This window comes from Oryx dammah, unplaced genomic scaffold, assembly GCF_014754425.2.
Source record: "Oryx dammah isolate SB20612 unplaced genomic scaffold, SCBI_Odam_1.1 HiC_scaffold_25, whole genome shotgun sequence".
Lineage (NCBI taxonomy): Eukaryota > Metazoa > Chordata > Mammalia > Artiodactyla > Bovidae > Oryx > Oryx dammah.
In genome coordinates this window covers 65,741,362-65,885,540 of record NW_024070209.1, presented here as the reverse complement: position 1 = coordinate 65,885,540, position 144,179 = coordinate 65,741,362, and the positions used below count along the sequence as shown (strand labels likewise).

The 144,179-nt window shown below is 38.9% G+C and overlaps 3 protein-coding genes across 3 annotated transcripts; 2 read left to right on the top strand and 1 right to left on the bottom strand.

Annotated features, from left to right (window-relative positions):
* The first annotated feature begins 33,768 nt into the window (after positions 1-33,768).
* On the top strand, positions 33,769-96,638 carry PPP3R1 (protein phosphatase 3 regulatory subunit B, alpha). The gene is made up of 6 exons (XM_040224119.1): positions 33,769-34,320; positions 69,910-69,949; positions 87,363-87,539; positions 88,604-88,663; positions 89,687-89,871; positions 94,488-96,638. Exons 1-6 carry the CDS (start codon positions 34,318-34,320, stop codon positions 94,533-94,535), a joined length of 513 nt encoding a protein of 170 aa, XP_040080053.1. The 5' UTR covers positions 33,769-34,317; the 3' UTR covers positions 94,536-96,638.
* A 5,020-nt stretch (positions 96,639-101,658) lies between these two features.
* On the bottom strand, positions 101,659-111,350 carry PNO1 (partner of NOB1 homolog). Its single transcript, XM_040224114.1, has 7 exons — positions 111,021-111,350; positions 110,650-110,799; positions 108,397-108,480; positions 108,142-108,202; positions 107,785-107,902; positions 103,111-103,181; positions 101,659-102,217 (listed from the first exon to the last, which is right to left on the bottom strand). The coding sequence occupies exons 1-7, from the start codon at positions 111,225-111,227 to the stop codon at positions 102,150-102,152; spliced, it is 759 nt and encodes a 252-aa protein (XP_040080048.1). The 5' UTR covers positions 111,228-111,350; the 3' UTR covers positions 101,659-102,149.
* A 278-nt stretch (positions 111,351-111,628) lies between these two features.
* On the top strand, positions 111,629-142,697 carry DNAAF10 (dynein axonemal assembly factor 10). Its single transcript, XM_040224108.1, has 8 exons — positions 111,629-111,932; positions 126,835-126,935; positions 129,200-129,330; positions 132,282-132,383; positions 134,550-134,665; positions 135,374-135,508; positions 138,556-138,653; positions 141,764-142,697. The coding sequence occupies exons 1-8, from the start codon at positions 111,750-111,752 to the stop codon at positions 141,969-141,971; spliced, it is 1,074 nt and encodes a 357-aa protein (XP_040080042.1). The 5' UTR covers positions 111,629-111,749; the 3' UTR covers positions 141,972-142,697.
* Positions 142,698-144,179: the final 1,482 nt, after the last annotated feature.

Genomic DNA, 144,179 nt, shown 5'->3' with positions numbered 1-144,179 from the left:
CTTCAAACATTGAGATATTTAAAGTAATAGATTTACTACAGGCAGAGGATGAAGTTTTCTTCCAGAATATCCCGGGGAAATGCAGTTATTAGAAGGTGGAGTAAATGTGAAAACCACATATCTTAGCCTGTTGAAACATTTGCTGAGTCAGTATTCTCATTTGGGAAACGAGCTAGTGACTCATTCATCAGAGCCTTAGTATTTGTTTTGAGAGGTAGAAACAGTATCGTGACTTTGGTCATTTTCCATGTTTTTGTTTTTTTTTAACTAGAGGCTTCCATTTTTAAGTTTGAAATGACTTAAGGTAGGGCTGGGGGAAATATGGCGCATATCACTGGATACATCCTCCCACCAAAGAGAAGATGAACTCCAATCCAGAAGCTGGAGGGTCCGAGTCCTAGAGACATGCTGGGTGGGTTTCAGTGCTCACCATTATTCTGCATGTGGCTAAAATAAGTTGGCTAGTGGAATTCTAACGTACATTAAGATTCATGGTTTATACCTCTACTTTGTACCCCTTATTTTTTTTAAGTGTGTGTGTGTGTGTGTGTGTGTGTGTGTGTGTGTGTGTTTCCCTTGAGGCTAGGAGGTAAGGTTGAATCAAGGGAGGTGAGGAGGGGATGAAGATGAAGTAAACAGGAAATCTTAACAGCTAATCTGCCACGTTAAGTGATCTCTCCTGGCATCTCCTGTTTTACTTATGATTGGACTCAAGCCCAGTCTCTCTGGCTACTTCTCGGCATAGCTCGCCTCCTACTCCTAAATTCAAGTGCTCAGCTATATCAAGCTGCTGAGTTGTAACTTTGCCCCTCGACCATCTGGAAGGGCTATTTTTATACAAGTTGTAGCCATGTCTCTCTACTTCTAAGCATCGGATGGCTACCCAGAAGCTTGAGGAACTAGGCCATCCTTCTAATTACTATGATGACTGAAACACTTTGGAACAGGTGGAAGAGTAGAAATGTCTTGAATTTCTATTTTGTGACACCTTGCTTATTGAGAAGTCACTTACCCAGCCATCTAAACCATCCAGAATCCCAGTCGAGAACAGAAAACATGCCCCAAAGTGAAGATTTCCATCACAGATGTCACAAAGTCCAATCACTAAAGGCTTAGGTCTTCTCTCAAGACCTCATGACTCATATTTTAAAGACAGTTCTAACTTATAGGGTGACCTGGTCTCTGGCTCTTAGAAAATTGGGAGCAGAATAACTAGAGGAAAGATGGCAATTTGTAGGTCAATATACCGAAAATTTTTTCACAGAGAGAGGACAAAGAAAAAATATTGAAAGAAGGTAAGTCAAAAAGCATAACAGATGGAGACATAATTCTGAATTAAACAATAGTTTCTGTGCTGCTGCTACTGCTAAGTCACTTCAGTCGTGTCCGACTCTGTGTGACCCCATAGACGGCAGCCCACCAGGCTCCCCTGTCCCTGGGATTCTCCAGGCAAGAACACTGGAGTGGGTTGCCATTTCCTTCTCCAATACATGAAAGTGAAAAGTAAAAGTGAAGTCGCTCACTCGTGTCTGACTCTTGGCGACCCCATGGACTGCAGCCTACCAGGCTCCTCCATCCATGGGATTTTCCAGGCAAGAGTACTGGAGTGAGGTGCCGTTGCCTTCTCCATGGTTTCTGTGGATATCAATAAAAATTGATATACATAATCATGACTCTGATTTATTTAGGAAGGTGATCCATTATTTTCAGAAATGTTACATCATGACCCAGTGTTTTAAGAGTTCAGTCTAGAGCCAAGATGCCTCAATTCACAACCTGACTCAGCCTCTTATTAACTGTGTGATCTTAGGCAAGTCACTTATTATCTCTTTGCTTCCATATTCTCAGTTGGAAAATGGAGACAATAACAGTATTTACCTTAAAGAAAGAGTTGTTGTGAAGATTAAGTAAGTTAATGTATATAAAATTAACTGTGACAGACACATAACATTATTACTTGGTGTGTTTGGGCCCAGTCATGTTCAACTCTTTGCGACCCATGGACTGTAGCCTGCGAGACTCCTCTGTCCATGAGATGTTATTTTAAAAGACAGGGGGAAAAATATGTTTTCAACTAAAACCATTAAGATGCAAAGAGAAAAACTGAAAGTGTTTAAAAAGATACTCCATGCATGGGTAATGGTCAAAGTTTGTGCTTTGATTTTATATAAAATGTGAAGAAGGAGAAGGAGAGAAAGAAGAAGAAGGAGAAGAGGAAGAAAGCGAAGGGGAAGAGGAAGAAAGCGAAGGGGAAAAGGAGGAAGAAGGAGAAGAGAAAGATGAGGGAAAGGAGGAGTGGAGGAAAAGGAGAAGTAGAAGAAGGAAAAGGAGAAGAAGGCATGTAAAGACAATATTTTTAATTATTTAAAAACAAATAGTTTGAATCAGTATATTTTCAGATATATTAGGGAAAGACTTTCTCCACCAACAGGCTTCATAGAGTCTCTTTTACAAAGAGCCAGTTCTTAATAATATGTAAACATCAGGACCGAATCAGAAAACTTAAAACCAGGGAAAGGTCAAGATTGATGTCAAAAGTTCTGTTTGTTATTTCTTTTAATCCTCCCAACAGCACTATGAGGTAGGGAACACATGCCAAATCTCTGTTTTATAGGAAAAAAACAATGTCTCAGATGTTGAAAAATAATGCTCAAGTTTAAACAGAAGATTTTATAAGAAACTATTTGTTCCTCAGTTTTCTCATTTGCAAAATGGTGACATTACTATCCACTTCTCGAAGTGTGTTAGGATTAAATAATATGTCACATGCAAAACACCTTCCTCCTGACACATTATATTTAAAACAACTTCCTCATGTCCCCACATTCCTGCCGTGTTTATTTTTTTTAACTGGTGGTTTTGCCTTCCTTTACTTGCAGTCTACTAGGTCAATGCCTTTCCCTCAAAAATTGATGAAATCTATATAGATGACTCTAAATTATTGTCAATAAATAGAAGTATTCCATTCCTAGAAACTCTGTATTTAGTTAGAAACCTACAGCTCTCTACAAACAGATTACTTGGAGAGAAACTTTACTCTTGGAAGTCATAGGAACTACTGTTAGAGCATAAGATAAAACTAATTCCATATTTTCTTAGCAAGTATGGTATTTATTTGGTATTAATATGAAATAAAAGTATGGTATTTTATTTACTGACAAGTGAAAAATATGACAATATTTTTTGCCCCAGTCTTGTGCTAGAACAGTAATCCTGACAGGCACTCCAGCCTCTGGCCATGTGGATCTCTGATTCTCCTTCAGATAGTCAGAGCTGGTTCAGTTTCCTTGGCACCACACAGCCTGTACCCTCTGCTTGGAATGCCCTGCTCCATTTTCTACCTAGCAGATGCCTTTGAGTGCCAACTTAAATGTCATCTCAGCAATGAAGTCTTTCCTGACTCCTCTAAAATGTTGAGTCCAGAATTCTTCTGAAATCGTGTTTATTCAAATGTTTTCTTTGATGACCCCATTTTTGAAAACTGTCACCAGCTTCCATCTAACTCCTGCTTTTCTGAAGTTCCCTGGATGACTTCCATGTATTCTGACTAACTCGGTGAAAATGAGCTGACTCAATAAAGAAGCAATGAGATTCTAGAAAGCTGGCTGGCTGGCTGACTGGCTGAAAAAAAAAAAAAAAAAAAGGCAAGAAGTTTGGGATTTATTAGCCTTTAACAGATTAGTTCTGCTCCCTTTAAAGGAGACTGATAGGAGGCAAGTGGATGAGAAAGGAAAAGCATCTGAGTTTTCTGTCCGACATTTCTTAAAGTGAATATGTCTTTTCATGTTAGTATCATTAATGATGACAGGATTAAGGTGCGTGGTTCTTGGAAAGAGTCTATTTATGTCAGGATCATCATTTTGTGCTGCCCACCAAGTGTTTATAACTCTTTGCTATGTAGGCATGTGACAGGATTGCACTCTCATGACGGGGGTAGGGCCATGTGAGAGGAGCTCAGGTCAATGAGTTGTGAGCAGAAATGACATGAATCACCTCCAGGCTGAAATAGCCAACTGCCTGCACAATATCCAGCAGAGCTCTCTTTCCTTCGCCATGGCAACTGGCCACTTTCAAGATGGTCCATCATCCTGCATCCTGATGTGAGAAGACACGGAGCAGAGCCCTAGGCAACCTTTATTGGACGTGGAGCATAAATGAGAAATAAACTGTTCTCCCTAAACTTTTATTGTGAAAAAGTTGAAACAGAAAATGGAAAGACCTGGACAACAAAGACAGCAAAAATCCACATACCCATCACCTGGACTTTGCAATTAACATTTTGCTATGATTACTTTGTCACTTATCTATCTATCCATTCTATCCATCCATCCATGCATCTTTCTATGCTGTATCAATCCCTCTTTTTGGAGGGAGAAGAATGAGAAACTATTGCAAAACACTACTGAGATTAGGTGGTTGTTTAGTATCACAGCATAGTCCAGGCTTTCCTTGGCTACAACATCTGCAGAGCCCTGGCCAGCTACTCTCTCTTTCTATTGAAGATGCTGTGTTAATGGCAGCCTCACTCCTTGCTTGAAGAAGAATTTAAAATGTTAAAATTACCTGACAAGAATATTGTTTGAATGTTCAGAAAAATTGCATAGGAGCATTGTGAATTTCTCAAAGCCGAAATAGCTGGGTTTTTTCCTTTGGCTTTATCAGTCACTTTCTCTTACCAAAAAAGATATATATATACACACACATACAAAGAGAGAGAGATTCTACCAAAATTTTTTTCTTAAGCTCAAAGACTGGTTGGAATCTTGATTTCCTGACAGTTTATTCTTTATGCTTGTATTTTGTCATAGAGTAAGAGTGTATCGGTATGTAAGTATGCTGGATATCCCCCAAAATCTAGATGATCACACCTTGAAATTGAATAAATATGATCACACTGACAGTTCATTTTCAGAAGTCTCATGACTCTAGCCTAATGATTTCAGTCACGTGAGTTATACTCAGAAGAACAGGTATGATGGGTGTAACTTTAAATCATCAAGTTCTCATTACAAGAATGTTTTTCCTGAGCTAAGTAGCTCTTGCTCATCTGAGTAGGAGGGAATAACGGAGCCAACTTGCCTGGGAAGACAGCCACTTAGAACTTGAGATCGTGAGAATTTGTCCTCATCCTATAGAAGTAATCTAACCTTGGATGAAGGGATGACAATTCCCTTCAAATATTGCACACAGGTTACCTTCTTTAGCTTTTCTATGGAGCTTATTAACCACTTCCTGGTTTGTTTGTTTGTTTTAATGTGATTAAGGTCTTAAAATAAACATTGGATATTCAAAGAGAGTTTCTTGGGTGATGGAATTGTTCTGTATCTTGTTAGTGGTGACATGTGCATGAGTCTATAAAGGTGTTAAAACTCATAGAACTGTGTGCCAGACACATGCACACACACATAAACAGATTAGTTTTACTAAAACATATTAGTTTTACCCTATGTTTACTTTTTAAAAACCTGAACACACTGATACAAAAAGGCCCAGGAGATTAGAAATCAAGCTGTCACGGTCAAACCGTCTCTACAAAGCATCCGGGAATAAAATTCCAGAGGGGCAGTCCACTGAACAGACTTCCAATGGGTAGCTATCAGGACTGTCCTCTCCTCTTTCCTTCATTTATATAAATCCTTCTGGAAAACTGACAAGTGAAATGTTTCTCATAAACCATCAGAGAAGAGTCCAATGTTTTTCACAGATGAGCTACTGATCCTCTCTGTGTCTTCATCGAGGCTGGCATCCTGAGGCTAAAGATCCAGCAAGCCAAGGAGGCCATCCCTGAGAAGGCAGAATCTAGCAAATGTGGGTCAGAGAAGTACCTAAACCAGAAACTGGGTTAGTTCAACTGGGTTAGCTTCAGTGGATCTGAGGAAATCAGAGTCTGTAGAGCTGAGAAGAGGTTCACCGGAAGGAAAGTCACAGGAATGAGAAGTGAAGGTTAGTCTAGGCAGATCCACGTGGCCGAGGTTGAGGGAACAGACTCTGGGAGAACTGGAGCTCTGCCCCCACTGAACATCTGGTGCTGGAAGACCCGCCTTCACATAGATGCCTAACTCGTGTCCACTTCTTGTCTCTGCAAGGGGTTTGCAGTCTTGGCTTTTTGCTTTGGCCAAGGTGGTCCTTGGCAGTTCCGCATTGTCTAGAACCTGGGAATCTTTCCAGAGCTCATTTATCTCAGGAGGGAAATTGCCTGAACAGACTTAAAGCAGGGGTGGGAGCCACCTGCTGAAGACACCAGGGAGCATTTGGCAGGGTGGGTGGGGAAAGGAGATAGAACAGAGGGAGGGGGCTGGGAGCTCTCCCACTCTCTCCCTCCCGCCTGCATCTGGTGCCCCGGGAGTTGCTCTTGAGCAATGCCTCTCCAATGAGTTGGCGTGAACTTGTACTTGTTCCTCCCTGAGGGAATAAGGGAAGACAGGCTGAAAGCCACTAAAATGCTTGGAGAACATCCAAAGGGAAGCTTTTCACAAATGCAACATATTAATGAAAACAGCTTGGGTCTGGCTAAACAGTGACTCTTGGAACAAAACAAACAGATGGGAGTTGACGACAATTGTTCTGAAAGAGAAACAGTCCAGCCCTTGCGCATAGAGCCTGATGCTTCTTGAGAGCCTTCAGGGAATTCACTGCTCTCTGGCTTTCTCAAGCTTAACACTGATATCCCTTTATTCTCAGGAGTACCAACAACCACGGCATCAAGGGAACGCCTATGGGCATAAGCACATTCTCCAAGGTATGCCATCTCCAGGAACAAAGATTCTTTTCTTTTTCTTTTTTTCAGATTATTTACTTTGCATTCTAGGGGTTGGCCGCTCATAGGTCGTCGGAACAATTTCAGATGCTTGTTAAAATGTACATTCCTGAGCTCTACCTTTTCACACCTGCCAAACTAGGTGGACTCTCTGGGAGGAGATCCAAAGTATCTGCATGCTGTTTACCAAGAAGGAGGGGGTTGGGGCAGGATGGAGTGGGAGGTTGAGGTTAACAGATGTAAGCTTTTGGTTATAGAATGGATAAACAACAACGTCCTACCACATGGTACAGAGGACTATATTCAGTATCCTATGATAAACCATAATGGAAAAGAATATTTTAAAAAGAATGTGTATGTATATATAAAATAAATGAATCAGCTTGCTGTATAGCAAAGTGTACAGAAATTAAACAACATTGTAAGTCAACTATACTTCAGCTTTAAAAAAGCAACTTCATGATCCTTATCTCAAAGTTTAGAAACCATTGTCCTAAGGTCTTTTGATGGTAGCCCTTCTCTTTAATGTACAATTATTCTTTCAACAAACATTCATGTGCCAGCTACTCTGTAGGACAGGAAATGAAAAGAGTACTACAATAGATGTTCGAGTTGCTCCTTGCCAGGTAATTACAATTAAATGCGGTAAATGCTATGCTAGAAAGTGATATAAAACACATGAAAGGATAGAGGAGGAGCCTGCAAGAGTTGGAAGGCAGCTTCGTAGATAGTATTTGAGCTGCATCTTGACCAATGAGAAGAAGCCCTTCAGGAGGATAAGAGAAAGCACATTTGAGGCATAGAGAAGGTATGGCAGGATATGGGCAGGTGAAGGCATATGATCCACTCTTTAAGAAGGGATTCTGGGCGGCTGGAACACAGGGGATAGTGGAGGAGGAAAGAGGCCTAGACCTGACCACGAGGAGCTTTGCATAGACGCTGAGCAGCTTTGGGTTTCCTCTAAAGAAAATGGGAGCTGGGGGAATATTTGAAGCATAAAGTAACAGGATGGTATGTGTGGTAGAGAGTGAGCTCCCTGTTTGGTGCAGGAAGAGAAGTAGAGAAGCGTCCACAATGGGAGAGAGGAGGAGGCCAAACCGAGACAATAGCATGTGGGGGCAGAGAGGTCTCTGAAGGAGGAGTTAAGGGTCCGTGAGAATACAGAGAGAGCTTAGACCACACAGTGGAGAGGCAGAGGGGCTGTAGCTCTTCCTCTAAGGAAATGAGGTCCATATAGATTCGGCAGAAGAGATGTGCAAATGGCCAGTTGGAGTCTAGAACCTCATCCGAGGGAAGGCAGTTTCAATGCCCACATAATTCTTTCAGCCAGCCTAACACTGGAACTTGTGAGCAAATTGTCATGTCTGGGCCCTTTGGTGACAGTCTGCTGTGCTATGGAATAAGTTTAAAGGTATCTGTTAAGTCAAAACAACAAGGTTCTACTGTATAGCACAGGAAACTACATTCAATATCCTGAGCTAAAGCATAATGGAAAAGAATGTTTAAAAAGAATATATGTATATATATGACTGAATCACTTTGCTGTACAGCAGAAATTGACACAGCATTGTAAATCAACTTACTCAATAAAAAGGTATCTGGTAAGTGGTAAATCACCCCATAATATTTAGTTTGATTTCATTTCTGTTTTTAAAAACTAAGGGCCCAAAGATAGATTGGGAGAGAGAGAGAAACAAGGAGAAAGAGAGAGGTCAGAGTTGGAGCAAATACATAGTAAAGGCAAGTTACTACTAATAAGGATCAGCAGTGGAGTTGGGAGAGGGAGCAGAAGAACCCTCAACAATTCATTCTGAATTCTTGCACATTTTCAACTTGTTCTTAACCATGAGGTCTGTGGACATAGGTTTTTGTCGCTTTTTTACAGCAATTTTTAGAAAGATGCTTACACATCTTCTTGGCTGCCACTAGGTGGCACTAGTGGCAGGACAGACTGGATGGCCTTGAAGCTTCTTGAGCTCATCCATGACACCCGTTTGTGGATCTAACTTATAATTTCAAAGAGTGAAACAAATTAAGGGACCAACTACTAGAGCTCAGGGTTGCAAGCCCTTAGACTTCCTTTTGATTCCTTCTTTAGGTGTGAGAAGAGGATTTTCTATTTAATTGGTATCAAAATATTTTCAAATAAAAGAATGTTCTTTCTGTATGAATCTAAGTTGGACAGTTTTGTTCACATACATTCAGTTCCTTTCCAGATCACCACCTTGCAATGATACCCCCAAGTCAAATCTTAATCAGGTGCGTAAAAATAATTGAACTCTTCTCTGTGATGCAACTGTATCACCTGAGGTTCCCTCATTCCAGAACCAGGCCTCTCTTTCCATCCACTTAGCCTTAATTCTCGTGGACAGTCACATCTTCCATCACCCCAATTGATGTGGGCAGGAGATAGAAATGTTACACTTATCTTCTCTCTGTATCCCTTGATAATGCAGCATGTGCCATTTCACTGCTGGGAGATTTCCCTCTTTTCAGCAGGACTTCTTTCCTATCCTGAGTGGTCTGAACTAGCTAATGTGTTGTCCTTTGTTCTAAAGCAATGAAAAGTGAAAGCATTAGTCACTCAATCATGTCTGACTCCTTTCGACCCCCATCAGGCTCCTCTGTCCATGGAATTCTCCAGGCAAGAATACTGGAGTGGGTAGCCATTTCCTTCTCCAAGGCGTTTTCCTGACCCAGGGATGGAACTTGGATCTCTTGGATAGCATGCAGATTCTCTACCATCTGAGCTACCAGGGAAATATTTCATTCCAAAACCACTTATCCTGCTAGATGGCATAGTCTAGCAGGACACAATGAAAATAGTCATGTGCTCTCTTTGGGATACCAATGAGGCCAGCCTGGCACACAGAAGCAACTCAGTTCCAAAGGGTACAAGGCCAAGAGGTGTCTGCAGTGGCTCTGGCATGGCTAAGGCATGCCCACAGTTGTAATCCCCCAAGGATCTGGCATGATTTCTCTTTGCCTTACCCTTAACCTCACCCCATCCCTCGAGCAGAGGCACCATGCTGAGTTGATCTCTGGATAAAACTCAAGAAGGTCACCAAGGTTACAGAGTTGTACTTGACACTCCCTGTGTGTCTGTTTGAGCCATAGATAAATACCAGAAGGGAGAGTCAGGAACATTCCATGCAAAGGACACTGGATATTAAATGAATATTAGCCACCATCCAAATAATGGGCTTCCCAGATGGCAGAGTGGTAAAGAATCCACCTACGGTGCAGGTTCTATCCCTGGGTTGGAAAGATCCCCTGGAGCAGGAAATGGCAACCCACTCCAGTATTCTTGCCTGGAGAATCCCATGGACAGAGGAGCCACGAGGGCCACCATCCATCAGGCTGTAAAGAGTCGGACACAGCTGAGTACACACACATGCAAGGTTTTCTTCTACTTTTCTTTTGAACTCTTGCTGTTTGCCGAACCTCATGCAAAGCAAAGCAAAGCAATGCCAAAGAACGTTCAAACTACCACACAATTGCATTCATCTCACACACTAGCAAAGTTAAAGCTCAAAATACTCCAAGCCAGGTTTCAACAGTACGTGAACTGTGAACTTCCAGATATTCAAGCTGGATTTAGAAAAGGCAGAGGAACCAGAGATCAGATTGCCAATATCTGTTGGATCATGGAAAAAGCAAGAGAGTTCCAGAACAACATCTACTTCTGCTTTATTGACTACATCACAGCCTTTGACTGGGTGGATCACAACAAACTGTGGAAAATTCTTAAAGAGATGGGAATACCAGACCACCTGACCCACCTCCTAAGAAATCTGTATGTAGATCAGGAAGCAACAGTTAGAACTGGACATGGAACAACAGACTGGTTCCAAATACGTAAAAGAGTACATCAAGGCTGTATATTGTCACCCTGCTTATTTAACTTATATGTAGAGTACATCATGTGAAATGCTGGGCCAGATGAAGCACAAGCTGGAATCACAATTGCTGGCAGAAATATCGATAACCTCAGATATGCAGATGACACCACCCTTTGGCAGAAAGTGAAGAAGAACTAAAGAGCCTCTTGATCAAAGAGAAAAAGGAGAGTGAAAAATTTGGCTTGAAACTCAACATTCAGAAAACTAAGATCACAGCATCTGGTCCCATCAATTCACAGCAAATAGATGGGGAAACAATGGAAACAGAGAGAGATTTTACTTTTCTCGGGCTCCAAAATCACTGCAGATGGTGATTGCAGCCATGAAATTAAAAGACGCTTGCTCCTTGGAAGGAAAGTTATGACCAATCTAGACAGCATATTAAAAAAGCAGAGACATTACTTTGCCAACAAAGGTCCATCTAGTCAGAGCTATGGTTTTTCCAGTAGTCACGTATGGATGTGAGAGTTGGACTATAAAGAAAGCTGAGTGCTGAAGAATTGATGCTTTTGAACTGTGGTGTTGGAGAAAACTCTTGAGAGTCTCTTGGACTGCAAGGAGATCCAACCAGTCAATCCTAAAGGAAATCAGTCCTGAATATTCATTGGAAGGACAGATGCTGAAGCTGGAACTCCAAAACTTTGGCCACCTAATGGGAAGAAATGACTCATTTGAAAAGACCCTGATGCTGGGAAAGATTGAAGACGGGAGGAAAAGGGGATGACAGAGGATGAGATGGTTGGATGGCATCACCGACTCCATGGACATGAGTTTGAGTAGGCTCCGCGAGTTGGTGATGGACAGGGAATGGACAGGGTGATGCCCTGGTGGTGATGGGCAGGGATGGACAGGGATACAGTCTGGTGTGCTGCAGTCCATGGGGTTGCAAAGAGTCAGACTCGACTGAGCGACTGAACTGAACAGAACTGATGCTAGGTATTTCATATATCTCATCTCATTTGATTTCCTAACCATCCTGTAAGTTAGCATTATTGCTCCATTTTACAGATACAGAAGGTTTCAAGTGACAAGCTTGGGTATATCTATTTTGGAAGCTTGTCTTCTTAATCTTTACCCTGTTCTGAAGCTCGTGAAGGACTCTTGTTGTTTAGAGATCTGTTTACACCACATTTGACAGAAAACTGAGAACCCTCAGTCTTCCTCCTCCCAATCCTGTAGTTCACTATCCTCTCCAAGAGGGGAGGAAAGGTCAAGGCAGAAAGTGAATGTAAACATCCACATGCTTTGTAATGATATACACTTTTTATACTTTGCATACGCTTTTTCATTACACACTTTTTAAAGATAAAGACTATGCTTTTCAGTTACTTCTTGTCTTTCCTTGGAACCTCCCAATATGCTCCCACAACAGTTTTCTTTAATACTGTGCTGCTTCAGGGACTGACTGGCCTCTTGTTCACATCTGGTGTCAGGAAGGTTAGGGATGGGATACAACCCAAGGCTTGTGATTTTCTGTGGGTCAAGATTATTTTTACCCTGTTTCCTCTGACCATGAATCCTTGAAAATGAAGTGCTATTTGGTTTCCAAACTGAAATATTTCATCCAATTTTTTAAAGATGAGCCTAATTTTATTACTTTAACAGAAACTTATCGAATGTGACTGGTTGAAAGAAGTAAACAAGAATAAATCTACCATCACCACCACAGTCTCTTTAGGAACTTAGAGCTGGAGCTTGTTTTCATGATATAATTAGTCAGGGACGTCTGTGGCTTAATTTAAAAGCCTGGAGTATAATCACCTTTTCTTTTTTTTTTTTTTTTGAAAACAGTTTTCTTCTCTGCTACCCCTGGATGAACCTGGCTCTGCTTTTCCAAATTCAATGATGTCAGGTCATCAGGGAGCAAATTCGAGATGGTACAATTCCCATCAGCTATTAGCTGGAGAGCACTTTCCATCCCCAAGGTCTAAGCTCAGTTCTAAAGGGCATGTTTTCTTTTCAGCAAATGTGGTTATCCCTATTAACAGTAATGGGCGTTATATGTGAATGTGCAGAAGACTCTGTACCCCTAAATTTTTCCGAAACGTGAATTTCATGAGGCCAAATTAAACACAGTTTGGCTCTTTGGCTCCGTCCTCCTCTGTGTTCAGATAAATGTTAATACTCAAATAAGACTCTCAGTGACGAAATGCCAACACATGTGGCTTCTGCATCTGTCATCTAGAGGGTGTGCCTTTAAAAATGGATCCTTTCTTTGTTTAATTCTTGGCCTCGTAAACCACTGTAACCCTGCGAGGGAGGCAAAGCGAGGAGGTATTTCTAAACAGTTTTTTCCTGCCCCGACATCAAACAACTCGTGCCAGCACCTATTCTGAAATGCTTGCACCCTAGGCTACCTCCATTGATTCAATCAGTATCAGATACTCTGACGTCATGAAGTGAAAAATTGGCATTAAAAAAAAATCAACTGAAATACGAACAACAAACTGTTCAAGAGGAGACAGTCAGTTCTGGAGGACTGACTCCACTCACTTAGAAGTGTGCACCAATGCCAAATAAGCCTAAATAAGAGGCAGGCTTGTTTGTGTAGTAGTTAATAAGCCCCAGAGGGGAAAGAGACAGCTCAATGAAACAACCTTGCCTACTTTTTTTCTTAGCTTCTTTACTCTGTTTCACCTAACTCATGATTTAGAAAGGTCTCTAAAATGTGGTGGTTGTAAGAACATCAATGGGCCAAGGCTCTTAAAATATATGTTAACAACTTTGATCTTGTGGCCTATAAAGCTATCTACGGAAGCAATGGCATTTCACGTGTATTTAAACTCAGTAATTTCTCCATGAGAAGGCCTTTACCAACATTTGTAAACTCTTCACCAGAAAAAGAGTGGGAAATAATAGGATTAATAGTGAGAATAAGACTTCTATTTCTTCTGAAATTATTTTCAAGGATGTAAACAGCTCACCCCCTTCTTTGCTGGTGTTAACCTACAAAACACAAAAAGTCAACTTGTGGTTATTTTTTCATGACTCTTGGCCTCAATTCCTGGATCAGGAGATAATACAAAGCCGTTCAACTGGTTTTGCCTTGTTTGAGAAACTAAAATTAAAATCTCAGGAGTTATTTATTTTAACCCACAAGTAGGAAAGAAAGTGGTCTGTCAGAAAAAGTCATAAAGACAATTTTCCAAATGTGTGGACCTTTTTAACTTTGTACCAATCTAAAAAAAAAATGTGTTTTTTTTAGAAAATATTTTTATTGTGTTTTTTTTTAAGTGGGTCTCTCTAGTTGCAACTGGACCCTCTAGGTTTTAATTCTCATCTTTCAGCTACTGGCATGTCATAATCTAGTCTAGGGAATGACTGCTTAAATTACTACATCCATAAATATTCTAGTGGAAAACATTTGCAAGGCTTATTTTCAGACGTACACTGAAGTACCTTGACATTGAATCCCAGCTCATAATACCAAATTCAATTCTATTTTTCTATATAGTCAACAATTTCTAGGTGTTATTTTAAACATAGCAACTCCAAAAGTATGACAGAAAAGAGTTAAATGGGTGCTACATAAGCCAATCTTGCAGTTTATTATGGGAAAAAAGATACCTAGTGATGGTGACTTCCATTTTTCAATACCAACCAATACTGATGACCAAGCAACCTCTGGTATTTATTCTTGGCTAAGATAAGTGATATTTTTGAAAACAAAATTTGGACAAATGTATGTTTTTCTGACTTGTGACACATTCAATCTCTTTCTGTTTTTTAAAAGTCATAAATCAGACTCTAGTTTTCAGAGTTTTAGCTTTTGAAGAAGAAATAGAATGAGGTGTTTATTGATCAAAGCTAACTGAGTCAAAGCCATAATGGCTAATTTTGGATACTTCCTAGGACTCTTCTAATCACAAATTGCTTGGTTAAACCACTAAATGTGCTTTGTTAACTGAAAGTCTGAATAAGCAGTTGTGTATATATTGTGTTATCAATTATAAAACCTTCTGTTCTAGTCGAGCTTCCCTGGTGGCTCAGAGGATAAAGAATTTGCCTGCAGTGCAGGAGACCCTGGTTCGATCCCTGGATTGGGAAGATCTCCTGGAGTAACCCACTCCAGTATTCTTGCCTAGAGAATCCCATGGACAAAGGAGGCTGGCAGGTTACAGTCTATAGGGTCGCAGAAGAGTCAGACATGACTGAGTGACTTGACTTCACTGCTATACTAGTCACTGGTTGACCACTGAGAGGGGTATCTGTATTTCAGTCAATAAATCTTTACTGAGTTCCCTATAAACACTCACAGAAGAAGAGATTATAAAATAATCTGCAACCAACCTTACAAATTACAATGTTGAGACAAAATAAACACAATGAGCATGTAAATCCCTTATCTGCTTAAGGAGAAAAATCTGTTATCCTCCTTGTTCCTTTTGATCTTTATTTTTTTAATTAAATTCCATTTAAAAATGGTCTATAGAAATAATTTGAAATTTACTAAGTAAATTTAGATCTCAGACTTGGAAGTGTTAGTACGACCAACACATGATTTGTGATTGCAGGTCCTGGAAACAGCTAACATCTTTGAGAGTCTCAGGAGGACACCCAAGCCACTCTCCCTCAACTCTATCAACCTAAATAGAAGCAGAAATGTTTGTATATATGACGAATGAGTCTTTTCTTAAGTTGTAGACACATAAGGCTCTGATTCCAACCTCCTGGGTTCCCTTTTCTGGCTGGGTAACCTTCCACATATCCCCTGGGTAAGTTGCTTGGTCTCATGGAATCTTAGTCTCCCTGCCTGTTAAAGGGGGAGGAAGGGTGATAATACTTTTACCACAGGGTGTTGGTAAAAATTAATTACTATTTATAATATACTCCATTAACGTCCTCAGGTAATTTGTAACACAGAATTTATATGGCACTTGATCACTGCTTAAAGTTTTTAAAACTGTCCTTGGTTTTTCAACTCAAGCAAAAATGTAACAAATCTTTATACTTCAAACAGTAGGATTAAGCGTAGGAACATTTGGCTTCCCTAGGAACAATTATTTTCCTGAGGTGAAAAATATTAGCATGCTACAAAAGCTTATTTCCTCAGCTTCAGACTATGAATAGAGTAGCTTTCATTTGTAGTTGATAAAAGCCAAAGGAAGAAGGTTTGTGTTTTTTTTTTATAAAACCCACTTTAATAGCTGCCATCTTCGGGGATGTTTTCAACTCCTCACTTTTGAAAGGGAATTTGTTCATCTATTTTACAGTGATTTAATTTTAGCACTTAAAGGAAACCCAAGGGGTTATTTATTTCCTGGTTGCTGTCTCCAGCCTGCAATAACGCTATTGAAAACCTACCCTGCACCTGCCTGGGGCTTCCCTATAGCTCAGATGGTGAAGAACCCACCTGCAATGCAGGAGACCCCAGTTCGATCCCTGGGTGGGGAAGATCCTCTGGAGAAAAAAATGGGAACCCACTCCAGTATTCTTCTCTGGAGAATTCTATGGACAGAGGAGACTGGCAGGGTACAGTCCGTGGGGTCGCAAAGCGTTGGACACAACTGAGAGACTAACGCTACCCCTGCATAGCCACATTCTCATATTACAGATGAGGAAACTGAGGCTTGGTGGCCTTAAATAACAAAGCAGAGATGGAAACTCATACCCCTGGACAGTCCATGCTCTTTCCACAACCCCAAACAGCTGCCTCCATGAGGTTAAGCCTAAAGCTCCGCCCCCCCAACCCATTCTGCACTGCGTGCCTTTCCTCTCTTTTTCTTACCTCTGTCCAAAAGTAAAAATTGAACTAAGATATTCTAACAGAACTTCAATCCCATTCCTAGAGGGCTCAAGAGCATCCTCAAATCATTCAGTAAAAGTTATTTTGAAAGATAGATAGTTTAAAATCACTTTTAAAAGACACTTTTATAAAGTTTTATGGAAGGGGGAAAAGTTACCTTTATCCCTTCTTGAGAATTTACTTAGTTCACTCAGTAATTTTCTTATGCCAAATCAAAATGCATGTTATATTGTCAAAGCCTTTAAACTTTCTACTGAAGCATAATATACATTTAGAAGTGAAGTACATTTAATTTCTGAAATGTTTAAAATCCATCCCATCTTCACCTTGTGAAGACAAGATGCCATTTCACATCTCAGAGAAATGTACATAAGTAACAATGAACTCTAATAATGTATAAATTAGCTCATATTCCTAAGAGTGCTTTGAAAGGTTAAGCTCATTATTTAAATTAAGGTATTGCTGGTAAAGGATTATAATTATGATGATCATTTAAATGATAATATATTTTCTGATGCCTTTAGACAGCAGGTAAGACAAGATAAAGATAATGAAAAAAATTATAGATACCCTACATACTATCACTGTCTTTAATGACTAACAATAAATACAGTGTATGAATATGTATGAAATCTACCTCCACAAAAATTGCCGATTATTGGAATGATAGGGCCGTAAAGTCCAGAAGTACCTAAGAATTTGAATAGCAATTGAACGAAGTCAATTTGAAGTAGATATTTATCTTTATCCTTTCATTTTGATTCATATTCCTATTTAACATTCACTGATAATTAAATGGATGGAGATCCCTTATCAAACTCACATCAATCACTGTTCTAAGCTGGTAAATATCAAACTCCTGTTTATGGAGGCTCAATGATGCTCCTGGGCTGGGAACATATATTCACTGAAATATTACCAATAAACAGAGGTCTTTTATAGTAGCTGATTGCACTCCTCTTATCTCTAGACAATGAATCAACTCAGCCCTACCTTTAATTTAAATAGGAAGACATAGACACCAGATATCCTGCCCTATGCCAAGCTCAAATTAAACAAAAACAAAATAGCCATTCCCCCTACACCTTGAAAGATTGGCTTGGACTTAATCCCATTCTCAGTGTCTGTTGTGGCAGGTACAACAGCTGAGCAGCCCTCTGGGTACCAGTCTCAGCTGTACAGGTCCTTTCTGGCCCTGCGGCTCTGGCACCATTAGTAGAGAAACCCCCAGGAGATCCCCTGAAGGCCTGAATTCAGCTTTGTCTGCCTGATGAAAAAACATAATTCTTCTCTAACAATTCCCCTAAGATTTTCCCCAGGGAGTAACATATGACACTAAATCGACTCAATTTGAAGGACAAGTTAGCTAGATGAGAAAGAAAACAATGTTCCATGAATTTAGTGACTGAAACCTCAGAGTTTAACCTGCTATCAGAAGTTGATTAATTATACCCATAGCACTAAATTCTGGCTACAGTATTTCAAGGAAAAAAATCATATTTTTTAGAAAGTTTTAAATGTAAATGCAGGTATTTAAAAGAAAATAATTTTTTTATTTAAGAGCTTTGTTGAGAGTAGCTTATTTATGAAATGAATAGTCCACTATAATGACATTTAAATCATTTGATTTTCTAACTTCTCTTTAGAGTTGAAATTTTTACAGTTTCAGTTCTCCCCCAAATTTATTGAGATAGAAATAAATTTAAAAGTCTTCATTTTATAGACATTATATGTTCTCAGAACTTATAAATTAAAACAAATAACCAATTTAAAAAAGAAGTTGTAGGGTGAGGGGTAGAGAGAAATTAGAATTGATCCATTGGTCTCATAATACATTCTCCTGCTAAATCAGACAGGAATTCTAGGTCAGCAGATAAAAAGCTATTCCAATTTCCCTCATAAATGCTTGCTGTCACTTTAACAAATCCCATGGTGAGAAAGTGCTTTCAGGTATCCAAAATCAATGATAAAGAACAAGGGGTCATTATCTACATAGAAACACTGTAATTTTGGTACAAGTAACTCAAAAAATAAATTCACAAAGCAACTAAAAACAGGTAAATAGAAAGTCTGTATGAATCCATTTCAGACATGAAGTCTCTTGACTAATTCAAAAAGTACTGGTCTTCTCTGTCCTTCCAACATTTACTCGATCTCTTTGACTTACCTAGTTACATAACTGATTCTGTGACTTGTAAACAAACAGCCGCATTGCTTGACAATTCTGGATCTGTGGGTTTGTACTGCTGTTTCCCTGTGGAGGTTGAGAGCTGCATAATGATTTATTCTTCCCCGCCCCTGCCTTCTTTTCCTATTTTGCACCCCCCCTTTTTTTGTCAAAGTAGGTTAAAAAAAAAAAATCTATGTGAACTGAGTGTGAGAACAAACCCTGGTGCTATAAGATTGAGGCCACCAATTTAAATACCCTAGGCACAAGAAATGCAAAATGTGAAGGTCTCATATTCAGATAAGCTTCCCAGAAGGAGACTACTAATAGTCTTTTTCAGCATCTCCTGGACTCCAAACTATGTGCATTTGTATAAGGCAGCTTTGAGTCCCCTAGTTTCCCACGCATGAAGCTCTCAGAGCTTCAAAGAGAGCTCTGCATGCAAGAGATACATGGGGGTGTAGTTCAGGAGGAGAATGTGGGTGAGTTACCATTCGAGTCTGTTCTTTAATTCCTGTGCTATGTTCCAGTGGTGTGCCCCAGTTATAACATTGCCTGCCAGCAAAGTAGAAGCTTTTTATTTTAGTAATTAGACTTAATCAATTACCTGGAATTAAAACACACCTAATTCCACCATAAAGAAGTGAAATTTTAGATTGGTTCTTAGGATGTGGATTCAGTTTATTTTTGATAGTGTAGATTAAGTACAGTTTATACTTCGGTATGCGTGCCAGGCACACACTGGTACTTTGTGTCACTGATGGAATCTTCAGGAAACATTTTCATTGCATAATAATTTAATGCAGATAAAATAAATACAGAATAATTGAGAATTTTGTGTCTTAAAAATCTAGAAATTTATGCAGGTTGAAGTGAAGGAAGACAACAGAGTCTTTAACTACCTTGTGAGTACATGAAATTTTAATTAATTCTCCTTTTGTGTGTGCTATTTTTAGGAGACACAAAATATTTATTTCTAAATATTTTCAAACTGTTTTCTCTCCCATTTATCACCTGCTCTTCTAGTAGTATGGGCATTGTAAATTATTTCTATGCCAAAGATTCTCTTGGGACATTAGAGTCTAATCTACTAGTAGACTTTCTTCCTTAAAAAAGCTTCAGGAAGTATTTTATTAGCTGAATCAGGGCAGAGATAAACATCTTTTGAAACTGCAAAAGCCTTCTTTGAATGCTGTCTTTGTAGGTTTAGTCTTTTTCCATGAATGTACTTAGTGACCAATGGATATTTGATGAGTTCTTCACTAATTTATGTTTAATTTTTAATTTTATACCATTTTCTAAAGGTTACCTTCCAACAGTGCTGTCTTTATAAGAAATGTACCTCTACCCCTTTTAAAAATCATTTTGTCATAGGAATTTTTTTTTTATCAGTATATTCTCAAGCTTTAGTTTTTAAATATATTTTCATGTGTGTATCTCGAGTAAGAATGCCTGGATTCTCTCTGACTTTAATTCATGTGATCCTGGTTGGAATGAAAGTGGCAGGTCTCAATTTTGCAGCCACTGAAATGAGATTCTGAGGAGAAATAGTTGCTGAGCCCAAGAAATGAAGAGGAGCCTCTTTGTTTCTCTTGGAGGCCGCAGTTGGAGCTTGCTGGGCTTTGTTCTGGCAGGTTCACAAGGTCTATTAGGAAAAATGGAAGCATAGCCCTTTAGAACAGGAAGGAAAGATGAATAGTCCTCATCTAGTCTAAACTCTTAATGTTAGAGATGTGAAAATGCATCCCAGATAGGGATTGTGATGTTGAGAGACACGTTTTCTACTCTTTTCTGAAGCCATTTAAAAAATCCAATTCATTTCAACAAAATTTATACTCTGCTAAGGTGTTCACTGGAAGGACTGATGCTGAGGCTGAAACTCCAATACTTTGGCCACCTCATGTGAAGAGTTGACTCATTGGAAAAGACCCTGATGCTGGGAGGGATTAGGGGCAGGAGGAGAAGGGGATGACAGAGGATGCGATGGCTGGATGGCATCACCGACTTGATGGACATGAGTTTGGGTGGACTCCGGGAGTTGGTGATGGACAGGGAGGTCTGGCGTGCTGTGATTCATGGGGTTGCAAAGAGTCGGACACAACTGAGCGACTGAACTGAACTGAACTGAAAGCGCATGGACCCCAAAATCTGTTGTGATTATTCCATCTACATGGTGGAGGAATTGGAGGGAAGGGGAATTTTGCTTTCTTGAAAAAATTAAGCAAATATCGAGCAAAATGTAGGACAAAACTTAAGGACCTGGGCCTTATGGACAACAACTTCCATATTAATCTGATTTAATAAATAGTGAATTACTCTCTGATTTACTTTATATAATCACAAACTCCAAGGATGAAATATAAAAAATAAATTAGTATTATGGAGGACTGAAGCAAGGAAACCATGGCTGGGTCTAAAATGAAAACAAGATAGTTTAAAAATTCACTTTCTTTCTTCATATGTCTGCTTCCTGTGTATCTTAGAAACACATTTATTCACTTTATAAACAAGGTTGTAATTTTTTTAGGCTTACATATGATTATCTAATAAGTAGAAACACTAGTTGAGAAGACAAGGGAGAGGATTATATTTCTGCCATTTCTACACAATAGCCTGAAGCATTCCAAATAAGAAAAAAGTTATGAATGTTTCCAAATGTCTCCATGATTTGACTATTTTTATAAAGTCAGAGAAATTAGATCATTGTCTTTTCCTTCATCTCAATTTCTGGGCTTGCTCTCTGACAGACTGGTGGCTCAAGTCATTAGTAGCTTTAGTATGGCCTCTGGGATCATTTTTTATGAATTGGGGATTGGCTTTGTTTAAATATGGTTCTTAGGCCTATGGTTGGGGCCCTGGAAACAATCTTATCAGAGCTCTCCAAAGCCTAGTGTGTTACATGAACGTAAGGAGTCAGTGAGGCAGACTTTACAGTTGCTGGAGTTGGGGGAAGAATAGGGGAAGAGATAGGGAGTTTGGAATGGACATATACATATTGCTATATCCAAAATGGATAACCAACAAGGTCCTACTGTATAGCATGAAGAACTCTGCTCAATATTGTATGGCAGCCTGGATGGGAGGGGAGTTTGGTGGAGGATGGAAACATGTTATATATATGACTGCAGCCCTTTGCTATCCACTTGAAACTATAACATTGTTAACAGCTACATGTGAAAGCTGCTCTATTGTGTCTGACTCTTTGCGACCCCATGGACTACAGCCCACTGCAGCCCACTGTGGTCCACCATGCTCCTCTGTCTGTGGAATTCTCCAGGGTAGAATGCTGGAGTGGGTTGCCGTTCTCTTCTCCAGGAGATCTTCCCCACCCAAGGATCAAATTTGTCTCCCACTTTGCAAGCAGATTCTTTACTGCCTGAGCCATCAGCGAAGTCCGTTAACAGCTATACCCCAAAATACAATAATAAGTTAAAAGAAAAGAGTTGGTAAGGGAAGTAGTTACAAAACAGCATGATTCTATTTTATTTTTAGTTATAGTAGTTTAGTAGTTTGTCGCTCAGTCGTGTCTGACTCTTTGCGACCCCATGGACTGTAGCCGACCAGGCTCCTCCCTCCATGGGATTCTCCAGGCAAGAGTACTGGAGTGAGTTGCCATTTCCTTCTCCAGGGGATCTTCCCGACCCAGGGATTGAACTGGGGTCTCCCGCATTCCAGGCAGACGCTTTAACCTCTGAGCCACCAGGAAGCCCATATAAGAATATATATACAGTATATATATTCTTGCCTGGAGAATCCCATGGACGGAGGAGCCTGGAAGGCTACAGTCCACGGGGTCGCAAAGAGTCGGACACGACTGAGCGACTTCACTACTGAGTAGAGTTCCCTGTGCTATATAGTAGGTCCTTATTAGTTACCTATATTATATAAAGTAATGTGTGTGTGTATATATATATATATATGTCAATCCTAATCTCCCAATTTAGCACCCCCTTTCCCACCTGGTAACCATAAGTTGGTGGTTCAAATGGTAAAGAAGCTGCCTGCAATGCAGGAAACCCAGATTCCATCCCTGTTGGGAAGATCCCTTGAAGAAGGGAAATTTTTTTTCTACATCTTTAACTCTATTTCTGTTTTGTAAATAAGTTCATTTGCATTATTTTTTTTATTCCACATATAAGCAATATCATACATGTTTTTCTCTAATTTCACTAGTATGACAGCTTCTAGGTCCATCAGTGTTGCTGCAAACAGCATTATTTCATTCTTTTTCATGGCCGAGTAATATTCCACTCTCTCTTTCTTTCTCTCTCCTTCCCCGCCCCTCCCCTACTCCATGCATGTGTGTATATAGGCTTTCCTGTTAGCTCAGTGGTAAAGAATCTGCTACCAATGCAGGAGACACAGGTTTAGTCCCCATGTTGGGAAGAGTCCCTGTAAAATAGTTTCAACCCACTCCAGTATTCTTGCTGGAAAATGCCATGGACAGAGGAACCTGGTGGGCTACAGACCATGGGGTCACAAAGAGTGGGACACAACTGAGTGACTAACACACACACACAAATATGTGTGTATATATATATCTCACATCTTCTTTATTCATTGGTTGATGGATATTTAGGTTATTTCCATGTCTTGACTATTGTAAACAGGCCTGCAATGAACACTGCAGTGCATGCATCCTTTTAGATTATGGTTTTCTCCAGATATATGTCCAGGAGTGGGCTTGCTGTATCATATTGTAGTTCTATTTCTAGTTTTTTCAGGAACCTCCATACTGTTCTCCATAGTGATTGTACCAATTTACATTTCCACCAACATTGGAAGGTTTTTCTTGACGACACTTTCTAGCATTTAGATCCTATTTTAAAAAGAAAATCAAATATATAAAAATGATGTATGTGTGCATACACACACACATACACAGTCACACAGGAATACACCATGGTTATACACCAAACAGCAGTGAAAAGCTTGAGTTTGGAATCACACAGATCTGAGTTCTACTTCCAGGCCCAGCACTTAATCTCTACTATTCTTAGATGCATGAAATAATTTTCAGTCTACTAAAAAGATTTAAAAATATATGAGTTTCAAAGTGCTTAAATTTGAATCTTTATGAATTGTTCATACCCATTCCCATGCTTCCTCCAGTAATACCTATGATTCTCTATGCCCTGCTAACCGGTCAAGCTCAGATCCCTCCTTGCTTCTCCAACAGCCAATACTGGAGCACTCTGTTGGGGTTCAAAGTTCTTAAACTAGTGTTTATAGTGCCTAATCCTTCCACCCACCACTGTGTAAACATCCTGCAGCCCTTGCCTATTTACTCTATCACAAGAACACGTGCATTTCAACCACTGGTTGATTTGGTTCTGCTGAGCCCACTCTCTTGATCTCAGCCCCCTAAGTTCTTTCTCTTAAACACCCACATTTGGAGTACCAGGATCACTTTGTCTTCATCCTTCAAAGACCAGTTTTTTTCTCAAAGTATCTTCTAAAGGCAAACAATGAATTTCAACATCTCTGGTGTCCAGGATTAATGAGGTTTTCTTCCACACTGAAAATATCCATTACTAATCAGATCTTGAACATGCACATATTTAGCTAACTTTAAATGACTAGGACTATACAAAAAGTTTTCATTTCATCCTTTATCCTATATCATTAAGAAGAGTTTCTTGTATTGCTGCAGAACTTAGAAAAGGTACAAATGAGAGATATAGTCACAGTTTAAAAGGATCATAGGGTTCCAGATTGCTCACTTAGAAGAAAGCCTTTCTTTCACAGTGTCAAGATTGTTTGGTAGTGAATAGCAGATTAAAATGTATCCTGGTAGGCTGTGCTCTTACTTTGCAGTTTATTTAACTGCATGACAGACAGGAGGTTCTGTTCAGTCATAGCCAAGTATTTACCCAGCATTTAGACATTGCAATCAATTACTTTCTGTAACCTGCTTTCTGCAAAAACACCATCCTTTGGCTCTTGGGTGGATACATTCTAATTGCTAATTTTAGTGTTTTATAGAATCCTATAAAAGGAAACAAGGGGCCCTAGGGACTGAGTGTGGGTTAGAAGAGAGTGTAAAATGAGGATATCAAAGCTCAGAGCTTGAGATTAGTGTAGGAGCAAGAAAAGAGGGGTGGTGATCGGAAGAGTATAGTTAGAATGTGGATTTCTGGGTGGACCTGAGTGCAATTGTTGTGCTGGACCAGAGGCTCTACTGTTTCCTCATTGTGTCACTCTTCACTGTTCCCCATTGCTCTTTGCAGAGTCCTTTTGTTTCTAGGCAAACTGTATGTCTAAGGTTACTGATGCTGACACTGGAAAAGGATACAAGTCTTATTAATTGTAAATGTTTTCATAGTGAATGAGAGTCTTGCTTAGAAGAAGTAATTAATAATTATAGTGGTGCCTCAAAACTAATATGAGCAGCTATTTAAGAAAAACAATGGAAAAAAAGCAAGTTGAGACTAACTAAATACAATCATTGACAAAATTTGTGTCTAAGGTAGAATGGACCCTGAAACTCTATTGCTTCTGGGCAAAGGTGGTCTGCTTGTACGCTAACATTGCTCTTCCTCTTGATTTGTCACGCAGAGTGGTTAGTATTTTATGACCTGAAGATGCTCTTTAGAATCACAGAAAACACAGAATTCACTGGAAGACACTTATTTACCAAACATTTCAGCCTTACTCAAAAAGTACAACTTTTTAATGAAAACACCTTCTTAGAAATACAATCGACTTCCCCAATCTGACAAAATGCATAAAATACATCTACATTGCAATCTCCTGCTGTGACCTTGAGAACTTTAGCACTGGTGCAATTTGCTAATCTTATATAACAAGTTCTATTTACAGTATTATAAATATTATGTATCTCATACGTTTATAAATTCTTTTCAAAGGAGGAAATTACTTTTTAAAAAGCATACTCATTTATTTTAGTGATATAATCTTGAATATACAGGCATGGTTCATTTACTGAATATTTTTTTAAACATTATTAATTTACAATATTGTATGTTTTATTTGCACAAGTATATTTCTTTAAAATATGCCTTTTGGTTACTCTTACGTTTTCTGGAAGAACAGCATTATAGAGAATATGCTAGTGAAAAATTCAAATTTGGTTCCAACCAGTTTGCCCCACAAAAACAAATTTCTATGATAATTTTAATCATTACAAGAAAAACTGGTATAACTAGTCAGTTCTTTTTTTTTTAAAAAAAAAAAGATATTTCTAATTTAAAATATTGTACAAGGAACTCATTCCAACAGAAAAACAGAATGAGAATTAACAACCCAGAATGGATCTTGGGCTTATGACTGTATTTAGTTATGATGTTACTTTTGTTGAAGTAAATTGTTTTCACGTATTCATAGAATTGTAAATGTAGAGGAACTCTGTTGCAGTTATCTATATGTACAAATAAAAGGCTGGTTTAATCTTCTGCCATTTATCTTACTTAGGATACCATGGAGAGAAAGAAAAATGTGACATTAATTTTTGTAAAATGTTTTGAGTAGTGTGTGTATTTGATGGAGAAGAAACAAAGCGATGTGTATCTCACATATACATTTTATAACCATACACACATACATTTTATAACCATATACATTGTATAGGCTATGTGTGCAACTGATACATAAGACAAAATAATACAATTGACCCTAGATCATTGCCATTTTCAGAAGATATCTTCAGTTGTTTTCAGCCTCTGAAGATTTTTTGGTTGTATATATAGTTCATTATGTGTCTTTGATGCAACATTTTCATATGCTACTTTCCTCTTCATTGAAGAATATGATTGAGAAATAAGTTAAAGTCAAATAAAATTTTGAATGAATTGAATTTGCTATCCAGCAGAAAACAGAGTAAGTACCTACTGTCAAGTCAGCATTAATTAACCTATTCTCTGTAAGTAAAGAGTGGTTGGTAATTTACTAGATAGTCTACCTTCCAATCTAACCATTGAATATATACTTTATAATGTTTTGCATGAGAGAGATAGATTAATTATATGAAAAATGTTCTTAACTAGAAGATATTTATATATTAAAGGTGTTATCATTCATATGTTATTTCCCTCCCATATTCAGAATGGGAAAATAATCTTTAAAAATGCAACAAACCTAGTCAAAACATGATAAGGGGATTATATCCTTCACATACAAAAAGTTTTTATAAATCACTAAAAATGACCAATTTCCCCAAGAAAAGTGATCAATCAACAGTTAAGTCACAGGAATATATTCTCAGCAGTTGAGTTAAAAGATCAAAATTTAAGAAAAATGTTCAATATTACTAGTAAACCAAGAAATACAAATTATGATAAGGTGCCAGTTTTCTTTTTTAATCTACATTTAAAAGAAATACCAATACACAGTTTATACTGCTGTTGAGAAATGTGCATTGCTGGTGGGAAATCTACAAAATTTCTTGAGAGTAATTGGAGTCTCTCTCTGTCTCTCTCTCTCTATATATAGACATATACATACAACATAAAGCCTTTAAAATGTTTATACCCTTTGGTTCTGTAACTCCACTACTATGAATGTATCCTAAAAAAAAAAATCAGAAATGTACACAAAGATTTTACAGAAGTGTTTAATATATAATGTAACAGGAAAAACTGAAAATAACCAAAATAAAAATTAAGTTATAGGAGATTCTTAAATAAATTATGGCATACATTAACATTACTGAACACATATACATTGAAAATCATATTCTTGAAGAATATGTACAGATGGGAGAAACATTTCCAAAATATTAAGTAGAAAATTATAAGACAGTAGGTCCCAATTATACACATATATATTTTAATATACATTATGTATTTATAATTATATATTTTATATTATATATACATAGAAAAAAAGATTGGATACACATCCAAATATAAACAATGAATTATCTCTTGCTGACGTAATTACAGATTATTTTCTTGTTTTATAATTTTCTGTATGTAAAACATTTTCCATAACCTTGTTACTGATCCAGTGGTTTTCCTCCACGGGCCCTTCAGAATTAAGCTCTTCCATTTATATCATTAAATGATCGCCCAGTGTCCAGAGTCAGACAAAAGAGAGAACCAGGCTTCCTCAAAAGTGAGACATTCAGAGTAGTTCCCTCTAGTGGAAACAATGGCAGTGAAGGACTGGTTACAAATGCCTAATACTGAGCTTCAGTGTTCCCCACTCTGCAAACACCCATCTAGAAAATGCCAGGCTAAACTAAGCACCAGTTTATGGCTTACCGTATCATGAGGGTATGGCTTTCTCTTAATGGCACTGTAATGGCATTGCATTGCCTCTTCACTCCCCAGAGAAGTCAGGGGGACCTCTGAGATCTGCCATCTTATAAACAATTAATTCCTAGTGCCTGTAGTTATAATCTACAAAATATTGTTCCCTTTTCTTGGGGTCAGTCTGATCCTGCTGTGCATACCTTTTCATATATCAGATGGGTTAAGTCAATGAATGGATATTTTATGCCAAATCAATCTTTTTTTTTTTTTTTTTTTGCTACTTTACTCATTTCCTTTCCTCTGGAAGCCAAGGTCTATCTTGAAAATTCACTGAGAAAACCCCTGATGATTGAAAGAAGTGGATTCAGTTTGCTGCACACTCAAACTCCTGATTCAGCACTAAGGAATGTTATTTTTAGATGGAATATAAAACTGAAACCCTGATCCCTTATTTATTAAAGATCTCTTAGGAATCTTTGTGAGATGACAGGCTTAATACTTTATCTCTTACACATTCTCTTTGCATTTTAAAACTTCTCTATAGTATCCTGAATGTTACGTGAAATCTATATTAATGCTGTGGGTAAAATACAGAAACCAGATTATAGTAATAAATAAAACTCTTTAGTGAAAACAAAGTATATTAACTATTAGTTCTATGCAGTTGCTAAAAATATTTTTATAAATTAAAAAATTTTAGTATGTTTGTTGCAATATAGATATTGAAAAAGCTATATTAAACATTTTAATATAGAATACATGCATTTTAGTAAAAGTACTGACAATAAACTTTAAATGTTTTTAATTTTTCAGTCTCTCTTTCTAATATATTCACACATGCAGGGTTTTTTTTTTCCTTGAGATTTGTCCATTCTCATTTGTTCCAATATACATTTCAGTTTTTTTAGTGTCTATTACTTGTTTGTTCAAATGCCAAGGGCATCTAAACTAGTTTCAATTAACTTGTTGTATTTGAAATTTGCTTACCCTCATAACAAACAAACATATGTTAGTGGTTGGTGATGCATATTCTCAGGTAAAGGACTCGTTCAATAGAGAGCTGTTCAATAGTACTTTTGTGGTGGTCAATATGGTAGCCACAAGGTATACAGCTATCAACCACTTGAAATGTAGCTAATGAGACAGAAGAACTGAATTTTAATTTTACTCAATTTTAGTTAATTTAAATGTAAACAGCCACAAGTGGCTGGAGGCTACCAAACTACACAGCACAAAGTTAGGTTTAAACAACTATCCAAAATTCATAAATGGAAAACTCATAATTCATAGAAGTGGACTGTAGTCAGAGGTAGGATTAGAACTAGGGTCTCCTCGCGTATTACACACAGTCTTCTGTGAAGCACACGTGGATAACGTGAGTGTGTAAGCATATATGTGAGTCAACAAGTATGACAAACAAGTCTTCTCTAGAGTTATATCTGTTTTTCATTTCAATCATTTTTTTTCTGATACGCTTAGAGTAAATACTGTTTAGGTAAATGCTGTAAGGTAAATACTCTTGTAAACTAGTAAAATGCAAATACTATAACAGTTTTTCCTTGGTTCTCATTTTTATGTGCAAGAGACCAAAGAAATGAGAATTCTAACTCAGAAAGACTATTTTAAGATATACTCTAGGACATCTCAGTGGATAGATATGAATATAAACCAGCAGCCTGTGCTACTCCATCTGACTTGGCCCTCTTTGACAACACTGCTGGACCACTCCTTTCTCCTGAAACCCCGACTTTTGGCTTCCTGAGCATCTGTGCTGGATCTCCTGCCCTTCTGTCTAGTTCATTTTTGTTTCTGTCATTACTTTCTCTTTTAGCCACTTAAATGCAGATATTACCTTGATTTTGCCCTTGGTCTTGCCCTGTTGCTTCTATGCTGATTTCTGACCTTTCTTGCATGGTTTCAACTGTTATACTTATGCAGATAATTACTCAATTATAATGTACATACTTAATTATAATGTATTTATCATATAGAAAAATAATCAGTTTAGAAATATAATAGAGCTCATCATGTAAAAGGTAGGTAATACATTGCTTTCAAAAACACTGTGAATTTTTCCTTCAACACATGGAATTAGATGTGGATTTAAGATGTTCAGGAATAAATCTCAGGAAGTTCCTTCACCCCCCCCTTTCCTTTTTGGTCCTGTATATAATACAAAACAAATTTATATAGCCAATTTAATGAGTAAGTTTTGGAAACTTTCCTAATTAAGGAATATTTCTAACCTGCGTTTCATCTGAAAAGTAAATTACAGATTTTATTTTGAACAGACTCAATATTATTAATTCTCTTACGTTAATTCGAAAAGTTCCATACAATTCCATAGTTTTAAAAATAGTTACGTGTAGAATTAAAAGAAAAAAATCCACCCAGCACTTTTCTCCCAAATTCATTAACTCATAAAACTATATATATTTTAAGAGCATTGATTTCTATTATTGTGTTTTTTATAGCAAATACAGAGTTTCAGCTACATTATAATATAAGTAGGCTTTTGTAGAAGGTCATTGTTTACAGAATTCTTTGTAACATTGTTTCTATGGAGAAATGAGTTTCCAAGATAGAACTTGGAATCCTTAGTTCCTACTTTTGCTGCTTAGCAAGAAGGGAACTAGCCACTTCCCTGCCAACTCAGATGCCAAGGAATCCTCCTTCAACCATACCATGGAGCAGGGGCCTACCTGGCATCCCTGCTTTCTTCTTGGAATAAAAAGAGATTCTAGGAAGGAAAGCAATTTTTTCCCCATGCAACCTCGGTGCTCACAGCAAAGAGAATTTTATATGAAACTGGATGGCAGAAAGGTACAAAATATTCTTAAATCTTGGCTTCTTGAGCTGGGACATGTATGGTTTTATTAAGGAGGGGAGGTAGATGTTTCCTCTGTGTTAACAGATGTGTACTAAAAAGGAACAGACATTATTTACAAGTTGTTTTGATTCTTTTTCAGTTGGCATTTTCTTACCATGTATGAGTATAAAGTTAAATGAGTATAAATGTTAAATCGTTTAACTTTATGTTGACCACATTGTCATTCAACATAATCATGAATGACAGTGCATATTTTGGGGTAATATTGCACAGGAATGCCTTAAACAACTATAGAAACGGTAATTCAGCTCTTCTACCACTCTTATATTTGATATATAAGGAAATGACCACAATCAGACCTTTATTATCACGTAGATTTCTGTATATCACAATGACCTTGATAAAATTACCTGTGACATAGCTAACTTCAGAAAGATAATTACAGAGACACTGAAGTCTAAAGCTGCTGTGCAGTCAAATATGACTGCAAACATTACTCTTTTTCTTAAAACCTCAAAAAAAAATTTCTACTTAGCTTTATTATGATCTTGGGGTCCCTTCTTTTTCTTGTGACTAAATAAGGGGACACTTGAAGTTTTCAATTTTGATTTCCTTTTTTTTTTTTTGAGATGATTCCCACATCTCTCTTCCTTTCTACCCTGCAGTTCCAGCTTCTTTTTCCTTGGGTGCTTCCACAAGGATATCTCACCAGCAACTCAGATTTAGCATTTTAAAATCCAAACTCATCTCTTTCCACTCAGCAATCAAACTTCTCCAGACTTCTCTGTTTCTCTCAATGGTATCACTATTTGCTGTCACCAAACAAACTATAATGGTCATCTTTTATTTTCCCTCTTCTTATTCCCTACATTGGTTAAATTGCATAGTTAGTCCATTTTTACTCCATGTTTTTCCTATTGATCCCTTCCTTTTCTCCACTATTGATACTTCTCATGACCTCATGCTAGCTGTTACCATTCCTGTAACTGGTATCTCTGTCTTAAGTGTTTCTCCCTCCGACTTACCTCCATAATACTCCCCAACAATCATCTTTTACATACTAAGTTTTCTAGGAAATAATAATCCACTTATTAGATACGTCCTTTGCCTTGTGTGTTTTTGGCAGGACCACTAGGTACTTGTTCCCTTAGTAAAAAGACAGAGAGAAGACTGATTACCATACTTTCCATTCTGACCTCAGGGGAAAAACCTGGATGATAAAGGTGCATTTTGGATTTACCTCTCTTAATGAATTCAGAATAATCGGTTTAAGAGTCAGAGATGCTACCAGTTTGTACATTATGCAGTATATACAAAACTGGGAGAATATAAGTGGTGAATTCCGGTAAATTTGCATGATGCCAAGAAACAAGTGAACTGGCCTTGTGTTTCTTGCTTTTGTTAGTCACAAAGGGTAGCCAATCTTTCACAGCTCTGAACTCTTAAATTCCTGATTTAAGTTCACAATAGATATTAGTTGAATGATTATAGTCTGCATTGGTACAAATCATGACAAAATTATGGGTCACTTTGAATCTATTGCATCCCATATAGCTCAAATTCCTTCTCAGTATTTAATCCTCAGTCAAAATGATAATTTCATTTTCACTAAATGTATCCGAGGGACACACAAAGCAGTTACAGTGATGATCTCTAAGAGGTGGAGTTGAGGGGGAGGAATTTTTAAAATACTGTTCTTTTAAAAAGTGAGCTTAATTTTATGATGAAAAACTAATTAAAAATAATATACCTAGCAAACATAAATGACAATATACCTTAGGGATTTCCCTGTTTTGGAATACATATTGGAATCCAAACAGCAACATATCTAAGTCAAGACTTAACAGATTAAACGGTGGAAGAAACAGGGTCATTTCTCGGCCTTTCCTCCATACATTCGCTATGTGATACAGCTTGTCATCAGTTACTTTTCCTTATTTACCCTGAAACGGAAACAAAATAGTTTTTCAAGAGGAGGAGGGGACGAAGGGTGACTTGCACATCTCTAGGGCACATCACTGAGTTTCTATTACAAATGATGAATGTTTATCACATAGAAAAATGACTAGCACGTAAGAAGAAAACTCACATAAGGAGCTTTAGCAGACTGCCTTTAAAAATACTATAGCTTTTAATAAAACTGTTGAAAACAATTTGTTCACTAGGAGTTTCAGACCACTCATTAAACATCTCTCTCACACACACACACACACACACACACACACGAGATTATCAAGGGCTGAAAAGGAGTAACTGGTTAAAACTGTTGCAAAATGCTTCCATCATTATCCTTAATCACACCTCTCCTGGCAGCTTTTTTTTTTTTCCCCCTGAACATAACTTTCCTCCTTAGGCTTTTCTGGACTCCACGTCCCACCGTAGTCCCAATTTTCTGAGAACAGTAATTACCACCAAAGTGAATACAGTCCTACTAAAGGGACAAGTGGGCAATCGGTCTTTCAACCTTTCACCAAAACACTGCCGCGTCAAAAAGGTAGCCTGGTGGGTTTCAGGAAAATCCAGAGCTGGGTGCGAAGGGCTTCGCGGCAGCCTCTCTATCGTCTGTTCTGTTGACTCTGCAAGCCTCCTCCTGTCTTCCCAACCCGGCTCCTGACTGCCAACCTATATAGGTGTGTGGGCCTGCGGGCGCTGCACCTGGGTGACAAGTGTCTAGATGCGACACGCATTCTTAGGGCTAGATACCTGTCCTCAGGCGCAAACTGATTCCCTCTAGCCTCAGGGCTGGGGTTGGCCTCTTTTTGATGAAGAGTCTGGGTGTTCCGACCTTAAGGCCGCTCATCTGTTCCTCCTCTCCTACGAGGTTTTCACTCCCGGGCCCAAGGCCCCCTCCGCCCAGGCTCGCGCACGCCTCGCACTTCCTCCCTCACAGGGAACCCTCGTATTTCCTCGTTTCCCTCTCTCGGCTCAGCCTCCCCCCTCTTCACCCCCTCCACCCCGCCCGCCTCCAGCCACATGACAGGAAGGGCTCCACCACGCGACGTCACTGACGTCCGCGCCCCCGCCCCCGCGCTTCTCCCGCCCTGCACGCAGGGGGCGGCCGGCGCGCTCCGCGCTCCCCAACCAGAGCTCGCCAGAGCGCCGCCGCGGCCGCCGCCGAGCGGGTGCGCGGGTTCCCGGATGTGCGGCGCTCGCGGAAGCCCCGCCCCCGCCGCCGGCTCCGCGCGCGCCCCCGCCCTCCGCCCCGCGCGCCGCTGCGCTCCGCTTTCCCCTCCCTCTCCTGCCCTCCCCCTTTTTCGTGCCTTGAGGTTGCGGGTCAGTGCGAGCCACTGCAGTGAGTCCGTCACGGCTCTGGTGCGGGCGCGAGCACGAGTGCGAGGCTGCAGCCCCCGAGCCGCTTGGCCCCCTTCTCCCCCGCCTCCCTCCCTGCTCTGTCTCTCTCCACTTCTCGCCGTGTCTCCTCCCGCGCTCTCCGTCTCTGAATCTCGACCTTAATTTCTCTTCTCCCCGCCAGCTCCCGCGTGTCCAGTCACCCCGGCCGGCGCGCTCCCCGCGGCGCCGCTTGCCCTCCCCCAGCCTGCACCCCCCCTTCCCCCGCGGGCGTCCCGAGGGCCGCAGCCGCCCCAGCCGAGCGTAGCTGGGCCGCCGCCGCCGCCACTGCCGCCGCCGCTGCTTCCTGCGGGAGACCGTCAGAGCGCCGACACTCTTCTCTGTGCGAGCGAGTCGCCGACCGCCAAGCAAAATGGTGAGCTCTCGGCTTCCCCACGCACCATCGCTCCCCGCCCGCCGCTTCCCAGGGGCAGGGGCGGGGGCGAGCCCCGACTCCCCCGGGCGGCTTCCCCCGGTGGAAAATTCGAGAGACCCGAGAAAGCCCCAGCGGCCCGGGGGCGACGGACGGCGGATTGACAGCCCGGCGGGGCCCCCGCGCCCGCCCCCGGGCCTCCGCGGGGAGCCCCTCCGCCCCCTCCCCCCTCGCGCCTCTGGGATTCCGCCCGGGCCTCGACCCCCAGCCACCCCGGCCGTCCGCCCGGTACTGTCCCCAGATCGGCCCGCTTTCCCTCTCTCCGGACCCTCCTCCACGTGGAGCCCCCCTCTCAGCCCCAGACTCACTCTCAAGTTCGGGGAGATTCCGGAATCCTACGGCAATCATAGGTGGCCAGTGGCTCTTTATATAAGACCCACTTTCTCTCCAGGGCCGCTCTCTTTCCCACTCTATTTTGAAGCAGCGAGTCTTGGCAGGAATCCTGCCACTTACTTCCCCCCTCTCCCGTTAGTGTTTATTTCACTGCTGTTTGCAACCTTACGAGGCTTTTTTTTTTCTTCTTCGCTGCTGGTTTTCTCTCTGCAGTGGCGAACCGGAAAGGTCCAAGGTGTAGATTCATGAACACAGTGTAGCTCGGATTGTGATAAACGGGGATACTTGTTTTTAGTGCTTACTGATTGCCAAGGGTTTCTCGTTTTCTTTGTTACCTTCGTGAGTCTCTCCGGTGCTGGTTGTTTTTGAATCATGGCGATTTAAATTTGTCTTTCCTTACCCTCACATTAATCCCTAGGTAGAACTCACTGCTGTAGTGTTTCCGACCGACGCTAGGGGTGTGTCTCCCGCCTCTGTCACTGTAGCCAAGAAATCAACGACGCCCTTTTAGCCTGTTACCCTACCGGTTCTCTAGCTCCGGCTAGCCCGTGGAGTTTTCTCTTTGTAATCAAGAATTGCATGCAGAGTAGAAAAAGTTAGCAGTGCTTTTTCATCTAGATCGGATAACCGAACAGGTGATTTGGTCGTTAGGTTATTTCTAAAAGTTTTTGAACAGTTGTCCGAAGATTATTCCGACTGATTGCTAGGCGTTGAGTAATGTCTTGCAGCTTTTAATTGTATTGTATTTCACCTTGTATGTAGAATTTAAGTATTTCAAAATAGCGTGGTGGGTGAGTGAAGAGAGAAATTGTGTGGACTGCAACTCGAGATCAGTTTAGTGTGATTGTGGGAGAAGAAAGTGACAGTAGTCAAGTAAGTCAGCTTTTATTTAAAAAATAGGACAAATGATTAAGTGCACCTATTGTGTGTGTGCTCACTCGTGTCGGACTCTGCGACCTCATGGATTGTAGCCCCCAGGCTCCTCTGTTCATGGGATTTTCACGGCAAGGATACTGGAGTGGGGTTGCCATTCCGTTCTCCAGGAGAATCTTCCCAACCCAGGGATCGAACCCTCGTCTTCTAAATTGGCAGGCGGATTTTTTTTTTTTTTTTTTAACCACTGAGCCATCTGGGAAGCCCTAAGTGCACCTATTAGTGTCCTTAAAATTCAGATTAGGAGCAGACTTAAGAAATGATTAGTGATATTGATACGTGGAGGAGGTTTTTCCTTGCCAATTTGGGAGGCAGCTTCGAGACGATTTTGGCCTTCAAAGTCAAAACTTAGGTTTTTCCAGACTGCTACAAAAAAAAAGTTATATCAGAGCCATTTATAGTACATAGTACTCTCTCTCTCTCTTTTTTTTTTTTTTTGGCATAATCTTTTGGAGTTATGAATTGTGCTTTACTGCTTTAATACAGCTTCCTTATAGATGTATTTTACCCCAGGGTCCAGATCTTAAAGATCTTTGTCCAGTGTTTTTCTACCTGTATTTATAAAGGATACGTTTTGAGGAACAAAGACCTATTCTTGTTTATGTAGTGTATAGGAGAATGATCTGACTTCCAGATAGTTCTTTTCCCCTCTGTGGTTCGTCCTCTCCCGTCCCCCCCGCCCTTTTTTTTTTTCTTGAGCTACAGTCAGAACTTGGGAAATCCTCTTTTAGCTTTTAAATTTATCTTCTTGAAAGTTAGTGTTTCTTTATCTTTCAAAAATATTTTAAACTTCCCATAGGATATTTTTTTTCTTCCAGGTCATCATTTCCCTCTTCTTTCCAGTCTCCTTTTTAGTATTTATTTTCTGGTTCGCTCTTGGCTCTTTTTTCTGCCGTCCTCTCAATACCATTTCAGGGCATAATTTGTCATGACAGTGGCTCCTCAACTTTTGGGATTGTGTTGGTCTGCTGAGTATAGCACTGGTTCGGAAGTGTCAAGCCTATACCTCAATTGTGCCTTGTGGAGTATTGATTAACTCAAATAAATAGGAGTTTGGAGTGATCTGGTTCATTTTCTTGTTAATTGAGCATGTAATTCTGAAAACTTTCACTGTCTTTGGAAAACCTTTGGAATTCTTCTTGAGTATCATGGACATACTTAGATTTTTGTTAATAGACTTTAATTTGTGAGTTAGTGATTAATTCAAGTAAGGGGAAAGCACAGAGGCTTAGAGATTTGAATTGAACCGATCAAGACTCTTTTGACAGGTATTAATTTTAGTTGCTACCTTAAAAGTAGCCAACTTCTTTTTTGCCTGTTGTATCTTTGCCTCTCTTCATCATCTTTGTTTGAGTCTTAAAATGTTGAGCAAGTGTGCTGAAAATTATGGATGTCTCCCATATAAAATAGTGAGTACTGAGCTCCTAAGATTTTTTCTTGAATCATTAATGATCAGTTTTCTGTGATTACATAAATGAATGTATATTTATTGAAATAACTGGATGTCATCACAATTTTTTCTGTAGGTATGTATGTATAGTTTTAGATAGAGTACTTCAGTGTTACTGACATGCTGAGGTAGAATAAGAATAAAATAATCAAATAGAATGCTTGTTTGAGTGAGTGAAAGTCGCTCAAGTCGTGTCCGACTCTTTGCTTGTTTAGATGGGTGTAATTGAAAACAGTCTCTGAGTAAGTTTTGAAGGCGTAAACTTTTTAAGGGCATTTTTAGAAACGAATTAACTTTTCATTTATCAGAGGTGGTTTTTACTATGTTCTTAGTGTAATTCAGAAATGTGACCAGGTTTTTGGTTGGGATAGGTAATAACAGATTTTGTTCTGGATACATATATGAACATACTGTATAAATAATTAGCTATTCTTTTAAATTTTGTTTCTTAGGGCAACCTTATATTTCCTAAGTGACCTTTTTATATTTTTGTGTTTTTTAAACTTTTTATTAAAATTATCTGTGATGAGAGCCTGAAGCATATTTATTGCTGTCTGCAATAACCACAGTTGGGGTTGTACACAGGATATTTTAGTTTGGATTCTCTAACCAAGAGAGGATACTTTAAAAAAAAAAAAGGGCAATCAATCTTCCTTATGGCCAGCAAAATTAAAATTCAAAACAATCATATAGAGAAGATTTCTCCACTTACTGTGTCCCATAGTTGTTAAAAAAAAAAAAAAGGTTCAGAGTACAAGGTAAAGAAGCTGACTAAGGGTCAGTTAGCAATAAGAGGGACAGATAAGTGTGGGAGGATCAGGCGTTTGTCATAGGTAGTCAGGCAAGCAAAAAGTACAGAGCAGTGTAAGAAGTCAGCTTGGGCCAGGAGGATTAAGCGACTCAGACTGTGGGCTCAGAGTCTGGGCAGTCAGCAGGGGTTCATTCACATCAACAAATGCTTGTAGATTTCATCTGCTCTTCACTGGCTACTGTGCTAGGTTGTGGAGAATATTAAAATGATTAAGGCAGGTTTCCTTCCTTCCTTTAAATGGAGAATGGAAGACAACTGCCAGTAGGTGTGGGGAAAAAAATTAGCATGCATTACCATATGAATAATGTATACAAGGCTGGGTACAAATAAAGGAAAGAGGAAGATCAGTTTCTGTGGGATTAGGGAACGTTTTATGAAGGAGAGGACAGTTGGGCTGGGTCTAAAAAGATTATTTGGGTTGCAGTAGGCAGAGATGGATGCAGCTGGGGAAAGACTTTAAATTCTGGAGTGAGGAAGAGACTACATCTGTTTGGAGCACTGACACTCAAGATGTGATTCCTGGATTAGCTGTATCAGCATCATCTGGAAAGTTGTTAGTTCCCACGCTGAACCAGCTGAATGTAGAACTCCGGGGTGGGGCCAAGCAGTCTAGATTTATACTGCCTTCTGGGTAATTCTGATCTATGCTAAATTTTGAGAGTCATCATTTAGAGAATGGTTCAGTGGTAAAGAATCTGCCTGCCAGTGCAGGAGATATGGGTTCAATCCCTGGGTTGAGAACATCCCCTGGAGAAGGAATTGGCAACCCACTCCAGTATTCTTGCCTGGGAAATCTCATGGACAGAGGAGCCTGGTGGACTACAGTCCATGGGGTCACAGAAGAGTTGGACACGACTTAACAACAACAATTTAGAGAGCAGTGTTGTTGCTCAGTCTCTCAGTTGTGTCTGATTCTTTGCCACCCCATGGACTGCAGCATGCCAGGCCTTTTTGTCCCTCACCGTCTCCAGGAGTTCATCTAAGTTCATGCCCATTGCATCAGTGATGCCATCCAATCATCTCATCCTCTGTCATGCCCTGCTCCTGCCTTCAACCTTTCCCAGCATCAGGGTCTTTTCCAGTGAGTTGGCTCTTGGCATCAAGTAGCCAAAGTATTGGAGCTTCAGCATCAGTCCTTCCAATGAAGGACTGGAGCTTGAAGTCAAGTGGGCCTTATGAAGCAGTACTACCAGTAATGCTAGTGGAAGTGATGGAATTCCAGCTGAGCTATTTAAAATATTAAAGTGCTGCATTCAATATGTCAGCAAATTTGGAAGACCCGCCAGTGGCCACAGGACTGGAAAAGGTCAGTTTTCATCCCAGTTCTAAAGAAGAGCAGTGCTAAAGAATGTTCAGACTACGAGACAATTGTGCTCACTTCCCATGCAGGTAAGGTTATGCTCAAAATCCTTCAAGCTAGGCCTCAGCAGTACTTGAATCAAGAACTTCCAGATGTGCAAGCTGGGTTTAGACAAGGCAGAGGAACCAGAGAACAACTTGGAATGTATTTATTTGACTTTTAGCTGAGTACCTGTTAATGTTCCTAACATTGACTATATAAACAGAAAACATAATTGTAGTTTTGGGAGCTTAATCAACTGGGTGAACAAGACAATTGTTATACAGTGTAATATGTGTTAGCAGACTAAACACGGAAAGAGGTGTACTCCAAACTATTGGGGATTGAATGGAGAGGTAAGTGTCACTCAAAGAAAGCTTCCTAAAAGAGATGGTGTCTGAGCTGAGTCTTAAGAATGAACATTTAGCCAGTGGAAAAAGTACTCTAGGTAGAAAGCTTTATGGTTAAAGACACTGAGGTATGAATATCCAGGCCTGAAGTTCAGCATGGCTGAAGGGTAAGGGGTTGGTTAGGGTGGCATGGAGAGAGAGAGGGTGGTCAGGTAGCTGGAGGATTATAGAAGGGTTTGCTTAACACATGTAGGAGTTGTGTTTGTTTGTTTGTTTTTCCCTTAAAGCCTGTGGAAGCTATTGTTTTTAAGTAGGAGAATAACATTGTCTCATTGGCGTTTTTAGAAAGATGAATCTGATGGTCTGGGGATAAAATAGGAAAGATGAAAGTAGACGTGGTGACCAGTTAAAAAGTTACCGCAGTCACATGAGAAATAAGGACCTCAGAGAACGTGGGAACAGTGCGGATGGAGGCCTGAGACACGTTTAGAGGGTAGCAGGTACAACTTGATGTCTTAGTTTATGGGGAAGGAAAGGGGTGAATCCTGCTGGCACTTCTGGCTTGGGTGACTGGGTAGATAATAGTGCCAGCCACTCTGCGGTGTTTACCAAGCCTCCGTGTGCTTGATGAAGATTTGATTCTAAGGATATACTAGAATGCTATCCCATGCTAAAGAAACTTCCAATTTGCTATAATGACCATTGTTTCATCTCTAGTCTTCTCTTATCATGTGGTAAATAATGCTTAGAATGCTGTGTTGCAAGATTCTAAGTTCAGTAGAATAGAGTGCTGTGAAATATTAACAGTGCCTGCTGCATAGATACCATGGCCTAGGAGATAGCAGAACGAACTTGACAGCCTGGAGGCAGAAAGAGGTAGTATATGTGTGAGCAGTGATTCTCAAAATAAGGATCCTGAACCAGCATCATGGGCATCATCTGGGACCTTGTCAGAAATGTGCCTTCTCTGTCTAGGAGAAACAGGAGAAGGAGATTGGGAGGAGTGATGACAGTTTCTACCCTGGACACAGTGAATTTAAAGTAGTCATGGGTCGCCTGGGTGGATATGGCTAACAGATAATTGGTTACATTGGGATGTAGAAGAGAAATTGAGCTTTTATTAAAGATTTGAGTGTTGTTTGTATTTGTTTTAGGCAGCAGTTGAAGTCATGAAACTGAATGATAGCCTATAGATCTTTTGTTTAGTCGCTAAGTTGTTTCTGACTCTTTATAACCCCCATGGACTGACTCTTACAAGCCCGCCAGACTCCTCTGTCCATGGGATTTCCCATACAAGAATACTGGAGTGGATTTCCATTTTCTTCTCCAGGGGATCTTCCCGACCCAGGGATTGAACCTGGATCTCTCACATTGGCAGGCAGATTCTTCACCACTGAGCCACCAGGGCAGCCTAATCCTACAGAGAAAGAATATAAAATGATGAAGAAGACAGACCGTAAAGAACACTGCATTTAATAGCAGGTGAACCTGTGAATGTTGTCTGAAAGTATATAAGCCAGAGAGATAGTTGGAAAATGAGAGTATTGATGTCACATTTGAAGGAGTCAGCAGTGTGTAGATTTTGCAGAGATCGGGAAAGACAAGAACTGAGAAGTGTCTTTTGGAGGGAGCCGGCACGTTGTGGTGACTTTGGCAATAGTACTAGAGAAAAACAATATTTTGTACTGGTGGCGAGGGAAACTAGGAGGCTGTCAGTTGAGGAATAAATGGGTAGCCAGAGATTGAGAATATTCTTTAATGCTTGATTTATGGAGAAACGATGAAAGAGAATTTAGGTTTGAGGAGAATTTATTTTTAGGGTTAAGGGAGTGAACCTGGAAAGAAGGAGCAGTTAAAGATTCAAAGGGAAAAGTTGGAATTCTTAGTATTTTGAGAGCCCCAGGGAGGTAGGAGGGAATGAGTCTCCTTAGACAGTAAGAGAGATTTTTCTCACCCATTGACATGGGAGAGAGGGAGCTAAAAATGAATACTATTATAGAAGTTATAATCTTTAAGACAGTAACTTCAGTTAAGCCCTAGGTAATGAAAATAAGGTTGCAAAGGAATGTAAACTGAGAATGCAGAGGCCTTGTCTTTGTCTTTTCATTGTTATAGTCCAAATGCTTGATATATGATAGAGATTAAGTAGTGTTTGAAGAAGGAATATGTGGATGAATAAGTGGAATAAAGGAGTAAATCCTGATGACAGAGTTGAGGCAGTGAGTGTCAGTTCACTTTTTGAGCCATTTATGGAAAATGGACAAAGAAAGGTTACCTTGAGTGGTTTACAGTGGGGGTAATTCTCAATGTTCCTTCGAGTTAGAAGAAAGCCAGGAGAGGGAGCTGTGAAAAAAAGGATGATTAATGGAGTGAGAGCCAACCAGTCCTGGGTGTTCATTGGAAGGACTGATGTTGAAGCTGAAACTCCAATATTTTGGCCACCTGATGTGAAGAGCTGACTCATTTGAAAAGACCCTGATGCTGGGAAAGATTGGGGGCAGGAGGAGGAGGGGTCGACAGAGGATGAGATGGTTGGATGACATCACTGACTCAATGGACATGAGTTTGGGTGAACTCTGGGAGTTGGTGATGGACAGGGAGGCCTGGTGTGCTGCAGTTCATGGGGTCACAAAGAGTTGGACACAACTGAGCGACTGAACTGAATGGAATGAGCCCAAGAAGTGGTAGGAAGAAAAGATGGATGAAAGGAAAAGAGAGACATGGAAAGAGAAGGAAAGAAAAGATGAGAGTAAGTCATGACGACAGGTATGTTTTAATAATGGAGTTCAAACCAGGTGACCCCAAATCATCACAGCAACTGGAGATAGTTTGAGGCAAGTTCTTCTGCTGAAGTTGAGACTGATGCTGAGGTGAATGGGGTGGGTTGAGGATGAGGAGTAAGGACACAATTATAATTTCGATTTTGAAAGATTTGATAGGTGGTTAACAGGGTATTAGGTACATATTAAATAATAGATGGATCCAAGATCTAGAAAGTTCATGTAGGAAACGGGCTTTAACAGGAAAAGAGGTTAATTGTTAGTTTTTGTGTTAGTAACTTCTAATCAAATTACCTAGTTCTAAGAGGAACTATTTTCTGAGTTTAGATTTTATGATAAGGGGAACATCTAGTTGTAGATTAATATTCTTAAAACATTTTTAAAGTTCTAAACCCACTATTGATACATGTACTTAAAACATAAAACCATACTGAAAGTTATGAAGTGGAAAATAAGTCTTTCCTGGTCATTTCTTCTTCTTGTGTTGATCATTGTTAAGTTTCTTGTGTATTCATACAAGGAGTTTGTGTGTGTGTCCCTTTCTTAAAGCTATGCCAGTGTGCAGATTTAGTAAATTTTTTTTTTGTAATTTATCTCTTACTAAGGTAAGACTTAAAGAGATTTTTAATGATGCCATGCTCTAGTTTACTCATTGTAATCAGTTTTATTCCAAGGTTTTTAGTGATATTTGAGATGTAAGCATTGAGTCAAAAACAATTCAGCATACTTTTTAAGTTAGGTAGCAATTTCATAATGGTTGAGGTTGGTACTTTAGCATGAACTATGACAGTATTCTTATAAAAATTACTCAGGGAAAATAATATTTCACTAGAACATTTTTTGTATTTATTTTTCCCACTTAGCATCTTATTAAGTGTTAACAACATCAATAGCCATTTTCTAAATTAAAAAGAGAAAATGATCTTCAAACTGTAGTGGAGAAAGCTTTCATTTTATTTCAGGCTTGCCAAGTTAAATTTCTTCTGCTTTTACCCTTCCAAATAAACTGTTTATTTAGCAGTCCATCTTTACTCTCTCCCTTTCTGAGTTTTCTCCTTAGAGTCCCATACTTCCTTTGTGATCTCGGGTTGATAGTAATTATAGCTAATCTATGGGCTTCCCTGGTGACTCAGATGGTAGAGAACCCACCTGCGGTGTGGGAGACCTGGGTTCGATCCCTTGGTTGGGAAGATGCCCTGGAGGAGGGCATGGTAACCCACTCCAGTATTCTTGCCTGGAGAATCCACATAAACTGAGGAGCCTGGTGGTCTGCAGTCCATGGGATGGCAGAGTTGGACATGATCCAGCGACTATACACACAGCACATAGTTAATGTATAGATCTGGTGCAGGAATAAAAATTTGAAATGAAATGTGACTAATTAATGTTTCTGGATTTGTCTTTGGGTTTTTTTTTAACCCTTTTATATTTATTTATTTAAAAAATTTTAATTTTTACTTTATTTTACTTTACAGTACTGTATTGGTTTTGCCGTACATTGACATGAATCTGCCACGGGTGTACATGAGTACACCTGAACTCCCCTCCCACCTCCCACCCCATATCATCTCTCTGGATCATCCCCGTGCACCAGCCCCAAGCATCCTGTATCCTGTATCGAACATAGACTGGCGATTCGTTTCTTACATGTAGTATACATGTTTCAGTGCCATTCCCCCACATCATCCCACCCTCTCCCTCTCCCTCAGAGTCATGTGCGATAAAAACATGTTTAAAACTTCAGACGATTTCTGTAGGAAATCCTTAAAATTTAGCACAGGTACAGCAAGTCAAGGTTCTTACAGGTTACTTTCTCAGAGTTCTGTTTTGTTAGTTAAAGCTCTTTCTTACCAGTATCTACAGCAGGGTCATGTGGTATCCCCACTGCTATCCTAGAAGCATTTCTGTAAATAAGGTAGCACTTTGACTTGTGTTCCAGGAGCGTTATTAAGCTCATCTGTGCTCTAGCCAGGTCTCTTGACTTTTGTGAACAGAGAATTGTTTTTTCACTTGTATGTTTTTACTTACATGTTAGAATTAGGTATGCAGTTTTAAACCTAGGGATGAGAGTGTGAAGCACAACTACCTACAAAAAGAGTTCAGCCTTTACCATTGGCATTATTAGAGCTGTTAGCACTTTTACGAACTTTCCCTTACTGTCTGTGTAGTTTTCAGGGTGAGTTTTCATTCATACCCTCCTGAGTGCAGTGCCACATGCATCCTCCTGTTAGAGGCAGGCAGTAGGCTGCAGCCTGTAGTGTTATTTGCTTGTAACGCAATTTTTAATAAAAACTAGAATGTCAGGTAAAACCAATGCTAATAGGTAATAAGGGAAACCTGTTGTTTAATGTGTGCTTATGTTGCATCTATTTTCCTAACAAATAGAATTTCATGAATTATAAACTAGCTCATAATAATCTTCCTCAAATAGTGAATTTATGAATATACAGCTATACTTCGGGTCTGCCTTCAGTATCTAGCTGTCACTCTTGACCATCATTCTTTTGACTTATCTGTATTTGCTCATTTTCTTGTTTTTTTTTCCAGTCTACTGCAGTCTAGATCTGTGATGTCCAGTTCAGTAGCTGCTAGCTACATGTGCCTATTTAAAAAAATTTTAATGAAATGACATCGTAAATTCAGTTATTTGGTCATAATATCTATAAGTGCCCAGTGGCTGCTTGTAGCTTGTGGTTACATTATTGGTGCAGATATAGAAGATTTCCATCATTGTATAAATGCCCGTTAGATAGTGCTGGTCTAGAATGATTATGCATCTACATGTCACTGAAAATTACTATGTTGGCAGTAATCTTCTAATTTTCAACATGAGATTGGGGGTTGAAAAGATTTGACTTCAGACTCTGGTTCTGCCATTCCAGCTAAGTTGTTAAGTTGTGTCCGACTCTGCCACCCCATGGACTGCCAGGCTTCCGTATCCTTCACCATCTGCTGGAGCTTGCTCAAACTGGTGTCTCGAGTCGATGATGCCATCCAACCATCTTGTCCTCTGTTGCCCGCTTCTTATGCGTTCAGTCTTTCCCAGCATCGGGGTCTTTTCCAGTGAGTTGGATGTTCATAGCTGGTGGCCAAAGTATTGCATCAGGTGGCCACATTCTAGCTGAGTGACCTTGAACAAACGCCCTGAACTCTGCAGGCCTTGTCTAGCATGTGTGTAAAGTGGGAGTATATGCACCTGAGAGACCGCTGACCCTGGAGAGTCTGGCAATCACTGCCAGCCTCGGCTCCTGCATATTACAGGAATTCAGCAAATACTTGCTGAGTGAGTAAATTGAGTGAGTTCATGACTTCTTTCTTCTCAGAATTTCACCATCTTCTATGTACTGATGATTCATATTTTTGGCCCACATTATTCTCTTCTTCTTTAGTCCGTAATTGCTTACTGTATATATACTAAATGAGGATGTCTGTAAAACAACTCAAACTCAACGTAACTAAAACCACATTCATTATATTATCTTCATATTCATGCTTCATTATTCCTTAATTTTTCTTAATGGAACCAGTATCTGTCCATTTGCTCCTTTCTGGAAACCCGGTATACCTTTTATTCAGCTGGTAAAGAATCTGCCTGCAATGCAGGAAACCTTGGTTCAATTCCTGGGTCAGGAAGATCCCCTGGAAAAGGGATCGGTTACCCATTCCCATGTTCTTGGGCTTCCCTGGTGGCTCATTTGGTAAAGAATCCATCTTCAATACAGGAGGCCTGGGTTCGATCCCTAGGTTGAGAAGATCCCCACCCACTCCAGTATTGTGGCCTGGAGAATTCCATGTACAGAGGAGCCTGGCGGGTTGCACAGTCCATGGGGTTGCAAAGAGTTGAACACGACTGAGCGACTTTCATTTTCACTTTTCACTACTGCCTAAGTCTTAAGCAGTCATCCGTTACGGTCTGTACTAAGAGAGCGTGACAGGAACATCACCGGATGTGGTTTGGAGATGGGAAACTCAGTCACTCACTGGAGGGACTTCTGAGGCATTCCAGACTGGCTCACATACTATCCACAAAGAGGAAAACGGACTGTTTTCCCAGCATGTTAATGCTTCCTGCCATCAGTAGTGGCCCCTGAATTTAAAATACAGTAACATAGCTGAAAGCAGCATTCCGCTAAGCAAAGAGTTCTGTATATTCTATCCATATACTGCATTCTTCCTCTTGACTGATATTTGCAGTTTATCTGTGTTGGAAGATTTTATTGCACATTTCCCTCAGTTTTTTTTTTTTTTTTTTTTTTTAGTTCTACCAGTTTTTTGCTATCAACCTAACTCCCTCCACCCTCATGCACACATTGCTCAGTCATGTAACCCCATGGCCCGGCAGCCTGGCAGACTCCTCTGTCCATGGACTTTGCCAGGCAGGAATACTGGAGTGGGGTTGCTGTTTCCTTCTCCATGCCCCAGTTTTTTGTGCATTGTTTTTTCTTTATTTCTGTAACTTAGCTTCAGATACCTCTTACATTTTTTTCTATTACAGTTGACCCTTGAACAACATGGATTTGAACTTGGTATGTCTATTTACACGCAAATTTTTTTCAATAAATACAGTACTGCAAGAGTGGGGGTTGGTTGAATCTGTAGGTGTGAATTACATATGCAGAGGGCTGAACTATGGAACTTGAGCATCTGCAGATTTTGGTGTCTGGCAGGTTCTGGAAGCACTCCTGTACTTTGAGCTGTACTTTTAGAAAGTGCCATGCTTGTTAGTTATTTAAAACATCTTTAACTATGTTAATTTGCTTATTAGGATTCTTGTTGGTTTTTTTAGTAGTCTGGTTAGCGTTGCCCCGATTTTGAGTGTCTTGCTTCCAGCTGTTTTCCTTAGGCCATGTTATTTTTAAACTGTGATTGACTGTATCTTTGTTTTAAGGTGTAGTTTTTAGACCATGAAGATTTTTCAGGAACATAAGTATCATGTTATACTAAATGTATCCTGTCATTTAGATCCCAAAATATCTCCTGAATCAACCTTATCCCTATGCTTCTGGCATCATTGCAGTTCCATTTATTTCTTACCTGGACTATTTCTGTAGCCTGTTTGATGCTTTGCTCTTTTTGTGTCTAGGTTCTTCATTCTGTCTTCCATACTGCCACTGGAGTTTGTCTTCCGGAAAAGAAATCTAGTGTTACTACCTTATTTAAAAGTCGATGCCACATCTTCCAGAATTCAACATTTAAACTCTTTTGCGTGGCACTTAGGTTCTGATCCTTATTTCTAGCCAGGCTTATGCTGTAACCAAGTCAAACTTGTTGGTTCTTAAATGCCTCGTTTTTCACTTATTGGTGCCTTTGTATATACGTTTATTCCATCTGCAGTGTCCTTTCATTTGCTTTCTCTGTCTGGCAAACTTCAGGACCCTATTCCGGTTGTATTTCCCAACTCCTCAAGGTAAAATTAATGGCCGTTTGTAAGTAACTTTCATTATAGTACATCCCATATTTCATTGTGTTTCATTGCCTCCCCTCTTAAGTGCTGTGAAATCTCTAGGGCGGGGGATGCATTTTTATTCATCTTTGTTTAGCCAGTTGCCTTTGTGGTATGCTCATGGAATATAAATGCTAATGCTCGGTGGGCAGGTAGGTACTTGGGAAGCCAGCAGAGGTAAAACTGAATGAGTTATATCTATCTTGGGCCACAGGGCCAAGGGGTTGGGGGGAGGGAGGTATTTGAAAGTCTTGTGAATAAACAGAAAGCACAAGGGGTTAGGCACAATTGGAAAGCTACCAAAGTGGAAACTGCTGTTGATTCTAAAAGTTACAGGATTATTTTATTCTTTAAGGTTCTTTTTACATATCTGAGTAAAGTGTCAGTTACACGTCATTTGTTAAACAGTAAGAAAACTTTTTCACAAATAATATTCAAAATTTATAAATAATGTTTAGTTTACTTAAACTGATTTACCTACATTTTCTAGATGTATTCTAGAACAACTGGTAAAGAGGAATTGAGACTCTAGGTCTTTGATTAGTTAATTTAGCAAACATCTATCTTCACTTACTACATATATTGAAATATCAAGTATAGTGTTAGGTACAGAGATGACAGGAAAAAAATATATAGCCCCAAAGACTTCACAGCATAAATTGAGCCAGGCGGGTAGAGTGAAAGATTTTAATACAGTGTAAGTACTTCAGTAGATCCATTAGAAAGTGCTGGACTTCTCTAGTCGCTCTGCTTGCCAAGTTTAAACTTAACATATAGCAGCTCTTTGGACATTTAAAAAATTCATTTTAGTCACATTACTCATCTGAGAGAGTTGTATAATGTCACGTAATTGTTTAAGTGCTGAAAGAATACTGTCATCACTTTGTTGTTGACTGTATTGCTTTTTTTGTGCATATAGTTGACTTACAGTGCTGTGCCAGTCTGTGCTGTATGGCACGGGGACTCAGTTTACTCACAGACATTCTTTACTTTTTCCACTATGGTTTATCAGCTATGTTGTTTTTAGTGCATTTTATTTGATACTATGAGACATACTATGATGTGGTATGTGGGCTATAGAATTGGAAGATCTATACTGGAGAAATATATATCTGTAAAATAGCCTCACGACTGCTTGATTTAGAGTTCTGGTGGGTATTGGGTAAGGTAGTTACCTAGGATGCTTGATATAGTGCAAAGTACTGTTCACATTTTAAAAAATCAAACTTCTGAAAACTAGTATGTAACGTTCTAGGCAGGTCTAGATTTCATAATTCAGTTCAGTCACTCAGTCGTGTCCAGCTCTTCGCAACCCCATGAACCGCAGCACTCCAGGCCTCCTTGTCCGTCACCAACTCCCGGAGTCCACTCAAACCCGTGTCCATTGAGTCAGTGATGCCATCCAACCATCTCATCCTCTGTCGTCCCCTTCTCCTCCTGCCTTCAATCTTTTCCAGCATCAGGGTCTTTTCAAATAAGTCAGCTCTTTGCATCAGGTGGCCAAAGTATTGGAGTTTCAGCTTCAACAGCAGTCCTACCAATGAACACCCAGGACTGATCTCCTTTAGGATGGACTGGTTGGATCTCCTTGCAGTCCAAGGGACTCTCAAGTCTTCTCCAACACCACATTTCAAAAGCATCAATTCTTCGGCGCTCAGCCTTCTTCACAGTCCAACTCTCACATCCATACATGACTACTGTAAACACCATAGCCTTGACTAGATGGACCTTTGTTGGCAAAGTAATGTCTCTGCTTTTTAATATGCTGTCTAGATTGGTCATAACTTGCCTTCCAAGGAGTAAGCGTCTTTTAATTTCATGGCTATAGTCACCATCTGCAGTGGTTTTGGAGCCCCCCAAAATAAAGTCTGACACTGTTTCCACTGTTTCCCCATCTATTTGCCAGGAAGTGATGGGACCAGATGCCATGATCTTCGTTTTCTCAATGTTGAGCTTTAAGCTGACTTTTTCACTCTCTTCTTTTACTTTCATCTAGAGGCTCTTTAGATTTTCTTCACTTTCTGCCATAACGGTGGTGTCATCTGCCTATCTGAGGTTATTGATATTTCTCCCGGCAATCTTGATTCCAGCTTGTGCTTCCTCCAGCCCAGCATTTCTCATGATGTACTCTGCATAGAAGTTAAATAAGCAGGGTGACAATATACAGCCTTGACATACTCCTTTTCCTATTTGGAACCAGTCTGTTGTTCCATGTCCAGATCTAACTGTTGCTTCCTGACGTGCATATCGGTTTGTCAAGAGGCAGGTCAGGTGGTCTGGTATTCCCATCTCTTGAAGAATTTTCCACAGTTTATTGTGATCCACACGAAGGCTTTGGCATAGTCAGTAAGGCAGAAATAGATGTTTTTCTGGAACTCTTGCTTTTTTGATGATCCATGCAAAGAAATAGAGGAAAACAACAGAATGGGAAAGACTAGAGATCTCTTCAAGAATATCAGAGATACCAAAGGAACATTTCATGCAAAGATGAGCTCAATAAAGGACAGAAATGGTAGGGACCTAACAGAAGCAGAAGATATTAAGAAGAGGTGGCAAGAATACACAGAAGAACTGCACAAAAAAGATTTTCATGACCCAGATAATCACAATGGTGTGATCACTCACCTAGACCCAGACATCCTGGAATGTGAGGTCTAGTGGGCGTTAGGAAGCATCACTAGGAACAAAGCTAGTAGAGGTGATGGAATTCCAGTTGAGCTATTTCAAATCCTGAAAGATGATGCTGTGAAAGTGCTGCACTCAATATGCCAGCAAATCTGGAAGCCTCAGCAGTGGCCACAGGACCAAAAAAAGATCAGTTTTTATTCCAATCCCAAAGAAAGGCAATGTGAAAGAATGCTCAAACTACTGCACAATTGCACTCATCTCCCATGCTAGTAAAGTAATGCTCAAAATTCTCCAAGCCAGGCTTCAGCAATATGTGAACTGTGAACTCCCTGATGTTCAAGCTGGTTTTAGAAAAGGCAGAGGAACCAGAGATTTCATAATTACTTCATCCTTATTTTTGTGATAGCTCTGTCCAGTAATTTGCTTATTGACAAAGTAGAAAATGTATCAGAATGTTTTGAAATACAAGTAACAAGACCCTCCCAATTAACAAGGAATGTTTTATTTAACAGAATAAGATGCCCAGAGTCAGAGTTACACAGTAGTTCAGCAGTTTTCATCCGTTTCACCAGAGACATAGGTCCAGTGTACTTTAATAGTCTGCATGTCAGGAGAGGGCTGTCATAGTTTTAGATGCTGCTATCTGACTGAAGAAGACCAGGTAACACTCCAGGTGTCTCTGTTAGGGAGGAAAAGCTTCCTTGCCAGTCTCCCAGCAGGGTTCTTTCTTAGGTCTCCTTGTGTTTTACATGTTTCTTAGGTACCAGAAAAAGACCGGATTCCTTACTCAGGCAGCTAAGTTGTTATTAGCTGGCTAGCTTACTTTACATGACCAGAGGATAAGCCTTATAATCTTAAAAACAACCTCATCAATATCTTATTTGGTACTCTGAACAGAAGTCACAGATTTTTGATGGGAATTTTGGTAGTGAGAATTCTACCTGGCTTCTGATAGTATACTGTATCTTTTCCCTCACTGATATATAACTGCCACCCAGTACTGTCAGCCTCTTAACACAAATATTTTCTATACCTAGTTTTCCATAACCAAGACTATAGACCCATATTTCTACCCAGAGTTTATAACAAGTTCTTAAAAGTAAACAATAAAAAGGCAGCCTAACTAAAAATTGGGCAAAGGATCTGAATTGACATTTCTCCAGAGAATATACACAGATGTCCCATAAGCACATGAAAAGATGGGCAACATCATTAGTCATTAGGGCAGTGCAAATCAAAACCACAGAGAGAGAGCACTTAACACCCCACTAGCCTGGCTGTAAGAAAGAAGAGCAGGTGTGTGGTGAGGATGTGGAGAAACTGGAACCCTCATAACATTGCTGGTAGGATGTAAATGTTGTACCTGCCCTAGAAAATAGTTCCCCAGCGTGTTTAACATAGGGTTAGGGTTACGCGCGTGTGTGTGTGTGTGTGTGCATGCGCACATGAGTGTCAGTGTGAGCAGCTCAGTTGTGTCTGACTCTTAGCAACTCCATGGATTGTAGCTCACCGGACTGTTCTGTGCATGGAAGTCTCCAAGCAAGAATACTGGAGTGGGTAGCCATTCCTTTCTCCGGAGAGCACCTGTAAGACTTGTTAATTCTATTCCTAAGTATATACTCATCAGACATAAAATGAAAAACATTTACTAAAGTTTGTAACAGCCTTATTTATAATAATCCCCCAAATGGGAATAGTCTGCATGTCCATTAACTAAAGAATGAATAAATAAATAAAATATGGTATATACATACAACAAAGCATTATTTGTCAGTAAAAAGAAATTTTTTCTTAACCATGGATGAATCTAGAAAATATCTGCTAAGTGGGGGGGAAAAAAAAACAGTTACAAAGGAATACTTATTCTATGATTCTGCTGATACGTATTCTGGATACAGAATAGGCAAGTATGTAGAAACAGAAAGTTATACATTAGTGGTTGTCTATGGCTGGGGTGAAGCTGAGAGATGGGAGTGACTGCCAGTGGATATAGACTTTCTTTTTAGGGTGATGAAAATGCTCCAAAGTTAATTGTGGTAATGTCTACACAGCTCTGTCAGTGTGCTAAAAACCAATGAATTGTATGCTTTAGTCGAATTATGTGGTTTGTTAATTTTATCTCAATAAAGCTATTGTTAAAAAGAAATCTTTGGGACTTCCTCGGTTGCCCAGTGGTTAAGACTTTGTGCTCCCAGCGGAGAGGGCACAGGTTCAGTTCCTGGTCAGGAAACTGAGATCCCACATGCCACAAGGTGCGACCAGAAAACCCCCAAATATCCAACCAGCCACACACAAAACCTTCACAAAGCAATAGTAATCAAAACAATGTGATGGTGGCGTAAAACCAGACACAGATCAGTGGAACATAATAGAGAGCCCAGAAATAAACCTGTTCATCTTTGGTCAGTTAATTTATGATAGAAAAGCCAAGAATATAAAACTAGGGAAAGGATAGACTCTTCAGTGGTGATGGGAAAACTAAACCACTGTCTTACACCATACACAGCAATTGACTCAGTTGTTCAAAGACTTAAACATAAGGCCTGAAACCATAACATTTCTGGAAGAAAACATAGGCGATAAGCTCCTTGACATGCATCTTGGCTATGACTTTTTTGGATATGACACTGGAAGCAAAGGCAACAAAAATAAACAAGTTGGGACTGCTAAAAAGCTTCTGCATAGCAAAGGAAACCGTCGGCAAAATGAAAAAGAGACGTACCAAACAGAAGAAAATATTTTCAAATTATGTATCTTGATGAGTTAATATCCAAAATATATAAAGAACTCATATAGCTCAATTGAATAAAAACAGTCTGACTGAAAATTGGGCAGAGAATCGAAGCAAACATTTCTCCAAAGAAGACATACAGATGGCCAGCAGGTACATGGAAAGATGTTCATCACTAATCATCAGGGAAACACTGATCAAAGCCACAACGAGATACAGTTCTCACACCTGTTAGAATGACTAATGTATGTGTGTATATATGTATATATACATATATATAAATATAAATGAGACAACAGATGTTGACAGAGATACAGAGAAAAAGGAATCCTTGTGCACTGTTTGGAGGAATGTAAATTGATATAGCCATTTCGGAAAAAAGTATGGCAGTTCCTTAAAAAATTAAAATAAAACTTACCGTATGATCCAGCAATCCCACTTCGGTTTATTTATTAAAAAAAAATGAAAAAAAAAAAAAAAAAAAGCTTTCTCAGAAAGATACATGCATCCCCATCCATTGCAGCATTTACAGTAGTTAAGACATGGAGCAGCCTAAGTGTCCATGGATGGATGGATGGTTAAGAGAAATTGTGGCATATATATTTGCATATATGATGTAATATTAGCCATTAAAAAGAAGAATGCCTTGCCATTTGCAGCAGTATGGGCAGACTTTGAGGGCATTTTGCTAATTGAAATAAGTCAGAGCAAAACAAATACCCTATGATCTCACTTATATGTAAAATCCTAGAAACAGAAACAAAACCCCAAAACCAAGCTTACACATAACAGATTAACAGTGTTTGCCAGAGGCAAGGGGTGGTAGGTGGGGGAAATGGGTAAAGGTGTCAAAAGCTATAAACTTCCAGTTATAAAATAAATTAGTCATGGAAATGTACAGCATGGCGACTGTAGTTAATACTGTGTTGTGTATTTGAAAGTTGTTAAGAGTAGCTCTTAAAAATTCCCATTATGGCATTTTTCACAGATCTAGAACAAAAGATTTCACAATTCTTATGGAAACTCAGAAGACCCTGAATAGTCAAAGCAGTCTTGAGAAAGAAGAATGGAACTGGAGGAACCAATTTTCCTGACTTCAGACTATACTAAAACGTCATCAAGACAGTATGGTAGTGGCACAGAAACAGAAATATATAGACCAATGGAACAAGATAGAAAGCCCAGAGCTAAACCCATAAACCCATGGGCACCTTCTCTTTGACAAAAGTGGCAAGAATATACAATGGGGAAAAGATAGTCTCTTCAGTAAGTGGTACTGGGAAAACTGGTCAGCTACATGTAAAAGAATGAAATCAGAACACTCCTTAACACCATACACAAAGATAAAATGGATTAAAGACCTAAATATAAGACCAGAAATTATAAAACTCTTGGAGGAAAACATAGGCAGAACACTGCATGACATGAACCACAGCAAGATCCTTTTTGACCCACCTCCTAGAGTAATGGAAATAACGACCAAAATAAACAAGTGGGACCTAATTAAAAGCTTTTGCACAGCAAAGGAAACTATAAACGAGGTGAAAAGACAATGCTCAGAATGGGAAAAAATAATAGCAAGTAAAATGACCATCGAAGGATTAATATCTAAAGTTCACAAGCAACTCATGCAACTCAATACCAGAAAAACAAACAACCCAATCAGAAAATGGGCAGAAGACCTATACAAACATTTCTCCAAAGATACAGATGACTAATACACACATGGAAAGATGCTCAACATCACTCACTATTAGAGAAATGCAAATCACAACTACAATGAGATATCCCCTCACACATCAAAAAAATCCACAAGCAATAGATGCTGGGGAGGGTGTGTGGAGAAAAGAGAGCCCTTGTGCACTGTTGGTGGAAATGTAAATTGGGAACAGTTGCTACGGAAGACAGTATGGAGAGAGATTGCTTAAAAAAGTAGGAGTAAATCTCATGTGACCCAGCAATCCCACTACTAGGCATATACCCTGAAAGAAAGAAAAGTGAAAGTGAAGTCGTTCAGTCGTGTCTGACTTTTTGCAACCCCATGGGCTGTAGCCTACAAGGTTCCTCTGTCCATGGGATTTTCCAGGCAAAAACCCAGTACAGGAGTGGGTTCCCATTTTCTTCTCCAGGGTTATCTTCCCAACCCAGGGATTAAACCCGGGTCTCCTGCATTGCAGGCAGACGCTTTACCAGCTGAGCAACCAAAGAAACCCTATACCCTGAAGAAACCATAATTGAAAAAGACATATGTACTCCAGTTTTCATTGCAGCACTATTTACAGTAGCTAGGGCATGGAAGCAACTTAGATATCCATTGAAAGAGGAATGGACAAAGAAGCTGTGGTACATATATACAATGGAATATTTCTCAGTCGTAAAAAGAAACACATTTGAGTCGGTTTTAATGAGGTAGAGGAACCTAGAGCCTATTATGCAGAGTGAAGTCAGAGAGAGCAAAATATATATTAACATATGTATATGGAATCTAGAAAGATGGTACTGATGAACCTATTTGCTGGGGAGCAGTGGAGATGCAGACATAGAAAACAGACTTTCAGACATAAAGAGGTGAGGAAGGAGTGGAATGAATGGAGATAGTAGCATGGCAACATGCACACTACCATATGTAAAATAGATAGCCAGTGGGTATTTGCTACATGACTTAGCTCAAACCAGTGCTCTGTGAAAACTTGCAGGGGTAGGATGGGGTGGTGGGAGGGAGATTGAAGAGGTAGGGGACATATGTATACCTATGGCTGATCCATGTGGATGTATGGCAGAAACCAACACAATATTGTAAAATAAATATCCTTCAATTAAAAATAAGTAAGTTCCCATTATAAGAAAAAGAATTGTTAACTATGTAAGGTGTTGAATGTTGACTTATTGTGGTGATTATTTTGTAATATATACAAATATTGAATCATTGTGTTATACATCTGAAACTAATACAATGTTGTGTGTAAAATGTATCTGAATTTTAAAAATTACCTGAGGTGGTAGACTTGATTTGGCTACCTTACAGATTATTACTTCTGATTGCTCCTGCAAAATCATTTCCTTCTATCTGACTGAACCTTCCTTTATTTCTTCTCATTGTTATCATCTAACATTTTCCTGGATAAGTTTTCATTCAGAATTGAAGTACCTGTGTCCTGTTGCCCGTCTAGTTTCCACTGTTACGTTTTCCTCATTTTTACCCTTGCTTTAGCGTTCCTTGGCCTTCTCCATAATCACCATACCTTCTGTCTACTAAAACTATATCTTGTAGCCACTATATCCTGTGGTCTCTTGCCATAGTCCATAACTCTTCCACTGCTGGGACTTTATTTCCTCTGTTTAGAGATTATTTTCTCAGTTATATTTATTGAACATGTTGTGACTTTAGAGTTTTCTGTTTTGTTTTGGGATTGTGTATGTTTTTAAAGTAAAATATAGTACCAAATTAGTACTGTTCCCTACAAGTATTTGTTGGACCGTTTCCATTTATTTTATACTTTCCATTCCTTTACTCCTCTTAGCTGTCTCCACCTATCTCACACCCTCTCATTGTCATGTTTCTGCAATTGTTACCATTGTGTTAGATATATGAGCAACATATTTTAAATTGCTTTGCTAGTATGAGTTGTTAGCAACAAGCCTTTTTGAACTTAAGTGTTCTAAGATGTGATGAAAATGGTTTCACTGACTTCCTTCTCTTGTATAATGCAGAAAGGGTGTGGCTTTATGATATACTGGTAAGAATACTATAGAAATTATATTAGGTTGGGTTCAAATTTGATCTCCACTACCACCAGCTATGTGACCTTGTGCAAACTGTTTAACCTTGACACTTCATTTACCCAGAAGTTTGTTTGGAAGATAAATGAGATAAGGTATGTGAAGTTGCTAATGGAGTACACAGCACATAGTATTTCTTCTTATTTTTTTGTATTCCATAAAGTTAACTATTCTTTTTCCATCTCCGTTTATGTTCACAAAGCTAACTTTTAAAGATTATGTTCTAGATCCATCAGTTTTTGCCTTAAAAAAAGTCCATTAGAACTTGACAAAGAAACAACGTTTATTGTACTGCATAGTCTTTTTTCCTCCATGGAAAGGCATTTTATTTTAAATATAGCAGTGTGTACATGTCAATCCCTATTGCATGTTTAGTTTGAACTAAAGTAATTAGTGAAATTTAGGTGAGTACATTTAAAGTATCTGAAGGATTTTAGAACTTTTATGTATATTGTCTTAATTTGAAGAAAAGTCTTAATTTTATTGTTAGAATAAAACCAGATGAAAATGCCACCCATTAAGATAATTTTAGAGATAGTTTTTTAGGGTAGTGTTAGTAATTACTCTTTGTGTAGCAGTCTGCATAACTTAAGACTTATTATTGATCAAATTAAAGTTACATCTTATTTTTAATAGTGTGAGTTTTGAAGTCTGAACTTACCCCTCCCATGGAAATAATTGTTATTTGTCCCCTTTGTGACTCTTAACTCCCTCTTACTTAAAATTTTTCCTTGTACAATTTTTAGAACCGTATTAGAATATGATCCATAATAGAATGAAAACACTATATATGCTCTATTATGGTCTAAGAAAACATCATGGAATAATATAGATTATGATAAAACCATGATGGAATATTAAATTATTTGAATAGGACCATATTCTACTGACTCTTTCCCTGTTTTTAATACTTTTTGTTCTTGGTGAATTTCTCATCTAATTTTTTAAGTGTTAATATTTTGTTATTTTTTATTTTGTTTTCCTTTTTTAATGAACTCCCCTTTGAGTGGTGAAGGTTACTATCTGTATGCTGATAATGTCCAAGATCATATCTCTAGTTATGATCTTTCCTCTGAGTGCAGTTTCTGTACTTGGTGGATATATCTACCTTCATGTCCATAGCCCTCCTGCAGTTTCAAATTGTGTGTTTAGGGGACTTGAGAACCTGCAGTGTTTATACTTTGATCATGCCTCTCATATTGCACATGGATGGGCATTTTTCCCTCTCCTCACTCATGGCTCTGTTAAAGGGTATAAATAGGAGGCTCTTTACATGCAAAAAAATACTTTGGAATGTTAATAAAGCAATATAAACAGTTACAAATTCATATAGCAAAGTTATACTTAGATTCAGACAGCTCAGTGAAAAAGTAATCGAGTGTGTTATGAATTAGTCATAGTGTAAAATGAGATGAATAAGCTAGGCTGCTTTAAAATTAAGAACTTTTCTTCATGAAGTGTTACCATTAAGCATTCTCCACTAAAAGGATCTTGGGCTCCTTGGAGAAATAGCTGATTTCAGGACTGGGGCAGGCAAAGTGCAGTGTGTACTTGCAGCATCTTGTGCCCAAAGGTAAGGAGGGCTCATAAAATGATGGGAATATATTAAAAGAATACAGGAACTAGCCTAAAGGGGAAGGTTCCCACTGGTCACATGTGGGACAATTTAAACATCGAGTTAGATAATGATAACAAAAGATTATACCCATTGAAATAAACCCATTAAATCCATGCTGAAATATATAAGTACATGTGGATATGGAGGAAAAAGAAATCTTTCCTACAGAAGGAAACCAAATAAGAAATGTAGAAGGACTGATGAAATTAGAAAAATACCATATGGCAATTGTGTCAGTTACCTATTAATTCAGAACAAATTACCCAACAGTGTAGTAGCCTAAAATAACACGCATTATTTCGCAGTTTCTCTGGGTTTAGCTATGTTTTTTACTTCATGGAAACTTGAAAGACTGACATGAAGGTGTTAGTCTGGGTTGTGGTCTCATCTGAATGCTTGATTGGGGAAGAATCTGACTTCCACAATGTTGTTGGCAACATTTAGTTCTTTGTGGGCTGTTGATTAGAGGTCACCTTGCTATGTGAGCTTCATTAAAGCGTGCAAGATGAGGTTATAGAGACTTGTTGGCAAGGTGGAAGTCACAGTCTTCGGTAACCTAATCACAAAAGTGATATCCCCTTAATATTGTCGTACTCAGTTGGTTAAAGGCAAGTCACGTAAGGCAAGGGGATTGTACAAGTCACACAAGGCAAGGGGACTATCAAGAGGTGGAAATCATCTTGGAGGCTGGGTAACTCAGCAGCCATCATGATATAATTGACTCAGACAAGAATCATCAGTTGATGTTAAAATGAGTAGATGAAAGTTTGAGGAATAACTTGGATATTTAATAGACCAAAAAATATCTTCCCACAAGATGCTTATTAAGTACAAAGGGGAAAATGTAACTTTATGAAGGAGAAATCTGTCAATCAAAGTGATCAATCAAAGTGAAAGTCGCTCAGTCATGTCTGACTCTTTGCTACTCCATGGACTATACAGTCCGTGGAATTCTCTAGGCCAGAATACTGGAGTAGTTAGCCTATCCCTTCTCTGGAGGATCTTCCTGACCCAGGAATCAAACTGGGGTTTCTTGCATTGCAGGCATTTCTTTATCAACTGAGCTATCAGGAAAGCCCCTCAGTGATCAGAGTTACCAATAATGAGAAAAATTAACATTATCTTTTCCCCACTATCTGGCAAGAATATATTACCACCTCTTTGGTATTTTACTCAAATCAAATCATGAGGAGGCATTAGGTAAACTCTTTGAAGGAAAGTCTACAGAATAACTGGCAAATATACTTTATAAATATCAAAGTTACAAAATACATAAACAGACTGAAGAATTGTTCCAGTTTAAAGTACTCTTAATTAAGAGCAACATGGCTATTAACCACAATACATGATCCAAGATTTTTTTTTTTTTCATAAAGAATGCTATTGGGACCCATTTATGTATTGTAGAATCAGTTCAGTTCGGTTGCTCAGTCGTGTCCGACTCTTCGCGACCCCATGAATCACAGCATGCCAGGCTGTGTATATATTGTAGAATAATGTAGACTATTATTATGGAACCGTCATAGAATATTAGAAAAAGTAGAACAGATACATAGTCTATTGGTTTTGTTGCTATGGTAGATTTTCTTTTTCAGTGGTGAATTTCTCTTCAAATGCTGCTTTTCTCAGTTGGCAAAATTTAAATAAGATCTTTGGATCATTAGTTTTCAGAGTGGTTCATGATAACTGGGAAATCCCCAAGGGGATCCCCCAGGGGGTCCACGAGCAAAAGCTGTTTTTGTTATAACACAGAAATAATATTTGTTTTATTCACTTTGTTTACATTTGCATTGATGATGCAAAAGCAGTGGCTGGTAAAACTGCTGATACCTTAGCATGAATGAAAACAATGACACTGTACTGTATCAGTAGTCATTATATTCACTGCCATGCAGTTGCAGTTAAAAAAAAACGCCAGTTTCTCTCAGTGTCGTTGGTAAAGCAGTAAAAAGGATAAATTTTATTAAATCTAACCAAGAAGAAGCAAATGGCAGTTTTACAATTGAAAAAACAATAATTGATGGAGTAATGCAGTGGGTAAACTCAACAGAAGAGAACAGAGGAGTCAATAAACTGGCAGACAGAGGAAAAGAAATTACCTAGTCTGAACAACAGAAGGAAAACAGAATGGTAAAAATAATCCAGAGAGCCTCAGGAAGCTGTGGGACTATAAAACAGATTTAACATTTGTGTCATTGGATTCCTAGGAGAGGAAGAGAAAAGGCTCCCTCAAGAACTGAAGAAAGAGAAAAATCTACCCAAAGGAAGGAAATAAAAACAGAAATCAGGGTGACTGAAAACAGAAGGACAGTAAAGGAAATCAGTGAAAGAAAGAGCTGGTTCTTCAAAAAGATGACTAAACTAACAAACTTCTAGCCACACTGAGTGAAATTAAAGAAGAAGCAAAGTATCAGTATCAGGAATAAAACTTAATAGTATTATCATAGACCCTGAATATGTGAACAAGGTAATAAATACTACGAACAGCTCTGCACACTTAAATTTGACAACTTTGATGTAATGGACCAGTTTCTTGAAAAATGCAAACCACCACACCTCACCTAGTATGAAATAGTTTAAATAGTCCTATTGCCTTGATACTGAAAAAAGAATTTTTAAAAGATACAAAGAAGAAAACTATAGGTTAGTATTCCCATATCAGTGTAGATGCAAAAATCCTTAACAAATACAAGCAAATAGAGTTAAACATTAGGTAAAAAAAATTTTTTTTAATGTCATAACTGTGTATGGCTCATTGCATGGATGCAGCAGGGCTGCTTCACTATTTGAAAATCAACTAACATTAAATAGTGTCAGTCACTCAGTCGTGTCTGACTCTTTGTGACCCCATGGACTGTAGCCAACCAGGCTCCTCTGTCCATGGATTCTCCAGGCAAGAATACTGGAGTGGGTTGCCATTTCCTTCTCCAGAGGATCTTCCTGACACAGGGATCAAACCAGAGTCTCCTGCATTGCAGGGAGATTCTTTACCATCTATAGGGAGGTCCTCCAGTTAGGTAGTATAGTAATATCAAATCTTATTTAATAATGTAAATGTCTGTTTTATTTATCCCATTCTAAATAACCATCCAGAGATTTATTCATTTGAGGTTGCTGTTGTTCAGTTGCCCAGTTGTGTCTGACCCTTTGCGACCCTGTGGACTGCAGCACGCCAGGCTTCCCTGTCCTTCACCATCTCCCGGAGCTTGCTCAAACTCTTCTCCATTGACTTGGTGATGCCATCCAACCATCTCGTCCTCTGCTGCCCCTTTCTCCTTTTGCCATCAATCTTTCCAGCATCAGGGTTTTTTCCAGTGAGTCAGCTCTTCGCATCAGGTGGCCAAAGTATTGTAGCTTCAGCTTCAGCATCAGTCCTTCTAATGAAAATTCAGGGTTGATTTCCTTTAGGAGGACTGGAAAAGGTCAATTTTCATTCCAATCCCAAAAAAAGGCAATGCCAAAGAGTGCTCAAACTACCGCACAGTTGCACTCATCTCACATGCTAGTAAAGTAATGCTCAAACTTCTCCAAGCCAGGCTTCAGCAATACGTGAACCGTGAACTTCCAGATGTTCAAACTGGTTTTTGAAAAGGCAGAGGAACCAGAGATCAAATTGCCAACATCCGCTGGATCATGGAAAAAGCAACAGAGTTCCAGAAAAACATCTATTTCTGCTTTATTGACTATGCCAAAGCCTTTGACTGTGTGGATCACAATAAACTGTGGAAAATTCTTCAAGAGATGGGAATACCAGACCACCTGACCTGCCTCTTGACAAACCGATATGCAGGTCAGGAAGCAACGGTTAGAACTGGACATGGAACAACAGACTGGTTCCAAATAGGTAAAAGAGTACATCAAGGCTGTATATTGTCACCCTGCTTATTTAACTTCTATGCAGAGTACATCATGAGAAACGCTGGGCTGGAAGAAGCACAAGCTGGAATCAAGATTGCCAAGAGAAATATCAATAACTTCAGATGTGCAGATGACACCACCCTTATGGCAGAAAATGAAGAGGAACGAAAGAGCCTCTTGATGAAAGTGAAAGAGGAGAGTGAAAAAGTTGGCCTAAAGCTCAACATTCAGAAAACTTAAGATCATGGCATCTGGTCCCATCACTTCATGGGAAACAGATGGGGAAACAGTGGAAACAGTGTCAGACTTTATTTTGGGGGCCTCAAAAATCACTGCAGATGGTGGCTGCAGCCATGAAATTAAAAGATGTTTACTCCTTGGAAGAACAGTCATGACAAACCTAGATATCATATTCAAAAGCAGAGACATTACTTTGCCAACAAAGGTCTGTCTAGTCAAGGCTATGGTTTTTCTAGTGGTCATGTATGGATGTGAGAGTTGGACTGTGAAGGAAGCTGAGTGCCCAAGAATTGATGCTTTTGAACTGTGGTGTTGGAGAAAACTCTTGAGAGTCCCTTGGACTGCAAGGGGATCCAACCAGTCCATTCTAAAGGAGATCGGCCCTGGGTGTTCATAGGAAGGACTGATGCTAAAGCTGAAACTGCAGTACTTGGGCCACCTCATGCGACGAGTTGACTCATTGGAAAAGACTCTGATGCTGGGAGCAATTGGGGGTAGGAGGAGAAGGGGACTACAGAGAATGAGAAGGCTGGATGGCATCACTGACTCGATGGACATGGGTTTGGGTGAACTCCGAGAGTTGGTGACGGACAAGGAGGCCTGGCGTGCTGCGATTCATGGGGTTGCAAAGAGTCGGACGCGACTGAGCGACTGAACTGAACTTTTATCCTTAATTGAATATTGGGAGAATCAAATTCTTAAAAGTTCAGTTATTAAAAACCCTTTAGAGTTCTACTTTCCTTGATGCACACTTTTCGTTCTGGCTGTCTTTTAAGCATTTATATGTACTTCAGATAAACAAGCATATGCTCTTAATACTGAAATAATATTTATAGTTCACAAGGAGAGCCTGTAACCAAATAAGACAATGTTGTCACGACTTAAGGTCTACTAGATAAAGATGAATGTCTAAATATTCTGACAGCATGCCCTTTGAAAATATTCTAAACTTTATAGTATGCGTTTATAAAATTTATTTTTGTTCTCTCACATTTGACACTTTAATATCAAAGTAACTAAACAAAAGGAGATAAAAGAGATCCAAATATATTTGCATTTCTTTGCCAGAAAATTTCTTTAGAAAATATTCTAGTATTCTTACTGATTTTTATGTATACCAAAATTGTAATCATAATAAATTTTTTTTTTTTTTAATTCTGAGTAGCATAGACTTGAGGGGAAAGTTAGAATCAGTCCAAGTGTCTATATCTGTTCAAAAACAAATTTGTCAACTTCTCACAAATGAGTTTTTTTCTAGGATAAAGTCAGACCATTTTAATAACTTCTGAAACATACTCCATTCTCAGAAGTATGACAGGTGTTAAACCTTTTTTATAATCCCTCAGTTTATAATTCCCCAAGGCTCTGTGGACTATTTTTTTCAATTTGTTTTCTTTCTGTTGTCCAGACTGGATAATTTCTTTTCCTCTCTCTACCAGTTTACTGACTCTTGCCTCTCTCTGCTCTATTCTGTTGAGTTTACTCACTGCATTACTGTATCAGTTATTGTTTTTCAGTTCTAAAGTTGCTATTTGGTAGTTCTTTATATCTTTTCTTTCTTTATTGTGGTTTTCTCTTTTTCATGTTTCATGTATCAGTTGCTTTCCTTGAAGCGACAGGCTCACTGTTCAACACACTGATGCTTGAAAGTCCACTTAAACCAAATTCCTTAAGCAATGTAAATTTTTATATGTACCTGTAAAACTCTTCCTTCAGTAAAGTTAGGATAATGTTAAACCTGGCAAGGGATATAAAAACATAATAATTGTCTTTCTGGACTTTAAAATCTGAAAGTGAAGTGAAAGTGAAAGTTGCTCAGTTGTGTTGACTCTTTGCGACCCAATGGACTGCAGCATGCTGGGCTTCCCTGTTCTTCACCAACTCCTGGAGCTTTCTCAAACTCATGTCCATTGACTTGGTGATGCCATCCAACCATCTCGTCCTCTGCTGCCCCTTTCTCCTTTTGCTGTCAATCTTTCCAGCATCAGGGTTTTTTCCAATGAGTCAGTTCTTCACATCAGGTGGCCAAAGTATTGGAGTTTCAGCTTCAGCATCAGTCCTTCCAATGAATATTCAGGACTGATTTCCTTGAGGATGGACTGGTTTGATCTGTTTGCAGTCCATGGGACTCTGAAGAGTCTTCTTCAGCACCACAGTTAAATATGGTTAAGGGTTTTTGTATCCATGGAACATGAAATACTGGGGAATCGTTTTCTTTTTTGTGATGTAGTTGTCTGATTTTGCTCTCAAGGCAGTGCTGGCCCTGTAAAATGAGTTAGGAACTATTTCTTCTGCTTTCTAAATGAATTTGTATGTTTTTGGACTTTGAACGTATGATAGAATTGACCAGTGAAGGCATCAGGTCTTTAGTTTTTTCGTTAAAGTCATTTTCCTCCCCCCCCCAAATTCAATTTAATAGCAATAGATCAACTTACCGGTTTTTTTCCTCTTGAGTCAGTTTTGGTAGATTCAATTTTTCAAGAAACTTGTCCATTTCAGCTGAGGTAGACATTTTATTTTCATGCTTTTTTTTCTTTTAATGTCTGTAGCATCTGTAGTGATTTGCTTGGGGTGTTATTTATTGACCTTTTCCAAAAAATGAAGTTTTGATTTTACTGATTTTTGTTTCTATTTGTCTGCTTCCTAGTTCATTAATTTCTGTTTTTAGTTTTCTCTTTCTCCCCTTGCCTTGGGTTTAATTTATTCTTTTTCTGACTCTTAAAGGTGGGAAGAGATTTTGCATTTTAGACTTCTCTTTCAGTAGTACTTTCCTCAAAAGACTACTTAACCTGTAGTCTTTAAATTCTGATTGGTTCAGTTTTCACTCTTCAAAATATTTTGATTTCTCTCATCATTTCTTCTGTGACTTTTGGGTTATTTAGAATTGTGTTGTTTATTTTCAGATATTTGAATGTTTCCAGATACCTTTATTTAATTCCATTGTAATGTGAAAATATATTCTGTATGATTTCAGTCCTCTATTAAGACTGTTTTTTTTGAGGCTCAGAATAATGTCTATCTTCATGAATGTTCATGTGCACTAGAATAGACTATTTTGTTGTTTCAGGACATCTTGGGTGATACTGTTACTCTGATCTTCCACAATTCTGTTTACTTCATCCTTTGGTCTGCTTATGTTCTGTCAGTTACAGTGAGAGAAATGTTAAAATCTCCAAATATGATTGTCTGTTTCCTTTCAGTTCTCTGTGTTTGACACATTTAATTTTGAAGCTGTTATTAAGCATATAGTTGGTTCTTAAACACATGTTTCAACTGTGCGAGTCTACTAATACAGGGATTTTTTTTTTCCCCAGCAAATATTGTAGTACTCCATGATCGAAGTGAATCCAAGGATTAGGGTATCTCTGAGGGTCCTGGAACCAATCCCCTGTCATTACTGTGGGATAACTATATATGAAAGGGTTCTGGGACCCCGTTACAATGAGTTTCCCTACACAACCACAAAATTCTTGGATACCAGGTGTCTTACAATTCAACTCAATTCTGACACTATGTATCTAGAGATATCATGAGATTCCACAGGTTAAGGACTCAGACCTACAAGATTGCCTCCATCCCCACTTCACCCCCACCTTAGATGGGAATTCCAAGTCCAGGTTGTTCCTTGAGGTTCTGACCAACCAGTTATAGATTGGAGGTTCCAACAACCCCCACCTTGAGTTTGATTAGTTTGCTAGTGCATCTCAGAACTCAAACATTTTACTTACTAGACCACGGGCTAATTATAAAAGGGTGTAAGTCAGGAACAGCCAGATGGAAGAGGTACATGGGAAGGCGTGTGGAGCTTCCATGCTGTTCCAGGTGCTCCCAAACCCAGAAGGGGTCTCTAGCCTCTATTTTTGTTATTTTTTTCTGGAGGCTTCATTATATAGAAGCCTTATATAGAAGCATTATTTGGCATGATTGTTAAACCACTCACCAATGGTGGCTGAGTTCAGTCTCCAGCCCAGATTAAATCATCAGCCATTGGTGAGTGATTTTTATTTTGGCTGTGCTGGGTCTTCACTGCTTTGTGCGAGTTTTCTCTAGTTATGGCAAGCAGAGGCTACTCTTTGCTGTGGTGTGCCAGCTTCCCATCGGGGGTGGTTTCTCTTCTTTCAGAGTGGTGCCTGGACTTAGTTGCCCTGTAGCATATGGAATCTTCCCAGGCCAGGGATCGAACCCATGTCCCCTGCGTTGGCAGGCAGATTCTTATCCACTGCACCACCAGGGAAGTCCCTGGTGAGTGGTTTAACCCCCAGCCCGTTTCTGTTCCCCAGAGGTTGGAGGGTGGACCTGAAAGGTCCAGTCTCTAATCACATGATTGGTTCCCCTGGCCACCAGCCCCTGTCCTTGGTCCTTTCCGATAGTCATGTCATTAATATAGCAAAAAAAATCTCAATAGCTCTCCTCACTTAAAACATTCTAAGGAGTTCTTACGCTAGAAATGAATGAGGACCAAGGATATTTCTCATTACATATCACAGTATATTTAAGATTGTTACATCTTTCCAAATGAATTGACTCTGTTAAGGTTATGAAATAATTCTATCACTGGTAATATTCCTTGTTCTGAACTCTACATTGTCCATTATTGCTAGCCACTATATCTTTCTTTGGATTATTGCGTTTACGGTATATCTCTTTCTTTCAACCTATCTGTAAAGTAGGCTTCTTGTAGATAGCATATAGTTGTATATTCTTTTAATTGGAGTTATTAGGCCATTTATATCAAACATAATTCTCAGAATACTTGGATTTAAATCTAAATTGCTAGTTACTGTTTTTTTCTCATTTGATTTTTGATCCTTGCTTCCTATTTTTCTACCTTTCTTTGGATTGTTTTTATGATTCCATTTTTTTTTTATTATAAAGTATTGCTCTAGGGTTTACAATATGCATCTTCAGCATCATGCTCTACCTTCAAATAATGTAATGTTTCCCTTGTAGTATAAGATCTTGACAAATATATTAGTTTTTTACATTTTTCTTGGTTACACGTCTTACTTCTACACATTATATACTCTACAGTACATTGTTATGTTTGTGTTAAATAGTGAAGGTTACATTTGAAAGACATTTAAAAATGAGGAAAATGTATATTTTTCTTAATTTTGGGATATCTTGGAAAGACACTTTACCTTAATATTAAATATTTGGAAGATACCTTTCTGGGTATAAAATTAGATGGGTTAAGGTTGAAATAAGTTTAGGAGAGCGATGAAGCATTCATTGTTGATGGAAAAGCCCTGAGAAACCCAGCCAGATTGATCCTGGGTCTTGTGATTGCTTAGAAGGAAGTGATATAGGCAGAGAGGATGGATGGTACCATTTATAAAGAATCAATACACTGTGAAGGTCAGTGGGCTGGAGAAACAAGGACCTGGTTTCTAAGTCCTCCCTGAAACTACTACATAACCCTTTTGCCTTCACCTATGAAACAATTACATTTTAACATTTAAACAAAAGTTACATCATTTAAAAAACACCTCACAGTGACAGTATAAGGATCACTATACTTTTTTGAGAGCCTCATAAGAAACATACTTAATTGTAAGATAGAGTGGAATTTTTAAATATGTGAAACAGTAAGAGATAAGTAAGAATCGTGGTAAGAATCTTAAGGTTAATTGAATAAGATGCAAAATAAGTAGAACTCTTTATCTCTGCTCATTAATAATGTCATTTTTTAATCAATGTTTGCTACTTCTGTCTCTGTTTTAATATATATTTTATGTTTAAATTGACCTAAAATTAGACTAACCAGTTAAATTAGCTGCTGTAATTTTCAAGGAAAAGATTGTTGGCAAGATAAGAATTACAGATGCTAATTTACTAATAAACTTTTCTTAGACCTTACGTTTACCCAGAATACTTTTAGACCTTACGTTTACTCAGAATACTTTTAGACCTTATGTTTACTCAGAATACTTTGAAGTGTTTAAAAGCTAGTTTGCCAGATTAAAATGATATTTCTCATTTCAGACTGTGTTCAGTAACTTCTTGGAATACTTTGGTGTATTCAAATATTTAAGTGTTAATCCTGTTGTACACTTCCTGCTAGACAGGGTCACAATTAGATAGCTGGGATATAGGATGCAAGGTATACTCAGTCTTATTGATGAACTTTAAAAATTCAATTTGTATTACTTTTAAGTTCTGTTGACTTTTTCAAAAATTTTCTTCATCATTTTTACTTCATGTGTGCCTGTTAGACTTGCAATTTTTACTGTTTTAGATTTAGAGCTACTCCAGGTGGCGCTAGTGATAAAGAACCAGCCTGCCAATGCAGGGGGCTTAAGCGATGCGGGTTTGATACCTGGGTCAGGAAGATCCCCTGGAGTAGCAAATGGCAACCCACTCCAGTGTTCTTGCCTGGGGAATCCCATGGACAAGAAGACCCAGGAGGGCTACAGTCTTCAGGATCACAAAGAGCTGGACACAACTGAAGCAACTTAGCACTTGCGCACACACATACCTGGTTCTAGTTATTAATCAGATGGTCTGATTTTCACCAACTTACTTGACCTCCGTGTACGAAGTCATCAAGAATTGTTAAATGTAAGCCTTGGATCAGGTCTGTAGTTTTTCTTCAGCACTTTTTTCCTTAAATAAAAATTTAAGTTAGGAATCCAGGTAAATTGTATTAACTTAGAGTTTATCCATGAGACAAGACTTCTCCTGAAAAACAAACAAACAAACAAACTGGAGTTCAAGTGGCTGGCTGTCTTACACTGGACCTACCTTCCTATTATTTCTTATTTTAGTTGCATAACATACAGAAAATTCAGTTTCAATGCAGGTATAAAAGGTGACAGACTTTTCTTAGCAGCTTTAAAGTCTCAGTAAACTCTTCAATTAAAGAGAGATGGCAGGAGAAGCTTTATTCTGAACTCTACCCCAAAATGAGTTCATCCAGCAAGACAAGTTAGAGCATTGACAGTCTGTAGTGTGTTAACGTTTGATATACGGTGTGTTTAGGGTGTTAAAAATATGTAAAATAAATTATAATCAAATGTTTGTATGTCTTAAGTGACAGCTGCAGCTCAGGCCTGTTTGATGCAAGAGCTCTTTCTATCATATTGTATAATTTTTTTAAGTAAAAAAAATATTTATAGTCCAACCACATTCGTTTATGGCTATTGCTCAATGTTTCATGACTCAAAATACTCAAGTTCAATCTTCTAAAGACATTTGTGCCAATTTTGTGACTAACTATTATTATTTCTTTTCTCCAGGGAAATGAGGCAAGTTATCCTTTGGAAATGTGCTCACACTGTAAGTGAAATATTCTTATCAAGAATTTATTTAATTTTCACATCTTTGTATATGTATGTATATAAATCATACACCTCTGTGTATTTGTATGGCAAAGTTAGTTCTTAGCCATTTTAAATGGTTAGTGAATTTGACTTAGAGTCTTTCTGAGTTACCAGAATAGTGAAAGATATTTTTTAATAGATCTCTTTACTATTAGTGTCTGGACTGTGTTGTAATTACAAATTGACCCTCAAATTTCAGTGGCTTAACCCAATAGAAGTTTTTCAGATTAACAAAGCTTCAAGTAAACAATTACTTTATTTAGCCTGTGGCTATGTAAAATCAATGCTTATTGGAGGCACAACTCTGGTAGACTAAGCAGCTATTCCATAAGACATTTCTGGGGAGAATGAAGAGTATAAGAAGTGTGAGTGGGCTGGTTATTTCTCACTATACTGGAGAATATGAAGAACATGGCAGTCTTACAAATTCTTGATTCAAGGATCAGAGGACCAGGGAGCTTAAATAAAAATCATAAGGTCTCTTGTGTGGAAGTACAATGATTAGGGAAGAAGGGAATCATGGGAATTGGAATGGGGACCCTTGGTAAATTTAGATACAATCCTGAGGTTCCAGAATTGCCAAACTCTTCTGAACCTTCTTTGCCTTTTCTGCCATCTGTGTGTGATGAAGCTGGTTGTGCCTTGTTTGGAGACAGCTTACTTTGTAATGAGGTTTGTCTTATTAAAACTATTTTTCCATCGTTCCATCATTTCTTCAGTCTTCTTTCTCTTCTCAGAACACTTGTCAGTCCATGGGGTTGCAGAGACTGGGACACTTCCTTATGATCAACACCTTTGCTTTCTTTTGCTTTCTGGTTAAATGCTCTTACGTCAGCTCGTTTCTTGACTGACTTCATTGTCTTTCAGGTCTCAGCATACATGTCCCCTCTTTGGAGATGTTTTCTCTTTCTCTACTCTCTTCAGAGTCTCTCTAACAAGGATAGTACCCTGTTTATTTCTTTTTATAGCAATTACCATAAGCTTAAATTACTTGTTTATTAACATATTTTAATCCATTTTATTTTCTATTTTGTAACTTCTACAATTAAAAAAATTTTGTGGTGATACTCTGACCAGTTACCCATAATTTGGCCATCTCTACTGCTATGTACATTTTATTTTACTGTTTGCTCCCAAGCTTTCTCTTATGAATTTCTTATATAACTTTGATCATACATAGCTGTATATTTCTGTTTTAAACATGAAGGTAAAATGTTGTATCGAGGTTGGTAAACTATTACTTGCCAGCAGTTTTGTTGATACAGTTTTATTGGAACACTGCCATGCCCATTTGTTCACATACTGTCTATGGCTATTTTTGTCTGACCTGTGAAATGTGGTCAAGGTAGAGTAACTTAACACACTAGTGCTCCAGGTGTTACCTCGATCTATAATTCTTGTCTGTGCCGTAGTTAATATGTCAGTTATATAGTTTATTTAGAAATCTGCTCAAAATGGTACCTTGTCACTTACTGTTCAGCTTGAGCCTGTGGTGTCATCATTCCTTCTGTTGCTAGTGGGCTAAGAATGGGTTATAGAAGCCTGTAATTAACTAGGATTCAGGCTGCAAATAGAGTTGAGGTAGGCTGTGGGGAGTACGACTCTGAAAGGTATGAGGGAGGTTAGTTTTTGTTTCTTGATCAGGGAGCAGAGGTCCTAAGGGGACAGGACATCCCAGGTTCTTCTAACCTTCTGCTCTCCCTGTAAATCGGGGACTGAGGGTCAGTTACTGATTGTGGAGAAAAATGTACCAGGGTGAAATGCAAGATGGTGTTCCCTTCAGTGTATGCAAGATGTTGAAAGCCAAGTTTTTTTTAAAATAGTAAGTATTTGAAATAGATTTCATACACTGTTAAAGCTGTTTCTTTCAGTTTTATCCCCAGAACTAAGTCTTCTTTCTTCTGACTTCATCTGTGCTTTGAGGAGGCTTGAACCTTGTCACTAAAGATGTGTACTTGTCAGTGATTGTTCAGCTAGATGAGTCTGTCTGAATTCTTCTGTCATCCAGTAAAAATGTAGTCTTCCTCCTTCCTAGTTGGTTCACTAGAATATAATATGTTTTATACATGATTTGGATGAATATGAATTTATCCACATTAAAACCACAACTTTTCCCCCACCCACACATTGTAGCAAGTCTTTTTTGCTCATTTGCAAAACTTTATTAATGAGAGAGCTTAGTGTTATTTATAAACAGCTCTTACCATGTATAGTGTTAACACCAGTCCTTGAGACACTTGCCTTTACACTCTTCCCTGTTCAGCTTTGGGCCTTTTTTTCCCTTTTAAGACCTAGCTCAGGTCTGTGTTCTTTGGGAGACCTTCCGTAGTCCTCTCATGTCATCAGTAGTTACTGTCTCTTTTGCTCTTAGTATTTAAATTGTACTGTTTTGTAAAAGGTAATAAGATTCTAAATTATATACTGTAAAGTACTGCTTATAATCTTGTGTGTGACACACAGATAAGTACCCACAGAGTGCTTACAGTCTAGCTACTGGGAGAAAGAGAAATGCATTTTTTTTTCCCTAGTGGAAATAAACCATTATGAGCAATAAAAGCAAAGGCTCCAAGAGGGGGAAATTACCATTGGTTAAGAAAATTAAGAAAAGCTTCATGGAAAGGGTAATGTTTGAAATTGTTTTTTGAAATCTGCATAAGATTTGAATGCTGATTAATTCTTACATCTGTCTGGTCATTTGCTTCTTTCAGTCTCTAAATTCCATCCAGATCTTTGACATTTTATCTAACCCCATGCATTATTCTTTCTAGCACTCTACTTTTAATCAGTGACTTAATGCTAATGCTTTAAGAAATGCTTAAGAAAACTTGAGGCCATTTCAAAGTGTTAACCTCATTACCTCCTCACTCCATGACCCCGCTGCCTGCCACACACAGAAGCTTTCCCATTCTCTTAGTCAGGCTTAATAGCTCTTTGCTCTTTCAATGTCAAAGTTTGGGTTATCTCCCTTATTCAAGGTCAGCCTCTGCACTTGTGCTTTTGGTCTCATCCCCTCACGTCTCGGACCTTATTTTTTTTAGTTTTCTTTCCATTTTTACCTATGTCTGCAGTGTCTTCATTTTTCATCAGTTTACATAGTCAGCTCCCCTTTGATCCTGATCCTGCGTGTATCTCCCAGTTTTTCTCCCTTCTCTGTCATATTTGAGCTTTGCAAGAGCATATACAGTGATCTCCATTTCCATATTTCTGTTAATTTCTTTGCCTGCTCAAATCTGGCTTTCATCTCCTAGTTTTATTGAAACTGTTACTATTAAGGTCACCTTCATTTTATTGACACAGTGCCCAATTGCTAAATCCGATGGAGTAAAAAAAAAAAACCTGTAAAATCATTTGTGGTATTTGGGGGAAATTTGAACACTGATTATTTACTGTCAAGGAATTAATTAGTAATAATTACTGTTTTAGTTAGAATAGTATTTTAGAAATGGATGATAAATACTGAACAGACATGGACATGGTACTACTGTGTCTGGGATTTGCTCTAAAATACTTGAAGTGGATTATAAATAAGATTTTTAATGTGTTAATGATTGAAACTGGGTGATGGGTATGTGGGATTCATTATGAGTCTCTCGATCTTTATATTTGTCTAAAGTTTCCTTTATATGTATTTTTTTAATAAGTGAAAAAAAGTGGAAAATAACTGAGTAATATCAAGGAGAAATTACTATTTAAGTATAGATAAGTATGCATGCAACACAACCGGCTTTAATAATAATTAGAAGAGGTGGTTAAGCTCATTTTCACCACTGAACGAATTGAGGTGTTGACAGTAGAAGTGGAAGTGTGATGCCTGGCGTGGAGCAGATGCTGAATAAATATCTGTTGACTGAATAAGCTAGTGCGAGCTCAGTGCTGGATTGTATAGACAGCTAGTTGGACCATTTTAAAGGCTGTATCTTTAGAAAAACCCAGTAGTCACCAGTCACTCCATTTGTTTTCATAAATGACGACAAATACTTGCATGGCATTTAACACATACCAGGCACTGATCTAAGCATATCACATAGATTTACTTTTTGACCTTTGCAGTAGCCTCATGAAAGAGGTGTTGTTACTTTTCCCATTGTATAGATGAAAAAACAGAGACATCAGTAATTGACCTAAGATCACGCAGCAGCAGGTAAAATAACAAAGCTGTGATTTATATCAAGCAGTCATGTTCCAGAGTTATATCTTTAATCAATACTGTATAGCCTCTCTTATAGTAACTCTTATCAGATTAATGTTGTCTACAGGAATGATTTTATGGAAAATTGGACTTGTCTAAGATATATTTAGGTATTCTGATTTTGTGTGTCTCTTAATGTCTCTTAATTCAGTCTTTGGTTTTTGTTGAATTAAATTATTCTTGGCTATTGTGACTTTGTTCTTTCTGTTGGCTAACCTGTCTGGAGAAGGAAATGTATACTCTGTTGAGGTGATTTGCTCAAAGACTGTGGTTGTAACTTGGCATGATAACTTGGAAAAATGGCTGAGTACAAGATACTAGATTAGATAGTTTAGCAGAGGGCTAGATTGGAGCACAGGTGGAAGTGAGTGGAAAGTCGGATTCAACTAATCTTTTTACTATTGATAAAACCAGTATAACTGAATAATTTTAATAAAATTGGTAAATGTAGGGCCTCTTGTGTAGATTGAATGCAGATGAAAGACAAAAAGTCCTATCTGAAGAGATTTCTCAATTTTCTTTTGTTAGAAGGTGACCCAAGAGGAGCTTGGCAGGCTCTGAAGGAACATTTCCCTTTGCATAATGAACTATCTGTAGAAACCTGGAAGACACCTTTAGCCACTAGGACACTGCTCTCGTTTTAAGTCAACAGTCTCATATTTAAGTGGTTTTGTTTCTGGTTTGAATATTTCTGCTCAGAGTCAGATTGTCTCAGGGAGGTTTACATGTTCATATTCTTTACTTAGACTTGGATGTTTCTTTGTTTTGAAAACAAAACTTTTTCACAGAAAAAATTAGTCTAAAGTGAATTTGATTTCCTTTTTCACTTCTGCATTCCTTTATGTTTCCTTTCTTATATGGACTAGTTAACTCACTATAAATTTTTCAGTGTTGTGTATTCTAAAGAGAAACACCTGGTTTACTCCCAAATCATTCATCATCTCAAAAATTTTGTCACTAACTTTGATACACTTATTACTTTAAATTAAAATCTTCATAAAGGTATTCCATAATTCATGCTTCTTAAAGACTCCACCAGCCTTGATTATCAGTTGCTTAGTGATCCTGAACTCTACTATGTTTCACTTAGCCCACTGAGAATTGCTTACATTCTCTTTTCTTTCAGTAAAGCTTTATTGCTGAGTAATAAAGTATAGTGCACGAACTTGAACACCTAGGCTTGAATTTGCTACCTTGTTTTGTAGTTAGAGTACCTTAAAAAAAAAAATCCCTGGATGGTCTGCTATAAATATTTCAGATTTTTATGTGATTAGTCTTAAGAAAAATGAAGTGCTACCTCTGTTTTCTTTATCTGTACTTGTCAGATTTTGGCATTGTGGTAGCACTTGCACATTTTTAGTTTTAGCAGTGAAAAGTCCATGGCAAGTAGTAATTTGAGAGTCTACCACAAATTTGAATCGTTTTGTAACTGGTATGTAGAAGACAGTTACATTAGCTGGTGAGAAAACCTATGTAGGCATTTAGCAAAAATTCTTGGATCTTTCTCAGAATTATTAGAGCAAAAGATATGGAAAAATATGCAAGGAACTTGGGGAACAATACAGAATGTAATAGCATCTGCCTAAAAGACATCTCGAAAGATGTAGTAGATAAAACAGAAGCAAAAATAACCAGTGCATTAGTAGGAGAAAATTTTCTTCATCTGGAAAATCGTATCTTCTGATTGGAAAAGCATTCTGATACTTGGGAAGTTTAGATGAAAAGAAGTCTATATTTGGTGATTGGTAATTTTAGAAGTCCAAAAGCAGAAAAGAAAACCCTAGAAGCTGCTCGACAGGGAAAAGTTTGGCCTCAAAAGAATGAGAGTCTGCTGACATTGGAATTCTTAGCAGCAGCAATAGGTATTAGAAAACAATAGGGCAGTTGATTCAAAGTTCTGAGTTCCTAAATCCAGAATTTGATATCAACCAAATGATTACTCAGGTGAGAGATCAAATTAAAGACATTTCCAGAAATTTAAGGACTTGCAAAATTTACCTTTCATGAGTTCTTGAATATGCACCCAGAAAAGTGAAATAGAAGTTAGAGAAAAAAGGAAGGAACAAGATCCAAGAAACTAAATCTCTAAGACACCAGTGAAAATCCCAGGATAACAGCTCTGCCAGGGGGCCTGGACAGCAGGTGGTTCAAATTAGAGCAAGAAGCCACAACTGTCTGTGGAAGACATCATCAAGAAGAAAGTAAAAGCCATTACATAAATTGTATGCTGGAATTTCTTAGTGTTAAGATAAAAAGCAAGTCAATAAGGAAAAAAGTAAAGCAGAGACTGTGGTTGCAGTGTGCAGTATTACATTGTTGGTGATAAACCAGATTGAGCTCTGGAGCAGCCACAGATAAGTCTTTTGACTAATTGGTCCTGAAAGTAAAAGACGACTCTTGAATATGCTTGATTTTGTGAAAATACTGTATTTTGGGGGGAGTTGGTGGTGGGGAGTGATACAGTGCTAAAGAAAAGGGCAACTAGCATATTCAAGCACAACATATCATAGAAATAGATAAAAGGAAAGCTTGGAGAATGTGGTGTAATGAATTAGGGTTGGATTTGATTTACAAAACAATGGAAATCATTGAGAGCCACATCTTTTGAATAAGGTATATTACTGACATACACAGTATACTTAGGTTAAAAGAAAAAAAGAATATGACTTTTAAAAAATTATTTTTAATTGGAGGATAATTACCTTATAGTGTGTTGGTTTCTGCCATACATCAACATGAAACATAGGTATATGTATGTCCTCTCCCTCTTGAACCTCCCTTCTGAGAGTATGACTTATAAGCCAAGTTATTAATAACTTAGAAAACTTGAAGATGTGTTATCTGACCTATTAAATATATGCTTTTTCATTAACTTATTGCATATTTTGATTTGAATCACAGTGTAAATAAACCAGAAGGAGAAAAAACAATAGCAATACAAACACCTTCAGCAGGAAAACCAGTTGGAGAACATCTTAGAAATATGTTTTTTGGTTTTTATCTACCTGCAGTGTGGAAATACTGTCATTATTCCCTTTTCTCCACACTTGGCCCAAGAGTACAGGTTGAGTTGAGGAACAGAAATATTTAGTATCTCTTAGCCCAATATTCCATGTTAACTCTTCTGGTGGAACTAACAAGGAAAATAAATTATAAAGTATTTTAAGAAATCCCTTTATCCAGCTTTTACCATCAAGCTTTTCAAGTTAAGCAGTTTTACTTAACTCTCTGGGTCTTTATTTCTCATCAGAGTTTTTCATTTCCAAGGTTTCTTCCAGCTTTTTGCATTACATGGCTTTTCTATGACAGATTTTCTTCTGAAACTCAGTGAGCTCTGAAAATTCTAAGAATGTTTTTTTGGATTGAGTGTGTAGCTTCTTTTGAGACATCTTTGGACAGTATTCATTTGCCTTGTGAATTTTGATGTCATGGATCATTTTTGACTGTGTCTTTTATGTAAAGTAGAAGTTAGTGTTACATAGCGTTCACATTTTGAAGGAGCATTGTAGAAGAAAGGAAGGAAACAGTTTCCAGTATTAGTAATGAAAAAGCTGAAGTCACTTACAGTCCCTGTACATGTTAAAAGAATAACAAGGCAATTTTATAAACAGTCTTATTCCAGTAAGTTCTCCACCTCGGATGAAACAGACAAATTCCTTGAAAAACAAATACAGGCAGACCGCTTTTCATTGTATTTCACTTTATCATGCTTGCAATATTGCATACTTTTTCATTATTATTGTTATATTTGTTATGGTGATTGTGATCAGTGATCTTCTATATTTCTTGTTACGACTTGCCAAAGGCTCAGATAATAGCACTTTTTAGCAGTAAAGTATTTGTAGTTTTTTTTAATATAATGCTATTGCATACTTAATAGAATACAGAATAGTGTAAACATATTCATAACTTTTATATATGCTTTGGAGAACCAAAAAAATCATGTGACTTGCTCTTTTTGCAATAGTCTAGAACCAAATCTGTGATATCTTCAAGGTATACCTGTTCCTAAAACTGACACAAAAGGGAATAGAAAATCTTAATAGCATTATATCTATTAATGAAATTGAATTTTTTCCCACAAGGAAATCTCCAGGGCCAAGATGGCTTTACTGGTAAATTCTAGCAAACATTTAATGGCGGGTGGGGAGAACCAGTCATAATCTAGAATCCTTCAGAAAATAGAAGCTAGCATTACACCAATAGCAATACCAAAGAAGAAGCACAAGCTGGAGTCAAGATTGCCAGGAGAAATATCAATAACCTCAGATATGCAGATGACACCACCCTTATGGCAGCAAGTGAAGAAGAACTGAAGAGCCTCTTGATGAAAGTGAAAGCGGAGAGTAAAAAACTTGGCTTAAAGTTCAACATTCAGAAAACTAAGATCATGGCATCCAGTCCCATCACTTCATGGCAAATAGATGGGAAAACAGTGGAAACGGTGGCTGACTTTATTTTTCTGGGCTCCAAAATCACTGCAGATGGTGATTGCACCCATGAAATTGAAAGACGTACTCCTTGGAAGGAAAGTTATGACCAACCTTGACAGCATATTAAAAAGCAGAGACACTACTTTGTCAACAAAGGTCCATCTAGTCAAGGCTGTGGTTTTTCCAGTAGTCATGTATGGATGTGAGAGTTGAACTATAAAGAAAGCTGAGTGCCAAAGAATTGATGCTTTTGAACTGTGGTGTTGGAGAAGACTCTTGAGAGTCCCTTCAACTGCAAGGAGATCCAACCAGTCCATCCTAAAGGAAATCAGTCCTGGGTATTCATTGGAAGGACTGATGTTGAAGCTGAAACTCCAATACTTTGGCCACCTGATGCGAAGAGCTGACTCATTTGAAAAGACCCTAATGTTTGGAAAGATTGAAGGCAGGAGGAGAAGGGGATGACAGAAGTTGAGATGTTTAGATGGCATCAACGACTCAATGGACATGAGTTTGGGTAGACTCCAGGAGTTGGTGATGGACAGGGAGGCCTGGCGTGCTGCGGTTCATGGGGTCACAAAGAATCGGACACCACTGAGAGACTGAACTGAACTGAATACCAAAGATGCTATAGAAAACTATAGACCTGTATTCACTGTGAACATAGATGCAAAAATCCTTAAATATTTTTAAATCACATAAATAATATGTAAAAAGGACAGTAAAACATGATCAAGTGGAGTTTATCCCAGGAGTATGATTTTAACTTAAAAAAAAGAAAATCAATGTGATTCATTATATTGACATAATAAACGAGGGAAAAAATCTCAATAGGTATAGCAGAGTATTTGTTTGAAGAGTTCAGTACCCAGTAATGATAAATACTTTTGGTAAATTAAGAACAGAAAGGAATTTTCTCAACCTGATAAAGCGCACCTACAAAAAAAACCCTACAGCTAGCATCATACTTACTTAATGATAAAAGACTGAATGCTTTCCATGTAAGATTGGGGGGGGGCAGTTTTTCATTCTAATTGTAGTCAAACTTGTACTAGAAGTTCTAGCCAGTACATTAAGTCCAGAAGAAGAAATAAAATATGAAAGTGAAAGTTGCTCAGTCATGTCGGACTCTTGATGACCCTATGGGCTATACATTCCATAGAATTCTCCAGGCCAGAATGTTGTAGTGGGTAGCCTTTCCCTTCTCCAGGGGATCTTCCCAACCCAAGGATCAAGCCTCGGTCTCATGCATTGCAGGCAGATTCTTTACCAGCAGAGCACAAGGGAAGCCCGAAATAAAATGTATTTAGGTTGAAAAGGCAGGAGTAAAATTGTCTTTATTCTTAGATGACATGGTTGTGTTTGTAGTAAATCCTGTTACCAGAAATAAGTGAGTTTAGCAAGATTGTAGGCTACAAGGACAGTATACAAAAACCAGTGGAATTTCTATATAATAGCAGTGAGCAATTGAAAAGAATGAGATTAATAAGAATACTATTTATAGTAGAATAAAAACATTGGGATATTCAAGTGTAAAATTAACCAACTAGATGTTAAGATCTGTAGATTGAACTATGAAACATCACTGAGAGGAAACTTAAGAAGACCTAAATAAATGGAGGGAGGTACCATATTCCTAGATTGGAAGACTTTGATACTCTCAAGGTATTGGTTTGACTCAGATTGATCTATAGAGTTAAGACAATCTCAATCAAATTTTCAGCAGGGTTTTAATAAAAACTACCAAATAATTATTAATTCTATATAGAAAAATCACAGGTCTTAGAAGAGCCAGCACAGTTTTGGAAAGAGATAAGAAAGTGTGAGGACAGTGTCCCCTGATTTAGAGACTTCCTATGAAACATAAAACTGTGGTGTTCACATTAGCTAGATCAGCAAATCTACAGGGTATAAACCCCTGTATGTTTTTATTCACTTGATTTTTAAAAACATTTTTAATTGGATATTTTACATGTAACATTTTGTGAATTTAAGGTACAGCTTGTTGATTTGTATAGTTAATTGGTTTTTGACAAAAACATCAAAGATACCATTGTAACGGGAGCCTTTTAAACAAATAGCTGAAGTGAAAGTTTACCCTTAACTTACATACAGAAAACATTTGGTCATAAGTTTAAACCATAAAAGCTACAACTGTGGAACTTCTAGAAGAAAACATCAGCCAAAATCTTATTATTATAGACAGAGATTTTTAGTTGATCTGCGAAACATGAATCATTAAGGAAAAAAATGAGTCTCATCAAAATTGAAAGTTTTTGCTCTTTAAAGGCAGTTTATAAGCAGCATATAAAGCTGCCTTTGTAAAAAGTAAGATACTTGAAATACCTCCACCTGACAAAGGACTTGCACCAATCAGTCTCAAAAAAGAATCACACAACTTGTAAAAGACAAGCAGACAGTGAAGAGTCCGCCTGCCGTGCAGGAGACCCAGGTTCAGTCCCTGGGTTGGGAAGATCCCCTGGAAAAGGGAATGGCTACCCACTCCAGTATTCTTGCCTGGAGAATTCCATGCATGGAGGCCTGGTAGGCTCATGGGGTTGCAGAGTCAGACATGACTCTTTCACATTTAAAGAGATAAAGGACTTGAAGTCATGTAACAAAGATATATGAGTTGCCAGTAATCACGTGGAAAAGATCCTCAAGATCATTAATCCTCAGAGAAATGCAGGTTAAAACTACAATCACATACTGCTGCCACCAGAATGGCTCAACTTTAAAAGATTCACAATACCATGATCTGGCAAGGAGGTAGAGAGAGCCCTTGGAATTCTCAGGTAGTGCTGATGGGAGTGTCAAATGGCACACCCACTTTGGAAAACTTCTTAACAGTTTCTGAAAATCAGACATGTGCTTACCCTATGATCCAGCAATTCCAGGAAAACATTTGTTTACACAAATGTTAAGTATAATATTCTTAGAAGCTTTATTCCTAATTTCAGATAGGAAATAATAGGAATGTCTGTTAAAGATGAATGCTTAAACTGATTGGGAAGTATTCATACAATGGAATATATATACTACTCTGCTATAAAAAAAAAAAGAAACTACTGACATATGAACCAACCCGATTAATGTCAGAAACTTGATGAGAAAAAGAAGATGTCAAAAACTTAATGAGAAAAAAGAAGAGTACATACGTATGATTCCATTTACATGAAATTTTAGACAGAATTTAGTTACAGAAAGCAAATGAGTGGTTGCCTAGAGTTGTGGTGGGGAGGTAAGTGGGGTTTGTTTGTGATTGATTGAAAGGGACCCAAGGAAACATTTGGAATGACAGACATGTGCTTTTTGTCTCAATTGCAGGGCTGCTTCCATAGGTGTATACATTTGTCAAAACCTGTAGAACTATATGATGATGTGTTTTGGGAATATCATTTATTTCCCAGAGTTGGTTTAAAGTTTCTTTTTAACATTTTATTTACAACTTGATAATCCTTTTGTTGATGCTGATGTCTTGTTTTTGTATATTTGATAATTAATATTTTAATGTTGGCTTCGCTTATAGCCCAGTCGGTAAAGAATCTGCCTGCAATGCAGGAAACCCAGGTTTGATTCCAGGGTCGGGAAGATTCCCTAGAGAAGGAAATGGCAACCTAGTCCAGTACTCTTTCCTGGAGAATTCCATGGACAGAGGAGCCTGGCAGGCTACAGTCCATGGTGTCACAAGAGTCCGACACGACTTAGCAACTAAACCACCACAACCACCATTTTAAAGTGTGTAATTATTTAATCTAGAAACACCAAAGCGCATATTTCATCTTGCTTTAGAAAATCGTGATATACCCCCTAAAATCTAAATATTTTATAATATACCTTTTTGATTCTCTTTCAGTATTAATAGGGAGGTTTCTTTGTTTTGTTTCATTGTCAAACTGTTCTGTGCAGAACATAAATATTAGACTGTTAGTCTATAGAAAAGGTCATTATAAAATTAGGTGTGTATTTTGAAGCTGATGCAGTTCAGTTCAGTTGCTCGGTTGTGTCCGACTCTGTGACCCTATGGACTGCAGCACACCAGGCTTCCCTGTCCATCACCAACTCCCGGAGCTTACTCAAACTCATGTCCATTGAGTCAGTGATGCCATCCAACCATCTCATCCTCTCTTGGCCCCTTCTCCCACCTTCAGTCTTTGTCAGCATCAGGTCTTTTCAAACGAGTCAGTTCCTCGCATCAGGTGGCCAAAGTATTGGAGTTGCAGCCTCATCGTCAGTCTTTCCAGTGAATTTTCAGGACTGATTTCCTTTAGGATGGACTGGTTGGATCTCCTTACAGTCCAAGGGACTCTAAATAGTCTTTTCCAATACAACAGTTCGAAAACATCAATTCTAAGGTGCTCAGCTTTCTTTATAGTCCATGGAACTGCTTATGAAGGTTTTTATCTGTGATGGTCTCTTCTGCGCCCCCTGGTGGTTTTGATTTCTTATTTGGGATAACATTGGAAATAACAGTCATTACTTTTGTAGATTGAATTTTACAGAAGACTTCAAAACTTTTAAACTAGTCTTTATGTTGAAAACCTACTCAATAGCTTCTGTTGACAGTAGTGTAAGGCTTAAATCATATGGTAGTCTTTACAATAATTACTTTTTAAAAAAAAGACAGTTTTTTTTTTTTTTTTGACAGTAACAACCTAGTTAATAATGAGGGAAAAAATTATTAGGCAATACCACAGAAATAAAATTTTACAAACAAGACCTACCTAAGATGATGCTAAATTTAGATCAGAGTTTGAGGAGAAAATAGGATATTTGAATAGTCTCAGAGTACTCCTCCCACTATTTTTCGATGAAAAGAAAAGATAGTAGACTTACAGTGGAGAAATCTGACAGAAACCCCTTTGGCCACCCTTGACAATGATGAAGTGAGAAGGGCACATTATTTCTACGGTATTCTTGCCCCAAATGCATTCTATTCATAAAATAAAATATCAGCAATTCATGCTGGAGGACATTATACAAAATACTGGATCAAAAGTTTCAAAGTCATGAAAGACAAGATAAAAATTGAATTGTCACAAATTGGAGGAGATTTAAGTAAAAATTACCAAGAAGTTGCAAACATAATGAAGTCTCAGTTATCACACACCCAGCTTCTTCTGATGTTAACATTTCACAGACTTGAAATGCAATTATTGTTATCAAAATCGAGAAATTAATCATTGTTAAAACATTGTAAGCTCTATCAGTTCACTTCAGTTCAGTCGCTCAGTCATGTCTGACTCTTTGCAACCCCATGAATCGCAGCATGCCAGGCCTTCCTGTCCGTCACCAACTCTCAGGGTTCACTCAGACTCACGTCCATCGAGTCAGTGATGCCATCCAGCCATCTCATCCTCTGTCATCCCCTTCTCCTCCTGCCCCCAATCCCTCCCAGCATCAGAGTCTTTTCCAATGAGTCAGCTCTTTGCATGAGGTGGCCAAAGTATTGGAGCTTCAGCTTTAGCATCATTCCTTCCAAAGAAATCCCAGGGCTGATCTCCTTCAGAATGGACTGGTTGGATCTCCTTGCAGTCCAAGGGACTCTCAAGAGTCTTCTCCAACACCACAGTTCAAAAGCATCAGTTCTTCGGCGCTCAGCATTCTTCACAGTCCAACTCTCACATCCATACGTGACCACTGGAAAAACCATAGCTTTGACTAGACAGACCTTTGTTGGCAAAGTAATGTCTCTGCTTTTGAATATGCTATCTAGGTTGGTCATAACTTTTCTTCCAGGGAGCAAGCGTCTTTTAATTTTATGGCTGCAGTCACCATCTGCAGTGATTTTGGAGCCCCCCAAAATAAAGTCTGACACTGTTTCCACTGTTTCCCCATCTATTTCCCATGAATGATGGGACCAGATGCCATGATCTTCATTTTCTGAATGTTGAGCTTTAAGCCAACTTTTTCACTCTCCACTTTCACTTTCATCAAGAGGCTTTTTAGCTCCTCTTCACTTTCTGCCATAAGGGTGGTGTCATCTGCATATCTGAGGTTATTGATATTTCTCCTGGCAATCTTGATTCCAGCTTGTACTTCTTCCAGCTCAGCGTTTCTTATGATGTACTCTGCATAGAAGTTAAATAAGCAGGGTGACAATATACAGCCTTGACGTACTCCTTTTCCTATTTGGAACCAGTCTGTTGTTCCATGTCCCATTCTAACTTGCTTCCTGACCTGTATACAGATTTCTCAAGAGGCAGGTCAGGTGGTCTGGTATTCCCATCTCTCTCAGAATTTTCCACAGTTTCTTGTGATTCACACAGTCAAAGGCTTTGGTATAGTCAGTAAAGCAGAAATAGATGTTTTTCTGGAACTCTCTTCCATGATCCAGCAGATGTTGGCAATTTGATCTCTGGTTCCTCTGCCTTTTCTAAAACCAGCTTGAACAACTGGAAGTTCACGGTTCACGTATTGCTGAAGCCTGGCTTGGAGAATTTTGTGCATTACTTTACTAGCATATGAGATGAGTGCAATTATGTGGTAGTTTGAGCATTCTTTGGCATTGCCTTTCTTTGGGATTGGAATGAAAACTGACCTTTTCCAGTCCTGTGGCCACTGCGGAGTTTTCCAAATTTGCTGGCATATTGAGTGCAGCACTTTCACAGCATCATCTTTCAGGATTTGAAACAGCTCAACTGGAATTCCATCACCTCCACTAGCTTTGTTCGTAGTGATGCTTTCTAAGGCCCACTTAACTTCACATTCTAGGATGTCTGGCTCTAGGTGAGTGATCACACCATCATGATTATCTTGGTCTTGAAGATCTGTTTTGTACAGTTCTTCTGTGTATTCTTGCCACCTCTTCTTAATATCTTCTGCTTCTGTTAGGTCCAGACCATTTCTGTCCTTTATCGAGCCCATCTTTGCATGAAATGTTCCCCTTGGTATCTCTAGTTTTCTTGAAGAGATCTCTAGTCTTTCCCATTCTGTTGTTTTCCTCTATTTCTTTGCATTTATCGCTGTAAGCTCTATATTTTAGTGAGAAAAAAAGGTGACTTTTCCAAGATTCTGTTCAGGATACCACATCACATTTAGTTGTTTCTTTGAAAATACTATTATTGCTGGAAGGATTTGATAGACTTGCTTTGTTTTTAAATCATAAACCAATAGGTAATAAATTATTTATAAAGTGGCTGTTAGAATTTTTGAAGGAATAGTTTTTTGTTATTTATTACTATTATACAAATTTTGGAAATTGGCTAAAATTTGAGGAAAGCTTGTTTTTCTACCATTCTGCTTTTCCTCAAAACCACCTAACAGTCGAGTAGCAACTTAGTGTGTTTGTGTGCGCGTGTGTGTGTGTGTTTAGTAATAACATTGCTTGAAGGCCTACATCTCTTTGCTACCATTGGGAATCTCTTACATTCTTTTTTCTAAATGAGAAAAAATATATATATATATAATAAATTTTTGGTGTTTCTTTATCTGAGATGATGAATAGATAGGCAACCTTCTATATATATTCTTTAGTGTTATTATGTCCAATTAGAAATACTTAAACTTAGAGTAGCATCATGAAATCTATGAAAGCAACTTCTTAATTATTTTATGTGTTAATACTAATAAGATTCTTGAAATCACTTTAAATAAGTAACCATCTAGATTGTACCTTTATTCCTGAGTATATTCAAGGATGCATTGATCTGGGTAAGGTCTCAATCATTTAATTTGGTTGTTTTCTATGTTAACATTCCACAGTAATAGCTGTATTTTAGATACTCAGAGTAAAAGATCTGTTTTTAATCTCTTGATTTTTAGAGGCATACATATATGTGTGATTATAAGATTATCTGTTATAATACTTTGTATAGTATAGTTTAAATTGAATATGTAGGAACTTTTCAACTACTAGAAAAGATAGTCCCTCCCAGAGGTATCCTTAAAAAATGTGGAGAAATAGCATGAGTCTCAAGTTGAGGCTTGGCAAAATATGAAAAACAGTGTCTCTGAGTCACAAGATGAGTCAAAAGGGTGAGGTTTGTTTGTTTTTCCTTGTTCATCTGTTCTAAAGGGAGTGTGATTCCAAGTAGCTGAAAAAAATCTTTAATGAAAGATGGTGCCAAAAGTTGGAATTCTTTATATTTAGAAGTACAGATCTGAAACATTCAGTGGTGTTGCCAGGATGGATTTGATCTGTGCCTAATTTTTAGGAGATTGGTAATAACTGTAAATGAAAAGTAACGTTTAAAAATATTTAACTTTTATGAAAGTTTTTCCTTAAAATTTAATTAAAAATTAAAAGGTACTGGGTTTTATTTGTTCATACTTTTGAAGAGTGATCTTTAGACGAATATTCAAGAAGCTGGCAGCATTGGAGGGAGACTTTGAATATTGAACTGTATTCAAACCTTGTTCAGATTTTGAACCATGAACTGTTAGAAATAAACTAAATTAAAATTTTAAAACAGAAATGACAATCAGAGTGCCTGGTGTACGTAGCAGAGATTGATTTAGTCCACCTGATATGAACCACCTGACTTTCATGATCAGCTTAGCATTGTCAATCCTGTAATATCTTGGTACTCAGCATACAGTTGGTTGTATGTTATGGCGGGTGCAGACAGGCAAAGAGGTAACGAAAAAAATTTCATGATATATCTTTGCTATAAGAAGTTATTCCATAGTACGTTCAACTCTAAATTAAACTGAAAATTAAACTACTGGATAACTGCTGGATTTTTTCTTGTAGTTATCATACAATCATTTGGTAAATCATGCTGCCTCTTTTTGTTTGCTTTTAGTTGATGCTGATGAAATTAAAAGGCTAGGAAAGAGATTTAAGAAGCTCGATTTGGACAATTCTGGTTCTTTGAGTGTGGAAGAGTTCATGTCTCTACCTGAGTTACAACAGAATCCCTTAGTACAGCGAGTAATAGATATATTCGACACAGATGGGAATGGAGAAGTAGACTTTAAAGGTAAGAAAGTAGTTTTAGTTAAACTGCAAGTTAGGCAATCTATCAATAGTCTTACATTTCTTTGTACAAAAATGTCTGAAAAGTTGATTCTTTTCTTGAATGTCCTTGAGTACTGGTTTTCTTATAATAATAGATTGTTAAAACTCAAAAGTCTGTGATATATGAACTTTAATAAACTAATAAGACCTTGTACTTTTTGGAACATAAATGATCGAAGTACCCTTTTAGGTAATCTAAAAAATGGGATTTAGTATTTATTTTGTTGTTAGAAAATTTCAGAGAAACTTAAAATATTAGAAGCCACATTTTTTAAAAACTGTTTTTTAAAAGAATGAGACTTTAACAATAAGTCAGCAGTAAAAAAAAAAAAGTTGAAGTCAGAAGGATAGGAGTATTATAGAAGGGATTAATTTAGTTAATCTAGATTTTACAAAGACAGTAATGCTTTTGCTAATGTCAGCCATTTGGTTCTGCACTTTAAATAAACCTTTCATTTCATCAGGAAGTCAAGAGTTTTTGTTATTTTCATTTGAAGAAATGAATTGTCCAAGTGAAGGGCTCTAAACTGGTTGTGATTTAGTGTTCAGCAGCAGTGAAGAAAAATGACCATTTGTTATGAAACTTACAAACAGTTTATGTAAATGGTTCTGAATTTTGGAACCAGAAACCTCCCAATTTTTTCTGCCAAACAATGTAAATATTTTTTTAAAGCCCTCTTGTATAGTCATATTCTAAGAATATAGAGTTAAATAGTTTAAAGAATATGTTTTTTGAGTGTTATGCTCTGTAGCAACTAATTTTTAATAATAATAAAAAATAAATCAACTTGTTCAAGTTGATTTGATTTTAGAGAGTTCCAGGTTCAAATTATATATAGAACCTTGTTTGTTGAAGTTTCAGATTTGACTTTTCCGTTGTAAATGCCGCTAGTAATATTTTCTTTTGGAACAGGAAAATATTCTGTTGTGAGCATGTAGGGTTTGTGTCCATGTGCAAGTGTGTATTGTTCTTTTTTGTAAAAAATTGAAACTTCTGATTTGTAAATGTTTTTTATTCTTATTCAGAGTTCATTGAGGGAGTCTCTCAGTTCAGTGTCAAAGGAGATAAGGAACAGAAGTTGAGGTGTAAGTATTTTTCTTCACTGAATTCTTAGACCATTACCCCATACTGCATTATAACCTCTTTTTAAAATATTCTAAAAGGTATCTTTTATTCAAAATCCTTTTTGGACATTTGCAATTTGTATTTTTTAATGATGTGTCATTGTTGCTTATAAGTTACAGGTGTATAGTAGACAAAATTGATTCACAGTTTTTAAGCATTATATTCCATTTGTGGTTAAGTAATATAAAATATTGGCATGGAAGTGAGAAGAAATGCTTTAATATGATTAGCCTAACTTCGTTTACACTTGTATTCAGAATTATTTAGCTGGAAGTTTACTATTTTGGTTTATGTAGGCTTGCCTCTCTTGCAGGGAACATCTGTTATCTTTTTAAAATATTCAGCTCTTAACTGGAGAGACATTATATTCAATAACAGTTCTCTGAGGCACAGGCTATATGCTAACTTCCTTTGCAAATGAACTCTTGATACAAATGAGAATATTAATAGTAATAACAGTTGCTGTCTTTGATTGTATATTATCTCAGTACTGTAAAGCAGCAGTCCCCAACCTTTTCAGCACTAGGAACCAGTTTTGTCAAAGACAATTCTTCCATGGACTGGGGGTAGGGAGTGGTTCTGGGATGATTCAACTGCGTTACATTTATTGGGCACTTTATTTCTATTACTATTACATCAGCTCCACCTCAGATCATCAGGCATTAGATCCTGGAGGTTGGGGACCTGGGACCTGGAAGGTTAGAACTGTCATTGGCCCCCATTTTATATGTGCAGAAACTGAAGCTTAGGAAAGGGTAAATGACTTAAACTCTAGGCAGTATTAATTGTCCCAAGCAGTTTTAACTCGATAGCCCATATACTTGTAACCACCTAGTTTCACCTAAAAACAACATCTCTGTGTAGGAAGGAGCTGTCCTTATAGTAGAATTCTAAATGCTGGGCAACTTACTATCTTCTCTCTCTTAGAAAGTGTTTGTGATTACCATGCAATTGCCATTGATTTTTCCTTACTCTTTTTTTAGTTGCTTTCCGTATCTATGACATGGATAAAGACGGCTATATTTCCAATGGGGAACTCTTCCAGGTGCTAAAGATGATGGTGGGGAACAATCTGAAAGACACACAGTTACAGCAAATTGTAGACAAAACCATAATAAATGCAGATAAGGATGGGGATGGAAGAATATCCTTTGAAGAATTTTGTGCTGTAAGTACAAAAAAGCTAGTTCTTCATTAGTTACATTTCATAAAAACATTTTTAATATCACTTAATAGAGAATTCCTTATAGTTATATTTTGCCCTAGAAATTTGTTTGATTTTGCCCAATAGCCCCAGATTCAAAGTGGTGAAATGTTCTTTGTTGTAACTAATTATTAATTATTCTCAAGAACTAATATTCTCAGTGATTGTCTGATAAAATGCCACAACAATGGTACTAGTCACTTTTACTTATTATTGGTAGCCTCCTAGGTTATTTGAAAATACTTCTGTAGGAAATAAGAGTTCATGAATTTCAGCTAGGAAATCAGAAGCTTGGTCACAAGCATGACAGAAATGGAGTCCCCATCTGTCAAACTCAGCAGCGAGGCAGTGTAGAAAGGTGATTTGTTTTCCCCTCTCCTTTTTTTTCTAAGCTACTGACGGGTAGTTACTGTGATCTGGGGCAAGGGCTCCACAGAGGCATAGCCTACAGTTGTGAGAAGTCCTGGAGAGCTTGCTCTCGGTGAGAACTGGGGCACTGGCTCAGCTTCCTGTTCATTGCTTCTCTTCTGTGGCTGCTGCCCCTAAAACAGAGATAGTAACTTTCTGATGTGTCATAAGCAGTTGTAACAGTAAATTGAAGATCCTGGACAATCCAAAGGAATGCAAAGAAAATAAAACGTTTTGAAAATTTTCAGTCATTACTGGATGCTTCTGTAGAAGGTTTTCCTCCTCTTCATTTTTCCCTTAAACGACACCAGGGAAAACAGATTAGTTTGTCGTGTGTTACATAAGGACTTAAGTAGCTGCTCTGGCTTTTAAGAAGTTCACATTATACTTCAAGGATCTTTTTTCATCTCAAGGGAATGAGATCTTTGCATTTTGTTTCAAAAAAAGTAGGGTGGTGCTCTAGTTTAAAGAACAGGCTAGTTCTTCTTGGAAGAGAGTTAGGCTGAACTGCTGAGATGGGAACCGATGCTGAGGGTGCTGCTGCAAGTGAGTCCTCTTCCTCTGCCACGTCTCCTCCACTGTTGCCAGCACGTGTTGAAGGCCTCCCGTGGGCGGGCATCAGATTGTGCATGACATGAGACTCGCCTGGTAGTGGCATCATAGATAGCAGCCAGTTTTCAAAAGTAGGAAAAAAAAAATTCCAAGACTTGAGGGAACAAAATAAAAATGAGGAACTTGGCTGGAGTGACGTGAAGGGATGTGTATAAGTAAAGACTACTTGCATTTAGTAAATATAAACTGTAACTTAAAACTACATTAAATCACTTTACTGGTGGAAGGAAATAAATCCCTAGGTATAGAACTTACGCTCTGTACACTGAAGGTGTAAGCTAAGCTTTGAGTTTATTTTTCAGCCTTTGTTATAAATTGCCCTTACTTGTAGTTTTGGAGGGCATAGTTCAGGAATGAACAAAAATGTTTGTATATTAAGCCAACTTTTGGGAACATTCATCAGGCTCATAACTTGGGCTTTATTGAATTCTCTATATTCTGTTTTCTTAAGCTGTAACAGAGAGAAGAGAGAGTTATCTCAAAAGATCACATACTATGTATCTATTTTAACATTTCAGAATACTTTACCATACACAAATCTTATAAATGACAGTGATAGGATTAACGTTGATGGATTGAACGCATGTATTTACTTTTATTCCCTTTGAAAACTTCACTGAAATTAAATGGGTTAAAAAGAAAAGGTTATAAACCCACAAGGACCAGTGAAGAGTGGAGAGGATGGTAACTCAGTTTGGTAATTTATAAAGTTGAGTGGCTAGCAGACAGGAGTGAAAATTCTAAGCTGTCAACTAGGAAAGCGGAGAAGCGGCTTGGTTTATACTGTGGAACCCCTGAAAGGCTCAGAAAGTGGAGATATGACTGAAAGTGAGTGTGAAGGTGGGGCTAACAGGAGAATGGCTTAAGTCTGTTTAAGAAGCACGTGGAACACAAGATCTCCTTCCTGACTCTGTTCAGTCTCTCCTGCACTGTAGTGGGAGATTGGCAAGAGTGAGATGGGGGTGTGTGTGTCTGTGTCTGTCTGTGTCTGTGTGTGTCTGTCTGTGTGTGTGTGTGGTGGCGAGGATATTTGCATTTTGACACCTCCAGCCACCTTCTCTTACTTGATTCCCTGACAGCTACACTTGTACCCTCTAGGCAAGAGGTGGGAAAAGCCCTGTTTGGGAAAGCTAACCTCTAGAAATGGTGTTTACCCAGTTTGTTCAAAGCACAGTGTACAGTCAACAGCCATGCCCTGTGCACGGAGGCTCTGGGGCGGCACTTTCCACATGAGGAGAGAGCCTAGGATCACCAGACATTCAAGGAAAACCTCTGATACGGATTACAGAGATGAAATCAAACCTGAAAAAGAAGCATGCTGAAGCAGGCTGTGCAAGGCCAATAAACACTTTAAAAGTAGAACAGAAATCTGTCATTATTGCCCTCAGGGATATAATGTATTAGATCTTTGAAACAAAAATTAGACAATGTATAAAAGAGCTCTAGGAAATTTAAATGTTGGGATTCATTCTAGGAGGTCTAACATCTGAATGTTAGGTCCCAGAAAGAAATTGGAGGGAAGGAAATCATCAAAAATGAATCAGAAAATTGTCTCAGAATCAAAAGTAATGAGTTTCCTTGACTGAAAGGACTTACCAAGTACCCCAGCATAGTATATAAAAATAATCGGGGCCTTGGTACATTGTCATGAAATTTTAAAACAAAGAGATGGTTTACAGGCTTCCAAAGAGCTAAGGTAGAGGCATAGGGGAAAGGCTTCATACAAAGAGTCAAGAATCGTAATGGTGACAAATTTCTCACTTAGCAAGATGGAAAATAGAAGACAAAACAAGAATTCTCAGTAAACTCAAACTGGATGATAGAATCAGACATTTTCAGGTATGCAAGTCCTCCTCCCTTTTTTGGAAAGTACTAGAAGATGTGCTCCCACTATGAAAAGGTTTTAGATCAAAAAAAGAAGTCAGTGTGGGATCAGGAAGCTAGAGGGTCAGGCAGGAGAGAAAGCCATCTCTAGGAGGATCCATGGATGCCAAGCCTGGATGGGAGTAACTCCAAAGACTCTGGGAGTGATTTGAAAATAGTAAAATTGATAGCTTGATACAATACATCTGAGTGCCTTTAGAGAAAAGTTTAGTGTTGAATTAATGATAAATGCATAGAACACTCAGTGAAGAAAAAGATCAGTTATTAACTGTAGCAAAGCAAATATGCAGGGAAGCAAAAGTAATCACAGTACACAGTTCTCTTCTGCTGTAAGTAGTATTTTATGTAGTCATAAATAAAATGCTGAATTTCTATCTAATAAAAAAAAGTACAGCTCTTTGAAGCATGGGAGAGGTGGGAGGTATGTGGGGTAGGAGATGAAAGGGAAGAGGTGTGTGTGTGGAAGTGAAAGCTGCATCTCCTGTGATGGGAAGTTGAGGGATAATGCCTAAAACTTTAAATCCAAGAAGCAGCAACGGGGGAATGTTACTTAGTCTTGTAGGCAAATACTGAACATCAGCTGAAAATTCTAAATGATTGCTGCTAAGTAAAAAAAAAATTTGAGGACAGGATAGCAAACGGCTTTCATGACAGGAGTCGTAGAACTAGCTGGCTGTTTAAGGTTTATTTTTCAAATAAAAATTAAAAAGTTCAAAAATAGTAGCAGATGCAACTATGTACAACATGGATGAATCTCACAAACATAATGTTGAGTGAAACAAGACAGACATGAAAGATTTCATTTGTAAAGTGTGTAAAAACAGATCAAACTAATCCATGGTGTTAAGTCGTAGTGACTAGTTCTGTGTAGGTGGTGGCTTGGGAGGAGGGAGGTAGTGGTGGGAGGGGGGTCGCAGAAGAGCTGTGGTGATGCCCTGGGTGCTGGTTACTTGGGTCATCACTCTGAAAATTCACCAAGCTGTTAACCTTTATAGTTTGCTTATTTTATGTAGGTTTTGCTTAATAAAAGTTATCCCCAAATAATACTACAGGTAATCTCACTTCGGCATTGCCATGTCAGTATTGACAGAGGTGTCTGTAACAACTCTACATGTATTTGATGCCATAGAAAAGCAATGTGCAGAAAATGTTATTCATTACTTTTTGATACATTCTAGAACAGAGTGACAGTGAAGCCCGTATTTGATTTTTGATAGTTTTTATGGTAACACTTAGTTTAACATTTGATATTAAACTACTGAAGTCCATGTTGAAATTCAAAGAGTGGGCCAGATCCTACCAGTAGCCTTTTTTTTATATTTTTGAGCTAAAAAAGTTTTTTTACACTTGAAAGTGTTGTTTAAAAAAAAAAATGGAAGAAGAAAATTTAAGAGAAACTATACATGGCCTACAAAGCTTAAAATATTTCCCGCCTAGTCCTTTACAGAAAAATTTGCCATCTCTTGTGTTAGAGCACAAGAAAATGCTTGTTATCCTGGAGCAAGAAGCCCTGAAAATTCTAACAAAAGGCAGTGCGAGTTTTAAAAAAAGAAGAGCAGCTTCCGGAAATGGCTAAAGTAGTGTGCTTTTTAAACTGCGGTTTTGGTAGGGTGGTTAGACTGGTACAACGGAGGCCCTCAAACCTGCTCAAGCGTGGTCTGTTCTGTCTGTTGCAGGTTGTAGGCGGCCTAGATATCCACAAAAAGATGGTGGTAGACGTGTGACTCTTGTGTAAAGAGTACCACCCAACACTTTTGCTTTCTTCTCCATCTCTGAAGATCTGCTCAAGACGTCCAGCAATGCTCTCTGTGTATTTAAATGGAAGTATTTTTCTCTGTGAAGCCACATTTTCCAACATGAGCCTCATGAAGCCCAACTAAGTGTTATTGAACTCTTATTCTCTCAATAACTCAGTGTAGCACTTTAAAGCTGAAGGACAGCAGCATGAAAAGAGCATATCAATGTGGCGAAGAAAGGGAAGGGGTTGGCTTTTTAATTTATTTTTCTTCATCTTTTATAACAAGAAAGTATCTATATATACATATGTAAATATTTATATATAGATATATGTAGCTTTCTATATGTGTAGTAGGTTGGCTTTAATTTAATATACTTGATTCAGAAACAAAAATGATAAAGAGTACAAAAGTGCCAAGCAGAACATTCAACATCCTTACTTTTATTTCACACAGTTTTATATATAGATCGAAGATTGTACAGTTTGAGCCGGGTGTTAGGCCAGCTGTTTTCCTTTGCCTGCTCTTTCTCCTTTGAGAGATTGACAAAGCATTTGTTAACATCTTCTTATTTACCTTGATTACATTTTTGTAACAAAGGAGTTTGTAACTTAATTTATACCTATGATATATTTCCAGGGACTGTGTCTCACTGCTGAGCAGCTTTGATGACGTCTCTGCTTGAGGAGAAAGTAGAGTCGAGCGCTGCCACCATGAGCTCGTCCTTGCATTCATGCAGTCACTGCACAGAGCTGACGCCTCATGCTGTTACTTCATCACGAGAAGCCATTGCGTTCATTAGGTGTCCCTGAGTCACTGTCAGTTCGTCGTGATTTTATTCGTAAAGGACAGAAGCTATGTGAGGCAATCCTGATTTGATCTCAGACATGACTTAATGAAGAGTTCCAGAAATAATCATGAAATAGCTCAGGATATCCGTTTATGTTTCATTACATGGGTGGTAAATTGTCATTAAACTTACCTTTAAACCATAAATTTTCCCTTTGTTTCAGAAGACTTGCAGCTAATCTAAAAACTGGTGATGTTTAATGTGCATGTGTGTATCTATACACCCACATACACTTATATGTGACTTACCTGGGAGAAACCTTATTAAACTGTTTGCCACAGAAGAGCAAAATTATATCCAAATTTATACCTCTTAAATTTCTTTACCACAAGGCATAGAGAGTGCATGATGGTGTTCTTCCTTTGCCCGAAAATGTCTCGGGTAACTTAATACTTTGTGTGATTTAAAAGTAGTGTACCACGCTCTGCCAATTGATGTTACTATCCCTTCCCTTTTCTGCAAAGGTACTATTGGCTGGAAGAAGACATTCTGGTTAGCTTTGTAGGACTGTAGTCTTTCCCTATAATAGATTTTGTAGAAAATTGGTTTTATACTCTGAGTGGGGAAGGGCAGGTTGAATCAAGGCTGAAAGCATCTTAATTTGGGCACACCCGCCTGCCACCGCTGTTCCTTCAACTGAGTGCTGCACGCCATGGGCTCTGTCTGTGAGAGAAATCCCGGTGCTTGGTGTCCTTGCATGACATGGAGTTTTGCATGTAGATCAATTTAAAATGTACCTCTTGTTTACATAATTTGCATAATTTTAAAACATAATGTTGCCAAACTTTGGAAATGTTAATGTTCAAACTGAAAATCTCCACATGTAACTTTCTCCTCTGGATCAGTGCGTGGCTCACACCCCAGCCAGTGGCTTGATCTGTTTCAGTGTCAACTGCCATGTGCTCTGCTTCAAGAGGGGAACTCGTCTTTTGTGAATTTTTTGTACATAAGTATTTGTTACAGATATTTTAGCAAATGCTTTCTATTTCTCTTGCTTGTGCATATCTTGGCTGGCGTTACAGAAAAAATAGTGCAAACATTATTTCCTTACTGGGGAATGAGGGTTTTTTCTTTTTCTTTCTTTTTTTTTTTTTTTTTTTTTTTGGTGGGGGGGGGGGGGGGGGGGGGGGGGGTGGTTTATGTTGAATGTTTAGTTTTTCTTCTGCATGAAACATCATGTTGTGGGATCTTTAGGAAACTTCATACTGTATGAATAAGAAAATAAAATATTTGAAACTTGATTGAGTGTATCTGCAGTGGTCTTTAGGCTTCCCCAGCCATCGTGTGCGCGTGCATGTGCTCAGATACATCTGACTCTTTTGCTACCCCATGGACTGTTTGCCCACCCACGGGGCTCCTCTATCCATGGAATTTTCCAGGCAAGAGTACTGGAGTGGGTTGCCGTTTCATCCTCCAGGGGGATCTTCCTGACCCAGGGATCAAACCTGCTTCTCTTGTGTCTCCCACATTGGAAGGTGGATTCTTTACCGCAGCACCATTGGGTGGGCTTTCTTCATTCTTTCAGATTTTTTAAAAAACTTTGGTAGGTTGATGTTTGATCTTTGACTATAAACCGTAAGTAAGTCTGCTTTGTCACTGGGTGAAAACACAGGTCAGTATGACCTGGAGGACCCAGGCTGTCACCCTTCCTCTACTTCCAACCTCCCTGCTTCCTCTGTAGGCCTTTACACCCTCTTTCCCTACAAGGAATGCTTCTAAGGGGCTCGGCCATGTCGTCGTTCAACAGGAACTCTCCTGGCCACCATTTAAACACACCAAACCTGATTCTCCTTTTACCCCCGTCTTCTTCCATAACATTTAACCTCGTCTTAACGGATTCATTTTGTATTTATCTTCCCTGGTTATTCAAATAACATGAATAAAAGCTCCCTAAGGGCAGGGATTTCTGTCCCTTGTTCACTGATAGACCTGATTGTCTAGATTCTGCCTAGCTCTTGGTGTTTACTCAATAAATACTTAATGAAGTAGGAAGCACCTTGTTTCTACAGGTTGTGATATTAAGATTCTATTCAGTACTTTGGTTACTCTTCATAAGCATTAGTATTGGGACTTTTATTCATTCAACAACTTTGTAGGGTTCCTAAGCCATGCCTGCACTATAATGAGCACTTGAGAGTCTTGCAACAGGTAAATGATGTACCTGGCCCAGATGAAATATAGGCTCTTGGTGTTTTATACCCAGAACACCTATATTGTCAGGCATGCACTAGTTATGAGATACTAAACATTGGGTTCCTGGCTCTTAATGGGTTAGTTAAGCTAAAATCAATAGGTAACATTTAAGCTCTAGGTCTCCCTTTCTTTCCTTAGTTCTGATGGTCTTAAGAGTAGAAAAGATGACTTAAAGTGAAATAGCAATCCACAGAATGGGAGAAAATACTTGTAAATCACATATCAGCTAAGAGATTGTTAGCTGGACTATGCAAAGAGCTACACTCAGAAACAAAGAACCTGATTAGAAGATGGGCAAATTACTTGGATACTTCTCCAGAGGAGGTAACATAAATAGCCAGTGCCACAAGAAAAGATGTTTAGCATCACTAGTCATGGAAATGCAAGTAAAAAACAAGATACGACTTCATTATAATTGCCATTAGCAAAATAAAGGTAAGGATATGGAGTAGCTGGAATGCTTGTGCATTGCTGGTGTGGATATCAAATGGTGAAGTCACTAAGGAAAATGGTATAATGGTTGGTTCAAAAAAATCAAACAACCGTGTGTGTTTAGTTGCTCAGTCATGTCTGACCTTGCAACCCCATGGACTGTAGCTTGCCAGGTTCCTCTGTCCAGGCAAGAATACTGGAGTGGTTTGCCATTCTCTTCTCCAGGGGATCTTCTCAACCCAGAGATTGAACCTGGTATGACCTGGCAATACTACTTCTAGATACTTAACCAAGAAGTTCTAGGGACCTGCAGAGGTATTTGTGCACCCACATTCATAGCCGTAGTAGTCACAATAGCCAAAACTTGAAAGCAACCAAAACATCAATGACGGATTGATAAGAAAAATGTGGGAGATTATTCAGTTATAAAGGGAAGGAAATTTTGACACATGCTATGTAACATGGATGAACTTTGAAGACATGCTAAAAGAGCCAGTTCCCAAAGAACAAATACTATGTTCTATTTATGCAAGTTCCTGGAGTCATCAAATTCATGAAGACAAGAAGGTACAACAGTGGTTGCCAAGGGCTGGGAGGAGGTGAAAATAGCGAGTTGGGTGTTGAATGGGTACAGTGTTAGATGGGGAAGATAAAGTTCTGGAAATGAAAGGTGGTTGATGGTTGGAGAATGAACTTAAATGTCACTGAGCTGTACAAACGTTTAATGGTGAATCATGTATAATTTACCACAGTTTAAAATTTAGAGTAGACAAGATGGTAGAAAAAGAATCTTGGTGTTTCTGCATGCTCTCCAGGACTTAGAAAGAAATGGTGTTCAAACTCATCATATATGTCTTGAAACAATTCTTAGTCTTCAGAGATTCCCATATGCTCAAAAATCTCTCATTACATTAGCTCACATTTTAAGCTAAGGCCCACTGCAACTTCAACCTTTCACTAACCCTGTTGGTTTAGTCACTTAAGGTGTGTCTGAGTCTTAAGACCCCATGAACTGTTTCCCTTTCCATGGGATTTTCCAGGCAAGAATACTAGAGTGGTTGCTATTTCCTTCTCCGGGGGATCTTCCCTGACCCAGGGATCGAACCCACATCTGTGTTGCAAGCAGATTCTTTCCTGTTGAGCCAGCAGGGAAGCCCTTGGGCATCATAAATCTGACAGCTAAGCGGATCAAAATAGTGAGTCCCTGCTCTCCCAAACCTCAAGATTATTGGTGTCCCTGAATAATACTAGCATACAAGCATTTTACAAGTTATAGGATGGTTATGTTCATCATCACTGTATACTCAATATTATCTAACGTTAAGCATGCTATCCCATGGCTCTGGAATCAGGAAAGTTATGTCTCTTCCCCAGGGCTCAGTGAACATAGCTTTCTTCTGTAAATAGGATGAGAACTGGAGTTCAAATCTTCTGGAACAATAGGAAGAAATACGAAGGTCTCTTCCCTTATCAGCCACTGAGTAAGAAAACACTCCTAGCCAATGCAGCAGTTAATATGTTAATAAACTGTTACATGATGTTATCAGAAATTGTACTACATACTGAGAATTTAAAGATCAGAGGCTTTAGGGTGGGAGGCAGACACTTAATAGCAGGATAGTATGATAGATGCCACAGAAATATGGATCAGCATGGCTAAGGTTTTCAGCATTAGTCTCCAGGCCTTAAAGGATTTCAAGAAATGATTTGAACTACCAGATCAATTAGCACTGTCACATAGTCATGTTGATTACATTTCTGTACTCTTCCATTCTAAGAATGGGTAAGGTGGTGACGGTGGTGCAGAGGTAAAGAATCCGCCTGCCAGTGCAGGAGATGTGGATTGGGAAGAGGCCTTGGCAGAAAGTGAACTAAAGAGCCTCTTGATGAAAGTGAAAGAGAGTGAAAAAGTTGGCTTAAAGCTCAACATTCAGAAAACTAAGATCATGGCATCCGGTCCCATCACTTCATGGCAGATAGATGGGGAAACAGTGGCTGACTTTATTTTTCTGGGCTCCAAAATCACTGTAGATGGTGATTGCAGCCATGAAATTAAAAGACACTTACTCCTTGGAAGGAAAGTTATGACCAACCTAGACAGCATATTAAAAAGCAGAGACATTACTTTGCCAACAAAGGTCTGTCTAGTCAAGGATATGGTTTGTCCAGTGGTCATGTATGGACGTGAGAGTTGGACTATAAAGAAAGCTGAGTGGTGAAGAATTGATGCTTTTGAACTGTGGTGTTGGAGACTTGAGAATCCCTTGGACTGCGAGGAGATCCAACCAGTCCGTCCTAAAGGAGATCAGTCCTGGGTGTTCATTGGAAGGACTGATGTTGAAGCTGAAACTTGAATACTTTGGCCACGTGATGCGAAGAGCTGACTCATTTGGGAAGACGCTGAGGCTGAGAAAGATTAAGGGCAGGAGGAGAAGGGGACAACAGAGGATGAGATGGTTGGATGGCATCACTGACTCAATGGACATGGGTTTGGGTGGACTCTGGGAGTTGGTGATGGACAGGGAGGTCTGGCGTACCTGTGGTTCATGGGGTCCACAAGAGTTGGACACGACTGAGTGACTGACCTGAACTGAACTTGGAGTAGGAAATAGCAACCTGCTCCAGTATTCTTGCCTGGAAAATTCCATGGACAGAGGAGTCTGGCGGGCTACAGTCCACGGGGTCACAGAGTCCAACACAACTTTGAGCACACACGCCTCTAACATTTTGTTTCTCTTTAAAGTCCCAAGCAGTACTAATTCCCTATTGGGTGGGGATGCTTGATCAGGGAGAGGCTCAACAGTATCCCAGATTTTAGTAACTGCTCTCTTGTTACTGATAATTCTAACTATGTAAGAAAACTTAAAAAGGAAATACAAATAATACCAAAAGATAACTTCAGTTTAGCATAGAGAACCTGTGTTTTCCCAATCAAAATTATGCTTTTTAAAAAAAATTCAACATAAAATGTTTATGGTTACCGAGCAATGGTTCATTTCAGTCCAAGTGCTCTGAAAACTGTGGACCCATGCCTCAGAAAAGTACACACCCTCAGTGGTCACAGTTTTGTATCTGATTTCCTAGATAAGGCATGGGGAGTAGGCAAGTACATGCTGAAGCCTGTGCAGACTAACAAAGTGCCAACAAATTCCAACTTTCCGAAAAGTTAGGAGTAAAACGGTAGCATACACATACTCTCTCCATGCTGCTGTGCTGCCAAAGGACAAAAAAAATATTGCTGGGACATTTCCAGCCATTTCCCACTGGATTTCCACTGTAATACTAAGTACATCTAATACCAATGCAGTGTACAGGCTAGTTCGGGACAGTGGCATATGTAACACATAGAACTCTCAATAGCAATACTTAATACTTGTTCTTACAGGTACTTTCTAATTAAAGTTTAAAGTTTTGGTCAAGGGTTGTGGAGATAATATACAAGAGAATACTATCATCACAGTCACAATTTAATGAAGTGAGTTCCTTTCATTAAAAAAATGCATAATATGAATCAAAGAACATGTAGGCAGATGCTTGTTAAAACAATCTATTACATTTGCAGAATATAGTAGTTTTCTTAGGGGTAAAAATTCTTCTACATTTCACCTTACTACTTAGAAGAAATATACCCAATACTTAGTAAGGTCTGACTGCTTTTATTGAACACTTATTTTTACAAACTGCAAAAATAGGTACAAAGATTAGTCTTTCTTATTTCAGAGAGTATATTCAAACTGCTGTTTATGACCTGGGTCTAAAATATTCACACACCACTCACTATTAAGGGTCATAATTCAGAGAGATTTTCTGAGATAATTCTTTTAATTATAACTGACAGAGAAGAAATGTTTATAAATTTAGAAAACATAAATTTATAAATAAAAAACTCAGAAAATAAAGAACTGTTACTTAAAGTAAGAGGTTTTCCCCCAAATGAGAGGATTATAAACTACACAAACCTGCTACATGTGATTTAAAATGGAAACAATGATAAATTATACTTAATGTGCTAGTATAATAATGGTACCCATGACTGAAAAGTTCTTCATATGGTGTTGGGTGACTACGTGTAGAAGTAAAGTCTTTTTCTCTATAGAGGTCAAAGATTAAAAGTCCTTGATGTGAAATCAGAATCGGTCTGCTGCTCTGCTAGCCACAGCTCGAATATTGCCATAAACCTTTGATGGAGGATTTCCTGCAGGAGAAAATAAAAACGCTTATCTTCACAAATATACGTATAGACGCTACACGGACAACAGCCTGCAACACTGCCTAGAACTTTTTCCCACTGGATCCTCCTTAAATCAACAAAAGAGCCATAAAGGAAGCCATACAAATATTCTCCTAAAACTTAAAATCCTAAGTGCCAAAGACACCAGGTTGTCAAAGTATTTTGAACAGCAGCTGGTCCAGTCAAACCTGGGCATGCGTACTAAGTCACTTCAGTTGTGTCTGCCTGTGTGACTCCATGGGCTGTGGCCCACCAGGCTCCACTGTCCATGGGATTCTCCAGGCTAGAATACTGGAGTGGGCTACCATGTGGTCCTCCAGGGGATCCTCCAAACCCAGGGACTGAACCCCGCATCTCTTCTATCTCTTGCACTGGAAGGCAGGTTCTTTACCACTAGCTCCACCTGGGAAGCCCCAGCCTTGGACACCAGAGCGAATTCCATGTGTGTCCCCAGCAAGTGCTGTAGCCTGCATCTCTGACCACAGGGGACAGTACTTTGTGGTCTGAAGATGGGACCAAGTGGGTAATTAAAATGACTGATGCTAATCAGCAGCTCCCTTTTGGCTGAACCTAAAACACTGCCCACTGCTACTCTGGAAGGGGTCCCAGTGCGTCTCCTCAGGGGGACACAGCCATGATGTAAGCAACATGATCCAATAAGCCCTTTCTCTTGAGCTCGCAGATGGAATCCAAGCAAAAATATTCCAGCTTCCTCTCTGGGCCAATACTTGCCAACCCCCAAGAGTTTCTGCCTGCTACCTTTATCAACTGGGCCCTAAAGTGAGATGCAATGTGATCTGAGTTCCTAAATTCTCTATTCCTTTAGAGCAAACAGCAGAGGAAGAGACCGCGGTTACCCAGAATGAGGTTGCAAATGGCAGTTCTTGCCATCTTGATGTTTTGAAAAGAACCAAGGATGTGAACTTTCCTGCAAGAGATAAAGTGAGACAAGTTAGCCACAAAAAGCATTTCCTTAACTAAGTCCCATGATCCAGAAACTCTGGAAAGATGACAGATGGAGTCCTAAATAAAGGTGGTGGTGATGGCCCAACACTGTAAATATACTACCATCCACTCAGAAAGGAAGGGTTTTATGGTAAGTGAATTAAAACCTAAGTTCTTCAAGATTCTTGGTGAATAATGGCTTCCCTCCATTCAGTACTCTGCATACGCTAGGGCTTTATATACATGTTCTCATCATTTAATCCTCACACAAGCTTTATTAGACAGAAGTTATTCCCACATTACAGATGAGAAAGAAGTTTGGGAGAACTCAAAACACCAGTCTGAGATGACACACTGGCAGAACTGAGATTAGATGCAAATTAGATGCATTAACGATACTTAGTTAAAATATATTTGGATTTCAAATGCAAATATTTCTAAAAATAATCTAAATTTCTTCATCACTGAGGATTATCCAGACCCCTTTTACTGTGCATTCCTTGCTGAATGACTCCAATTAGACTGATATTATAGTATTTTACTTTTTGCTTCCCTGATGGCTCCCACGGTAAAGCATCTGCCCGCAATGCAGGAGACCCAGGTTCGGTTCCTGGGTTGGGAAAGTCCCCTGGAGAAGGAAAAGGCAATCCACTCCAGCACTCTTGCTTGGAAAATCCCATGAATGGAGGAGCCTGATAGGCTATAGTCCATGGGGTCGCGAAGAGTCGGACATGACTGAGCAACTTCACTTCACTTCAAAATATCAGTAAACTTAGGAAACTGAAGCCAAAATCTACAGGGGAAAAACCCTCTCCCAAAGTAGAACCCTCTTCACACCACAGGCTCAGACATTTCTGAAACTGGAGTAAACCTGAGGCTAAAAACAAGGGAACAAGTTAAAGTCAGTCCAAGATGATCCCAGGTTTTCTTCCCCACTCTAGGCCACAGGCAACCATCCAACTACCCTTTCTTTTACTCCAGTAAAATTAAGGTGGTAAGCGGCTCACTGGAGAAGGCGAAAGACTTGGGGTCTCGACCAGGGCCACCAGGAACAGCTGAAGTAGGAAGACCACGACCAGAATGGAGGCAATGTCGTGTGAACGTCCGCACAGTGAAAGACAGCTGGCTTCCAGACGTGTGTCAGCAGAAGGACTGGAGAATACGTCTCAGGGTAAACTGGCCTCAATGGGAAAGACTAAAGATACTGACATCAGGGCTTCCCCAAAGGAACAGCCTGGCAATCACCCAAGTGAAGCCCAACAGTCCACCAGTCTCCCCTACCCCCACCCCCAAGCACCCCGAGCCCAGGGTTTCTAGTCTACTCTTTATGGTCCCACTTTTACACAGGACGCTCTCACTATAAGGAATCAGAACCCGAGGAAAGCATCTAATACAAAAGAGTAGGCGGCATGACCAGCAGGCGAAGAAAGCGGTACAGAAACTTCTGCAGGGAGAAAAGAAAAACAAAACTAGTGAGATGAGAAAAGCAGTTTTCACTCACTCATGAATCAAGGACAGGATATTAAGAAAACTGAAGACAAAGATTAGAAGATGAAGTTACCAGAAGCAGCTCTGAATGAAAATCATTTACAACAGAGTGGAAGACATCTTCGAAACCAGGTCTCACCAAATGTCCTTCCTATGCTAAGCCACCAAAGGCACCAAAGGGCACTGGGGAAAGAAGCCAGGATGGCAGCTGTGGGCCAGGTAGAAGGGAACAGTGCTTTGGAAACAGAAACCTCCAGCAGAGACTTCAAAAATGTCTGATATGTCTGAGCCCACCAAGAGGAGATGCAGGTATAGCTTTCTAGTCACTGCAACACTGAGGAGGCACAGAGACACATTAAGAATGATTTCTTCATGTGACAACAAAGGTGCAAAGGACAGATAAGCCCCGTATACTCTCTGGCTCAGCTGGTAATACTCCAGTACCAATTTCATACTCAGACAATACTGAGCGTGCACTGAGAAAAACCCACAGAGCACACGGAGAGGCAAGCAAACTGGCCTGCTAAAAGGCTGACTGAGGGTGGAGATGGAGGTGGGGGAGGAAAAAGTACAAGTCTTCCTCTTTCACAGGAGAAAATCAACAGTGAATCTGAAAAAAAAGAAAAATGAAGCTGGTATATAGAGATAGTTGGAAATACAGAGATAAATAACGTTTAAAATTTAGCTAGAAGAGCTCAATTTGAAGACTTGAAATTTCCTCCCTCAGAGGTGGAAATGGAAGTAGACAGTGGCAAGTTTAAGCATGTGTATATATAACTGACAAAAATAAAACTGTAAAAGTCAGGCATGAAAGATGAGGAAATAGAGAAGCAAAAACACATACAGGGTGAGTAGTTTAGCTACTAAAACAAACAAAGCTTCAGGCCAGTAGTTGGAATGGGATGTATGTAGGTCTCCAGACATAGACAGCATTCTTTCCCATTCCATTTGTTCCAGATACTGAATGTATGTGGAACAAATGGATGTTAGTTTTATATTGTGTTCACATTCTACTCTGCCAGGTTTTCAGCAACTCATCAAAAAGAACATTTAAGGGTGCACAGCAGTCCATCTTATTACTATGTCATAATTAACATAAGTTGCCGAACACATGGATTTCCAATTAGCCTACCTACAGTAAAAACTGCAGGACAGTATATCTCTCTGCTGGTACTCGGCACTGGAAAAAAACCTACTGCTAACCACCAACAAACTGGAGAAACTTGAAACCACATGCTAGCTAAAAGAAGTCATGCACTAAAGACTACATACTGGGTATTTTTAACCTACGTGAATTGCAAGAAAAGGCAAAACCCTAGTGACAGAAAGGAGATGAGCAATGGCCTGGGAATCGGGAGGGGCTGCAAAGATGCACAGGGAACTTTTGGGGTGACACAGCTGAGTGTGGAGGGATCACAGGACTCTATAGACTATTTGCCAGAATCTCACTAAATTACATACCTAAAACAGGTGATTTTACCTGAATGAAAATCATACTGTAATACAGCTATTTAAAAAATGAATTTGACAAGGAAATTTTAAGCCAAGCCTTAGAAATAATACTTGGTGGTGGTTTAGTCTCTAAGTTGCGTCTGACTCTTGTGACCCCATGGACTAGCCTGCCAGGCTCCTGTCCATGGGATTCTCCAGGCAAGAATACTGGAGTGGGTTGCCATTTCCTTCTCCAGGGGATCTTCCCAGCCCAGGAAGCAAACCCAGGTCTCCTGCATTGCAGGCAAATTCTTTACCAACTAAGTTATGAGGGAAGCTTTTATAAATTATAAATTAATATAATGTCCTAACAATAATTAGAATTACAGCAAATCAGTTACATTTAAAAACTTCTAAATTAAAAAACTATTAGGACTGTATATGATATTTTAAAGTATGGTACACATTTCAAAATTATTGAAATTTCTAGTTCAAGAGAGCTTTTCCCATGACTCTGGAGCCCCATCTCCAGGCTCAAGTCATGAAAGGTCAATGCTGTAAGACACTTACCTTCAGGTAAACAGGGCCACCAATGCAGTGTTAACAGTTTTCTACTTAAGTATAAAAAATAGTCTAAAATTTAGATTTGAAAATAATAGTGAGCCCCTCAGGCCAGAGCAAAGATGAGATGACTTTAAATAAAATTATTTCTGGATTTAGTAGCAGGCAGATCCCTCCTCCTCAGTCAACTGCTTCGTTTCCCAACTTCTGGGCACCGTATAATCTCTGCGCCATCTGCCAGTAACCCCAAGCTGGTAACGGAGCGGCTTCATCAGCAGGCAGAAAAGGGTAATCCCAGCTTGACTTCCTGCACCCTTATTTTAAGCCCATATCATCTTATTGATGTTCATATATAACTGCTCTGTAGTTTTCCCAACAATGTGCAACACTCATCTTCCCTTTATGAAAGGCCTTTATATATTCGTGCATGCACATGTGTATATATACATTTATGTTTATTTTTTTATTGAAGGATAATTGCTTTACAGAATTTTGTTGTTTTCTGTCAAACCTCAACATTAGTCAGGTATACATATATACATACATGTATATATACATATATCTCCTCCTTTTTGAACCTCCCTCCCATTTGCCTCCCCATCCCACCCCTCTAGGTTGATACAGAGCCCCTGTTAGTCTCCTGAGCCATACAGCAAATTCCCACTGACTATCTATTTTATACATGGTAATGTAAGTTTCCATGTTACTCTTTCCATATATCTCACCTTGTCCTCCCCTCTCCCCATGTCCATAAGCCTATTCTCTTTTTAAAGTAAAGACTCATGATGGCATTGAACCCACATACTTCTTGCTCTCCTCTACTGATTTAATCGGCTCCCATGATACTATTTAAATATTCCCCTGTCATGTAATTTAACAGTGATTCTCAACATTTCCTTCATTGCAAACTGAGAAAAAAGCTATAATATCTAAGATTTTTCTCAACTAAATCTGCTCTCAGTGTAGGTAACTGTTCAGCCAAAAGCATATCCTCACAAAGACTTAGAGGTTACGTCATGCATAAATACAATCTAAATCACTTCTTGAAACCATCAAAAGACCAAATGTAAATTATGACAATAGTTTTCTCAAGATTACATACTTACACATCAGCTAAAACTATCCGTGTCCGGGTCACGTTCTCGATGGTGAATTTGGTTTTTCCTCCTTTGCCAGCAATTCTGCCTATTGCCCTGGACAGGTGGTCTCCCTTTAAAGGTTTAACTAAATGAGAAAAGCAAGACCTCAGGAAGGAAGCCATTCCAGCATTACCCACTTCCACAGGAGTTTAATCATTAGCCAAATTTCCTTCCTAAAAGACACAAAACATGCATTTTTTTAAAAGCTGCTAAGAATACGGCTCAGTTGATGCTACTGGAAAGCTGAGAGTCATGCAGAATACAAAGTCAGCAGTAAAAAAGTACCATCCAGGAATTCATACAAAAAGACCACCATACACTCACCATCTGTAATTTCAAAAGACTCTAGAAAGAGGTCATCCAGTCTAATAAGGGCAAGTGCATCCTATAATACAGAAATACATACTGTGAAGTGCTTCCATTCAAGTACCTGTGTGAGTGAGTGAGTGTTAAGCTAACTCATAAATTGTAAAACTAGAACACTCAAATTAAAAAACAAAAAAAATGCCCAAATCTATCAAAACATTCATGTGGAGTGTTTTCTAAGCTCCCCATTTCAGCTATCATGAAATCACTCACCTCCACCTGAAACCCAAGAATGAAGGCTTTCACAAAATCAGCTGCTTTTGTCAGAGCGCTAACATCTTTAGTTTCTTTACAAGTCTGTTTAAAAAAAAAAAAGGTGGGGTAAGAGGCACAAATTATAGCTGGAAATGAAAACGGCAACATTCTAGCAAACTACTAGGACTGACCTTTCCCATTATTGTAATTTCCTTCACCATCACCCTTCCCAATATATTCTCTGTGACCCAGTTGTTGGTGAGGTAAGTACTGTGTTTAGTTTTCAAAACAAAACTCTGCTAGCTCCAGGGCTGGGCAGTTCCCCCCAAATACTGTCAAAAGACCAACTGGACGCCATGGCTGATCTGACTCTGGAGCTACTGGCAAGATTCCTCCACTCACTCCCATTCTGAAGGACCTCCATCCTCAGTTCATTTCCATCCAAGCTGGTCCTCTTCAGTGCCATCTCCCTGGGAGTCCAGGTCTAACCTCCCGACTTCAACCACCATTCCTGTGCTGATGTTGCCCTCCCAAAGCAACAACTCTAGTACTAACTACCAAGAACGGTTTAAGCAATGATCCTGCCCTCAAAGATTTTATTTGATAATCACAGAAATAGGTGCTCTTCATAAAATGCCCACCCCTGTAAATAACATGCACTGCAAAGGTGCTTGACACACTATAGCTCTGATCTTCATGTCAACCTAAATTTAAGCAAGATAAATACTTTTACATTAGAGGAAACTCAAGTACCAAAATGAAAAAGTAAAATCTGAGCCCGGATCTGATTCCAAAACCATGAGTTCTACTCTCCTACACAGACTCACAGTTGAGTCGAGGAGACTGTGTTTGTATTTGGCAACTTTGAAACCATGCAGGGTTGTGTAACAGCACATTTAAAACTACAGATCCCAGTCCCAATTCCATATGTGACCTTAGGCACGTCTCATGAATACTCTAAGTCTTAAGTTTTCTCATCTGTAAAATAAATTGGAACAGAAGAGCCTGAGAGGTCCCTACCAGCACTGATGACTTTGCCCAAGATACTCCTTGGCCAGTTTCCTCACATCTATTAGATGGGGTATGTTATCTACCTCACAGGGCTGTTCTCAAGACCAAAATGATGTAATGCCTGCCAAAGCGCCACTCTGTGTCTGGCACAAAGCAGTATCAACAAACATCAGAGGAGTCCAAACTGATGGTGCTGCAATACATAATCAAGAGATTCTGACAACTTCTTTATTAAGCCTTTTATCAATCAGCAAAACATAAGTTTAAGCCCTGAAGACTAAACTGAAAAAAAATGGACTGACAGTAAAGGAGAAAGAACTTGAGCTAGACTCTAAAAGATGATGAAACTGAAGTAGGAAGGAAAAGGAAGTAGGGAGGAGAAGGTCTTCACAGAGCATAAGGAGGGACAAGAAAAATGTTCAAAGCAATGGTAAGAGGACTTGAGAATGAGACTCCTAATTTCAAGGCAAATTCAAATACTTTTATCTTTCAGAGATACTGTAGATATCAAGATATCAATAAAAGCAGTGTGGTCTGGGAAAATTAATCTGGCTCTGGCAAGAAGGATGGAGAAGCGAAATGAGATTTAAAGACATTAAAGAAAACAAACTTATAAGCAAACAAGTTATGGCAGAAAACCATAAAAACCTAAATGAAACTGACAGTGAGAACAAGGAGAAATTCTGTCAAGTTCTGTATTTTAAACTCTGCCAACTATTTAGGACAGTGCCTCTCTGCTTTGCTCCATTATTCTAATCCCTCAACAGAAATAAGTCTATAACAACCCTGATAATGAATCCTTAAAATGGAAATTATAATTAATTTTGGTTACTGATTCGGATGCAAAATTGGAACCCACAGGAAAAAAACCCCGAAGTGTATTAATTTTAATTGTCCACCTCCTAGACTGACATCATGGAATGAATAAACAAATATTTTTACATAATTTACACTTACTCTCAAAACTTATTTTTTCCTAAAAAGTAACACTAAAATATAGTACCTGTACTACAGCAAGTACTTCGGCTGCTCATTTACATACTTCTGTTTACGATAGCCTCTTTATTAACCCTTTAATCAATCAACACAGAACACTATTAAAAATGTGCTGAGACGCAGCTGGTATTTTAGTTTAGTTTCAGGTCAAACTGGAAGAAACTCAACAAGATAAGTCCCACTAAGAATTCCTAGAAAGTCTGTTCTTTCTTCCTAGGACAGAAAAACCTCAGCATATTTTAAAGTGGTTAATAGTCTCCTTACTCTGATTTCAACATTCCTCGATTTCAAGTTAAAGCGTATCTGAAGTCCCAAATGCTCCACAATAGGAGTAAATATCTTCAGCCAGTTCTCTTTTAGTGGCGTATATCTGTTAGCTGGGACTGGAATTTTCCTGGTTTCTTCTTTCCCATTCTATGACAAAAGAAAACACAACTCAGCAGTTGTTTAAAGGAATGAGGGTGAAGTTGTAAAACGACACCTGATCCTCAAAAAGCCTGCTGGACAGATTAAACACCAGGAGAGTCGCCGCTCTGAGCTTCACTCCAGAAAAAGCGTCAACATCACCCAGAGGCCACCGGGCCGACCCGTCTCTGGCCCCAGCCCCGTTCCTGTTCCTCGGTCCCAGCCAGTACCAGGAACCCGTCCCCGGAGAGGGGCGGGAAGACGGGCCTCTTAGCGGGTCGGGCTTCCTCGGTGTCCATGCAGGTCGCGTCGCCTCCCTCCTTCGGCGTGGACGACTGCTCAGCCTGCCGTTTCTTCGCCCGCCGGCCACCTTTGCGGGTGACCTGACTGAAGCCGTCCTCGGCCAACGGGCTCTGTGCCTCCATCACGCTTTCCATTCTCCAGAACCTCCAGCCCCAACCTCAGCTTCCAGCTCCAACACGTGCGAGGCTGTACCGCGCAGGCGCGCCTCGCAGGCCCCCAACCTCGCCAACCAGCCCCAGGGCTCCGCCCTCTTTCCTAAGACGTCCCATGCGGGGGACCTAAAGCGGGAGTTTCTGCGTGTTTGTTGGTGAGGAGGCGGGCTGTCCTAAAATATGCCTGATTCTTAGGTTCGCCCTCTGCCCCCACCTCTCGCAGTCACCATGCTTTATAACCCATAATCTGTATCTGTACGAAAGGCACTAGGTAAAGCCATAAACAAGTTTGTGTTGTTGGGGAAGGAAACTCTTGTGTGCCTGCACTAGAGCATCCGGCATTATCTGAGAAACCTAAAACTACTTGTTAGGTGTCTAGGGGCGCCTACGGCAAGCGGGAGGGACAAACTGTCCGTAACGTTTGGACTCTGGTTTCCAGGTTTGTTTCATCAGGGTTTGTTGGCTGTGTCCCGCTTGGCGGAGGCGAAATCTCTCGGCTGGACCATGTCGGCCTTTGAGAAGCCTCAGATCATCTCCCATATCCAGAAGAGCCTCAATTACACGGTGTTTGACTGTAAGTGGATGCCCTGCAGCGCCAAATTTGTGACCATGGGCAACTTCGCACGGGGCACCGGCGTCATTCAGCTGTACGAGATCCAGCAGGGGGACCTAAAGCTGCTGCAGGAGGTGGGTGCCGGGTCGAGACCTCCCAGTTCCAAGATCTGGGACTGCTGCTGGAGGGGAGTGCGGATCTTGGGGGCGGGAGTTCTGCGTTCCTTTTTGCCAAAGCCTTTGTCCAGCGTCCCCCCAAAGCGCTGCTGAAACTGCGCGGGAGTAGCGAAGCTGACCGCAGATTGAGGAATAATTCGGACGTAAAACGCTTTCGTTAGAGACCTGAATTCTCATCAGGCTAATTCATTCCTGCTTTGCTGGTCCCTTCCTCCAGCCATCCCCACCCCTCTCCCAGTCCAGTGCGAGGTCCCTGGAGGTGACGTTATAACTTCACATTTAAATTCGAGGCGTTTCTGGGCAGTGCGCATTTGTTTGTGGAGAGTCTTTTTTTATTTTTATTTTTTGAATTTTATTTTTAATATAAATTTATTTATTTTAATTAGAGGCTAATTACTTTACAATATTGTATTGGTTTTGTCATACATCAACATGAATCCGCCACGGGTGTACACGTGTTCCCCATCCTGAACCCCCCTCCCACCTCCCTCCCCATACCATCCCTCTCGGTCATCCCAGTGCACCAGCCCCAAGCATCCTGTATCATGCATCGAACCTGGACTGGCGATTCGTTTCATATATGATATTATACATGTTTCAATGCCATTCTCCCAAGTCATCCCACCCTCTCCCTCTCCCACAGAGTCCAAAAGAGTATTCTATACATCTGTGTCTCTTGCTGTCTCGCATACAGGTTTATCGCTACCATCTTTCTAAATTCCATATATATGCGTTAGTATAATGTATTGGTGTTTTTCTTTTTGGCTTACTTCACTCTGTATAATAGGCTCCAGTTTCATCCACCTCATCAGAACTGATTCAAATGTATTCTTTTTAATGGCTGAGTAATACTCCATTGTGTATATGTACCATAGCTTTCTTAGCCATTCGTCTGCTGATGGACATCTAGGTTGCTTCCATGTCCTGGCTATTATAAACAGTGCTGCAATGAACATTGAGGTACACGTGTCTCTTTCACTTCTGGTTTCCTCGGTGTGTATGCCCAGCAGTGGGATTGCTGGGTCATAAGGCGGTTCTTAGAGAAGGCAATGGCACCCTACTCCAGTACTCTTGCCTGGAAAATCCCATGGGTGGAGGAGCCTGGTAGGCTGCAATCTGTGGGGCCTCGGAGAGTCGGACACGACTGAACGACTTCACTTTCACTTTTCACTTTCACGCATTGGAGAAGGAAATGGCAACCCACTCCAGTGTTCTTGCCTGGAGAATCCCAGGGATGGGGGGAACCTGGTGGGCTTCCATCTATGGAGTCGCAGAGTCGGACACAACTGAAGCGACTTAGCAGTAGCAGAAGGCAGTTCTATTTCCAGTTTTTTAAGGAATCTCCACACTGTTCTCCATAGTGGCTGTACTAGTTTGCATTCCCACCAGCAGTGTAAGAGGGTTCCCTTTTCTCCACACCCTCTCCAGCATTTATTGCTTATAGACTTGTGGATCACAGCCATTCTGACTGGCGTGAAATGGTACCTCATTGTGGTCTTGATTTGCATTTCTCTGATAATGAGTGATGTTGAGCATCTTTTCATGTGTTTGTTAGCCATCCGTATGTCTTCTTTGGAAAAATGTCTGTTTAGTTTTTTGGCCCATTTTTTGATTGGGTTGTTTATTTTTCTGGAATTGAGCTGCAGGAGTTGCTTGTATATTTTTGAGACTAGTTCTTTGTCTGTGGAGAGTCTTTTAATAGGTCCAAGATAGTAAAATACTTGGTCATACAAGCAGAGCCAAAGCAGGCACTAGGATGCCTGCTATGTAATTGGAGGAGACAATCCAAGACAATTATTCTTTCAACAAGTGTCAGTTGATTGCCTGGTATTCTCCAGCTAGTAAATGACAATGTCCCTGATTATTATGGAGTTTTTTTTCCTAGTGGGAGAGAGAATCAATTAAATAATCAAACTAACAATACATAAAACATAAACTGAGATGAATTCTCTAATGTAAAGGCACATGGTTCTATGAGAGTAAAAACAAAACCAGAAAACCAGATTTGCATTGAGTAAAAGCTAAGTAGGTCAAATTAGGAGTTGAGATTTCCAAGAGGAAACAGTTCAGCAATGAGGGAGAGAGATTATCCCCTTTTGGAACAAAACAGCAGAGAGGAGGCCTTGCAAATGCTGTAGATCATTTAAAAGATTTGTGCCTGTTTTTGTAAGAAAAATGGGACTTCAGTGAAGGACTTTAAGCAGGATGTGGCAAGGTTAGGTTTACAAGTTTTGTAAAGATTACACTAATGGAAGAATTGGAGAATAACGATATTAACTAACATTTTTATATCTGTTTACTAGTTTTTAAATACCTTTAGAGCACTCCAGTACTCTTGCCTGGAAAATCCCATGGATGGAGAAGCCTGGTAGGCTGCAGTCCATGAGGTCGCTGGGAGTCGGACACGACTGAGCGACTTCATTTTCACTTTTCACTTTCATGCATTGGAGAAGGAAATGGCAACCCACTCCAGTGTTCTTGCCTGGAGAATCCCAGGGACGAGGGAGCCTGTTGGGCTGCCGTCTATGGGGTCGCACAGAGCGGACACGAGTGAAGCGACTTAGCAGCAGCAGCAGCAGTAGCAGCAGCAGCAGGAAAAAAAAAAAAAGATCAGTTATACTCAGATGTTAGCATTGTCATAGACTACAGGGAAGTTTGTAACTCCAGGGACCAAAAACTATGGAGAGAATCTGCTTGGAGGAGTTAGGGCCTCAACTGATAGGCAAAGGATACATACACTTTCTCTAGGAAAGCTTAGATTAGAAAGTATGTAAGGCCTCATCCCATTTTAAATTTCTATGAATGCTATTTTTCTTGTTCAGATTGTCTTTGCTGGCCAGGCACTCTGCTCCTAAACGTGGCATGTTCTTTCCTACCTTTCCTTATGTTTTTTATTACTTAGCCCCTAGTCACCAGTTGCTATTCTAAGATCCAGTTCAGATTATTTGACTATTGACATCTCATTTCTGATCCCCACATAAAGTAACTTTTCTTTATTGCTTTCCTATGGTACATAAGTACCATTATTATTTGTGCTAGAAATATATCCTTTTGTCCCATGTATCTCTAATTAGATTATAAACTCCCAGAGAGTAAGGACAGTTGTTTCTTTAGTGTGGTATAAAAGGAGCAGCCACTCAATAAGTGACTTGTTAAAAGAATGAGTGAATTTATGTCTGTAAAAGGATATAACTTGGAACATTTAAATACTGATTTATTAATCACTAATTGATTGAGGCCAGGAGTTTGAACATGTAGGAAACATTGAAATTGGAGAAAGAAAATGGTGAACTATTAGGAATAAATACTAGTCAAAACTCAACCAGAGTTGAGTTTTGTGACTTTTTTTTAGTAGGGCTTTATGACTTGTGTACATTTCATGAATACTCTTGTTTTGTAAAGAGAAATTGTGTTCTTTGTCTCTTCTAGAGTTCTGGAAGATTCTAGCAGTATTTTTTTTTTTTTGAATAATTTTGCTTTTTACCGAAAGTAATGTATGTTCATGATAGAATATACCAAAAATATAGATAGGGAAAAGAAGTAAATTGATGTCACCCACCTCAACACTAGGAGTATCCACTTTTTATATCTTCACCTGTATCCTTTGATTCTTCTCTTTTTCTACCATAAATTTTCCATTGAGAACCTATCATTTCAAGGTACTATGATAAAGAAGGACCAAAGATATTTGAAAGACGAGTCCTTCCTCCTAACAACCTACTGCCTAGAGTGAGGGTAAAACAAATGCACAAACAGATTTAAGAGCTTACATTATGTTTGGCTGTGATGATGCCGTGGAAAACAATATAGGTTAAGAACAGTCCCAGTGATTCTCAGCTCTTACTGTGCTCCAGGAGCATCTGAATGTGTATCATTACTGTTGTTTTGGATGTGCTTGGGTGTACGTGTTTTAAAATATTCATGCCTTGGTTCCACCCCTGGAAACTGATGCACTGGGACTCTTTCTTGCCTCTAGACTAGTTTGAGTCCCAGACGTCAGTATTTTTTAAACTTCCAACAGATGATTCTAATGAGTAGTAGGGTTGACTATCTTCATTGTTTAGTCACTAAGTTGTGTCTTATCCTTTTGCGACTCCATGAACTGCAGCCTGCCAGGCTCCTTCTGTCCATGGGGTTTCCCAGGCAAGAATACTGGAGTGGATTGCCATTTCCTCCTCCAGCGGCTCTTCCTCACCCAGGGATCAAACCTGAGCTTCCTGCATTGGCAGGCAGGTTCTTTACCACTGAGCAGCTTAGGTACCTTTGGAGCTTCCCAAATGCATTTTCCTTTCTTTTCCCTCTTTTTCCCTCTTCTAAAGCTAAGTTAGTTTCTAGCTATCATTGTGCTAGTTGAATTATTGGTTAAAAAATTAGGAAACATAAAATATTAGGAAACTTGATTTTATCCTTGTAGAACTACCTCAAACCTTGTGCTCCAGAGTCCGTGGGTGCAGGATAAAAAGGAAGGAAGAAAATGGGTCTTTGTTGGTGCCTCCTTATTACTAATCAGATAGATAGGGAATGAAGGCAGGGTCTTCGTATACAATTGAGTAGTTTGTTAAACTGCACACAGGTATCTGGCCAAGGGTTCAAGTGAAGGCTAAAATCCATCTCTCTCCAGCTTTTCCCCTCCTGTGTGAAACTTCCGTCAGCCTGTAGAGGGCGCCTTCCACGTCCCCCTCCCCCCCCCCCCAACATGGCCCAAAGGACTAGGGGCGGCCCTGAAAAGTGCCACATTTGGGGATGTTTACACTTTAAAAATTAGTAATAATCTAATAAAGTTCTGCTTTCTTAGCCCCTGTGCCACTGAATTCACTGCTTGTTAACATTTGGTTGACTAAACCTTTTAATGTTAATTAAGTAGTGCCAGGATGTGGAGGAGGAAATACTGACAAGCTGTACTAGACCCACCCACAGATAGAACAAAAATAGCTCTGCTGGGAATTATCGATCATGGGCTTCCTTAATCACCTTAACTTAGAGCAAAGAGAACCAACAACTGGGGGTCAAATATGTCTGTCATCCACGGTCATTTTCAGTATCATAGCAAAAGTTAATACATTCTAATTTACTTTGTGGAACACATTTTGCAAAATAGATCTCCATTTTTTTTTTTTAACCAGTTTTCTAGCAGGAAAACTTAAGTGTCCTCTGAATTCTTTTCATCTTTTCTTTTCCAAAGGTAAAACATTTAACAGGGACAAGAGGGGTCCCTTTTATGAACTATTAAAAAGAAAAATTAACTTTACTCCAATGTCCTTTCTTAATTTAGCTAATTAACCTAGCTCAGCCTTTCTGAGCAAAGCACAGCCCTCCCTGCTGTGCAGATAACAAGATGTTTACACACTTAAATTTATTTTTCAATATGGTTCTGTATTTTGAGTTTAATTTGATTCTTGATCTTTAATTTGATTCTTTAAACATCATTTGCAACAGACCACTAGTTAAACCTTTGATATAAGAATATATGGCTATCCTTTGATAAAAGGATGCAAGAATAAAAAAATAATAGGAAGCATAAATATCATGTTTACATTTTATGAAGACATAAAATGAAGGTAAAAACCAAAGGACACAAATCTGAAAGTAGGTTAAGTCAAGCCTTACTTACCTCACCAGTCTAGTTCAGGATTGGAGCATTTCTTTGGGACTTCTAAGGGCTCGGTTATACAGAATGCGGGCTACATAGGAAATGTTTATTTAACTGATTTACATATAGTCCTGGAGACAGCCTCAGTTCAGTTCAGTTCAGTCGCTCAGTCCTGTCCGACTCTTTGCGACCCCATGAATGGCAGCACGCCAGGCCTCCCTGTCCATCACCATCTCCCAGAGTTCAGTCAGACTCACGTCCATTGAGTCAGTGATGCCATCCAGCCATCTCATCCTGAGTCGTCCCCTTCTCCTCCTGCCCCCAATCCCTCCCAGCATCAGAGTCTTTTCCAATGAGTCAACTCTTCGCATGAGGTGGCCAAAGTATTGGAGTTTCAGCTTTAGCATCATTCCTTCCAAAGAAATCCCAGGGTTGATCTCCTTCAGAATGGACTGGTTGGATCCCCTTGCAGTCCAAGGGACTCTCAAGAGTCTTCTCCAACACCACAGTTCAAAAGCATCAATTCTTCGGCGCTCAGCTTTCTTCACAGTCCAACTCTCACATCCATACACGACTACTGGACAAACCATAGCCTTGACTAGACAGACCTTAGTCGGCAAAGTAACGTCTCTGCTTTTGAATATACTATCTAAGTTGATCATAACTTTTCTTCCAAGGAGTAAGCATCTTTTAATTTCATGGCTGCAGTCACCATCTGTAGTGATTTTGGAGCCCAAAAAAATAAAGTCTGACACTGTTTCTACTGTTTCCCCATCTATTTCCCATGAAGTAATGGGACCGGATGCCATGATCTTAGTTTTCTGAATGTTGAGCTTTAAGCCAACTTTTTCACTCTCCTCTTTCACTTTCATCAAGAGGCTTTTTAGCTCCTCTTCACTTTCTGCCATAAGGGTGGTGTCATCTGCGTATCTGAGGTTTGATATTTCTCCCGGCAATCTTGATTCCAGCTTGTGTTTCTTCCAGTCCAGCGTTTCTCATGATGTACTCTGCATAGAAGTTAAATAAGCAGGGTGACAATATACAGCCTTGACGTACTCCTTTCCCTATTTGGAAACATTCTGTTGTTCCATGTCCAGTTCTAACTGTTGCTTCCTGACCTGCATACAAATTTCTCAAGAGGCAGGTCAGGTGGTCTGGTATTCCCATCTCTTTCAGAATTCCCCACAGTTTATTGTGATCCACACAGTCAAAGGCTTTGGCATAGTCAATAAAGCAGAAATAGATGTTTTTCTGGAACTCTCTTGCTTTTTCCATGATCCAGCGGATGTTGGCAGTTTGATCTCTGGTTCCTCTGCCTTTTCTAAAACCAGCTTGAACATCAGGAAGCTCACGGTTCACGTATTGCTGAAGCCTGGCTTGGAGAATTTTGAGCATTACTTTACTAGCATATGAGATGAGTGCAACTGTGCGGTAGTTTGAGCATTCTTTGGCATTGCCTTTCTTTGGGATTGGAATGAAAACTGACCTTTTCCAGTCCTGTGGCCACTGCGGAGTTTTCCAAACTTGCTGGCATATTGAGTGCAGCACTTTCACAGCATCATCTTTCAGGATTTGAAACAGCTCAACTGGAATTCCATCACCTCCACTAGCTTTGTTCGTAGTGATGCTTTCTAAGGCCCACTTGACTTCACATTCCAAGATGTCTGGCTCTAGATTAGTGATCACATCATCATGATTATCTGGGTTGTGAAGATCTTTTTTGTATAGTTCTTCCGTGTATTCTTGCCACCTCTTACCTAGTGTAGTAGAAAGAGCTTGGAATCTACCTGACTGTAGGAATCTTTTGAACCTGCTTGTCATCTGGAAAGGGGTATCCCAAACACTTAGTTTACAGTGGCATGTGTTAGAAAGAGAAGGGATGGACTAGTACAGAAAGACGTCTAGAACAGTATCTGATACATTGGTGTTCCATATATGGATGCTGTTTTTATTAATGCATATAAAATGACACCAAAAACTATGGTCTGTCAGGTGCAAATATGACGGAGAAAAGGGAACATGACCTCCAGCAGTAGTTTCCCTCTCCAGCACTGGGACTGAGAAGTTAATCCATGTTCATTTATACTTTCATTTAACAAATGTTGAGCACCAGTTAAGTGTTGTACAAGTTGCTGAGGGCCCCATTCCTGTGGTATTCATTCTAGGAAGGGAGGAAATAGATAACTGAGTGAATAAAAGAATTTTGTTGTTAAGTGAAACAAGATTAAACAGGGCAAGTGGTTGGGATTTGGGGGTTTCACTTAAGATTAGAGGGGTGGGGAGGATCTCTTAGAGGCGTTGGTTGACATTTAAGCTGAAATCGTTGGTAGAAGACAAGAGAGGAGGGAAGACCAGTCCAGGCAGTGGGAACAGCAAATGCAAAAACCCTGAGGCAGCATGACTGATGAGTCTGAAGAACAAAAATGCAGCCGCAGGTGTGGCTGGAGTGTGAAAGGAGAGAAGCAGGAAATGAGGTCAGAGAGACCTGCAAGGTCAGCCTTGAAAGGGCTTTGTACATTTATATACCACAGGCCTTGGTGCCACTCCTATGGGTCTATGCCTCTAAATGTAGATACATTTTTTATCTCATTCCATTCATTATTTGCAATAAACTCCTCTTTTAGAATCCATGTGATGGATTCTATCTAGTATAGGCCCCACCATGTACTAATATTAGAGTAGTTCTCAGGTTGTTTTCTCCTAAGGTAGGAATTCTCAGATGTGTTCAGGTGTCAGTACATCTGGCCATTGTGGTGTGGTTTTTAGAACAACATGAAATATTGTAATAATCAGTTCCACCTCTGCACAAGCACACATTTTCCCAGTAGAAAAAAATACATATACTCTGAGTATATATAATATATATACTTTGATATTTGCATCACAAGAAGTAACCATACATAAAAATTTTAATCCTCATTTTCAGGATTTCTCATTGAAGTTTATTAGCTGGTATTTCCTAGCAGACAAACTAAAAAAATTATTGAAGAAAACTTAAACCTGAGAAAAAATATCCATTAGCTTTGTGTGTGTGTGTGTGTGTATCTATCTGTGTATCTGTGAATTTATGTTAGTACTGGAAGATCAGTGGTTGCAGTTTTCTGGTTTCTCTATTCCACAGGGTCTAAAGGCAAAAGTTAGGTAAAGCTATAACAGAGGAAAACTTTGGCTTCGCAATTTTTTATTAATAGCAGTAAACACTTAGAACTGTGTGCTTCCTACAGGGACTGAAAAGTAGGGGTCAACTTTTTTCTCTTCCATGACCTAGGAGGAAGAGAGATCCCATCAGAGACTCCTGGGGAAAGCAGTGGAATTACGGGAAACAGAATCTTTAGCTGGTGGAAGAGAATACAGTGGGTGACCAGTCTTCCCAAGGCTATTTGGGGAAGAATTTTCCCAGAGAGTTATATCAATATACGGTGCAAGCCCTCCTGTAGTGCTGAGGTCCTTTAATGGAACGGAACCTGGTGGTCCAGAGTCGACCAATAAGAAAGTAAAGGAGAGAAAGAGGCTGATATTCCTTGGTTTACGCAGGAAGCAAATAAAGCCCCTACATGGGGCTTACTCTGTTCAAGAAGGCCTCAGGCACCCTCTCGATGGGGAGAAGGCCTTAGAAGCCCGGGCAGGAAAGTGAACTCAGAGAGCCTCTGTGCTCCAAGGGATCAGCCTGAAAAAGAGAGAGAGAGAAAGACACGGGAACCAGAGCTCTGATGGAGCAAAGCTGTTTTAATCAACATGGTGTGGGCATATATACTGTCTTACAAGGTAGTTATTCTCAGCAAAGATAAATATTAAAATTCCAGACTTAGAAAACATAGGCGATCCATATTAAAGAGAGAAAGAGTTGTAAACAATCACTTTTACCATATGGTTCACAAGAAGGAAGAGGGTGCTTATCACCGTATAGGAAAACTAACGAAGGAAACGCTCTCCTCTTAATTCCTGAATACTCAGGAATTAATAAGGAACAGAGGATTCCTGACAGATCCAAAACAGCACCCAGGAAGCCTCCTGTTAAATGCCTCCTGACACCGTAGTTCTTAATACCCAAGTCCCTGGAAGTGTATTCCTGTCCCTCAGGGCCCACCTGTTTCTTACCTGAGGGGCCTGTTCACATCCTCTGCCTTAGACTGAGGGAGTCATTAGCAGTGACCTGGAGCTCAGGGAGACCCAGGCCCTGTGTGAGGCAAGTGGAAGGAAGGAGTGGGGAGCTGTTTCTTCAGTTGGTCCAAGTTGGAAGTCTGAATTAGTTTAGCTATAGCAATTGTGTTCTAATAATGTGATTAGGTGATGAGCTATAATGATTAATTAGTTGAGTGATTAACTATATCCATATCAACATTGTTTCAGGTATTTTATTTGGGGGAAGGGGATGGTGGGGAGGATGTAAATGATTTAGAATTGGAAACTGCTTTATTAAATTCACAAAATTTTGATCCTCCATGGTGTCCCATTGTAAGATACGTTTTCCATAAAATTGGAAAAATAGCTGAAATAGATGACTATCAGTTTTCTGATGTCAGATATAACTGATGCTGTCTCAGATCACCAGGGTATTAAAAAGGAGAGAAAATTGACATTCTGTGTTCTGTTCTCACCAACACAGTCTTTTACCACCGTGTTATTGTAAAGTGAAAGGAAAGTGAAGTCACTCAGTCATGTCCGACTCTTTGCGACCCCATGGACTGTAGCCTACCAGGCTTTTCTGTCCATGGGATTCTCCAGGCAATAGTACTGGAGTGGATTGCCATTTCCTTCTCCACATGTTATTGTAGGCATCTGATTAAACAAAATCTAATCAAAAGGTCCCGGACAGTTCCAAAGAGTCCCAGCTTTATTTTAGGCCAGGCTACCTAGTAACTGCTAGTTCGTCCAGATCCCAAGCAGAAAGCTCAGCAGGCTAGGAGTTTCCAAAGCCCCGGAGCATATGATGATTTCTTTTGAATCATGAAAGAGAAGTTCAGTTATAGTTTGTGTTAAATGAATTTTATTTTCTTCTTTGAAAATTGTTACATATACCCTATGTGGAAATACCCAACCAAACATTGAAAGTGGTAGGAAAATTGTTTGCACAAAGTATATGAAACAGGCCAACCCTAGTAGTAGGGTTGAGGATTGGCCCAGCAACTCAAAGATTACAGGGGAAGTGCCCTAGAAACGGAGGAACTCTGTGGAGGGAAAAAAATTCATCCAGATATTTCTCTAAGTGAAAAAAAATCAAGTCAATGGACAATATATTGATATTATGATGCTCTCTGTATTAAACCAAATCTATGTGTAGTTGTAAATAGGTTGCAAAGGGTCTAAGAGAATGGGGATTATTTCTGGGGAATGTCAAAGGGAAACTTACTTTTCACCCTTCAGGTCTTTGGTTTTGTTTGCATCTTTATAGGGAACAGGTACTATTTTTACTGAGAATAAAAGAAAAAAAAAAGGGGAACTTCCCTGGCAGTCCCATAGTTAAGACTCCACCTTCCAATGCAGCGGATGTGGGTTTGATCCCTGGTCTGGGAACTGGGATGCCACATGCTGTAGGGTATGACCAAAAATTAAAAATGAATAAGAAAACATAACATTGTAAATCAACTGTAGTAAAAATTCAAAAAAGAAAAAAGTTAAAGATTGCAAGAGACCCAATAAAAGAAATAGTCTTGCCCTGTTGAGCTGACAGTAAATAGATGGTGCTGTTCTGCAGCTAGAGTGTGATGTGTGGATGTGTGTATATATGTGTGTGCACTCAGACACTCAGTCATGTCCCACTGTTTGTGACCCCATAGAACCTCAATTCCATGTCCTCTAGAGTTTCCCGGGGCCGCGGCAGCTGGACATGTAGACTCCAAGATGGACTTCAGTGATATGCGCAGGTGGAGTTTGCATGTGGCTGCTTTACTGATGTGACTGCAGTTGACCTTTGTATAGCATAGGTTTGAACTTCATGGGTCACTTATACCCGGGTATTTTTCAAGAGTTAATACTACATTACTACATGGCCCATGGTTGGTTGAATCCATGAATGCAGAGGAATCTTGGATATAGAGAGCTGACTGTAAGTTACATGTGGATTAACTTCTGTGCTGTTCAAGGATCAACTGTTATATATAAACTTAGAACAGTAGTCTTTTACTTTTATTTACATTTATTTATTTGGCCGAGTGGCTGTGGAATTTTAGTTCCCCAAGCAGGGATCGAACCCAGGCCTTTGGCAGTGAAAGCTTGGAGTCCTAATCACTGGATTTCCATGGAATTCCCAACAGTCTTTTAAATTAAAGAAATATCAAAACATTGGCTAATCCATGCTAACAGCTGTGCCTTTGGCGCACACAGGTATACACATCTCTTTGCACTGAAACTGTCTAAGAGAGAATCAGACATAACCATTCTCAGTTTATAGGATTCTGCAGGGAAAACTATACAAGACACATAAGTGAGTTTTTTTCCTGTTGTCACCTGGAAGAATAATATCTTCATTATATCCTTTTTCTTTGAGGCTCTTAAAGAAGAATACCACATTAAAAGCTGAAATCTGCATATTTGCAAACCAGTGGAGATATTAGAGGTATCAGCATTTTAATGTCTTATTAGCGAGATGAGAAGAAAGGCAAAACTCATTCATTTGACATACAAGCATACCTCCTTTTATTGTGCTTCTCTTTATTGAAATCGCAGAGACGGAATCTTTTACAAATCAAAGGATTTTGGTAACCCTGTGCTGACCAAGTCTATCAGTACTGTTTTTCCACCAGCACTTGCTTGCTTTGTGTCTCTGTGTCATGTTTCGGTCATTCTTGTAGTATATTTGTTTTGGTGATCTCTGGTCAGTGACCTTTGATGATGATGTTGAAATTGTTTTGGGATGCCATCAACCACACCCTGACAAGACTGCAAACTTAATTGGTAAATGTTGTATGTGTTCTGACTGCTTCACTTGCTGACTTTTCTCCAACCCTCTTCCTTTCCTCAGGGCCTCCCCTGTTCCCTGAGACACAACAATATTGAAATTAGCCCTACAGTGGCCTCTAAGGAAGAGTCACAGGTCTCTCACTTTAAATAAAAAACCAAGAATGTTTACATTTAGCGAGGAAGGCATGTTGAAAGCCTAGATGGGCCAAAAGTTAGGCATCTTGCATCAAATAGTAGCCAAGGTATGAATGTTCTTGTTCTAGCCAAGGTGTGAATGTTCTAATCCAGAGCAAAGGCCCTAACTCTCTTCAGTTCTTTGAAGGCTGAGAGAGGCGAGGAAGCAGCAGAAGGTAAGTTGGAAGTTAGCAGAGGTTGGTTCATATGGTTTAAGGAAAGGAGCCGTCTCCTTAACATAGAAGTACAAGATGCTGTAGCAGGTGCTGCAGAAGCTGCAGCAAGTTATGCAGACCTACTAAGATAATTCATGAAGGAGGCTACACTGCACAACAGATTTTTGGTATAGATGTAACAGCCTTCTATTGGAAGAAGATGCCATTTAGGACTTGCATAGCGAGAGAGGAGAAGCCAATACCTCGAGTCAAAGGACAGGCTGACTTTCTTGGTAGGGGCTAATACAGCTGGTGACTTTAATTTTAAACCAGTGCTCATTGCCCATTCTGAAAATCCTGGTGGCTTTAAGAATTATGCTAAGTATTCTGGCTGTGTTCTATAAATGGGACAATAAAGCTTTGATAACAGCACGTCTGTTTTACAACAAACTTTTGAATATTTTAGGCCCACTGTTGAAAGCTACTACTCAGGAGAAAAAAGGCCTTTCAAAATATTGCTGCTCACTGACGATATACCTGCTCACCCAAGAGCTCTGATGAAGATGTACCCATAAGATTCACATTGATTTCATGCTTGCTAGCACAAGCATCCATTCTGCAGCCCATAGATCAAGGAGTAATGTCAACTTTCAAGTCTTGTTATTTAAGAAATACATTTCTTAAGGCTATAGCTGCCAAAGAAAGTGATTCCTCTGATGGATCTGGACAAAGTAAATTGAAAACTTTCTGGAAAGGATTCGCCATTCTAGATGCCATTAAGAACGTTGGTGATTCATGGAAGGAGGTCAAAATATCAACATGAATAGGAGTTTGGAAGAAGTTGATCCAGACCTCATGGATGACCTGAGGGGTTCAGGACTTCAGTGGAGGAAGTAACTGAAGTTCTGGTGGACACAGCAAGAAAACTAGAATTAGAAGTGGAGCCTGAAGATGTGATTGAATTGCTGCAGTCTCATGAGAAAAACAGTAATGGATAAGGAGTTTCTTTTCATGGATGATCAAAGCAGTTAGCAATTTTTTGGCCATAGTATATTTCTTAATTAAAGTATGTACATTGTCTTTTAGACATAATGATTTGCATACTTAATAGGCTACAGGATAGTATAAACATAACTTTTACATTCACTGAGAAACAAAAATTCACCTTACTCAGTTTATTGCAAATATTTGCTTTATTTTGGTCGTCTAGAACCAAACTTCCAAAATCTCCCAAGATCTGCCTGTACTTTTCAGTTCAGTTCAGCTCTGTCACTTAGTTGTGTCTGAGTCTTTGCAACCCCATGGACTGCAGCACGCCAGGTTTCCCTGTCCATCAGCAACTTCTGGAGCTTGCTCAAATTCCTGTGCATCGAGTCAGTGATGCCATCCAACCATCTCATCCTCTGTCATCCCCTTCTCCTCCCGACTTTAGTCTTTCCCAGCGTCAGGATCTTTTCCATTGAGTCAGTTCTTCGCATCAGGTGGCCAGGGTAGTGGAGCTTCAGCTTCAGCATCGGCCTTTCCAATCAATATTCAAGACTGATTTCCTTTAGAATGGACTGGTTGGATCTTCTTGCAGTCCAAGGGACTCTCAAGAGTCTTCTCCAACATCACAGTTCAAAAGCATCAATTTGGCATTCAGCTTTCTTTATAGTCCAATTCTCACATCCATATATGACTACTGGAAAAACCATAGCCCTGACTAGACGGACCTTTGTTGCAAAGTAACGTCTCTGCTTCTTAATGTGCTGTCTAGGTTTGTCATAGCTTTTCTTCCAAGGAGCAAGTGTCTTTTAATTTCATGGCTGCATTACATACAGGCGGATTCTTTTATCAGCTAAGTTACCAGGGAAGCCCTCCTGTACTTTTAGACTATACAAAAATTACTGGAGGAAAAGCATGATAATTTTTTATCATAAAACATTTTAATTGCTTTTTTAAATTGTGTGCCTTATTTAATTCCCATAATAGAGCCATAAATATGGATTACAAATAGGTGCTTCCCTAAATAACGTATCCTCTCTCCCTCTCTTCTATCAAGATTGAAAAGGCCAAACCTATTAAATGTGGAACATTTGGTGCAACATCTTTACAGCAGAGATATCTAGCCACTGGAGATTTTGCTGGAAACCTTCATATATGGTAAGATTATTTCATCAGTGTGAAGACATAAGCAGTTTCTTTGATAGCTGTGTTACACTTCCACTGAAAGAATTCTAAGAATTTTTTGTTAAATTTTAACTATTTATAAGAATATTGCAATTACCTTTTAATATATTTTTTTTAGATTTCACGTTTCAAATCTGTTTTAAAATACTAACATTTTTCTTTAGCTTTTTCAAATAACATTAATATTTATTTCCACACATGCTGTTTAGTGCTAGCATTTAATACCCATATTTGTAATAAAGGGCTATTCCCTCCACCATATAGTATATAACAATGCTCGTGTATAACACTGAAAAATTAGATGTTGTTTACATTTTACGAAGATATTTGGCATTACACAATAATATATTTTTGTATGTTTTAATTTGTTTAACATAGAACTCCCAGTTCATTAAACTTTTTTCTTTTTATGCTTTAACTTACACCTGAGCACAACTTTTCAGGAACACATCTGTTGAGTAAATCAAGACAAACCTGTTTTGAATAAACAAAATCTCAATAGTACCAAATACTTTTCTCATGTTTTACCTAGAGTTATTTCCTCATATTTAGAGCTGAATGAATCGAAATTCCTCTGTAAAAACTTTTTAAGACTATGTCTGAATCATGTAAAGTATACAATAATGTTCTAGAGGAACTGTCTTCCCTATCTTGTGATTGTAACTGAATTACTTTGGCATATTTATTTGTCTTAGAATCATAATATAACATAGAATGAAGCTATTTTAATTCCATTTGCTTTAACTTGTTAATAATTAGCAGGCTTTCCCAGGTGGTGCAGTGGTAAAGAATCTGCTTGCCAGTGCAGGAGACGCAAGAGATGCAGGTTCGATCCCTGGGTCGAGAAGATCCCCTAGAGTAGGAAATGGCAACCCCCTCCAGTTTTCTTGCCTAGAAAATTCCACGGACCGAGGAGCCTGGCCGGCTACAGTCCACAGGGTTGCAAAGAGTCAGACACGGCTGAGCGATTGAGCACACATGCAGTTAAGTTGGCATTTACTAGACTGCAGAATGCATAAATTTTTACCTGCTGTATCATATACTTTCAAAGAATTTGAGAGAGAGATCAGTCTGAGTGTTATTTTTTTTAAATAGATACATTTCAGCACAAAAGTGTACAACAAATATAACAGTTGACTGTCTTCCTAACAGAGCTTCCTAGTATAGGTATTACTGTTTTATTTTAATTGGTAAGTCATAATTTCATGTTAAAAGAACTGATGTTTCAAAGTCTATGAAAAGAGTAAACCAGTTCTTTTAAACAGAACCTCAGCCCTCTAGTCTCTTGACTAATTAACGCCACAAAGATAAACATCACCTCTGAACCAGGTGAACTTCTCAAATTTTATTTGCAAGATTTTACTGATAAATCTAGGCCTAGTAGTAAGTTGAGGTTACATGTCATGAAGAGCTAAGTTCATTAAAGAGAAAAAGTGTAAGTATTGTTGAAAACTGACTTGCTGAAAAGAAATGTGGATAGAGGCTCCAGTACAAAAGCAGGAGGGGTGTGGAATGGAGAGAGACAAGAGAAGGGTGTGTTAGCATAACCTATTTGAGACACTCACCCAGCCATAGATTCAGACACACATAAGAGTAGGTGCTTTCCAGTATTCCCTTCGCTTAACTAACCTAGAATTTTTAATATTTATTGTAATCAGCATGACGACAAACTGAACAATGTAACTAGGTGAAAATCAGTGTGGAACTCAGAAAATAATATTTAGGAAGAAATGTATACAAAGCAAACACTACTCATGTTTTATCTCTCAAAAGATCTCAAGATCACACTACCAAGGCCCACTTTGGAAACATTCTAAATCACTTTGAATTTACTCTGTATCTAAAGCAGTGTTATCAGCCTTCTAGAGTTGGGAAGTTTGGGGCCCCACCCCAGAGATACTTGTTCTTTATGTCTGGGGAGGAGCCTGCGAATCTGTATTTTTTTAAGAAACATCCCTGGTGGATTCATGTGCACAGGTCCTGGATCAATCGTCTTTGAGGATCATTGAGTAAAGTGGGCTCAGGAGTTAGAATTCCAAGTTGAGTGATAACAGCTCTCACAGAGGCCTTGAAAGAAGTTAAAGTGTGGAGGAAAATTTGGAAGTAAATGTATAAATTACCTTAATTGAAAAACCCTTATTTTTTTATCCAAAATCTCAATATGGCCTGCATTCTTAGATTTGAATAGTGAACTAAACATTTGGGATGTGTGTAAGAAGCTGTGTTCTGTTGTTCAGGAATTTGGAAGCTCCAGAGGTCCCAGTGTATTCTGTAAAAGGCCATAAAGAAATTATAAACACTATAGATGGTGTTGGTGGACTTGGAATCGGGGAAGGGGCACCTGAAATTGTGACTGGCAGCCGAGATGGTAAGTCAGAATATTCTGTGTACATTAATTTTTTTTTTTTTAGTTAAGTCTCTGTGCAACAATATATTCTATGTGGAAGTCTTCTTCAATCCTTGACCCCCTAAATCTAACTCCCTATTTTTTTTGATGGGCAAGTTTGATTGTATATCCCTCAATTGTTTCAGGCTCTCGGGAGATTTCGAGATAGAGGCATAGCACTTACTATTTTAGTCTTGCACTAGTTCAGCTATTAACAACCATAGTTTCCTCTGAACCTTGAGGATTTAAAAAGTCTCTAGAAATTTTTGAGGTAGCTGACGATATACTGTGGGTGGCAGCTTTTCATTTTCTTTTTTTAAAAAGCAGAATTAGTACTTGTGAAAATTGTCATATTGACAGCTGGTTGAGCACTGCAGTCTGTGGTCTTTCCGCTGAGCTTTGCAGGAAGCTTCCGGAGCTCCAACTCTTCTTTTCCCCCGCAGTGACTAACAAGCAACAGGCCTTTTGGGGTCCTGAGCTTTTGTGAATATAACAGAGTCAGAATTTTTGTTGCTGCAGAAGGGGGACCTAAGTGATTGGTATCTTTATTGGTTTGGCTAGTTTTTTTTAATGCTCAAGACCATGAAGAAATTGTTTTCACAGAAAAGTGGAATTTAATTTTCTAACAGTTTCTTAAAAGCAGCTGTGTTTTAGAAATCAAATTTTTTTTTCCAATCGTAGAAGAAGTATGGAATATAGAAGGAAAAATTACAGGCTACCACACTAGCATAAATATCAGGTTGGTTTTCCTTTCAAGTCTAAGATACAGTTTATTAATTAACACTGTATTATCAGGGTTAATATGATTTGGTTTTGTTCTTTCTTAGTCTGTTTATTTTTTTGGCTTCACCAGGGCATGCGGAATCTTAGTTCCCTGACTAGAAATTGAACCTGTCGCTTTAGTAGTGGAAGTAGGGGGTGCTAACCACTGGACCGCCAGGGAATTCACAGTTTTCTCAATTTTGTATCTTGATCTTTTTATATTTAGTGTTTTGTCATATGATATTGCTGTTTTGGTGTGGTCTTCATAATTATCATTTTGATGCTTTACAGTATTCCATCCTGTGAATGTATCACAGTTCCTTAGCGATGCCCCTGTTAATGAGCATTTGATTTGCATGAAGGTTTTATTTATTGTTTTGGGAGAGTGACAATGAAATGAGTATCATCATGTATGTAACTCTTTCGGAATAATCATATTTTATCACTTAAGAAACTTGTCAAACTTCCCAAAGTACCTATTTACCATATCAACTATGGTAGATGAGGTAGATTGCCAGTCTACCCACCAGCATTGATTCCTTTCTCTCCCTAATTTTAGAGGTAAAAATGGTATCCTGTCCTGACTTGCATTAACGTCTCTCTGTATTTGTTTTTTTAGTTAATTTTGCTTTGCAGATTGTCTGTTTATGCCCTTTGTTCATTTAACTGTTACAGACTTAATGTTACCAATTTTTATGAGTTCTGTCATGTATAACATGCATGCTCAGGCATGTCTGACTCTTTGTGACCCCTGTGGACTGTGGCCCACCAGACTCCTCAGTCCATGAGATTTTTCAGGCAAAAATGCTGGAGTGGGTTGCCATTTCCTATTCCAGGGGATCTTCCCAACCCAGGTGTCTCCTGCACTGGCAGACAGATTCTTTACCACTGAGCCACCAGGGAAATGCATAGAGAAATTATAATAACTTGTCACATTTATAGGAAATTTATTTTTCCTTGAAGCAGCCTTCATAATGACCAACTTTATCCTTGGCCATAAATCTAGTGAAATATCTCCCCGTTTCCTGCATTTATTATCCTTTTCATGGATTTTTTTACCCTTTTTCTGTTCTCACTTGGGTACTTGCCTTTTAACCATTTTATTACATATCTTTGTGTTTCTCAAAATCAGTGACACCAGTTAGTTTTCCCATAATTTGCATTAAAATGAGGGAGTTAAATTGAGAAGAATTATTGGTTACTTTTATTAACTTCTTCCCTCTTCTTTACTGCCATGGGGAAATTAAACTGAATTGTATATGAAATGGTATTCTAAAGCCTCACATAAGAAATCATAGATGTAAAAATTAGTTTATTTATATGTATAAGATGTGAGAGTTGGACTGTGAAGAAAGCTGAGTGCCGAAGAATTGATGCTTTTGAACTGTGGTGTTGGAGAAGACTCTTGAGAGTCCCTTGGACTGCAGGGAGATCCAACCAGTCTGTTCTGAAGGAGATCAGCCCTGGAATTTCTTTGGAGGGAATGATGCTAAAGCTGAAACTCCAGTACTTTGGCCACCTCATGCGAAGAGTTGACTCATTGGAAAAGACTCTGATGCTGGGAGGGATTGGGGGCAGGAGGAGAAGGGGACGACAGAGGATGAGATGGCTGGATGGCATCACCGACTCGATGGATGTGAGTCTAAGTGAACTCTGGGAATTGGTGATGGACAGGGAGGCCTGGTGTGCTGCAGTTCATGGGGTTGCAAAGAGTCGGGCACGACTGAACGACTGAACTGAACTGATGAACTGATATGTATAAGAAAAATGCCAATGATTATATGGGTACTAAGGAGAAAACATTAAAATGATACTTGCTTTAGTCTAAATAAACAGTACATTTGTTTTAGGCTTAAATCAAGAAAGTAAGGCATGGTTTAAATTATGCAGCATTTGTGTTTGCCTTATCAGTCATACCTTGTTGATGACTTAAGAACGGTTATTGGCTTTGTTGTGTATCTACTAGTTGGAAATCAAGTCAGACGGTATAACATGTGGGTTATAGCTCTTATATTAAGTACAACTTGCCCAATAACAAGTCAGAAAAACGTGGCCGTTTTTCAGATATTGTAACATCTATAATATCTCCATGTACATAGGAAGCCATGTGAAGAGAATGCAGAAAGAAATTCACTATTAAATTTTGCCAACTCCTTTTTTTTTTCTGTTAGGAACCGTAAAAGTGTGGGACCCAAGGCAGAAAGATGATCCTGTTGCTAATATGGAACCCGTGCAGGGAGAAAACAAGAGAGACTGTTGGACTGTGGCATTTGGTAAATTACTGACGGACTCTTATACCTGGAATACCAGATTATAAAAAGCACAGTGCTTTGGGAAAGTCCTGATAGTCAGTTTAGAATCTCTTCTGTATATTATTCTGGCAGTTTATCGAGGCAAATAGACATGGTAATTGGGCCTGGGTTTGAATTCTCACTGTGCTACTTACTGGCTTTGTAACCTGGGGCAAGTTATTAGGCTTCTCTGATTTTTGCTTGCTTCATTTATAAAATGAAAGTCATAATAGAATTTACTTAATAGTTTTGTTATGAGGATTCAGAGTTAATACACGTAAAATGCTTAGAATTGTGCTTAGATACCAAGTGTTCAAAAATATGGACTATTATTATTTATTTTTGTTTAACTTGGTAATATTGACCTAGTTTAGAACCCAATGCCATTAGTGAAATTAAGTAGAGCCTTAGATGGTAACCTAACCAATCTTACATTATACTCTACACAGTGTGTGTTTATTTTCTAAAAATAGTTATACTATTACAAAATTATATCTTACAAATTTTATGACCATGTTCCTCTATTAATAAACTTTTAAAACTAAATTACACTGAAATTGGGAGATTTCTATGTGTATATATTATAATTACTATGTGTGTATGTATAAGTAATGATATAAACCAAAAACATGTACATTTGGGAAGAAATTTCAGAATTAGTGTTTAGAATCATGTAAAATTTATGTAATAATTAAAAAATAATTAACTTTGGGTCCATTAAAGGCTTTTAATCAGTGTTCTAAGGGATGTAAGTGCAGTTTTAAATATAGGACATTAAATTTAAAGAAAGGACATTTATCCGAAGCAGACACTTATTTTACCTTAAAGAAGCTGGTAACTTTAATAAAAAGTGCTACAAGTATAAAAGGTGCTATAGTGTATAAAAAGTGATATATTAATTGTATCACTTGTTCAAGGTCAGAGTGGTAAAAGGTCACAGAGGCATGGGTCAACACAGAAGGAATCCCAAGGGAGCCAAAAGAACATATTAACCTTAGTCCAAGGATATGTAGGATTTAAAACACTGAAATTGGGAGATTTCAAGTATGTAGAAGGAATGGAGGTAGGACTAGCCTTAAGGTCATGGCCACAGCCAGAGGTGTTTAGATGGTCTGGAGGTAGCAGTAAACCTTTGAAGGCTTCTGCAAGGAAGAGATATGATCAGAACTTTAGCTTTACACTGTGGTCGTGTAGGCAAGGGGAGAGGCAGAGGAAATGTGAGTTTTGAAGCTCTTTGCAGTATTCCAGGAAATATGTAGGTTTAAGAAGCAGTGAAAATGGAATAAAGGAGTAAATTCAGAAATGATGTGGCAAAATAAAAGAAAAAGAAATAATGTGGCAAAATAAATACAGTTTGGCAACTTTTTTGGAGATGAGGAACTAGGGAAAGGATTATGTCCACAGTGACTGAATGTTGAGGTTGACTATGAAGTGAATGATGTATATTCAAGAAGTTCCACAGAGTATATGATAGTTTTTAAAGGAAGACGATGACATCAGTTTTAGACTTCAGGAGTTTCAGCTGCTGTCAGGTCATCTCGGTGAACCCTCCAGTGGAAATGTAGGGCTGGAGTTTATAAGAAAAGGCAGTAATCCAAAAAAATTCCTGGATCTGAGCAAGGTGACTTCAACTGCAGGTTGTAGATTTACTTCAATTGTGAGCATCTGATAACACCAGAACAACAGTTTGCAAAATAAATAAGTTTAAAGTAGTTTCTATTTGCATTCAGAGAAAGCACTGGAAGTGTAACTGTATTTATTCTACCAAACCCTGCTATGTTTAAATTGTTAAGTCTTTGCAAATAGCGTATAGAAAGAATATTTGGTTTCAATTTAAAATCCAGTAAACACTTTCATATATCCCTTGAGCACAGAATCTCAATAAAGAGCTTTTTTGGTAAACAATATCAGATGCTAAATTAATAATCTTGATGTCCTGTAGGATTAGTAAAATGAGATTCTATCCAATGTGACTTCTTCACCTGATTTGGTACAAGTTACCTGTGTAGTTTTGTAAGATTATTGTTTTGTTTTTTATTGGAGTATAGTTGATTTACAATATTGTTAGTTTCAGATGTCCATAAGTTTTTTAAGCAGCCTTCAAGTCAGCATTTAAAAAGATGTGAAATGTCATGTCCTGATTTCCAGGCAATGCTTATAATCAAGAGGAACGGGTCGTGTGTGCTGGCTATGACAACGGAGACATCAAGCTGTTTGATCTCAGAAATATGTCCTTACGGTGGGAGACAAATATAAAAAATGGGGTAATGTGCATTTGCATTCTTGGCAGTTTCTCTGAATGTCTTTTCCACGTACCTCTGAACTCCAAAAGGAAAGCACCCCTAATAACTTGTCTCGGTAAAACCCCTTTATGGATGGATGGTTCTTAACCTTTAGGGTCTGTGAAGTCCTCTGAGGATCTGATTAAAAATCAGGGACACTCTCTTCAGAAGGAGAACACACAGCCAGGTGTGGTGTGGCAGTGCTTGGTGGGTTACCACCCCTGTAGCCCATCTCGAGATGCCTGTGGGCTACGCAGTGTGATGCTGAAGTGAGCTGGTGCCAGGCCCTTTTCTGGTAATATCAGGAAGACCAAGACTGTAATTGACTCCCAGGTACTTGCAGGGTTTTTGGTTCCCGGGTTGTACATCTTTAGTGAAGAACATGGTTCCTTCCTGTTTCCTCTAGTCAGCCTTGACTTAACTTTATAAAATCATTATGTAATAATGGTAAAATGTTAAAGTATGGCTTTCCAAATGTACCTCAGTGCCTTAGATGATTTGGGGGCGTTACTAACCGAGAAGAAAATTTTCTAGTTACAAGTATTTAGTATACAGATTCGAAAGATAAAATGATTTTTTTTTTAAGTGCTTTCACATGAGCCAATAATGTTAAAGTTGTTTTACTTGGTTTGAAAGAAACTCTTGGATATAATGATTGGAGCATCACTCATAAATATTCTCTATTTTCAGGTGTGTAGCTTGGAGTTTGACAGAAAAGACATAAGTATGAATAAGTTAGTAGCTACATCTCTGGAAGGAAAGTTTCATGTTTTTGACATGAGAACACAGCATCCAACCAAAGGTTTTGCTTCTGTTTCAGAAAAGGTAAAGATGAGGGAAATATCTTTCTATGAAGAGGAATGTTCATATTAATAGCTTGCTTTAGACTAATAAATAGAATGAGTCACCAGATCCTTCCAGGTTTTTTGCATGAAGGGAGCTATTTTTAATATATTCTTATAGGATCTTGATAAGTTATTCTCTGCAAAGAATACTTTCCTAAAGTTTGTCAGTTTCATATTTCTTGATTATATTAATAATAAAGGCCTTCATTGGTAATGACTATTATTTTGTAGTGTAAGAGCAATCACAAGAAAACTAGCTGGTTTAAGAAATTAGTCAACAATAAATGGGAAGGAAATCCAAGAGAGTATATATGTATATGTGTGGCTGATTCACATTGTACAGCAGAAACTAACACAACATTGTAAAGCAACTATCAGAATTTTTTTTTAATTAAGAGAAAAAAGAATTTGGTTAACAAAACTTAGTCTGGTGTTTCCTGATAAATATACTTGTATTAATACCCAATTATATACTTTTAGGTATATGCCGGTATCCCAACCCAGGGATCAAGCCCAGTCTCCTGCATTGCAGGCAAATTGTTTACCATCTGAGCCACGATGGAAGCCCAATACATATCTTAACATAATATTAACTATATACTTTTCAAAAATGTATCAACACATATGCATGTGTGCACAGTCGTGTCCAACTCTTTGTGACCCTACAGACTGTAGCCCACCAGGCTCCTCCAGGGGATCTTCCCAACCCAGAGATCAAACCCACGTCTCCTGAATTACAGGTGGATTCTTTACCGTTGAGCCACCAGAGAAGCCTCATATATATACTTTGTCTTGTTCTAAATAGTATTTGAGGTAACTTAGAGGGAAACATTTGGTATTATAACATTAGAAAACTTGATGAAGAAAGCAGCGCAAGTGGAAAGCACTGGTTTAAAGAAATGAAATTGCCATCTGGAATAAGGGGATGGCATAAAGTTCCTGCTGAAACATCCCATCATTTGCCAGAGATGAGTGGGAAATGTGACTCTGAGCTTCCTCGAGTATAAAAGAAAAGAAAAATCAGTCTCAGATTTGTAGTTTCCATAATATTAAATTATGTAAGTTGCTCAGGAAATAAAAATTCACTCTCATGCTCCTTTTCGCTCTATCATGGAGTCAGTGGTACTTCTTAGACCTTCATATTTTGTCTTAATGTTATTAAACTAATTATTATTGCATACAAATTACTATTACTGCTCAATGAACTGTAATCTTAAGGTAACTAGCTATCTGCTGTAATTTTGTTTTGCCTTTGTCATTCCAGGATATATTAAGTATCTATTGCAACATAAGTGAAGTAAAAGTCACTCAGTCGTGTCTGACTCTTTGTGACCCCATGGACTATACAGTCCATAAAATTCTCTAGGCCAGAATACTGGAGTCGGTAGCCTTTCCCTTCTCCGGGGGATCTTCCCCACACAGGGATCGAACCCAGGTCTCCCTCACTGCAGGTGATTTCTTTCCCAGCTGAGCCACAAGGGAAGCCCATCTGCAACATAAAGCACTTACTAAATTGTTCCAAATACAATCCTTAATACATTTCTCCTTAACTGGAAATTATAATGTGTCTCCAAAAACATTTTTTTTGTTACATTTAGTTAATCCAGTAATTGCTAAATCTGTCAAATAAAACACTGGTGTATTTTAGTCATTTCCCCTCTTTTTGCTTTTTATCAGCTTCCAGGAGAAAAAGAGAAGCTTAAGCTACAAAACAAATTAAGGTTTAACAGTTTGAACCTAGTCACCTGAGGACTCTCACATACTTTAAAAGTGTGTATTTTGAGATATGTGTTTTTCTCTGCTAATGGTAATTCTCTTAAAAGGCTATTAAAATCATGTCGAGACTGATCATCAACTGAAATGCAGATGTCTATGTGTGGCTTAAATCAAGTTAGCTGGTCTCACTACGTCTACGAAGCAGCAGTCTTCCCCTCCCCCATCCTCCTGTCTCCCCCCTCCCCCCTCCCTCTCTCAAGTTCCCCATAGTGAATGTAGCACCGTAAGGATTGATTTACAAGCTGTTAACATTCATCCAGTTGCTATTTCTATCTTTAATATGAGTGATAAAGGACCAGGCTTGTTATAACCATAAACACCGTCTGTAAGTCCTCGTGACCCTTGTTTTGAAGACTAACAAGTCCAGTGGTGTAAATTACAGATAAGACTGGAGCTTTACATTAAACTCTTGGTACTTTCCACTCAGTTTTGTTGGGAACATAAAACTGCTTTAAAAAAGTAAAATTGTTAAAAAGTTCAGTCCATCCTTTTTTCCCCTTAGAAAATACTTGTCTTTTTTTGTATTTTGAGGGTTTTTTCTCCTTGGAGTGAGCTAGAGATATTTAAATCTATAAAGTCTATTTGCATAATTCATATGATACTATGAAGCTAAATGTTAAGACTTTTAATCTGATAATTTTTTTCTTAAGTCCAGCAGAACTTTGCCTTATAAAACAAGAAAAATGATTCTTTTACTAATTTCTGATGGGCCCTTATAAATCTCTGTAGCCATTATAAAGAGAAGTGCCAGGAGACTTGGTACTTTCACTGCCCAGGGCCCAAGTTCGGTCCCTGGTTGGGGAACTAAGATCCCACAAGTCATGCAGTATAGCCAAAAAATTTTTTTAATTTACAAATAAGAAAGTTTCGAAAGCGAGATATGCCAGAAAATAATTACTTTTATAACAGTAATTGAAATGTATTTTATTGAAGTATAGTTGATTTATAATGATGTATAAATTTCTGCTCTACAGCAAAGTGTTTCAGTTATATGCATATATCCATTCTTTTTCATATTCTTTTCCAATGGTTTGTCACAGGATATTGAAAATAGTTGCCTGTGTTAGAGTAGGAGCTTGTTGTTTATCCATTCTGTATATAATAGTTTGCATCTGCTCATCCCAAACTACCAGTCCTTCCCACCTCCACTCCTCCTCTCCCTTGGCAACCAGAAGTCTGTTCTCTATGTAGGGTAGTCTTTCTTTATCCTAAAAACTTATACACTGCTTTTGTGCCTCTTGTTCTGTTCAGGCTCATAAATCTACTGTGTGGCAGGTCCGACACCTGCCGCAGAACCGAGAGGTCTTCCTGACAGCGGGAGGCGCCGGCAGCCTGCACCTCTGGAAGTAGTAAGTCTCTCCCAGTGCACAGTGCTCCGTTTTAGGTTACTTGTGGGTGTTAAGTAGGATTCGATTAAACTGTTTTTCCTCCTTTAATTTAGTTCATTTTGATATGATTTTAAATTTCATGGTGTTACATAAGAACTACTTTTTAAACTTTTTTTTTAACTAATATACTTATTTATATTTTATAAATATCAATATAAACCTTTTAACACAAAAAATTTTTTTTTAGTGGTATGTTCCATACATTAGAGTAGCTCATGAACACTTCATTTCATAAATTTGAAATTGTGGTTTTTGCTAGGTTTTTTTTTTTTTTTTTTAGTAGGAAGACTTTGACTGAAGGTTTTTGTGAAATATTATTTGGTCATCAGAACAGTACCTCTAGAGGAAAGGAAAGGGGCTGAAATTCTTAGTTTTAGATCCTGATCATTGACTTGCCCAAGTTTAGGCGACGTCACAATGATGGGACAGAAACAGAGCTTGAAGATGCTGACTGACCTCCAGGAAAAACCGTGTCGTCGTGTTTGCATGTCTGCTCTTACTATGTATTTGCCTTTCCAAGCGGGCTTTCCCCTTTCCTGTAGATTCTTCTTTTCCACGTGGGAAGACCCTTTAACATTTCTTTTAGGGTAGGTTTAGTATTGACGAGTGCTTTCAGCTTCTGCTTGTCTGAGAAGTTGTGTATGTCTCCTTCTAGTCTAAATGATGATCTTTCCAGGCAACACATCCTGGGTTGCAGATTTTTCCCTTTCAGCATTCTGAGTATATTGTGCTACCCCCTTCCGGCCTGCAAAGTTTCTGCAGGAAAATGAGCTGATAGCCTTCTGGAGATTCCTTCGAATGTGACTTTCTGTTTTTCTCTTACTCCCTTTAAAATATTTGTATACTTAATGTCATCCCAGAGATCTCTTAAACTGTTTTCATTTTTAAAAATTTGTTTTTCTTTTTGCTCCTCTGATTGGGTGATTTTCATCATCCTGTTTTCCAGGTCATTTATATATTCTTCTGTATCACGGTCTGTTATTTGTTCCTTTTAGTATATTTCTTTTTTTCACCTGTTGAGTTCTTAATGGTCTTTATATATTTTCTAGTTCTTTGTTAAAATTTTCACTGTGTACATCTGGATTTTCCCCTAATTCAGTTAACATTTTTCTTACCAGTGCTTTAAATTCTTTATCTGGTAAATTGTTTATTTCTGTTTCATTATTCTTTTTCAGAGATTTTCTCTGGCTCTTTCAACTGAGTGCAGTTTTGTTTTGCTTAACTTTCTCTGCCTCTGTACCTATGTAAGTCTTAAAGGGGGTTCTTATGTGGGAGACTGCGTGTGCCCAGTGCCTTTGGTGAGAGAGTGGGGTCTGGTGTGGACACAAGTTGCATCTTTCCTCCGGGTAGCTGGCAGCCGTCACTCTGGTAGGGGATGTGGCTGGAGATGGAGGGGCTTGAGCTGGAGCCAGGGATGTGGTGGGACCTCCCCTCTGTTCAGTGGCCGTTATTGCCCTATTAGGGTAGGGGTCTGATCCCAAGTTGCTGAACAGAAGCCAGGGAGGTGGGCCCAGGCTACAGCCTTCTTGTGAGTCCCAGTGGCCCTCCAAGCAGTCAAGGGGACTTGTCTCCCCAACATAGGACCTGGAGGCACCCACTCTGTAGCTCTCATCACCTACTCGCCAGGATGGGTGTCTGCCTATGTATCTTCCCTTTTCCTCTGAGTCCCTTCCCAGGGGCCTAGGTCCTGACCTGATCACTTTTCTTTTCTTCCCGTCCTAATTCCATGTGTTTCTCCTCACAGCCTTGGTTGTGTAGAAATCCTTGTGCCAATTTCCAGTTAGTTTTCAATGAGAATTTTCCTGTTTTTGATGTGTTTATGCGGAGAGGTGAGCTCCACATCCTATTCTCAGCCATCTTGATCAGTTTCCACTGTAAAACTTGAATAGGTATTATGGGGGATTTAGGAAAAAAAAAAGATCTTTATTATCTTTTAAATACTAAACAACTGCAGCCTTTGCCAAGAGACATGGAAAATGTTCTGTAATCTGTCTATTCATCTGAATGTTGTATTCTTTTTAAAAATCAAAAGGAGGTGTAGGGTCTGAGAGGAAGAAAGGATAGGCGGTTATCTGCTTATCATTTCTTTGTTTCTGTTCTGCTTCTGAGTTGCTTCATGCCTCTTAAAGTCTTGGCCTTTATTACTACTTTTGAAATAAAGGTAGTCATAGTTGATACCTAACAGCCTTTAAAAGACCTTTGGAGGAATACCCCTGTGTTTCACTAGGAACACATCTCCATGGGGGACAGGTGTTTCATTTTTCACTTTTTCAAATCTAGACCAAATCATATTTATGAGTTGTTAACCTTCATCTCTTTTTATGTTATAATTTTATATTCTTGGCTGATAGAAGATCAAACGTTCTAGAATTCACTGTTTTCTTTTTTGAGGCGATGATGTCCAGGTCTAAAATTTCCTCCCAGTAGTACTTTCTCTTAGAAATGGTACATAGAAGGTCCTTCAGCTTGGAGGAGCTCTGGGCTTAGAAACCAGCATCAGTTTCCCTTTCTGGAAGTGTTAAGATGAGGTTCTGCAAATGTTACTTGTAAGGCAAAAGGTTACTTGTGGCATCTAACAATCCACATCTAGAGGAGAACTATAGTAAAAGATGATTAAGAGCACCAGGTCAATTTATTAAAGATGCTAGATCGATCTAGAACTTTCATAGTAAAATAAAAAATACTCATGCTGAAGAGAAATGATGTTTCAACGTTTTTAGTAGAATTAATGGCTTTTTATGAGATTTGTGGGGTTTGGACTTGAGGTTGAAATACTGTCTCCTTATTGCGATACAACATTAGAAAGACGCTTTGTGTTAGTCAGACAGTCATGTCTGACTCTTTGCAACTCCGTGGACGATAGACCGCCAGGCTCCCCCTGTCTATGGAATTCTCCAGGCAAGAATACCGGAGTGTGTATTCACTTCCTTCTCCAAGAAAGATGCCTTAGTATTTATTTATCAGTTCCAGTAGTCAAGTGAGAAGTAAAAATAGCTGTTGGAGCACATGTGTAAGAATAAAATGACAGATTCTAAGGTTTATCTCCTCTTACACTTTGATCTTATTTTCAGCGAATACCCGATTCAGCGATCAAAGAAAGATTCTGAGGGTGTAGAGATGGGAGTTGCAGGTTCCGTCAGCCTTCTGCAGAATGTTACGTTGTCTACTCAGCCCATTTCAAGTTTGGACTGGAGTCCAGATAAGAGGGGTCTGTGCATCTGTAGTTCATTTGACCAAATGGTGAGAGTACTGATCATTACAAAACTCCACAAAATTTGATCTTTGGACTCGAAACCCTCCAAAGCAAATACTCACAGAATGTGGAATACGTTCTGGGATCCTCTGACCCTCACTGGACAAAGTGCGATTTGACTGATGGGAAAAGGCCCCAGACGCAAACCTCTGGGCCAGCCTCTCTCTGGCTATGAAAGGTCACACGGCCTGACCAGCGTCCTGACTGGGTGGTGGTTAGCTGTTGCACATGGGGCACCAAGGTCTCCAGAGCCAATTCTGTTCCTCTCCCCTCCATTTCTAATAAAAAGTTGAAACTTTTCTATAATTATTTTAAATTTGTTCTATGTCCTGAGAGTTTCATATTCTGTAATTACACTTGTATTGCATTTTAGTCTTTACAGGTTTGTAGTAGTGATTTAATTTGTTTTAAAACAGTTTACCTTGGTAAGACTATTGTGAATTAACCTTCATAAATAAATACACTTTGAGATATTTCAATGTCAATAAATCTCCATAAAGAACATTACTCTATAAAATACCAAAGTGACATGTCATCAGTTTTCAGCTATTTAACTCAGAATGAAATGCTGTGATTGACAAAGACTTTTCTTTTTAACATTTTTTTAATCTTAAAAAACAAGTTGAATACTGGAGACTTTTCAGCTGCTGACTGTGATGATGTTGAGATGTATAAGACTGTGGGGCTTTTGTAGTCTTGTTTTTTGTCAAACTTTTTAATATATTTTGTGAATAAATTTTGTTTTTGAAGTCTGTAGAAATTTTGATTCTTTTAACGGAAATAATAAAACCAACATCATCCTTTCTTTTGCTTGTAAATGCATATTAATAAGTATCTCTTACGTCACTTTGTTTCCCCAGTGCCCTTGTCTGCAACTAAGCTCAGAGACATTGAATTCATCACCCTTTCAGTAACCACTCCCCCTCCTTCAAGAGACAGAACCACCTAAAACACTCATAATATTCTTGTGATTTCAGGGGTTCTTAGAAAGTCACTTGTTTAAATAATATTAAATTCAGAAAATTAAACTTTAAGAAAGTCCCTAAGTGTTTATAGAAACAAGCTATGGACATAATTATTAAAGTAAAAATTAAATTGAACTTTAAAAAAGCCTATCTTTGATGTGTTTTGTTTTTGTTTTTAATTTTCAAAGAAAAATGAAAAATTTGTGCAGTTTCTTAGAACACTTATGTTTGGTGGTATAATTAGATTTAAGTCAAGAATGATGAAACATATTTTTTAAAATTTTATTTATTCACTTTTGACTATGCTAGGTCTTTACTGCTCACAGGCTTTTCTCTAGTGGCAAGCGAGGGCTGCTCTGTAGTTGCAGTGTGCGGGCTTCTCATTGTGGTGACTTCTCTTGTTGCAGACTATGGGCTCCAGGGCACGTGGCCTTCAGTAGTTCTGGTTCCTGGGCTCTAGTAAGTAAGTAAGTAAAGTCACTCAGTCGTGTCTGATTCTTTGTGACCCCGTGGACTGCAGCCCACCAGGCTCCCTAGTCCATGAGATTCTCCAGGCAAGAATACTGGAGTGGGTTGCCATTTCCTTCTCCAGGGGATCTTCCCGACCCAGGGATTGAACCTGGGTCTCCCACATTGGAGACAGACGCTTTAACCTCTGAACCACCAGGAAGCCCTGGGCTCTAGAACACAGGCTAAATAGTTGTGGCTCATGGGCTTGGTTGCTCCACGCCATGTGGGATCTTCCTGGACCAGGGATCAAACCTGTGTCTCCTGCATTGGCAGATGGATTCCTTACTACTGAGCCACCAAGGATGGCCTAAGATGTCCTTGATCGTAAGATTATCTTATACCACTGAGAAAGAAAAATGTTGCCAATGAAACTGATACAGTGCATTCTTATCACTTAATGTTTCTTTCATATTCACTGAATGCTTTTTCAAACTTATTTAGATATAGTTTTTTTCATTATATGTCACTCTTGTATGTCCTTTAAAAGGAAAATGTATTCAAAATAAATTTGGTGTGATAGTCCTCAGATTTCTTCCTATTCAGAGTCTGATCCTTCTGAGTCACTTTTTGAATTGAGTCACTACTGTTCTTTTTCTCCTTACAGTATTGTCCTTTGTAAGGATACCATCATGAACATCGATGATTCAAGGTTTCTTTAAAACATGCTCTCTATTGTCTTCAGGGTTTTCCTTCAGTTAACTGACACTTATCCTACAAGTTTTGGTGTACACATACCAGCCATGACGACTGTTACCATTG

What these genes read in the sequence shown, in the direction of transcription:
- PPP3R1 (XM_040224119.1), top strand. An exon ending in TTTGGAAATGTGCTCACACT is followed by an intron (nt 69,950 to 87,362) that starts GTAAGTGAAATA and finishes GTTTGCTTTTAG; the next exon opens with TTGATGCTGATGAAATTAAA. An exon ending in TGGAGAAGTAGACTTTAAAG is followed by an intron (nt 87,540 to 88,603) that starts GTAAGAAAGTAG and finishes ATTCTTATTCAG; the next exon opens with AGTTCATTGAGGGAGTCTCT.
- PNO1 (XM_040224114.1), bottom strand. Translation starts at nt 111,227, where the DNA reads ATGGAAAGCGTGATGGAGGCACAGAGCCCGTTGGCCGAGGACGGCTTC. An exon ending in TCTCCGGGGACGGGTTCCTG is followed by an intron (nt 110,800 to 111,020) that starts GTACTGGCTGGG and finishes CTTTTGTCATAG; the next exon opens with AATGGGAAAGAAGAAACCAG. An exon ending in TTCTTGGGTTTCAGGTGGAG is followed by an intron (nt 108,203 to 108,396) that starts GTGAGTGATTTC and finishes TCTGTATTATAG; the next exon opens with GATGCACTTGCCCTTATTAG.
- DNAAF10 (XM_040224108.1), top strand. Translation starts at nt 111,750, where the DNA reads ATGTCGGCCTTTGAGAAGCCTCAGATCATCTCCCATATCCAGAAGAGC. An exon ending in TGTGACTGGCAGCCGAGATG is followed by an intron (nt 129,331 to 132,281) that starts GTAAGTCAGAAT and finishes TTTTTCTGTTAG; the next exon opens with GAACCGTAAAAGTGTGGGAC. An exon ending in AGCCTGCACCTCTGGAAGTA is followed by an intron (nt 138,654 to 141,763) that starts GTAAGTCTCTCC and finishes TCTTATTTTCAG; the next exon opens with CGAATACCCGATTCAGCGAT.